The sequence below is a fragment of the Arachis stenosperma genome, chromosome 3 (assembly GCF_014773155.1).
Source record: "Arachis stenosperma cultivar V10309 chromosome 3, arast.V10309.gnm1.PFL2, whole genome shotgun sequence".
In the NCBI taxonomy this organism is placed as follows: Eukaryota; Viridiplantae; Streptophyta; class Magnoliopsida; order Fabales; family Fabaceae; genus Arachis; species Arachis stenosperma.
This window is the reverse complement of record NC_080379.1, coordinates 101740389-101884567: the sequence shown is the minus strand read 5'-3', so window position 1 is coordinate 101884567 and position 144179 is coordinate 101740389. Positions and strand designations below refer to the sequence as shown.

Sequence of the window (144179 nt, the reverse complement as noted above, 5' to 3'; positions counted from 1 at the left end):
TGAGATTTTTGGTGGAACACCAAACTTAGAATCCTTCATTCTCCCTTAAGTTGTTTTGGTGTGCAACACCAAACTTAGCTCCTTGCAATGCATACCAATTATTCAAAATTTTTATTGAAAAAGCTATGAAAAGAAAACTACCTCAGGTTGGGTTGCCTCCCAACAAGCGCTTCTTTAATGTCACTAGCTTGACATCTTCCATTCTGCTGATCATGAAAGTTGAAAATCACAGTGCCTTAGCTTGTCTTTCTTCACTGTGAACTTCCTTCCGGTTTCCTCTTTGATGACCTCTATGAATTCCTGTGGAAGGATCTTAGTCACAATGTAGTGATCAGACAACTGTGGGGACACCTTCATGGTTTGAATGTTTATCATTACTCTATCCCCTAGTGAAAATTTTCCAGTGGGGATTTTCTGCTTTTCTTTAATTTCATCCTCTGTCTCTCCTTGTAAGAATTCCTTGTTGTGTTTTTCTTGGCTGGTACTTTCTTTGTCCAAGGTTTTCTTACTTTCCTCTATGATCCTTTTCCATCCTTTCTTCTTTGTAGCATCTTCGTTGTTAGTTAGTTTGTCTTCAGTGGCTCTGGGGAAAGTATTTGCCTTCTTTTCACCCATTTCTGCAAAGTGCTTCGCCAGTTGAGCTATCTGCTCCTCAATTCTTCTGATTGACATCTCTTGGTTCTTTGTTATCTCCTCTTGGTGTTTCATAATTCTCTCTATTAAGATCTCCAAGTTAGTGATCCTCTGAGAGTCTTGTGAGATTGGTCGGTTGTGAGATGTTAAAGGTTGGAAGGGTGGGTGTTGTGGTGGCATGTAGTGGTTGTTGTTACCATAATGGTGTTTTTGATGGTTTGTGAAGTTGGGGTTGTTGTAATTGAAGTCCCTTGGTTCGTGAATTTGGTACTCGGTCCTTCTCCAGTTGGAATGAGTCTGGAAGTGTATGTTTTGTGAGTATTGGCTTTGATTGGCATTGGTGGATGAGTGATGTTGGTTGTTTGTGGTCATGGATTTGCCCTGGTTAAAACTTCCTTGTTCTTGATGTCGGGACTCCCCCATTCTTAGATAAGAATGGGCCTCCATGGTGGAAATTGGGCATTCACTGCAGCAGACTGCAGGCAATCAACTTTTCTATCTCTCAGCTCCATGTGTTGCTATGTTTGATGGTGCATTTGTTTGTTCAGGTTCATGAATGCATTCATTCCTTCAAGATTCATCACTTCTTTTTCTGAAATTGCATTCTGTGGTTTCTCGAATGAGTGTTGGTTGTTGACTCCTTTGTCATTGAAATTTGCAATTCCTTGGGCAGTTGTTGTTGCTTTGAGTAGGCCATCTGAGAAGTAGTCCACTGCTTTTCTTGTCTCTGGGGTTAGTCCTTCATAGAAAGCTCGGAAACCCACTTTATCAGTTGCTTTCTTGTATCTTTCCCATGCCTTGAAGAGTGGTTCTTCTTCTCCTTGTGTGAATAGATGTTCCCCCTCTTTCAGCTTGATGGTCTGTCGGGATGAGGAGAATTTGGCCAAAAATTTGGTGACCAAATCATCCCAACTAGTGATACTTCCTTGGGGGAAAGTTTCAAACCATTGTGCAGCTTCACCCCTTAATGAGAAAGTGAATAACAGGATCTTATAAGTGTCATGATCTAGACCATCAGTTTTGACAGCATCACAAGTCCTCAGAAAAGTGGATATGTGCTGTTGAGGATCTTCCAATGGATTTCCGTCATAAGAACAATTGTTCTTGATTAGTGTAATGAGTGGTGGCTTCATGTCATGATACTCTTCGTCTGTAGAGACTTCTTTTCCTGTGGCACGCAAACAATCAGGAGGAACAAACAGCAGCACTCTTGAGAATTGAGTGCAGTTAGTTGAGATAAACTCTCAAATAGTTAGTGAGTTGATAGAGGCAAATTTTCAAACAGTTAGTGTGTTAAAAAAAATAAAGAAAAAGTGCTTGATCTAGATCTCCACTTCACTTAATCATTGTCAATCTATTTCAATCCCCGGCAACGGCGCCAAAAACTTGATGTGTGGAAAACGATCCAACACAAAACTCATCGGCAAGTGTACCGGGTCGCATCAAGTAATAAAACTCACGGAAGTGAGGTCGATCCCACAGGGATTGAAGGATTGAGCAATTTTAGTTCGGTGGTTGATTTAGTCAAGCGAATCAAGTATTGGTTGAGTGATTTTGTATCCAACAGTAAGTAAATGACAGAAAATGTAAAGGGGGAGGGGTGAATTGCAGAAATTAAAGAGAACTTAAAGTAAAAGAGCTGAATCTTAAAGAACAAGAAATTAAATGACTGAAACTTAAAGTGCAAGAAATGTAAATTGCAGTAACTTAAAGTGCAAGAAATATAAATTGCTTGAATGGAAAAGGGATTTGAGGACTGGGATTTCAGAATTCAAGCAAGGGAAATTAAATTGCAACAATTATCAAAGCAAAAGATGATTTGAATTTTGTTAGATCTCAAACAAAAAGGGAAATTAAATTGCAGCAGGGGTTCACAGAAGAACCAAAAGGAAAATGGGATCTCAGGACTCCAGAGACTAGATAGCAAAGTCTAGATCTCAATTGCTTTCCCAGATCCAAATTCTCAAAGCAATTAACAAGAAATTAAAGAGGAAGCAGTAAAGGAAATTGGATTCAACTTAATTATGCAGTGAGGTAATCAAAGAGATCTTAAATGGAGATTGAGACAGAAATTCCTCAATTCTTCACACCCAAGACTCAAACAAGAAAAGTAAAAAGTGCTTAAGCAAGAACGAGGAAGAAGAGAGATCAATTCTCCTTCCTAATTCTCTCAAATCTCAGTTCAAAGCTCTCAGAGAAGATGAAGTTTCAAAATGTAAAAATTCAAAAATCCAAAAAAAGGGTGCTAATTACATCAAACTATCTCCTATTTATACACTTTCTATTCTTGGATTTTGGAATTTGGATGAGCTTTTGATTTGGTGAAGAAATGAATTAAATTGGATTTTTAATCCAATTTTCAGCCCATGAGAAAGTAGCTTCCAGGAGGCTGCGCTGCCCTTGTGGAGGGCAGAGCAGGAAATGGTGCATGCGGCTTTGTGCGTGCTGAGTGCTGCGTGTGATGCTGCAGGATGCTGCCCTGCCCTTGTGGAGGGCAGGGCAGAGTTGCCATGGTGCGCCAAGTGCTGCCCGTGCGTGCGTGCTGCTGGCCGAGACTCCCTTGGTGCGCGTCAATTGTGCATGCTGGCCGCACCAATTTTTGTGCCATGCACCAAGAAATGCTGCCCTGCCCTTGTGGAGGGCAGGGCAATGTGCCAAAGGTGAAGTCCCACGTTCGAAACTCGGTGGAGGCACACGTTGCTCCTTTATCCTTGGTTTTCTTGGCACCAAAGTAACGCTTAGTTCCTTGCTTCCTCATGGTGCTGTGTTCGATTCTTGGAGATTGAAAGCAAGCCAATTTTTGCTTATTTCCTTATGGTGGAGCGCTACCCCTTTCCTCTTTGTTCTTGGGTTCGAAACCCATAGAAAACACTAGGAAGCAATTTCCTTTGAATTATTCTTGGATGAAGCCCGATATTGCTCTTGAGGAGGGCAGGGCAGAGTTTTTTGCTTCCTTTGGTCCTTGGCATCAAATTGTGCTCCGCCCTTGTTGTGGGCAGGGCAATGTTGCTTTTCAAGGCTTGGTTCAATATGTTGCTCTCCTGGAGGGCAGTGTGCTCTTGTGGAGGGCAGTGTTTGCCTCCTCCTTCTATGTTGCACCACGCTTCTCATTTCTTGGCCACACTTCTTTAAGCCACATTTTTCTTCTTTTCTTCTTTTCTTCACCTACAAGAAACCAAAACAACCAATCAAAGTATCTCTAAACTCATAAGGTTTATAATTCATTAAAAATCAATTAATTTTAGATCAAACCTCATGATTTAGCATCAATTTAATGGTGGTTGTTTGATTTAAAGAAGTTATGCATTTTCATTCCAAATTACTTACTTAGGATGCAAGAAAGTGTATAAAAACTAGTAAAACAAGTGAAATTAGCTTGAAAAATGGGTATATGATGACCTGTCATTAACTACCTCCTCCTCAGGGCCAGTGGTGACCGGCCTAGGCAAAACAAGACTCCCACCTCTAGTTGAAACCATCTCCTGAGAAACGGTCTGGGATTCTGCCTAAGGACGGGATTGAGGAGTCTACAGAGAAGAATCAAAGCCCACTTCCTGAGCTATAGCAGCCTTCAACCTTGCCAATTGGGTCAACCCACCGGCCATATAAACTAAAAGAAGAAAAAGCAAAGCAAAATGTAAGTCTTAAACTTGGGAAGAAAGAGCATATCAATAAACATTCAGACAACACACACCAATATAAGTCTGGCACGTCTCTGGGTCACTCATGACATCCCGGGAATTCAACGGTCGCTCCCCAAAGATCGACCACAAGACCTCAGCAATGTCTTTATTTTCAGCAAAAAGCATCTCGTAAGTGATGCACGTAAGGTGTGACGCCCAGGCCCCACAACGTTTGCCCTTCAGGGTTAGCCAGAAGGATGGTGGCCCCGAGCATAACGCACCTTGAAGCACTCCCTCTTAAACCCGTGAAAGGAATCCTCAAACAGGCCAAATATACGTCGGTTAGGCTAGGCCCTAAATGACACATACTCTTTTTGTGCTTCCCCTCCTTGGCCGATACGATACACAAAGTAAAATAAAAATACATCAACCCATATTGGAAGCTCTAAGTACTCGTAAACCAACTAGAAGGTTCGAATGGCGGCCCAGCTGTTAGGGTGCAGCTGAGACGATGCCACGAAACAACGATTTAGTAGTGGACGAACTCCAAAAATGGGAGACGTACCCCTAGCCGCGTAAACATCTACTTATACACACACATCCAGTCGGCAACACGGGGCGAGTCAGGGGTTATGTGGCAAATCCTCTCATCGGCCCCGGGGAGCACAAACTCATACTAACTCTTTGCATTGGCGCCCCCACAGATCTCCCCTTAGTCACTGAGCTGCTAGAGATTTGCCTCTATCACCCGAGATGGTCTTCCTCATACATTAGAGGTCACCTAGTAATACGTCTGGAGAACACCACCAGTTAGGACCGTGGGAGCTCTAACACCCTCACTCCTCCGTCGGGCCATACCTAAAAAAGAGAGGGGCACCACCATCAACCCACCAGAACCAGACAAAAGAAAATCACGCAAATACCAATTGATGAGCGGATAATTTATACGCTTTTTGGCATTGTTTTATATAGTTTTTAGTATTATTTACTTAGTTTTTAGTATATTTTTATTAGTTTTTAAGCAAAATTCACATTTCTGGGCTTTACTATGAGTTTGTGTGCTTTTCTATGATTTCAGGTATTTTCTAGCAAAAATTAAGGGACCTGAGCAAAAATCTGATTCAGAGGCTGACAAAGGACTGCTAATGTTGTTGGATTCTGAACTCCCTGCACTCGAAATAGAATTTTTGGAGCTACAGAGGTTCAATGGACGTGATCTTAATTGGGTTGGAAAGTAGACATCCAGGACTTTCCAGCAATATATAATAGTCCATACTTTGCCCGAGTTTAGATGACGCAAACTGGCGTTTAACGCCAGCTTTCTGCCCTATTCTAGCGTTAAACACCAAAAACAAGTTGCAAAGCAGAGTTAAACGCCAGAAACAAGTTGCAAACTGGCGTTTAATTTCAAGGAAGACCTCTACATGTGAAAGCTTCAATGCTCAGCACAAGCACACACCAAGTGGGCCCGGAAGTGGATTTCTGCATCATTTACTTATTTCTGTAAACCCTAGTAACTAGTCTAGCATAAATAGGACCCTAGTAACCAAGTTTTTGGCGCCGTTACCGGGGATTGTTCGAGTTTGGACAACTGACGATTTATCTTGTTGCTTAAATTAGGTAATTTTCTTCTTGTTTCAACCTTTATTTTATTTTCAAAAAGTTTTAAAAAATCTTTCAAAAATTTTTCTTCTTTTTCGTTTTTCCAAAATTTATTTTCGAAAAAAACCAAAAAAATTAGTAAATCATAAAATCAAAAATACTTTGTGTTTCTTGTTTGAGTCTAGAGTTAATTTGTAAGTTTGGTGTCAATTGCATCTTTTTAATTTTCTAAAAATTTTCGAAAATCATGCATGTGTTCTTCATGATCTTCAAGTTGTTCTTGGTAAGTCTCCTTGTTTGATCTTTAAATTTTCTTGTTTTGTGTCTTTTGTTATTTTTCATATGCATTTTTAGTTTGTTAGTGTCTAAGCATTAAAAATTTCTAAGTTTGGTGTCTTTCATATTTTCTTTTCTTGAAAATTTTTCAAAAATAAGTTCTTGATGTTCATCATGATCTTCAAAGTGTTCTTAGTGTTCATCTTGACATTCATAGTGTTCTTGCATGCATCTTTTGTTTTAATCCAAAATTTTTATGTTTTAAGTCATTTTTGTGTTTTTCTCTCTCATCATTAAAAATTCAAAAAAAATCGAAAAATATCTTTTCTTTATTTCTATCATAAATTTCGAAATCTTTGGGTTGACTTAGTCAAAAAATTTTAAAATTAGTTGTTTCTTTTTAGTCAAGTCAAGATTTCAATTTTAAAAATCTTATCTTTTCAAAACTTTTTCAAAATCAAATCTTTTTCATTTTTCTTTTATATTTTCAAATTTTTTTAAAAATTGTTTTTCAAAATCTTTTTCGTAATTTCATTTCAAATTTTTGAAAACTTTACTAACAATTAATGTGATTGATTCAAAAATTTGAAGTTTGTTACTTTCTTGTTAGTCAAGTAATCAATTTTAATTTTAAAAATCAAATTTTTTAATTTCCTTTTCAAATCTTTTTTAAAATATCTTTTTCAATCATATCTTTTTAAAATTTGATTTCAAAATCTTTTCTAACTTCTTATCTTCTCAAAATTGATTTTCAAATCTTTTTCAACTAACTAATTGATTTTTTTGTTTGTTTTACTATTTCATATCCTTTTCAAAACTATCTAACTACTTTCCTCTCTCTAATTTTTGAAAATTCCTCACCCTTTTTCAAAATTCTTTTTAATTAACTAATTGTTTCAAATTTTAATTTTAATTTTATTTCTTCTCTTAATTTTCGAAAATCACTAACCATTTTTCAAAAACAATTTTCGAAATTCTCTCCCTCTCATCTTCTTCTATTTATTTATTTAATTACTAACACTTCTCTTCTACTCATAATTCAAACCCTCTTCTTTTCTCTCTCTGTGTTCGAATTTTTCCTCTTCTACTTTTTTCTTCTTCTACTCACATAAAGGAATCTCTATACTGTGACATAGAGGATTCCTCTTCTTTTCTGTTCTCTTCTTTTTCATATGAGCAGGAGCAAGGACAAGGACATTCTTGTTGAAGCAGATCCTGAACCTGAAAGGACTCTTAAGAGGAAGCTAAGAGAAGCTAAAATACAACACTCTAAAGAGAACTTTACTAAAATTTTTGAAAAATAAGTAGAGATGGCCGAACCCGATAACAATGGTGGAGGTGCAAGGAAGATGTTTGGTGACTTTACTGCAGCAAATTCCAACTGCCATGGAAGAAGCATCTCAATCCCTGCCATTGGAGCAAACAATTTTGAGCTAAAGCCTCAATTAGTTTCTCTGATGCAACAGAATTGTAAGTTTCATGGACTTCTATCAGAAGATCCTTTTTAGTTCTTGACTGAATTCTTGCAGATCTGTGATACTGTTAAGACCAATGGGGTTGATCCCAAGGTATACAAGCTTATGCTTTTCCCTTTTGCTGTAAGAGACAGAGCTAGAGTATGGTTGGACTCTCAACCTAAAGATAGCCTAAACTCTTGGGATAAGCTGGTCACGGATTTCTTAGCCAAGTTCTTTCCTCCTCAAAAGCTGAGTAAGTTTAGAGTGGATGTTCAAACCTTTAGACAGAAAGAAGGTGAATCCCTCTATGAAGCTTGGGAGAGATATAAGCAACTGACCAAAAAGTGTCCTTCTGACATGCTTTCAGAATGGACCATTCTGGATATATTCTGTGATGGTCTGTCTGTCTGTCTGGACCATCATTGGACCACTCTGCAGGTGGGTCTATTCACCTGAAGAAAACGCCTGTGAGTAGTAGGACGCCTCAGAGGAAGGTAGTTCTTGAAATTGATGCTTTGAATGCCATATTGGCTCAGAACAAAATGTTGACTCAGTAAGTCAACATGATTTCTCAGAGTCTAAATGGATTGTAAAATGCATCCAACAATACTAAAGAGGCATCTCCTAAAGAAGAAGCCTATGATCCTGAGAACCCTGCAATAGCAAAGGTGAATTACATGGGTGAAGCCTATAGAAATACCTATAATCCCTCATGGAGAAATCATCCAAATTTCTCTTGAAAGGATTAACAAAAGCCTCAACAAGACTTTAATAATGGTGGAAGAAACAGGTTTAGCAATAGCAAGCCTTTTCCATCATCTTCTTAGCAACAGACAGAGAATTCTGAGCAGAGTCTCTCTAGCTTAGCAAACATAGTCTCTAATCTATCTAAGGCCACTCTAAGTTTTATGAATGAAACAAGGTCCTCCATTAGAAATTTAGAGGCACAAATGGGCCAGCTGAGTAAAACAGTCATTGAAACTCCTCCTAGTACTCTCCCAAGCAATACAAGAGAGGAGGAGGAGGACGTGAATCCCAGTGAGGAAGACCTCTTGGGACGTCCTCTGGACAAAAAGGAGTTCCCAATTGAGGAATCTAAGGAATCTGAGGTTCACCTAGAGACCATAGAGATTCTATTGAGCCTCCTTTTATCATTCATGAACTCTGATGACTATTCATCTTCTGAAGAAGATGAATACATTGTTAAAGGGCAAGTTGCCCAGTATTTAGGAGCAATCATGAAGCTGAATGCCAAGCTATTTGGTAATGAGACTTGGGAGGATGAGCCTCCATTGCTCATTAATGAACTGAATACCTAGGTTCAGCACACTTTACCTCAAAAGAAACAGGATCCTGGTAAATTCCTAATTCCCTGTACCATATGCACCATGACCTTTGAAAAGGCTCTGTGTGACCTGGGGTTAGGCATAAACTTAATGCCACTCTTTGTAATGGAGAAACTGAGAATCTTTGAGGTATATGCTACCACATTCTCAGTAGAGATGGCAGAGAAATCTATGAAAAAGGCTTATGGACAGGTAGAGGACGTGCTAGTAAAGGTCAAAGTCCTTTACATCCCTACTGATTTCATAATCCTAGACACTAAGAAGGATGAGGATGAATCCATCATCCTTGGAAGACCCTTCCTAGCCACAGCAAGAGTTGTTATTGATGTGGACAGAGGAGAGTTGGTCCTTCAACTGAATGAGGACTACCTTGTGTTTAAAACTCAAGGATCTCCCTCTGTAACCATGGAGAGAAAGCAAGAAAAACTTCTCTCAATACAGAGTTAAACAGAACCCCCACAGTCAAACTCTAAGTTTAGTGTTGGGAGGACAACCAAACTCTAAGTTTGGTGTTGAACCCCCATATTCAAACTCTAAGTTTGGTATTGGGAGGTCCCAACAATGCTCTGAATATCTATGAAGCTCCATGAGAGCTCACTGTCAAGCTATTGACATTAAAAAGGCGCTTATTGAGAGGCAACTCAATTTTTATTTATCTGTGTTATTTTATTTTTTTAGGTTGATGATCATGTAGAGTCACAAAAACAACTACAAAAATCAAAGAAAAATCAAAAACAGCATAAAAATAGCATACCCTGGATAAGTAACTTACTGGCGTTTAAATGCCAATAAGGGTAGCAAAATGGGCGTTTAACGCCCAGTCTGGCACCATTCTGGGCGTTAAACGCCAGAAACAAGCACCAGACTGGCGTTAAACGCCAGAAACAGGCTACAATCTAGTGTTAAACGCCAGAAACAGGTTACATCCTGGCGTTTGACGCCAGGAAAGGAATAAAAGCTGGCGTTTAACACCAGAAATAAGCAGCAGTCTGGCGTTAAACACCAGGATTGCACAGCAAGGGCGTTTACACACCTAATAGGAGGAGGGATGATAAATCCTTGACCCTTCAGGATCTGTGGACCCTACAAGATCCCCACCTTCCCTCCCACAACACTCTTCCCCTATAAAAATCCCTCACTACTCCTTCATATTCCCACAACACAAACACCCTTCCCCCGTCTTGGCCGAACCACCTATAACCCTCCATCTCCTCCATTTTCTTCTTCTTTCCCTTCTTTCTTTCTTTTTTTACTCGAGGACGAGCAAACCTTTTAAGTTTGGTATGGTAAAAGCATTGCTTTTTGTTTTTCCATAACCATTTATGGCACCTAAGGCCGGAGAAACCTCTAGAAAGAGGAAAGGGAAGACAAAAGCTTCCACCTCCGAGTCATGGGAGATGGAGAGATTTATCTCAAAGGTCCATCAAGACCACTTCTATGAAGTTGTGGCCAAGAAGAAGGTGATCCCTGAGGTCCCTTTCATGCTCAAAAAAAATAAGTATCCGAAGATCCGACATAAAATCTGAAGAAGAGGTTGGGAAGTTCTTACCAATCCCATTCAACAAGTCAGAATCTTAATGGTTCAAGAGTTCTATGCTAATGCATGGATCACTAGGAACCATGATCAAAGTATGAACCTGAATCCAAAGAATTGGCTTACAATGGTTTGGGGGAAATACTTAGATTTCAGTCCGGAAAATGTAAGGTTGGTGTTCCACTTGTCAATGATGCAAGAAAATGCATGCCCCAACACTAGAAGGGTCAACTTTGATCAAAGATTGGACCAAGTCCTTATGGACATATGTGTGGAAGGAGCTCAATGGAAAAGAGACTCAAGAGGCAATCCGATTCAATTGAGAAGACCGGACCTTAAGCCTGTGGCTAGAGGATGGTTGGAGTTCATCCAACGCTCCATCATTCCTACTAGCAACCGATCCGAAGTGACTGTGGATCGGGCCATCATGATCCATAGTATCATGATTGGGGAGGAAGTGGAAGTTAATGAGATCATACCTCTAGAACTCTATAAGGTGGCTGACAAGTCATCCACCTTGGCAAGGTTAGCCTTTTCTCATCTTATTTATCATCTATGCAATTTAGCTGGGATTGACATAAAAGGAGACATCCTCATTGAAGAGGACAAGCTCATCACTAAAAAGAGGATAGAGCAAACAAGAGAGCTCATTTATGGACCTCAACAAGAGCATGAGGAAGATCCTCTTCAAGAAATCCCTGAGTTGCCTCAAAGGATGCAATTTCCTCCACACAACTATTGGGAACAACTCAACACCTCCTTGGAAGGCTTAAGTTACAACATGGACCAACTGAGGGTGGAGCACCAAGAGCATTCCATCATTCTCCATGAGATTAGAGAAGATCAAAGAGCTTTGAGGGAGGAGCAACAAAAGAGACATAGAGGAGCATAGGCATTCCATTGGTTCTTCAAGAGGAAGACGCCACCCTCACTAAGGTAGACTCATTCTTTAATCTCCTTGTCTATTTATCTTTCTATTTTCGATTTTTGAGCTTCATATTTTTCTATGTTTGTGTCTTCATTACATGATCATTAGTATCTAGTGTCTATGTCTTAAAGCAATGAATAATTCCGTGAATCCTTCACCTCTATTAAATGAAAAATGTGCTTAATTACAAAAGAACAAGAAGTACTTGGATTTCAAATTTTATCTTGAAATTAGTTTAATTATTTTGATGTGGTGGCAATACTTTTTGTTTTCTGAATGAATGCTTGAACAGTGCATAATTTTGATCTTGTTGTTTATGAATGTTAAAATTGTTGGCTCTTGAAAGAATGATGAACAAAGAGAAATATTATTGATAATCTAAAAAATCGTGAAATTGATTCTTGAAGCAAGAAAAAGCAGTGAAAAAAAGTGGCAAAAATTAAAAGAAAAAGAAAGAAAAAGAAAAAGCAAGCAGAAAAAGCCAATTGCCCTTAAAACCAAAATGCAAGGGTAAAAAGGATCCAAGGCTTTGAGCATTAATGGATAGGAGGGCCCAAGGAAATAAAATTCAGGCCTAAGTGGCTAAATCAAGCTGTCCCTAACCATGTGCTTGTGGCATGAAGGTCCAAATGAAAAGCTTGAGACTGAGTGGTTAAAGTCATGATCCAAAGCAAAAAGAGTGTGCTTAAGAGCTCTGGACATCTCTAACTGGGGACTTTAGCAAAGCTGAGTCATAATCTGAAAAGGTCTACCCAGTTATGTGTCTGTGGCATTTATGTATCCGGTGGTAATACTAGAAAACAAAGTGTTTAGGGCCACGGCCAAGACTCATAAAATAGCTGTGTTCAAGAATCAACATACTTAACTAGGAGAATCAATAACACTATCTAAAATTCTGAGCTCCTATAGATGCCAATTATTCTGAACTTCAAAGAAAAAAGTGAGATGCCAAAACTGTTCAGAAGCAAAAAGCTACAAGCCCCGCTCATCTAATTGGGACTAAGTTTCATTGATATTGTGAGATTCATTGTATATTCACTTATTTTTATCCTAATTTATTTTCAGTTGCTTGGGGACATGCAACAATTTAAGTTTGGCATTGTGATGAGCGGATAACTTATACACTTTTGGCATTGTTTTTATATAGTTTTTAGTATGATTTAGTTAGTTTTTAGTATATTTTTATTAGTTTTTAAGCAAAATTTACATTTCTAGACATTACTATGAGTTTGTGTGCTTTTCTGTGATTTCAAGTATTTTCTGGCTGAAATTGAGGGACCTGAGCAAAAATCTGATTCAGAGGCTGACAAAGGACTGCTGATGTTGTTGGATTCTGTCCTCCCTGCACTCGAAATGGAATTTTTGGAGCTACAGGAGTCCAATTGGCGCGCTCTCAATTGCGCTGAAAAGTAGACATCTAGGGCTTTTAATCAATATATAATAGTCCATACTTTACTCGAGTTTAGACGACGAAAATTGGCGTTTAACACCAGCTTTCTGCCCTATTCTGGCGTTAAACGCCAGAAACAAGTTGTAAAGCAGAGTTAAACGCCAAAAACACGTTGCAAACTGGCATTTAACTCCAAGGAAGACCTCTACATGTGAAAGCTTTAATGCTCATCCCAAGCACACACCAAGTGGGCCTAGAAGTGGATTTTTGCATCATTTACTTATTTCTGTAAACCCTATTAACTAGTCTAGTATAAATAGGACATTTTATTATCTAGGTATCTATCTTTGATCAGTTTATGCGATCTTAGACATTGGGGGCTGGCCTCACTGCCATGCCTGAACCATTATCACTTATGTATTTTTAACGGTAGAGTTTTTACACACCATAGATTAAGGTGTGGAGCTCTGTTATTCCTCGAGGATTAATGCAATTACTACTTTCTTCTATTCAATCCATGCTTATTCTTATTCTAGGATATTTATTTGTACTTCAATATGATGAATGTGATGATCCGTGACACTCATCACCATTCTCACTTATGAACGCGTGCTTGACAACCACTTCCGTTCTACCTGCGAAAGCTAGAGTGTGTATCTCTTGGATTCCTGGTCTACGACGCATGGTTGCCTCTCCTGACAACAGAGCCTTTCATTTCGTGAGATCAGAGTCTTCGTGGTATAAGCTAGAATCCATTGGCAGCATTCTTGAGATCCAGAAAGTCTAAACCTTATCTGTGGTATTCCAAGTAGGATCTGGGATGGGATGACTGTGACGAGCTTCAAACTCGCAACTGTAGGGCATGGTGACATATGCAAAAGGATAGTAAATCCTATTCCTACATGATCGAAAACCAACAGCTGATTAGCCATGCGGGAAACCGTAGAGGACCATTTTCACTGAGAGGACAGGAAGTAGCCATTGACAATGGTGACGCCCAACATACAGCTTGCTATAGAAAGGAGTATGAAGGATTGGATGAAGGCAGTAGGAAGGTAGAGATTCAGAAGGGATAAAGCATCTCCATAGACTTATCTGAAATTTCCACCAATGAATTACATAAGTATCTCTATATTTATTTTATAAAACTTCATAACCATTTGAATCCGCCTGACTAAGATTTGCAAGGTGACCATAGCTTGCTTCAAGCCGACAATCTCTATGGGATCGACCCTTACTCACGTAAGGTTTATTACTTGGACGACCCAGTGCACTTGCTGGTTAGTTGTGCGAAGTTGTGAAAAAGAGTTATATTACAATTGTGCGTACCAAGTTTTTGGCGCCATTGAGATCACAATTTTGTGCACCACTAATCTACCAAACACAAACTAAAACTACGCCCAGAACAGTGGTGCTCACTCTCTCTAGTAACTCACTACTCCTACCCAGAAAATAACCCCAACATGAAGAAATGCATAACACAAAATAGACAAAAGGAAAAACGCAAAAATAGACATTCAAAACATACGCCAAAAGAAGGAGAAAAATACCAACCTGATAGAAGACTAGAGTAAAAGGAAGATTAGGGAGCAGCACAAAGCACTAGACAAACACACAAAACGTATGAACAGACCAAATATCCGAAGCGGCAGAGAAAAGAATGCGAAAAGATAGAAAGAAGAAATATGATGCAGAGCGAAAGAAGAAAAGAGAAACTACGGGCAAGGGAAATAAAAAGAAATATAAACGATTACAAATCAAAAACGAAAACACCCCAAACAGAAAAATGAAAAGGCAAGGGGTAAAAGGGAAAAGAAACCAAAATGTCTCTTCGCATTAAATGTCATTATGACGCCTAGGAAAATGCAACTAACAAACTGATAAACCCCATTTGTAGGGTTTATCTTGTATTGATTTTAAGGAATTTTATGACCTTTTACCCACATTTATTCAATGAATTAGCATGGTTTTGTGATTGTTTTCTTATTTGTGCTTAGATGTGAAAACATGCTTTTTAGGCCTTTAACTTGATGATTTTAATCTCCCTTTGATTCCACTAGATGTCTTAATGTGTTTGTTAGTGATTTCAGATTGAAAAGGCTAGGAATGGATCAAAGGAGTGAAGAGGAAAGCATGCAAAGTGGAGAAGATCATGAAAAGCCAAAGAGTTGAACTCGCCAATGGACGCACGCGCGCACCTGACGCTTACGCGCACCCTGCGAAATGGCCCATGGACGTGTACGCGTGCTTTGCGTGTACGCATCGGTGCTGTTATATGATTTTTTAATGAATTCACACCCAACAAATTCTGAGGGGTTGTGGGGCCCAATCCCAACCAACTTTGGTGCCAAAGATGCTATTTAAAGCCAAGGATTGAAGAGCAAAAGGGGATTCATTCATTCACACTCATTAGGTTTAGTTTAGAGTTAGTTTTAGAGAGAGAAGCTCTCACTTCTCTCTAGGATTAGGATTAGAATAAGGTTTAGTTCTTAGATCTAGGTTTTCATTCACTCTTTCTTCTACTTCTACTTCTCAATTCCTTGTTGTTACATTCACTCTTCTTCTATTCTTTTGTTATAATTTCCTTTATGTTGTTTCTATACTTTGTTGTAGATCTACTATTGTTCCTTCCATTTTCTTTCAATTCAATTCAAGGTAATTCATAATAATTGTGTTTCTTTTGATTTTTGTTGTTAATTCCTTTCAATAATTGTTGTTAGATTCTATTCTTGTTGTCAATTTACTTTGCTTTTCTTTTGTACCTTTCAAGTGTTTGATGAAATGCTTGGTTGGATTTTAGTGTAGGTTTTGTTCCTCTTGGCTTTGGTTGAGTAATTAGTGACTCTTGAGTTATCTAATTTCCTTGTTGATTGATAATTAGAAGTTGCTAATTGATTTGAATGCCTCTAAAGCTAGTCTTTCCTTTAGGAGTTGATTAGGACTTGAGGAATCAAATTGATTCATCCACTTGACTTTCCTCCATGGTTAGGGGTTAACTAAGTGGGAGCAATAGACAATTTGTTGTCACAATTAAGGAGGATAACTAGGATAGGACTTCTAATTCTCATATCTTGCCAAGAGCTTTGTTAGTTGTTAGTTTATTTTCCTTGCCATTTGTAATTCTTGTCTAAAATCTTAAAAACCCCAAACATAACTCACAACCAATAACAAGACACTTCATTACAATTCCTAGGGAGAACGACCCGAGGTTCAATACTTCGGTTTATAAATTTAGGGGTTTGTTACTTGTGACAAACAATCTTTTGTATGAAAGGATTATTGCTTGGTTTAGAAACTATACTTGCAACGAGAATTCATTTGTGAAATTCTATACCATCAAAAATCTAATCATCAAAATGGCACCGTTGCTGGGGAATTGCAATGGTGTTATGTTGTTGGTTATTGTATATATGTGAATATTGTGAATAGCTTGATTTTTAGATTGCTTGTTAGCTTTGCTAGTTTTAGGATTTTGTTTCATTATTTCTTATTAGCTTTTATTTCTTGTTTTCTCTTTCCATTATGAATTCTCACTTTGGCTATAAGTGTGATTACAACTATATTGTAGGTGATGAGAACTTCAATGAGAATGTGTATCAAGGATGGGACACTCAAAGGTGGGAGGAGTCATATGCATATGATCAATCCTCTTGGCAACAACCTCCACCAATGCACTATGAAGAAGAGCCATTCTATGATGCATGTCAATCTAACAGCTATGGTGAATCCCCTTGTGACTTTCAAGAACCACCACCATATGCCTATGAGCCATATCCTCAACATAACCCTCAACCATACTCACAAGCCACTTCTTACCAACCACCTTCATATGACCCTAATCCATATCCATCCTACCAACAACTATATGAGCCATATGAACCACATATAGAGCCACCACCATTCCAACATCAACACTTTCAAGAGCCACTCCCTCCATGTTATTACCAAGATGAACCACCCCCAATATATGAAAATTTTCAACCACAAGATAAATTCTACCTTCCACCACAACCTCACATGGAAGAATATTCATTTCTATCTATCCAAGAGCCATATGATCCCTATCATGATATCCAAGCGAAACAAGAGTCAAGGGATCATCTCAAGGAAGCATTGGATCAATTTCAAGCAACCATGGAGTGTGTTGTGCAACAAGTGGAAAGAGTGGAAAATATTGAACCACCACAACTATACCAAGAAGAACCACCTTCCTACTATGAACCCTTCTCCCAAAATGATGAACCCTTTTACCCACCCCAATCTCTAATGGATGAAACTCTTGGTGTTCTTATTCAAGGGCAAGAAGAGATGAAAAGGGATGTGCAAAAATTCATGGCTGCCTTGGATGCAGTAACAAATCAATTAGCCTCCCAATGCTTGAACACTCAAGGAACTCCCATGGCTACATGTGGAGAACCGAATGAAGAACATAGCATGAAGGAGAGATTGGAAACTCCTGTAGGAAATGAGGGAATTTGCTTTGTGTTGGAACAATTGGAGGAAGCTAAGATTATCGAAGAAAAGGAAGAAATGGTTGAAGACTTAGGAGATACGGAACCCCCATGGGAACCTAGTGTTGAAGAAGACCCCTCCAAGAAGATTGAAATTGATGTTGAGGAGGGATGTGCACAATCTCCAAGGCATATTCCATATGAAGACTTGGATGGGATAGAACAAGAATTGAGTTCCCATGGCAATGAAGAGCAAGCATCAAATTCTAGTGGTGGTAGATCCTTTGAACTTGAAGAACCTTCTCCCGATGAGATGGAAAGTAATATGGAGGAAAATTTCTCTCACCCTCCCATTTATGAATTAAGTAAGGGAAAAGGCTTAGATAAAATTGTTGAACAAAGGATTGAGATTAAGAGATCTCGTGAGGAGGTGAAAGTCCTTAGAAATAGAAGGATGGGAGTGGAATACGCTTTGTCAAGAACCTTGGAATCATCTTTGCCTAGGTTGCCATCTACTCATTCACTTGAGTAGGTAAAACTCATTTCTATTAGCTTTATTGTCCCACTTGAGTATGGCTTACTTGAAACGGATGGTCAACTTAGGGAGCTTTGTGGGATGAAGCGTAAGCGGAAAAGATTTTGTGGTGGGCGTTACAAATCAAGGCTCATTATGGTTAATGCTTCAAACGTGAGATATAAAGGTTGGAGTAGTGCTCAACTAGATGGGTCTAGGAGGATTGTTGGCCACTATATTGATAATTCATCATGCCTACCACCCGGATGGACTAATAATGATGATCAACTTCAAGACGGGTGTGAAAATAAAGTGTGGGATCCCATATTAGAAAAAGAGGATCAACTTTGGGAGCCCCAAGCTTGTGCAGAACTCCATCAACACTTGGCTCAATCCATGAGAACTCTTGGGGCACAATAGAGAACCAAGCATTGGTGGGAGTTCCAAGATGAATTCAAGCACAAATCACCTTGAGAGGAGCTCCCCATAAGTCCAACTTAAGGACAATAAACAAAAGTGCTAGGTGAGAGACACCCCACCATGGTAATATCTTTTCATTTTCTCTTTTTTAAATATTTGGTAGAATTAGTTTAATTTCATGTTTTGTTTAGTTAGTTGAGTTTAATTGGTAGTATAATATGTTAAATAAGATTTTAGGGTGTTTTGGTAGCTGTTTGGAGGTTAAGAATGCTTGGATTGGTGCAAAAAAAACATAGAGAAAAATTTTGAAAAACAGAGCACCATCCACGCGTACGCGCACTGCACGCGTACGCGTGCATCAATGGTTTTGGACCATCCACACGCGCGTGCCATGTGTGCGTACGCGTGGATTGAGAAATTTCACCCCCAGCCAAAAACCCGAGAGTTAGGCCTACACTATGCGAACATTGGGCCTAAGGCACAAACCAATCCACGCGTACGCGCACCTGGCGCATATGCGTTCTTGATCCTATTTGTGCAATGCGCACGTACGCACGTTGTGCGCGCACGCGCTGATAGTGCCACCTGCCCTCCTGGTACATCTTCCAGAGAGTTATGCCCACACTGCGCCAACGTTGTGTCTTTGGCACAAAACCACTTGTGCGTGCACACACATGCCGCGTACATGCCACTCTCGGAATAAGCCATCGACGCGGACGCACTCTGTACGCGTACGCGTCGCATCCATTGCACTACCATCCGCGTGCGCGCCATGCGTGCGTATGCGCGGATGTCCTTCCTTCACTACATTTCTTTTCTTCTTCCCTTTCCATTTCTTTCCTTCTCCTTTCTTCTTTCCGTCTCCTACCCTTCATCCAACACTTCCAAACACCATTGATAACCATTTATTTTAGTTAACTAATTAGTTAGTTAGTTAGTTGATTAGTTAGTTTTAGTTAGTTCTTCATTTCATTTTCTATTTTTCATTGTAAGTGTTGGATTGTTATTCTTGTTTACCATTAATTGCTGCTGAGTATTAAAAAGGGATGTTATCTCAACATCATTATGTTCATAATCCTTGTTGGATTCTATTGTTGAGGTTATATTTTGCTACTTGGTTTTGAGTTTTTCATGCTTACCTTTTGAAAAGTACCAAGTGATGACAATTGCCTTCGAGCTTGCAACTCTTCTTGAATTGCATGATTTGGCCACCATGTGATTTGGGCCCTATTCTTCGATTAGGCAACCTCTTGATGGATGATGTTGTGCATTTACCTTAATGCATTGTATTTCATGATCATATGCATCCATAGGCTTTAGCTTGAATGCTTTTCATGCTTCTTTAATGCTTGTTTTACCTTACAAGTTCACTTAAAGCATCTCAAGCACACTAGGACAAGTGAAGTGCATGCTTCTTTTGTGACATAGCTTTTTATGCTAATGTGTGTTCTAAAAAGTGCACAATTTAAAATTCACACACTTATTTGTCATTAATGTCACACCAATTCACTCACTCAATTCTAGTGATTATTACCTCATTCCAACAATGTATACTTCCTTGCTTCTGTATTTTCTCATCTTATGGTGTTATATTTTTGTTTTTCTTGCATGATGCACCACAAGCAAAAAATGGAAGCGAAAGAAGAACATACAGCAACCAATTGACCTACCAGCTGAAGGTAGCAATCCGGAGCGTCGCCGTCCCCCTTGCTCATCTTTGAATGCACCAAGGACGGTGCAAACTTTTAAGTGTGGGGAGATCGTCCGACCGATCGGCGATTTTGGGTGACAAGTTTCTAATTCCAACACTTTTGCATTTCATTCTAGGATTTTAGGATTTTTACTTGCATTTTCTTATTTTTGCATAGGTATACACAATAAGCTTAGTCAAAATAATGAAATTTTTCTAGGATTTCTATCTATAGGGCACCAATTGATTTGAGTGAAAACTTTTCATAGAACTTGCTTGAATTATATATATTTTGGATCATGTTTTTGAGCTAAGAATACAAGCAAGTGAGATTTGAGCCTAATGGTGTGGTTACATCTTATAACCACTTATTTTCCTTCTTGTGTGCATTATTCTCTTTCTATGATTGTAATCTTTGATTTGTTTGATTCTTTATGTCCATTATTTTGTGTATTCATGCATTTATATGATTGAGGCCATCAATTCATTAGCTCACTTACCCAAATAGCCTTACCTCTTATCATCCATTGTTAGCCAATTTGAGCCTACGATTAACCCACTTTGTTCTTTAATTTAGCACATTACAAGCCCTAAAGCGAAAAACAATAAATGTCCTTAATTTGGATCTTTGATTAGCTTAGGCTAGTGTGTGTGAGTATCATTCAAGTGTGGGAATCTTGGGAAATTGGGTGAATAAAAGGGTAGTTTTGTATTGTTATTGAAAATATTGGGAATTAGGTACATACTCATGTATTGATTAAATGTAAAACCTTATGCATTGATGCTCTTGTATATAGAAAAAAAATGAGAAGAACAAAAGAAAAAGAAAATAAAAAGAAAAAAAATATGGAAAAGAAAAGAAAAAAAATAGAAAAAGAAAGAAACAAAGAAAAAGAAAGAAATAAAAAGGGGACAAAATGCCCCAAAGCAAAGTGAAGCCCAATAAAATCAATGCATATGTGTTGTGAAATAAAAAGAAAATGCATGAGTATGTGAAAAAGTGAGAAAAATGGGTAGTTAGTTTAGAGCTTAATTGTATAAGATGTCATAGGTTAGGTGGGAAGTTTAAGCTTATCAAAGATTCAAATTTCAAGCTCACTTGACCAAATATGCATCCTACCTTGACCTAGCCCTATTACAACCTATGAAAAGACCTCATGACATATGTATGCATGCATGAAATATTTGTTGATTGTTAGAAGAAAAACAAATCTTGGAAAGCATGATTATGAGAGAATTGAGTGAATCAACCCTAAACACTTGATCGAATAGAGTGCAAACATATCCGGTGAGGGTTTGATGCTCAATTACATGTCTCCACCTATAATCATTACTTTTCATGCAAGTTTGTAAAAATATTTAATAACTCAACCCAATTGTGGATTAGACTTGCTAGTCCATAGCCTTTGTGCATATATGCTTCTTGGGAATTGATTTATTTTGACCAAGCAATTGCATTCATTTAGATAGTTGCATTTAGATAGGTTGCACATAGTCTAGTTTCCATTGAATAAATGCCATACCCTTACTTCATTCTTGGTTTAAGCATGAGGACATGCTTGGTTTAAGTGTAGGGAGGTTGATAAACCCCATTTGAAGGGTTTATCTTGTATTGATTTTAAGAGATTTTACGACCTTTTACCCACATTTATTCAATGAATTAGCATGGTTTTGTGATTGTCTCCTTATTTGTGCTTAGATGTGAAAATATGCTTTTTAGGCCTTTAACTTGATGATTTTAATCTTCCTTTGATTCTACTAGATGCCTTGATGTGTTTGTTAGTGATTTCAGATTGAAAAGGCTAGGAATGGATCAAAGGAGTGAAGAAGAAAGCATGCAAAGTGGAGAAGATCATGAAAAGCCAAAGAGTTGAACTCACCAATGGACGCGCGCGCGCACCTGGCGCTTACGCGCACCCTGCGAAATGGCCCATGGACGCGTACACGTGCTTTGCGCGTACGCGTCGATGCTGATATATGAATTTTTAATGAATTCGCACCCAACAAATTCTGAGGGGTTGTGGGGCCCAATCCCAACCAACTTTGGCGCCAAAGATGCTATTTAAAGCCAATGATTGAAGAGAAAAAGGGGATTCATTCATTCACACTCATTAGGTTTAGTTTAGAGTTAGTTTTAGAGAGAGAATCTCTCACTTCTCTCTAGGATTAGGATTAGTATTAGGTTTAGTTCTTAGATCTAGGTTTTCATTCACTCTTTCTTCTACTTTTACTTCTCAATTCCTTGTTGTTACATTCACTCTTCTTCTATTCTTTTGTTGTAATTTTCTTTATGTTGTTTTTATACTTTGTTGTAGATCTACTATTGTTCCTTCCATTTTCTTTCAATTCAATTCAAGGTAATTCATAATAATTGTGTTTCTTTTTATTGTTGTTGTTAATTCCTTTCAATAATTGTTGTTAGATTCTATTCTTGTTGTCAATTTGCTTTGCTTTTCTTTTGTACCTTCCAAGTGTTTGATGAAATACTTGGTTGGATTTTAGTGTCAGTTTTGTTTCTCTTGGCTTTGGTTGAGTAATTAGTGACTCTTGAGTTATCTAATTCCCTTGTTGATTGATCATTAGAAGTTGCTAATTGATTTGAATGCCTCTAAAGCTAGTCTTTCCTTTAGGAGTTGATTAGGACTTGAAGAATCAAATTGATTCATCCACTTGACTTTCCTCCATGGTTATGGGTTAACTAAGTGGGAGCAATGGATAATTTGTTACAATTGAGGAGGATAACTAGGGTAAGACTTCTAATTCTCATATCTTGCCAAAAGCTTTGTTAGTTGTTAGTTTATTTCTCTTGCCATTTGTAATTCTTGTCTAAAATCTTAAAAATCCCAAACATAACTCACAACCAATAACAAGACACTTCATTACAATTCCTAGAGAGAACGATCCGAGGTTCAATACTTCGGTTTATAAATTTAGGGGTTTGTTACTTGCGACAAACAATCTTTTGTATGAAAGGATTATTGCTTGGTTTAGAAACTATACTTGCAACGAGAATTCATTTGTGAAATTCTATACCATCGAAAATCCACTCATCACAAACCTTCCTCCGGCAAGAGCAACGGGCATGTGATGAGACGCTCAAACCACTCGACGGTACCGATCTCGTGCGCGCTACCCAGACAACGTGTTTCTCGCCTGACCATGAAACGGCTAGGGACTCCCAGAATTCCCAACCTCGACCGGGGAAACTAAACAACAAGCTCCTTGCCAAGCCACAACCTCAAGTAAAAGTTCCTCCAGCGATGAGACCGAGCACGCTCTCTCTCTCTCTCTCTCTCTCTCTCTCTCTCTCTCTCTGGGGGACAATTGTTACGGACCTGGTTTTTGGGTCCCACACCGGAACGGCCCCCAACTCGATTACTCGAGATTTGGCCTCCTTTTGACGGCCCAAACCGACCCTACAATCTCTAACCAATATTCAAAGTCAAACTTCTATCTTATCTCAATGGATAAGATAAGATAACTACCCCAAGCTATATGAAAGGGAGCCAGATTCATTCTAACTTGAGCGTTGGAGTGTCTTCGCAGGTACCACCCCCCGCCGCTCTAACTAAACACTCCGGCTACCGTCTTGTCCTGCAAGTTCCCGATCTATCTCGCAACCCATACCAGAGACTTCTAGTACAATATATATTTTTATAATTTAGTTCCTATTTCTACTTTAACAAATTTGGTTATTCTTGTTCAACTAGAAGTAAATAAATTTATAATTATTTACAAATTCAAATATATATTTTAGTACAAGTATTTTTTTATTGAAATAATTCTAAATTTACTTCAACTACCAATTTTTTTTATGATATCATAGTTCTACCTTATTTTAAGTGAAATATGACCACTCATATTTTATTATCAGAATCAATCCAAAAAAGAACGTTGAAAATTATATTTTAAATTTTTTATAGTTTTAATTTTTTGCTTAATATTACACTATTTTGGCAGGTTTTTTTTTAAGATATAAAAAAAACCTGCCAAAATAGTGTAATATTAAGCAAAAAATTAAAACTATAAAAAATTTAAAATATAATTTTCAACGTTCTTTTTTGGATTGATTCTGATAATAAAATATGAGTGGTCATATTTCACTTAAAATAAGGTAGATTATCCTAATAAAAAAACTCAACATTTCAATGCAAGAACAAATGTCTTTTAGTATATCATTGAAAAAAATTACCTCATTTTATGTGGGATATACTTTATTGGTGTTATAAGTGAAAAGATTAAATCCATAAAAAACGATAACATTTGAGGTTCATCTCATTGCTTACTTAAAAGTATGAAAATATGACAAATAGGTCATTTACTTTTTGATTTGTAGATATTTAAGTTTTCGATAATTTGAAAATATATTTAAGTATTTGACCTTTTCAAAACCTAAACATATTGATCCCTCATGTGTCAGTTGGGTTTGTCAAACTCAATGAAAAAATTAAAACGTAACTCCCGTTGTACTGACCTAGTTGATACGGATGCACACGTGAGAGAGTTTTTAAAATTGAATAAATTAAGCTCAGAGATCGATATATCCAGATTTTGAAGAGGTCAATGATTTAAATATCTGCGAACCAAAAAGTCAGAGATCAGTTTGTCTTTTTCTCTAAAAGTATTAAGTCATTAGTATTTAAAACCAAATGGATTAAATGGATACTATCGAGATATAAAGTATGCTTTGTTGTAAAGCATTCCATTCAAAAGTGAATTTAGGCATGTTTATGTGCTCGCGACTCTCTTTTTTAATAATTTAACATAGATATCTTGAGATTAAAAAATCTTAAAATTTTATCGAAAATAATATAAGAATAAGAGAACTAAGACAATAATAATAATGGAAAAAGGATATTTTAAAAAAATAATTTTAACCAAAAAATTAAAATATAATAAAATAAAATATTTAAAATAAAAATAAGATATTTTAAATATTAAAAAAGTTAAAACTTAGTCTAAAGAGATTAAAATAATACTATACTCAAAATTTAATTTTAATGAAAAACGTTGTGCCTTAGCTTTTCTGTATTAAATATTTTGATACTGGATAATGCAGAAACTAGAATCCAAGAAGTAAATAGAAATATAGAATACAATACAAAAGGAGAGGAGAAGACTGAATCCAAGTAGAATTCATTAACATGTGCCAAATTGGTAACCTTCCGGAATTTTGGTTAGTGGCATGCGTACGTTTCTAAAAAGAAAGCAACTTCCAATCCCCTTAGCACCGTGCTGCAAATAAATACTCTCTAATACAGATAGGCAATAATTAAAGTTATTTTTTAAATTTAATATTTAAAATTTTTTATATATAAAAATTATAGTGATAGATTTAGTATATGTAAACTTATATAATTATTAATAATAATTAATAAATAGTAAATAAAATAATATTAAACTATTTAAACTAATTTTTTAAAATCTTCTAAATATCATTGATGAATATACTCATGACTCATCTTGACAAATTGGCATCTCTCATAAGGCGAAACTACGCGGTGATTTCCATAAAAGGTTCAAGTTTATTAGGTACGGTTAACTTGTCTTAAACAATTCCTTCCTAATTTTTTTTTTTAATAAGCTAGAAAAAAAGGGGGAATATGTGATTTTTTGTTGTTGTTTTGTTTTGGGGAAACTACATGTATGATTTTATTCTAGATAATTTGTTTCGAACTTTAGAAATTTCATAGTAGATATGATTTTCTGAATTTCTCATTTTAAACCATTGTTTAAGAAGTATTTACCATGCTAATTATATGTTTGCTATATAAATTTTTTGATAAATTATGAACTATCAAAATAATAAATTGTTATGTAAAAAGAATCTAAATTTAATAATACTATAATCAAATTTTTCTTATACCAGCATAACCAACTTTTAAAAACACAAAACTCAGTCACAATTATATTGTTATACTTTTATTCGTTTTTTATTATAACATAAGTTTAGTTTAATTATATTTTTATAATGTTTCATTATGAGTGTAGATTAATTCTGCTTATATAATTTTGATTTTATGTGTGAATCAAATTTAATTATATTATTTATAAAATTATAAATATAATATGTACATGAATAATTGATTAGTAATAGTTATTCAGTGTTTATATTTTATAGAGTATAGTTCAATATAAATACCTGTATTTGATATCTAAATTTGACATCAAACAAGTTTTTTTTTTCCTGTTTTCAAATTTCTTATATTATAAGTTTCCAACATTTTATTTTTAAACATGATGAACAAAAAACTACAAAAGAAGAAAAAGGAAATACTGAAATACAAAGATAGATATTTAGTAGAATAAAGTATGAGTTTTCAAAAAAAAAAAAAAAATTAGAACACATAAATTTATTTATAGACGAACGAAATTAATTTCGCTTATTTATAAAAAAAAAAATTATGAACTTTTAACTTTTCTAAGTAGAATAGTACTATAGTAGTTTATTCTATGGTGAATTTTATGATGTCTATAATTTGGTGTCTAACTTTTGCTTAGTTACTTTTTATGACAACTTTTGAATATTTAATAATTATTTACTTTTCAATCCTGCTACCTTACCAATAATATTTTTACCAACTCTTTTTTATAACTGTGCTTAATGAAAGTGTCTTTATCGATGTGTCTAATAAAAATATATTTTTTATGGTTGTATCTAATAGAAGTGTCTTTATATATATATTTTCTAGATGTGTCTCTTTATACATATATTTAAAATATAATAATTAATTACTGTTGACAATAAATTAACACATAATATGTTGATACCCTATACTTTTTTTATTTTTATACTTTTAAAATTAAATATTAATTTTAACCCTTTTTAATAAATTAAGTATACAAATATTTTTCCCAAGTCTTAACGTTTATGAGTTCTGACCGTGCTTACGAGGCGTACAAGAATGAAAAAGGTGGAAGACCAATAGCCAATAGCAATATGGATTGTCCAATTTAATTTGGAATGAATAATACATAATACATAATACTCTGCCTCTGGCCTTAATAATTAATACTAATCACCATCATCACTTCACCAGGTTTGTAATTTCACTTTTATGCTTATTATTATTACTACCTAATACACCTTAATCGTTACTCATTAATTCTAATTTTCTAGTATTTAGCTTAATTAGTAGTTCACTATGAACCTTTGACCTCTTTAGTCTGATTAGAAACTAACTGAAACTGTTTTTGTCATGTTGAACCAGATGACTTGTAATCATGGGTTTCAATTTCAAGTATGTGCTGGTTTTCATTTCTCTGATGTGTGTTTGGTGTGGAAGATTAAGATTCTCTTTGGCTTCTACAGATTCTAGTGATGGTGGTTTGGTTAGGTTTAATCTAAGAAAGCGGAATTTGGACCGTCATAGTCTTAGTGCTGCGAGAATCAAGAAGGCTTCTAATGCCGGAGATTTAGGGAGTGATGTTAACACAGATTCAACTCCTAATGTTGTGTATCTTAAGAATTATCTTGATTCACAGTATTTTGGGGAAATTAGTATAGGTTCACCTCCACAATACTTCAATGTTGTGTTTGACACTGGAAGCTCAAACCTATGGGTCCCTTCTTCCAAATGCATCTTTTCTGTAAGTTAGTTAACGGAAATGTAACGTCATCACATATTTATGTATAAATACATGTATAGTTTAACTCGTATTCTACACTGTTGGCTGGCTGATTTTGTGGACAGTTAGCATGTTAGTTAGTTAAGGTTTTGCTATCCAGTGCTGCTTAAGGAGCCAAAATTGGAAATACTTCTGAAGAGTTTGACATGTTTATTGCATTGAAAAGTTAGACATTTTTGTTTGACTCTTTAAGAAATGCCCTGCTCTAGTTAGCAAAACTTTTTAATTGAATTATCTTTTTTTAATGTTTTCGGATTTTTTTAAGACTACAACAGAGCAAATGTAATCAAACTCGAGAGTTCATCTAAACTCGTGGAGCTTAGGTAATTTCGAATCGAGAAACTCAGCTATGAGTTTACCAGAAAAACATAAACTCGATTTGAGAATCTAAACTCATAAACTCGTGAAAGTTTGAGGTTGCTCGAGAGTTTGATAACTTTACATGAAAAACAAACTCTTCCTCACATAATGGGTTTGGGAACAATGCTAGTTTCTCAGATTGAACTTATTTTAGAAATAAATGTGACTGCAATGCAGATTCCTTGCTATTTTCATTCAAAGTACAAGTCAAGGATATCTAGCACCTATACTGAAATTGGTAGGTATCTTTGGATTATTTTGATATTTGATGATGTATCATAATGTTTTTCTTTTTAACATGCTTCTGTTTGGTTTTATATGTACAAAGTACAAACAGAAGGTTTGTTTTGTGAAACTCGGTTTCTAAAGTTGGTGTTGAACTGATTGGGAAAATTATCTAGGCACATCTTGCAAAATCCCTTATGGCCATGGATCCATTTATGGATTCTTCAGCCAAGATGTTGTAAAAGTTGGGGATATCATCATCAAAGACCAAGTCAGTATTTTACCCTCTTTATTTTATTTTATTTCAAACTGTATTGTTAAGTTTCATATGCTTTCTTAGTTGCATCGACAGAAGGGTACTTTCCATTCTGCAGGTATTCGCTGAAATTACAAAGGAAGGATCATTAGCCCTTTTAGCTTTGCATTATGATGGGATACTTGGACTTGGATTCAAAGATATTTCAATTGGAGAAGTCACACCAGTGTGGTAACTTTATTTGTTTATTTGAGTGTTTCAATAATTCACATATTTCTTCATTTTCCTCTTATCATATAGTTATTAAACAATATTGCATGATTAGTGGTGTGACTAGTTTAAAGTACGATTCTTCAAAAGAGTGATTAGTTCTATGAATACAGGTACAATATGATAGACCAAGGGTACATATATCAAAACGTTTTCTCTCTTTGGCTAAATAAAGATCCAGTGGCAGAGATAGGGGGTGAGATTGTCTTTGGTGGTATTAACTCGAGACACTTTAGAGGTGAACACACTTATGTTCCAATATCTCAAAAGGGTTACTGGCAGGTTAATTCCAGATTTAGAACTTCATCTCTAATACTCCTCATCAACCATGTCAATATTAACTTTTTCTCTTGTACCTTCAGATTGATGTTGGAGATGTTCTACTTGCAAATAGATCAACAGGTTCTCTTACATTTCTATGATTTCTAGCAAGATATTTAAGCTATATGCATTGTTTGTTTCACTATTTCTTATGTTTATGATTCGACATGAATACTATGTTTCAAGATATTATAATAGTTACTAAGCATTGCATCTTATTAGTAAGTTACCTATCTATTGCTAACTTTTTTAGGAAGGCTATTCAAGAACTAAAACTATTAATGCATCTTTTGGTTCAATTTTGGGTAGCATTAATGTTTTGCCTGCGATTATGTGCTATTGTATTGCGATCGTAGCTCTGAATGACAAATGGAAAATTCTATGAAAACATTGTAGGGTTATGTGAGGGTAGCTGTGCTGCAATTGTGGATTCAGGAATCTCTTCAATTGCTGGTCCAACTGTATGATATCAGACATAGTATTTTTTGTATTTTAATGCATCTTTTTCTTACTAGTTAGTTACCTAGTTCATCAATCTGCAGACTGTTGTAACTCAAATTAACCATGCCATTGGAGCACAAGGATATGTGAGTCTAGAGTGTAAAAGCATTATCCACAACTATGGTGATAAGATATGGGATGCATTAATCTCCGGGGTTTGTTTTTTGTCCTTTCCCCTAATACTCTTACAATGTTATACACAGTTTTACCTAAAAATTAATCATCCATTACATACCTTATGTCTCAGCAGCTAAATCCTGAAATTTTATGTGCCAACATTGGACTCTGTTCGCATGACAAATATCAAAAGGAGTACAATTTTTTTTCCCTAATTTTATTACATGACTATTTGTTCCTTTGTTTTGCTTCTGAATTCTAATAAAATCTGGCTAACTTTGAAATGCAGTAATGTTATCGAAACAGTGGTGCATGACGAAAATCTGGATGGTTCAACTTCCAAGGAGAGCCCATTTTGTACTTTTTGCGATATGATTGTCTTCTGGATACAAGTTCAGCTCAAGCAAAGTAATCTGAAGGAGAAAATACTAAAATATGTGGATGAGGTTGCTGTTCTTATGATACACCGGTATAGATTAGTTGTCTTATTTATATATAGTTCTTAGACTTACAATCTTTCCCATTTTTGTCAATTTCAATTTGCAAAAAAGCTGTGTGAGAAGCTCCCAAGTCCAGAGGGACAAGTATTTGTAGATTGTAATAGTATTGCTGCTATGCCGCATATATCATTCACAATTGGAAACAGATCCTTTCCTCTTTCTCCACAACAGGTTTGAGTCTTGCAATTATTTTATTATTATTATTATTAGATCAACATGATTTTTTTACCTTCATTTCTGTTTTGGCACTACAAAAGTGAGAATGTTAATTGTATTTATTTGAGATACCCGGCTCATTGCCCATTTTTGCTTCTTTTTCCTTTCAAAAAAAAATGTCTGGTAAAATGCATACTTTAAAGTTCTTTAATGCAATCCGTATTTGGTTATTGTTTCTTTATCTTCCACATTTTCAGTATTCCTTATTTAGTTAGTTTATTTTTTGGCTTTTGTTTTTTGCTGTTTTTCCCCCCTTAACAGTATGTCCTTAGAGTTGAAGAAGGAAGTTCTAGCGTCTGCTATGGTGGCTTTGTTGCTCTAGATGTGCCGCCACCGCAAGGTCCCCTATGGTAATTCCATAATTTATTTTATCAACGTTTTATATGGTTAATGTTTTATGTTGCTTCTAAATCAATGCAAAAAATTGAGCCTGCTGCACACATTTTTCTCTATCACTTTTCAAGTGTGTGACAGTAATAATGCATGATGTGCAGGGTTCTTGGAGATATTTTCTTAGGGAAATATCACACTGTGTTTGACTTTGGTAATCAAAGTATAGGGTTTGCAGAAGCTGCATAGTATAGTGATTCTTTATTAAGAAAATTTGGAGATTTTCATTTAGGACTCAGAAGCAGAAATAATTGTCATAGGTTGCTGCCCCTTAAAAAGTCACAATATCTATGTATTAGGGCCTCATGTAAATGATGATGGCTCGTAGATCTTATTAATAAGATTTGTGACATTTAACATTGGTTGAAAAGGGTGATGGACATTAAAAGGATATTTGTGGGGCATTGCATTGTTGTTTATCTATGTAGTTATTGTAAAGAACTAAAGATCAAACAGGAGAAAACTAGAAGCTTAATTGCACCAGCCGGCAATCGAATCCGGGTATGTAATGGTATGTATTGTGGCAGGGTCCTCCGATATAAGATTCTTTTTTCAAGTATTGATTTCTTGAGACTTATAACATGGCATTCCCGTTAATGAAAAATAAGAAAGAAAAGAAATGATATTAATTTTCAATTCGTTTGTGACTTTGCGGTGTTCGCTGTGAGAAGAGAGAAGAGAGAAGAGAGAAGAGAGAAGGGGGCGGGGGGAGGGTTGAGAGAATAACCGTATATACATGTGAAATAGTAAATACATTAAAATTAAAATAAAAATAAAAGAATAAAATAATATTTTGATTTTTAATTCCTAAAAAAATTAAGATTTATATTATTTGTATTTTTATTTTTAGTGTTTTTTTTTAAATAAAAATAAAAGAATAAAGTAATATTTTGATTTTTGATTCCTAAAAAAGTAAGATTTATATGATTTGTATTTTTATTTTTAGTATTTTTTTTTAAGATTATATAAAGAAAAAAATGAACACAATAGCGTTATATTTTAACTTTGTTTTTTTTTTTATAAAATTCTAAGCAAAACAAATTTGGTGAACCAAAGAGGATTTCTTGGTCGAAGACCTCTTGTATATTTAAACAAATCTTTAGATTGACCATTCACAATAATAAAATAAGACATTATAGTTATACATTCCTTTAATCACCTTATCCACTGACCACACAAACCCAACTGCTTTATCTCCCTCCAAAGAAAGCTCCACTCCATTGAGTCATTAAGTTTTATTTATATCCAGTTTTAGAGTCATATCACAATTTTCAAATTTTTTATTCTTTAAAAAATACATGTATTATCACTTATCACTTTATTCATAATAGATTATATTTCATACATCATAATCTTTAAAATTATCTCACAAAAAAAATCAAAAGAGACTAATCGATCTTACTTGAGTCATTGTCAAAGCATTAAGTATTTAGGGGATCAAACAAATGTGTATGGTTGAGAGAAGATTATTATTGCATTAATTATGTCATGCTTAATTTAATAGTGCTTCAAAGAAATTAAAAAATTTTAGTAGCAAAATCATCTTTTTCCAAAGCTGAAAAGGATTTATTGAAAATACAACTCTCTTTTGCTGCACTTATTTGTCTCGTAAGCCTTCAATTATCCTGACTAGTGACCTTTCTTCTTATGATAGATATAAAAACTATAGGCTTAGCTGCATCAACCAAATCAAAGAGAGACTCGAAAAAATTCTAGGTAGTCTGGTCTATTCTCTCTAGATCCGGATACACCATTCCATCTTTATCTTCAAATTTCTGGATCCAGTTATGCCTATTTCTAGTTTGAGTCTTTGCATGAAAATATTGGTATTTTGGTCACCTAATTTGAGCCACTGCATTCTTATTTTTTTCACCAATACCTCTCTTCTTTCAAATAAGCCTCCACTAACCCCTCCTCCATCTTCATAACTTGAATTATGTTCGCTACTGCCTCTATTTTTTTTCCTCCTCAATTTTTTGTTTAAGGTCTTGGATTTGCAACAAAAAATTACTACTTTTACTCCTTTTCCATTTCACTCAATGATGCATGCACTTTTTTAGCTTTGTAAAGAATTAGATCATTGGAGAGCCAACAAACTATTCCACCTATTTTTAATTATCAGGTTCATTTCTTTATCCTCACACCATCTCTCCTAGAACCTGAAGCGCTTCTTCACTTTTCTCTGCTCTGAATATATAATTAAGAGTAGTGGTCTATGATCTAAACCTAGATCATTCAGATGAATAATCCCTGTTGTCGAGCATGTTTTTAACTAACTTGTTGTGGCTAGCTATCTATCTAAATTCTCTTAAATCAAGCCCTCTCAAGACCGAGTGTTACTTCAAGTGAATTTTCTTCCTTCAAAATCCAAATCTACCATTCCACCCAAATTGATAAAAGTATTGAAGTTATCAATAGACAAAATTAGTTTTCTCTTGCCACCCTCCTTTTCATGATAGTCTACTATGGCATTAAAATCTCCTAGTACCACATAATTACCTTCCAGCACTACTAGCAGAATTAAAATGATTTCATTTTGCTGGTTTCGTAGTTTTATATTCCTTCCTCACTATAGAGATGCACTATAACCATATCCTATAACACCCTACTGCACAGAGTTTTATGTTATAGTCATAAAACTGAGGCAGCGAGGTATTACAACCTCTAAAAATAAAATCATATATATAATATAGGTGAAAAAGAGTTTTATCTAGGAGTCTTTTGAAGGAAAAATCAACAAATAGCGTTAAACAAAAAAGTGCATCACTCGCGTAATCAATAAACGTAAACTAGATGAGAATAGTGCAAAGTGACATATACATATATACATAGAAAAAGAATTTCAAAGATACAGATACCAAAGCTTCTGACCTGGCTCGCGAAGCTAAAACCAGCCAGAGCATATATACATATATACATATATACATCAAGAACCCAAAATATCCAAAATACTATTTTTAGAACATGTTTCTCAAAGCCAACCTTTAAGAGGGATAAAGCATAATATACATATAGTGGAGATGATAAATATCTACATATATACATCAAAACCAAAATAAAGTCCAAAAAGCACAAACGATCTTCGCTGTCTGAAGCTCCCAGTATGCCTCAACGAGGTGTCTCATGTCCTGCATCTGAAAACTACAAAATATGTATGGGGTGAGAACTAGAGATTCTCAGCATGGTAAGTGATGAGCAGATATTTTATACGCTTTTTGGGGGTAATTTCATGTAGATTTTAGTATGTTTTAAGTAGTTTTTAATAGAATTTTATTAGTTTTTAAGCAAAAATCATATTTCTGGACTTTACTATGAGTGTGTGTATTTTTCTGTAATTTCAGGTATTTTCTGGCTGAAATTGAGGGAGCTGAGCAAAAATCTGACTTAGGCTGAAAAAGGACTGCTGATGCTGTTGGATCCTGACCTCCCTGCACTCGAAATGGATTTTCTGGAGCTACAGGAGTCCAATTGGCGCGCTCTCAACGGCGTTGGAAAGTAGACATCCAGGGCTTGCCAGCAATATATAATAGTCCATACTTTGCGCAAGGATAGACGACGTAACTTGGCGTTGAACACCAAGTTCATGCTGCTGTCTGGAGTTAAACGCCAGAAAAACGTCATGATCCGGAGTTGAACGCCCAAAACACGTCATAACCTGGAGTTTAACGCCAAGAAAGGCCTCTACTCGTGGATAGCTTTAATCTCAGCCCCAACACACCAAGTGGGCCCCAGAAGTGGATTTCTGCACCAATTATCTTAGTTTATTCATTTTCTGTAAACCTAGGTTACTAGTTTACTATTTAAACAACTTTACAGACATTTCTTGTACCTCATGACATTTTCAGATCTGAATTACATACTTTTTGACGGCACGAGTCTCTAAACTCCATTGTTGGGGGTGAGGAGCTCTGCAGCGTCTCGATGATTTAATACAATTCCTTTGTTTTCCATTCAAACACGCTTGTTCTTATCTAAGATGTTTATTCGCGCTTAATTATGAAGAAGGTGATGATCCGTGACACTCATCACCTTCCTCAATCCATGAACGGTGCCTGACAACCACCTCCGTTCTACATCAGACTGAATGAATATCTCTTAGATTCCCCAACAGAATCTTCGTGGTATAAGCCGATTGATGGCGGCATTCATGAGAATCCGAAAGTCTAAACCTTGTATGTGGTATTCCGAGTAGGATTCTGGGATTGAATGACTGTGACGTGCTTCAAACTCCTGAGGGCTGGGCGTTAGTGACAGATGCAAAGAATCAATGGATTCTACTCCAACCTGATTGAGGACCGACAGATGATTAGCCGTGCTGTGACAGAGCATAGGAACGTTTTCACTGAGAGGATGGGAAGTAGCCATTGACAACGGTGACACCCTACATAGAGCTTGCCATGGAAGGAGCCTTGCGTGTATTGAAGGATTTCAAGGAAAAGTTGAAGTCTAAGGACAAAGCATCTCCAAAACTCCAACATATTCCCCAGTACTGCAAAACAAGTAACTCTATTGTTCTAGTTTATTTTTATAATCAAATCTTGTAATTTCACTTTTAATCCTATTGGCCTCCTGACTAAGATTAATAAAATAAACATTGGTTGCTTCAAGCCAATAATCTCCGTGGGATCGACCCTTACTCACGTAAGGTATTACTTGGACGACCCAGTGCACTTGCTGGTTAGTTGTGCGAATCATAAATTCGTGCACCAAGTTTTTGGCGCCGTTGCCGGGGATTATTGAGTTTGGACAATTGAAGGCATATTTTATTTCTTAGATTAGGAATAATTTATTTTTATTTTTATTGTTATAGAGTCATTAAATCTTGATAGGATAGTTTCTTTTCAAAAATTTCTTTTCAAAATTTATTATTTTTCTTTTAATTAATTGCTAATTTTCGTGAGTTTAGTGTCTTGTTCTAAGTTTGGTGTTAATTGCATATTTTAAATTTTCTCTAAAATTTTCGTGTTAGTGTTCTTGGTTCTTCCTTGATTTTCAAGTTGTTCTTGATAATTGGTTATACCCTTTGGAACCTTTTTCAAAAATAATTTTTCTTGGATTAAATCTGTACCAAACTCTAAGTTTGGTGTTTTCTTGTAAGTTTTCTTAATTTTCGAAAATTTGTCTTGGTTTTCTAAAAATTTTAAGTTTGGTGTTCTTTCTTTTGTTCTTGGTGTTCTTGTGAATCTTTAAGGTGTTCTTGAATTTTTCTTGTGTCTTGATCTTAAAATTTTTAAGTTTGGTGTTCCTTGGTGTTTTCCCTCCAAAAATTTTCGAAAATAAGGAGCATTAGATCTAAAAATTTTTAAGTCTTGTGTCTTTTGTGTGTTTCTCTCTTTCATTATAAAATTCAAAATTCAAAAAAATTTATTTTCTAACCATTTTTAAAACTACTTTTTCGAAATTTTTAATATAAAATCCAAATTTCAATTTCAAATTTTTCGGAAAATTTTCACAAAGTATTTTCAAAATATTTTTTTATATATTCCATTTTATTTATTCCACAACTATAAAATAAATAATTATCAACATATAAATTATCCCTTGTATTCCATCATGGAAGTAAGTATGAATGGACAAGACAAGAGGACTCTGGGGTCATATGCCAACCCCACTACTGCTTCATATGGGAGTAGTATCTGTATACCCTCCATTGGAGTTAGTAGCTTTGAGCTGAATCCTCAGCTCATTATCATGGTGCAGCAAAACTGCCAGTATTCTGGTCTTCCACATGAAGAACCTACAGAGTTTCTGGCACAATTTCTGCAAATTGCTGATACAGTACATGATAAGGAAGTAGATCAGGATGTCTACAGATTATTACTGTTTCCATTTGCTGTAAAAGATCAAGCTAAGAGGTGGTAAATAACCAGCCTAAGAACCATAAAACATGGAAACAGCTGTCAGAAAAATTCCTGAATCACTATTTCCCTCCCAAACGGATGACAGCTAAGGCTAAACATCCAAGGCTTTAAACAAGGAGATAATGAATCCCTTTATGAGCCTGGGAGAGATACAGAGAGATGCTAAGAAAATGCCCCTCTGAAATGTTTTCAGAATGGGTGCAATTAGACATCTTCTACTATGGGCTTACAGAAAAAGCTCAGATTTCTCTAGACCACTCAGCTGGTGGATCTATACACATGAGAAAACAATTGAAGAAGCTCAAAAGCTTATTGATACAGTTGCCAGAAATCAGCATTTGTACCTAAGCAGTGAATCCTCTATGAAAGAAGAGCTAAAACAGTAACTGCAGAACTCAGTCCAGTGGATCAGGCTAATGAATTCAATCAGCAATTAGATTTTTCTAACTCAGCAGCTAGCCGAATTCAAGGAAATATTACAGGAAACAGAATGGCTAACAGGAACATGGAAGTACAATTAAAGCAGACAGAAAAGCAACTGTCAAAACAAATAACAGAAGAATGCCAAGCAGTTCAATTAAGAAGTGGGAAAACATTAAATACCTCACTTCAAAGCAGCAGAAAACTAAGAAATGAACAAGAGGATACTCAAAATCCCTCTGAGGACAATCAGAGCCCAGAGAGGAACAAAGCTGGCGCTGAACGCCCAGATCATGCTCATTCCTGGCGTTCAACGCCAGAAACAAGCATGAATCCGGCGTTGAACGCCCAAAGGGAGCATGGTTCTGGCGTTCAAACGCCAGTAACAAACAAGGAAGTGGCGTCTAACGCCACTCCAGCTCCCACTGGCATTCAATGCCAGTGGGGAATAAGTCACATACAAGTGCTGACCTTTCTAAAAGGCTTCCCAACCCACTCTGTAGGTGATAAACCTGCAGCAACTAAGGTTGAGGAATACAAAGCCAAAATGCCTTATCCTCAAAAACTCCGCCAAGCGGAACAGGATAAGCAATTTGCCCGCTTTGCAGACAATCTCAGGACTCTTGAAATAAAGATTCCGTTTGCAGAAGCACTTGAGCAAATACCCTCTTATGCTAAGTTCATGAAAGAGATCTTAAGTCATAAGAAGGATTGGAGGGAAACTGAAAGAGTTACCTCACTGAAGATGCAGTGCAGTCATTCTGAAGAGCTTACCTGAGAAGCTTAAAGATCCTGGGAGCTTTATGATACCATGCACATTAGAGGGCACTTGCACCAAGCAAGCTTTATGTGATCTTGGGGCAAGTATCAATCTAATACCTGCATCTACTATTAGAAAGCTTGGTTTAACTGAAGAAATTAAACCAACCAGGATATGTTGAATGTTGTCAAAGCAATGCAACACCCAGACACCCCAAATGACTGCATGAGTGTTGATATTATTGACTCTCTGGTAAGAGAGGTCAATATGGCTGAGAGTCTCGAATCAGAGCTAGAGGGACATTTAAAGACGTCCAGCCTGATCTGGAGGAGTCAGAGAAAATAGTGGAACCTCTGAAAATCCCTCAGGAAGAGGAGAAACCTCCTAAACCGAGCTCAAACCATTACCACCTTCCCTAAAATATGCATTTCTGGGAGAAGGTGAAACCTTTCCTGTAATTATAAGCTCTACCTTAGAGCCACAGGAAGAGGAAGCACTAATTCAAGTGCTAAGGACGCACAAGACAGCTCTTGGGTGGTCCATTAGTGATCTTAAGGGCATTAGCCCAGCCAGATGCATGCACAAAATCTTGCTGGAGGATGATGCCAAGCCAGTGGTTCAACCACAAAGGCGGCTGAATCCAGCTATGAAAGAAGTGGTGCAGAAAGAGGTCACTAAATTACTAGAGGCTGGGATTATTTATCCTATTTTGACAGCCCCTGGGTGAGCCCTGTCCAAGTTGTCCCTAATAAGGGTGGCATGACAGTAATTCATAATGAAAAAAATGAACTGGTTCCGACAAGAACAGTTACAGGGTGGCGTATGTGTATGATTATAGAAGGCTCAATACAGCCACCAGAAAGGATCATTTTCCTTTACCATTCATAGACCAAATGCTAGAAAGACTAGCAGGTCATAATACTACTGCTTCCTGGATGGATATTCAGGCTATAATCAAATTGCAGAGTCCCCAGGATCAGGAGAAAACGCATTCACCTGCCCATCCGGAGTATTTGCATACAGAAGGATGCCATTTGGCCTGTGCAATGCACCTGCAACTTTTCAGAGTGCATGCTCTCAATTTTCTCTGATATGGTGGAAAAATTCCTGGAAGTCTTCATGGATGACTTTTCAGTATTTGGAGACTCATTCAGCTCCTGCCTTAACCACTTAGCACTTGTTCTGAAAAGATGCCAAGAGACTAACCTGGTTTTAAACTGGAAAAGTGTCACTTTATGGTGACTGAAGGAATTGTCCTTGGGCACAAATCTCGAACAAGGGGATAGAGGTGGACCAAGCTAAAGTAGAGGTAATTGAAAAATTACCACCACCTGCCAATGTTAAGGCAATCAGAAGCTTTCTGGGGCATGCAGGATTCTATAGGAGGTTTATAAAGGATTTTTCAAAAATCGCCAAACCTCTGAGCAACCTGCTAGCTGCTGACACGCCATTTATCTTTGATAAAGAGTGTCTGCAGGCATTTGAGACTCTGAAAGCTAAATTGGTTACATCACCAATCATCTCTGCACCATACTGGACATTACCATTTGAATTGATGTGTGATGCTAGTGACCATGCCATTGGTGCAGTATTGGGACAAAGGCATGACAAGCTTCTGCACGTCATTTACTATGCCAGCCGTGTTCTAAATGATGCACAGAAGAATTACACAACCACAGAAAAAGAGCTACTTGCAGTGGTTTACGCCATTGACAAATTCAGATCCTATTTAGTAGGATCAAAGGTGATTGTGTACACTGATCATGCTGCTCTTAAGTATCTACTCACAAAGCAGGATTCAAAACCCAGACTCATCAGATGGGTGTTGCTTCTGCAAGAGTTTGATATAGAAATAAGAGACAGAAAAGGGACAGAGAATCAAGTAGCAGATCACCTGTCCCGAATTGAACCAGTGGAAGGGGCGTCCCTCCCTCTCACTGAGATCTCTGAAACTTTTCCGGATGAGCAACTCTTTGCCATCCAGGAAGTGCCATGGTTTGCAGACATTGCAAACTACAAGGCAGTGAGGTTCATACCCAAGGAGTACAGTAGGGTGCAGTCAAAGAAATTAATCACAGATGCAAAGTACTATCTTTGGGATGAACCATATCTCTTCAAGAGATGCGCAGATGGAGTAATCCGTAGATGTGTGCCTAAGGAAGAAGCACAAAAGATTTTATGGCACTGCCATGGATCACAGTATGGAGGACATTTTGGAAGTGAGCGGACAGCCACAAGAGTCCTCCAAAGTGGCTTCTACTGGCCTACTCTCTATAAAGATTCCCGAGCATTTGTGCTTAATTGTGACAGCTGCCAAAGATCTGGCAATCTACCTCATAGTTATGCCATGCCTCAACAAGGGATCTTGGAGATTGAGTTGTTTGATGTATGGGCATTGACTTCATGGGACCTTTCCCACCATCATACTCAAACACTTATATTCTGGTGGCAGTGGATTATGTATCCAAATGGGTGAGGCTATTGCAACACCCACTAATGACAAAAACAGTGTTAAAATTCCTCCAGAAATATATCTTCAGCAGATTCGGTATCCCTAGAGTATTAATCAGTGATGGGGGCACTCATTTCTGCAATAAACAGCTTTACTCTGCTCTGGTACGTTATGGAGTTAACCACAGGGTAGCCACCCCATATCACCCACAAACTAATGGGCAAGCTGAAGTCTCAAATAGAGAACTTAAAAGAATCCTGGAACGAACTGTAATTAATCGTAGAAAGGATTGGGCAAGAAGCTTGGATGATGCTCTGTGGGCATACAGAACAGCATTCAAGACCCCCATAGGGACCTCTCCATACCAGCTTGTGTATGGAAAGGCGTGCCACTTGCCAGTGGAACTGGAACACAAGGCCTACTGGGCAACCAGATTCCTGAACCTTGATGCCAAGTTAGCTGGAGAAAGACGATTGCTCCAGTTAAATGAGCTAGAGGAATTTAGACTCAATGCTTTCGAGAATGCAAAAATCTACAAAGAGAAAGCAAAAAGGTGGCATGATAAGAAATTATCATCCAGAGTCTTTGAGCCAGGACAGAAAGTTCTGCTATTTAATTCTAGGCTCAAATTATTCCCTGGGAAATTGAAATCCCGGTGGAGAGGTCCATATGTCATTACAAGTGTATCACCATATGGATACGTAGAGCTTCAGGATAATGACTCCAACAAAAAGTTCATTGTTAATGGGCAGAGAATTAAACATTATCTTGAAGATAATTTCGAGCAAGAATGCTCAAGACTGAGACTTCATTGAAGATCAGTGATAGTCCAGCTAAAGACATTAAAGAAGCGCTTGCTGGGAGGCAACCCAGCCATTTACAAAGTTTATTTACTAATTAAATAAATTTCCTTTTTCTACAGGTATAAGTTCAAGTATCTCCAAAGGTGAAATAGCAATTGGTTGAAGTCACAGAGTTACAGGGAAATTTGGAAGCTCACTGGCGTGAAAAAGCCAGTAAGAAATACTTTGGGCGTTAAACGCCCAAAAGAAGCTCCCACTGGGCGTTTAACGCCAGTAAGGGTAGCCATTTGGGCGTTAAACGCCAGAAAGGAGCATCTTCTGGGCGTTAAACGCCAGAAAGATGCACCTTCTGGGCGTTTAACGCCAGTCTGCTAGCATCCTGGGCGTTCAGAAAAACGCCCAGTGACAAAGGACTTCCTGGCGTTCAACGCCAGAAAGAAGCACCAAATGGGCGTTGAACGCCCAGGAGAAGCAACAATTGGGCGTTAAACGCCCAAACCATGCACCATGTGGGCGTTTAACGCCAGGATGGTGGGAGGAGGTACAATTTCGTTTTTAATCCAAATTTTTTATTTTTATGTTTCAATCCATGATTTCTTACATAAACATATTTTAAATTATCATCCCTCAATCCAAATTAGTGTTCTAAAAATCCCAATTTCTAAAATCCTTTTTTTTCAAAAATATCAAATGTATCTTAATTTATAAAAACAAATGGTTTTCCAGTCCAATCCAAATCTTTTAAAAATTTGTTTTCAAAACTCAATTTTCTTTTTAAAATCTTTTTCAAAATTAAAAATTTCAGATTTATCTTTTAAAATTATTATTCATATCTTTCTCTTTTAAAAATTATATCTTTTTCTGATCATATCTTTTAAAATCATATCTTCTATCTTATCTCTTTCTTATTTTTCGAAAATTTCCCACCCCCTCCCTATATCTTGTATTCGGCGACTTCCTCATCATCACCATTCCACATTGCTCTCCTCCTATCCCTCTTCTTTCTTCTCTTTTGCTTGAGGACAAGCAAAGCTCTAAGTTTGGTGTGTTTTACCCGTGATCACAAAAACTATTGTGTCTCTTGATCATGGCTCCTAAAGGGAAACAACCCAACCCAAGAGGCAAGAAAGAAAGCACTCCAAAGCCACTTTGGAATCAAGGGAAGTTCTTAACTAAAGAACATTCAGACCATTACTACAAGATAATGTGTCACAGATCAGTGATCCCGGAAGTCAGATTTGATCTGAAAGAAGATGAATATCCGGAAATCCAAGAGCAGATTCGAAACAGGAATTGGGAAATTCTGGCCAATCCTGAAACGAAAGTGGGAAGAAACATGGTTCAGGAATTCTATGCTAATCTATGGCAGACAGAAAGGCAAAGAATCATTGGAGCTGCTCTCTTTGACCATAAGACCGTAGTCAGAGGAAAGATCATTCATACCAATGCTGACAAAATCAGGGAGATATTCAAGATTCCCCAACTGAAGGATGACCCAGACTCCTTTAATAGGAGAATGATGAGGATCAATAAAGGATTGGACAAGATTCTGGAGGATATATGCATCCCTGGAGCCAAGTGGACTACCAGTACAACTGGCATCCCAGTTCAACTCAAAAGAGAAGATCTAAAACCAGTGGCCAGAGGCTGGCTGGATTTCATTGGGCGTTCCATATTGCCCACCAGCAACCGTTCTGATGTTACCATCAAAAGAGCTGTCATGATTCACTGCATCATGCTGGAAAAAGAAGTGGAAGTCCATCAGCTGATCTCATGTGAGCTATATAAAATAGCAAACAGGAATTCTAAGGACGCCAGATTGGCTTATCCAAGCTTAATTTCTATGCTTTGCAAAGATGCTGGAGTAAAGATGGGAATAACTGAATATATCCTAATTGAAAAGCCCATTACTGGAATATCAATGGTCAGACAACAGCAACAAGATGATTCAACCAAGAAGAGAGCACCAGAAGCTCTCCCAGAACTGCCCCAATTCGAATACTGGGAACATCTTGAGGCTTCTATTTCCAGATTGCAAGAAGCTATGGATCAAATAAAGGAAGAACAGAATAATCAAAGTAGCATGATTTGCAAACTGCTCAAGGAACAGGAGGAGCAAGGGCGTGATCTAAGGGAGCTAAAGCGCCAAAAGATTAATCCATGAAAAAGCACCACACATATTAGAGGAACACCTACTCCTCAAAACAACAGGTTGCTGAGTTCCAATTTTTTTTCCTTTCCTCTTCCTACTTTTAACTTAGTGATAGGATAATTATAGAAATTTACCTTAGGAGATATTTAGTTTGTCTATTTTGATTTTATTTCCAATTAAGCTATAATTTATTTTTCTCATCATCATCAGGCATGAATAAAGTAGTAGATTTTTTTTTTTAGAATAAAGAAGTAATCTATATTTTTTTCGAGTTCTTAATAATAAAAATTATAATTAATTACATGTGGTGGCAACACTTTTTGCTTTCTGAATGAATGCTTGAACAGTGCATAAATTGTATTTTGAATTTGATGAATATTGGCTCCTGAAAGGATGAGGAACACGAAAAATATTATTGATGATCTGAAAAATCATGAAATTGATTCTTGAAACAAGAAAAAGCAGTTCAAAAAAAAAAAGAGTATTCACAAGCCATGAGCACTAGGCAAGAGTAAAAAGGGATCCAAGGCTTTGAGCATCAATGGATAGGAGGGCCCAAGGAAATAAAATCCAGACCTAAGCGGCTAAACCAAGCTGTCCCTAACCATATGCTTGTGGCATGCAGGTCCAAGTTACAAGCTTGAGACTGAGTGGTTAAAGTCGTGATCCAAAGTAAAAGAGTGTGCTTAAGAGCTCTGGACACCACTAACTGGGGACTTTAGCAAAGCTAAGTCACAATCTGAAAAGGTTCACCCAGTTATGTGTCTGTGGCATTTATGTATCTGGTGGTAATACTGGAAAACAAAGTGCTTAGGGCCACAGCTAAGACTCATAAAATAACTGTGTTCAAGAATCAATATACTACACTAGGAGAGTCAATAATACTATCTGAATTCTGAGTTCCTAAGGATGCCAATCATTCTGAAAATTTAAAGATACAGGGGGATGCCAAAACTGTTCAGAAACAAAAAGCTACAAGCCCCGCTCATTTAATAAGAATATGAGCTTCAATTAAAACTCTAAAATATTATTACTTCTTAATTTCTGCTAAAGCCTATTTTATTTATCTAGTTGCTTGAGGACAAGCAACAGTTTAAGTTTGGTGTTGTGATGAGCGGATATTTTATACGCTTTTTGGGGGTAATTTCATGTAGATTTTAGTATGTTTTAAGTAGTTTTTAATAGAATTTTATTAGTTTTTAAGCAAAAATCATATTTCTGGACTTTACTATGAGTGTGTGTATTTTTCTGTAATTTCAGATATTTTCTGGCTGAAATTGAGGGAGCTGAGCAAAAATCTGACTTAGGCTGAAAAAGGACTGCTGATGCTGTTGGATCCTGACCTCCCTGCACTCGAAATGGATTTTCTGGAGCTACAGGAGTCCAATTGGCGCGCTCTCAACGGCGTTGGAAAGTAGACATCTAGGGCTTTCCAGCAATATATAATAGTCCATACTTTGCGCAAGGATAGATGACGTAACTTGGCGTTGAACGCCAAGTTCATGCTGCTGTCTGGAGTTAAACGCCAGAAAAACGTCATGATCCGGAGTTGAACGCCCAAAACACGTCATAACCTGGAGTTTAACGCCAAGAAAGGCCTCTACTCGTGGATAGCTTTAATCTCAGCCCCAACACACACCAAATGGGCCCCAGAAGTGGATTTCTGCACCAATTATCTTAGTTTATTCATTTTCTGTAAACCTAGGTTACTAGTTTACTATTTAAACAACTTTTACAGACATTTCTTGTACCTCATGACATTTTCAGATCTGAATTACATACTTTTTGACGGCACGAGTCTCTAAACTCCATTGTTGGGGGTGAGGAGCTCTGCAGCGTCTCGATGATTTAATACAATTCCTTTGTTTTCCATTCAAACACGCTTGTTCTTATCTAAGATGTTTATTCGCGCTTAATTATGAAGAAGGTGATGATCCGTGACACTCATCACCTTCCTCAATCCATGAACGTGTGCCTGACAACCACCTCCGTTCTACATCAGACTGAATGAATATCTCTTAGATTCCCCAACAGAATCTTCGTGGTATAAGCCGGATTGATGGCGGCATTCATGAGAATCCGGAAAGTCTAAACCTTGTATGTGGTATTCCGAGTAGGATTCTGGGATTGAATGACTGTGACGTGCTTCAAACTCCTGAGGGCTGGGCGTTAGTGACAGATGCAAAAGAATCAATGGATTCTACTCCAACCTGATTGAGGACCGACAGATGATTAGCCGTGCTGTGACAGAGCATAGGAACGTTTTCACTGAGAGGATGGGAAGTAGCCATTGACAACGGTGACACCCTACATAGAGCTTGCCATGGAAGGAGCCTTGCGTGTATTGAAGGATTTCAAGGAAAAGTTGAAGTCTAAGGACAAAGCATCTCCAAAACTCCAACATATTCCCCAGTACTGCAAAACAAGTAACTCTATTGTTCTAGTTTATTTTTATAATCAAATCTTGTAATTTCACTTTTAATCCTATTGGCCTCCTGACTAAGATTAATAAAATAAACATTGGTTGCTTCAAGCCAATAATCTCCGTGGGATCGACCCTTACTCACGTAAGGTATTACTTGGACGACCCAGTGCACTTGCTGGTTAGTTGTGCGAATCATAAATTCGTGCACCAGGTAAGGATGCCTACATAAATAAGATATAAGGTCCCGAGAAAGCCAGAGGCAATCCTAGAACTCCGACACTCAGATTATAAAACATAGAGATTTAGAACGGAAACCATAAATAAGGGTGGTTCTTTTGGTCTCCTAAACTTAACTAAACTCTAACTATAACCCTTAATCCTTCACCTTCATCCAGTCCTCCAAACTCCGGTGGAACCACACAGACAATGGCAAACTCAATTAGAGTACAAGTAATGCAAGTAGCAAGTATAACAATTAGGCATACTAATTCACATAGGCACTCCCAATTAATGCACAAATAAGCAAAGTAAACATATGCATATGATTTATGCCTGCCTTATGGTTGATGAGTCTCATCTGTCGGTTATAAAGCCGAACCCGACATGTCCGGTAGCTAACCCTGAACAAAACACCAAACACAGAGCAAGTGAGATAACGCCGCGACCCTTGCATCTTACCCACGTACCTGGAGCAGGGGACAACTTCACCCTGCCTCTTACCCAGGTGGTGTTATAGTTCTCAACCCGGAGCAAGCGGCGATAGAAATCCACCCTTGCATCTTACCCGAAGTTTCGAACTCTTAACAGGAGCAAGTGGATAACACCATTGCATCTTACCCAGCAATCTCGCCTCTTCCCTAGAGGCATATTACAATCAAATTCAAGTTCATTTTCATTATTATTCCAATTCATTCATAATTAGTCAATCATCAATTCACCTTCCATACATTCTCAACATCTTTACACTTCCTCAACACATACCCGGAGCGAGTAGTCAGAGCCACCGCCTCTTATCCGGTCACATCTATCTTATTGCCATTCAACTCATCAGTTACAATTCATCAAAATCATCATCTTCATCAATCACTCCTTATCTCACCTCACGAACACTTCCTTAAATTAGTTAAAACTTTGCAAAACTCTTCCAAATGTTTTCTCCATTTATTTCAAAGGCTTACCTTCATTCAAAGGCTTAAAGCTCACTAACAGACTCTAAACAGGTGTAAAAAAGAGTTTGGGAAGCTAAAGAATTGGTTTAGACTTGAAAAATACAACTTTTTCAAAACAACATATTTGTGTGTACGCATACCCTTATGTGCATACGCACGGATACAAAAATTTGCCAAGTCACGTACGCAACCATGTCCCATGTATGCGAGTATCTAAAATAGCAAGGAATACTCACGTTGCGTGCATGCCTCGCGTACACGAGCCCTGTTTCCTTCAAAAGGTGCAAAAAACCATATTTTTATACCAAACTTCGAACACACATAACATTTTTGTTTTAAAACATTTTTCATCCATTCTTTGATCGGCATAAACTTCACAGACCCAAATTTCATTTGAAACAAGTTTGACACAATTTAGGGAGCCGGAAGCCGAGTTATGGCACACCGAAATTGGTCAAAAATCCACTATTACCAAAAACACCAAAACCTTTATCCTTTCCAAATTCTCAATATAAACCATGATTTTTACACCCAAACCAGTTTCAATAACTCAATACAATTCCTTACCATTACTGATGAATCCATATTTTACGATATATTTTGGTTCGATTTGAGTGGATTTCATCACATAAACCCACATTTATTCATCTTAATAGCATGCTTTTGAGATTTCTTCCTAAATTGTGCTTAATTGTGAAAACATGCTTTTTTAGCTTTAAAATAGCTAAAATTAATTCACTTTAATCCCATTTGGTGCCTTGATATATTTGCTGAGTGATTTCAGGTTTTCAAGGCAAGTATGAGATGGAAGAAGTGAAGAGAAAAACATGCAAAAGGGAGAAATCATGAAGAAAATGAAGTTTGGAAGCTGCTGCAAAGGTGCGTACGCACAATGATGCGTGCGTATGCACAACAGTGACTTCGTGCAAGGATGCGTATGCACCAAATGTCGTGCGTACGCACGATGGGATATTTGTGCAAAGATGCGTACACACCGTAAGTCGTGCGTACGCACAACTGCATATGCATAAGGTCATTAATGTAAATCGCTAGGGGCAAATTTTGGGCCTCCAAAACCCAATCCAACTCATTTTCTGAAGCTATTTAAGGCCAAAGTGAAGAGGAATGAAAGGGGGGAGCAATTAGGGTTTAGTTTTAGCATAATGTAGTTCATTTTCTAGAGAGAGAAGCTCCCCATTCTCTCTAGAACCTAGGGTTTTAGTTTTTTTACCTTGTAATTTCTTGTTTTAATTCTTGTTTTAATCTAGTTTCTTCTACCTTTTCTTGTTCTATTGTCTTAATTTCATTACTTTATTTTGTCACTTTTTTTTATTTTTGCCATTTTTATGTATTTGCACTCTTGTCACTTTCATTTACATTTAATGCACTTTTATGTTTCTATGCCTCTTTTATTGCTTTATTGAGTTGCTATCTTTATTTTTCTTACTTGGTAGTTGTAGCATTTATTATTTCTTGTCATTTACCATGTTTTCTTTTTATACCCACCAAGTGTTTGATAAAATGCTTGGTTGGGTTTTTACATAGTTTTTCTCACTCTTGGTTAAGAAATTGAGTGGTTTGGGTGAACTTGAGTGGTGGATGTCCATTCCACATTGTGTGAGGGTTGTTAATTAATTTGGTTTCTACTAACACTAATCTTTCACTAAGTTCATTAGTAATTTGTATTGCTTTTACTTGCACGTTAAGTTACTTTCTTATTATTTACCTTTCCTTCCATTTACATTTCCTTGCCTTTCTATTTCATTGCACTTTATATTTATTGCAATCTCATGCCATCAACCACCATTTCCCCTAATAGCCAATAACATGACGCTTAATTGCAACTCCTAGGGAAGACGACCCGGGATTTAAAACTCCCGATATTTTTACATTGATTGTGACATTTTTAGATTTAAATTTGATATTGGTCAATTGTTGGGTTTGGAACTACACTTACAACGCCGATCTTATTTTGAGATGAATTCCGAACCCACTTTAGGCCATTGTCAAGTTTTTGGCACCATTGTCGGGAGTTGCAATGGTGTTTATTATTGGCTATTGTAAATATGTAAATATGTGAATAGTTATTTTTGATTATGAATATGTTTATATGTGCATATGTAAATAGCTTCCTTTGATTGTTTGCTTGTTCGTGCTAGTCTTGGGAGTTCATTTTATTTGTTATTATTCTTTGGTTTTTGTTTCCTTTTTATCCTATGAATTCTCACCCATTGCATTGTGAGTATTGTTGTTATTGTGCCATAAGAATTGGGAATTTCAAATGCTTGTTACCAACATGGAGTGAAAGGAATTCAAAATAAGATTTGGGTGCACAAGCTTTTGAGCCTCAAAAGCCTTGAAGAATACAAGCTTGGGTGGGATTTCAAGGAAGTTTGATGAGAGCTCTCCATAAGTCCAACTTAAGGACAATAAACCAAAGTGCTAGGTGGGAGACACCCCACCATGGTAATATTGTTCTTACCCTTTTTCTTGTATATAATTTTGGTTTATTGCATTTTTGCTTATTTTTGTTTGCTTAGGATTAGTGTAATTTTTGAGTTTAGTAGGTAAATTTGCATGTGGGTGGTGCACGGAATTGTGATTCACACTTTTCTCCGGTACAACTAACCAGCAAGTGCACTGGGTCGTCCACATAATGAAACCTTACACGAGTAAGGGTCGATCCCACGGAAATTGCTGGCTTGAAGCAAGCTATGGTCATCCTGTAAATCTTAGTCAGGTGGATTCAATTGGTTATGAGTTTTGATAATTGAAAGATAAATAAAACTTAAATTAAAATAAAGATACTTATGTAATTCATTGGTGGGAATTTCAGATAAGCGTTTGGAGATGCTTTGTTGCTTCTGAACCTCTGCTTTCCTATTGTCTCTATCCAATCATGCGTGCTCCCTTCCATGGCAAGCTGTAAGTTGGTGGATCACCATTGTCAATGGCTACCATCTGTCCTCTCAGTGAAAATGGTCCAGCTATGGTTTTTGTACGGCTAATCAACTGTCGGATTTCTCGTTTCGGATGAAAAATACCAGGCACAGCTACCGCACGGCTAATCATCTGTCGGTTCTCACTTGTGTCAGAATAGGATTTCTTTATCCTTTTGCACACTGTCACTGCACCCAACATTCATGAGTTTGAAGCTCGTCACAGTCATCCCTTCCCAAATCCTACTCGGAATACCACAGACAAGGTTTAGACTTTCCAGATCTCATGAATGCTGCCAATTGGCTCTAGCCTATGCCACGAAGGTTCTAACCTCACGGACTCGGTCCGTGGATCAGAGACCCAAGAGACTATACTTCAGATATCATCCAATGACTACGTTGAATATCATGTAGACCGCTTGTGGTTGTCAGGCACGCAGATCTTAGCTAAGCGAGTAATGAAGATAGTGGGTGATTGTCACGGGTCACCCCTTCATTTTGACTTAACTGAATTAAGTACAAGAGTATATCTTGGAGAAAAAGTAAGCATGAATTGAAAGAGAAACAATAGTACTTGCATTAATTCATGAAGAACAGCAGAGCTCCATATCTTAATCTATAAGGTGTAGAAACTCCACTGTTGGAAAATACATAAGAGAAAAAGGTCTAGGCATGGCCGAATGGCCAGCCTCCCAAATGTGAAAAATGGCATAAGCTCCTTGATACAATAATAAAAAGTGCTATTTATACTAAACTAGTTACTAGGATTTACAGAAAATAAGTAACTAAGTGCAGATAGTGCAGAAATCCACTTCCGGGGCCCACTTGGTTTGTGCTTGGGCTGAGCATTGAACTTTACACATGCATAGGCCTTTGCTGGAGTTAAACGCCAGCTTGGATGCCAGTTTGGGTGTTTAACTCCCGTTCTGGTGCCAGTTCTGGCGTTTTACGCCAAAAAAAGGGTCTATGGTGGGTGTTTTGACGCCAGTTTGGGCCATCAAATCTCGAACAAAGTATAAACTATTATAAATTTCTGGAAAGCCCAAGATGTCTACTTTCCAATGCAATTGATAACGCGCCAATTGGGCTTTTGTAGCTCCAAAAAATCCACTTCAAGTGCAGGAGGGTCAGAATCCAACAGCATCTGCAGTCCTTTCTCAGCCTCTGAATCAGACTTTTGCTCAGGTCCCTCAATTTCAGCCAGAAAATACCTAAAATTACAGAAAAACACACAAACTCATAGTAAAGTCCAGAAATGTGATTTTTGTGTAAAAACTAATAAAAATATAATAAAAAGCAACTAAAACATACTAAAAACTATGTAAAAATAATGCCAAAAAGCGTATAATTTATCCTCTCATCACAATACCAAACTTAAATTGTTGCTTGTCCCCAAGAAACTAAAAACAAAATAGGATAAAAAGAAGAGAAAATACAATAAATTTCAAAATATCAATGAAGCTTAGTTCCAATTAGATGAGCGGGACTAGTAGCTTTTTGCTTCTGCACAGTTTTGGCATCTCACTTTATCCTTTGAAGTTTAGAATGATTGGAATCCATAAGAACTCAAAATTCAGATAGTTTTATTGATTTTTCTAGTTTAGTATGTTGATTCTTGAACACAGCTACTTATGAGTCTTGGCCGTGACCCTAAGCATCTTGTTTTCTAGTATTACCACCGGATACATAAATGCCACGGACACATAACTGGGTGAACTTTTTCAAATTATGACTCAGCTTTGCTAGAGTCCCCAATTAGAGGTTCCCAGAGTTCTTAAGCACACTCTTTTTATTTTGGATCACGACTTTAACCACTCAGTCTCAAGCTTTTCACTTGGACCTTCATGACACAAGCACTTGGTTAGGGATAGCTTGATTTAGCCGCTTAGGCCAAGATTTTATTCCTTTGGGCCCTCCGATCCGCTGATGCTCAAATCCTTAGATCCTCTTTACCCTTGCCTTTTAGTTTAAAGGGTTACTGGCTTTTTGCTCTTGCCTTTTGGTTTAAAGAGCTATTGGCTTTTTCTGCTTACTTTTTCTTTTTCTTTCTTTTTTTTTTTATTTTTTGCCTTTTTTTTTTTGCAAGCTTTGTGTTTTTCACTAATTTTTCTTGCTTCAAGAATCAATTTTATGAATTTTTAGATTATCAATAACATTTCTCTTTTTTCATCATTCTTTCAAGAGGCAACAATTTTAACATTCATAAAATTCACTATCAAAAATATGCACTGTTCAAGCATTCATTTAGAAAAAAAAAGTATTGCCACCACATCAAAATAATTAAACTATTTTCAAGATAGAATTCAAAATTCATGTACTTCTTGTTCTTTTGCAAATAGAAACATTTTTCATTTAAGAAAGGTGAAGGATTCATGGAACATTCATAGCTTTAAGACATAGACTCTAAACACTAATGATCATGTAATAAAGACACAAATATAGACAAAACATAAAGCAAATGAAACGGAAAATAGAAAAATAAGAATAAGGAAATTAAAGAACGGGTCCACCTCAGTGACGGCAGCTAGTTCTTCCTCTTGAAGATCCTATGGAGTGCTTTAGCTCCTCAATATCTCTTCCTTGCCTTTGTTGCTCCTCCCTCATGGCTCTTTGGTCCTCTCTAATTTTATGGAGGATAATGGAGTGCTCTTGGTGCTCCATCCTTAGTTGCTCCATATTGGAACTCAAATCTCCTAAAGAGGTGTTGAGTTGCTCTCAATAGTTGTGTGGAAGAAAATGCATCCCTTGAGGCATCTCAGGGATTTTTTAATGAGGAAATTCCTCATGCTCTTGTTAAGGTCCATGAGTGGGCTCTCTTGTTTGCTCCATCCTCTTTTTAGTGATGGGCTTGTCTGCTTCAATGGGGATGTCTTCCTTTATGACAATTCCAGCAGAATTGCATAGGAGACAGATGAGATGAGGAAAGGCTAACCTTGCCAAAGTGGAGGACTTGTCAGCCACCTTGTATAGTTCTAGAGGTATGATCTCATGAACTTCCACTTTCTCTCCAATCATGATACTATGGATCATGATAGCCCGATCCACAGTTACTTCAGACCGGTTGCTAGTAGGAATGATAGAGCGTTGGATGAACTCCAACCATCCTCTAGCCATGAGTTTGAGGTCAGGCCTTCTCAGTTGAATCGGCTTGCCTTTGGACTCTCTCTTCCATTGGGCTCCTTCCACACAGATATCCATGAGGACTTGGTCCAACCTTTGATCAAAGTTGACCCTTCTAGTGAAAGGATGAGGATCTCCTTGCATCATTGGCAAGTTGAATGCTAATCTCACAGTTTCTGGATTAAAATCCAAGTATCTTCCCCGAACCATTGTGAGCCAATTCTTTGGGTTCGGGTTCGCACTTTGATCATGGTTCTTAGTGATCCATGCATTAGCATAGAACTCTTGAACCATTAAGATTCTGACTTGTTGGATGGGGTTGGTGAGAGCTTCTCAACCTCTTCTTCGAACATCACGTCGGATCTCTGGATATTCACTCTTTTTTAGCATGAAGGGGACCTCGGAGATCACCTTTTTCTTGGCCACAACTTCATAGAAGTGGTCTTGATGGACCTTTGAGATGAATCTCTCCATCTCCCATGACTCAAAGGTGGAGGCAACTGCCTTCCCTTTTCTCTTTCTAGAGGTTTCTCCGGCCTTAGGTGCCATTAATGGATATGGAAAAACAAAAAACAAAGCATTTTCTCACACCAAACTTAAAAGGTTTGCTCGTCCTCGAGCAAAAGAAGAAAGAAAGGAGGAGAAAAAGAAGAAATGGAGGAGATAGAGGGGGGTGAGTGGTTCGGCCAAGGGGGGTTTTAGGTGGATATGATGTTTGAAAATGAAGGAGTGAAGAGGAGTATTTATAGGGTAAGAGAGAGATGGGATCCGTGTGAGAATGGGTGGGTTTGGGAGGGAAGTGTTTTGAATTTGAATGGTGAGGTAGGTGGGGTTTTATGATGGGTTTTTGGGAAATAGTGGATAGATGTGAATGATGGAGAATTATGGGAAAAAGGGTAAGATTTGATAGGTGAATGATGTTTGGGGAAGAGTGTTATGGAAAGGTGTGAAGAGGGGAGAGAGTGAGTTGGGGTAGGTGGGGATCCTGTGGGGTCCACAGATCCTGATGTGTCAAGGATTTCTCATCCCTGCACCTTTCTGGCGTGTAAACGCCCTTGGACAGCTTTTTCTGGCGTTTAAACGCCATTCTGCTGCCTTTCCTGGCGTTAAACGCCAAGTTGATGCCCCTTTCTGGCATTTAACGCCAGTTCGATATCCTTTTCTGGCGTTAAACGCCAGTCTGATACCCCTTACTGGCATTTAACGCCAGCCAGACACCAGACACCCTTTTTTTGCGTTAAACACCATTCTGTCTACCAATTCTGGCATTTAACACCCAGAATGCTGCCAGACTAGGCGTTAAAAGCCCATTCTGCTATCCTTACTGGCGTTTAAAAGCTAGTGAGCCTGTCCTCCAGGGTGTGCTATTTTTGATGCTATTTTTGATTCCGCTTTAATTCTGCAGCTATTTTTGGGACTCCACATGATCATCAACCTAAAGAAAACATAAACTAACAATGGAAAATAAAATGAAAAAGTAATTAACATAGATAAATAAAATTGGGTTGCCTCCCAATAAGCGCTTCTTTAATGTCAATAGCTTGATAAGAAGCTCTTACAGAGCTTCACAATTGCTCAGAGCATGATTGTGGCCTCCCAACACCAAACTTAGAGTTTGAGTGTGGGGGCTCTACTTGAATTTGTATGGAGAGAATTGGATGAAGATTTTCATTATTTTTCTCCATGTTTATAGAAGAAGATCCTTGAGCCTTAAACACAAGGTAGTCCTCATTCAATTGAAGGACTAACTCTCCTCTGTCCACATCAATCACAGCCCTTGCTGTGGCTAGGAAGGGTCTTCCAAGGATGATGGATTCATCCTCATCCTTCCCAGTGTCTAGGATTATGAAGTCAACAGGGATGTAAAGGCCTTCAACTTTCACTAAGACATCCTCTACAAGTCCATAAGCCTATTTCATTGATTTGTCTGCCATCTCTAGTGAGATTCTTGCAGCTTGTACCTCAAAGATCCCTAGTTTCTCTATTATAGAGAGTGGCATGAGGTTTATACCTGACCCCAGGTCACACAGAGCCTTCTCAAAGGTCATGGTGCCTATGGTACAAGGTATTAAGAACCTTTCGGGATCCGGTTTCTTCTAAGGTAATGTCTGCTGAACCCAGGCATTCAGTTCACTGATGGGCAATGGAGATTCATCTTCCCAAGTCTCATTACCAAATAACTTGGCATTCATCTTCATGATTGCTCCTAGATACCGAGCAACTTGCTCGTCAACAATATCTTCATCCTCTTCAGAGGAAGAATACTCATCAAAGCTCATGAATGGCAACAGCAAGTTTAGTGGAATCTCTATGGTCTCTGTATGAGCCTCAGATTCCTTTGGTTCCTCATTAGGGAACCCCTTAGTGGTTAGTGGACGTTTAGCAACGTCTTCCTCACTGGAAATCACTGCATCTTCCTCCTTTATATGTTCGGCCATTTTGTTTATATTGATGGCCTTGCACTATCTCTTTGGATTCTCTTGTGTATTGCTTGGGAGAGTACTAGGAGGAGTTTCAGTAACTCTTTTACTCAGCTGACCCACTTGTGCCTCCAAATTTCTGATGGATGACCTTGTTTCAGTCATAAAACTGAGAGTGACCTTAGATAGATCAGAGACTATGTTTGCTAAGGCAGAAGGGCTCTGCTCAGAATTCGCTGTCTATTGCTGAGAAGATGATGGAAAAGGCTTGCTATTGCCAAACCTATCTCTCCCACCATTATTATTATTGAAGCCTTGTTGAGGCTTCTGTTGATCCTTCCATGAAAAATTTGGATGATTTCTCCATGAAGGATTATAGGTATTTCCATAGGATTCTTCCATGTAATTCACATCTTCCATTGCAGGATTCTCAGGGTCATAAGCTTCTCCTTCAAAGGAAGCTTCTTTAGTACTGCCGGATGCAGCTTGCAACCCAGTCAGATTCTGAGAAATCATATTGACTTGCTGAGTCAATATTTTGTTCTATGCCAATATGGCATTCAGAGTATCAATCTCAAGAACTCCTTTCTTCTGAGTCATCCCATTACTCACAGGATTTCTTTCAGAAGTGTACATGAACTGGTTATTTGCAACCACTTCAATGAGCTCCTGAGCTTCAGCAGGGGTTTTCTTCAGATGAAGAGATCCACCAGAAGAGTGGTCCAATGACATCTTAGACAATTCAGGCAGACCATTATAGAATATATCTAAGATGCTCCATTCTGAAAGCATGTTAGAAGAACACCTTCTGATTAATTGCTTGTATCTTTCCCACGCTTCATAGAGGGATTCACCTTCTTTCTGTCTGAAGGTTTGGACGTCTACTCTAAGCTTGCTCAGCTTTTGAGGTGAAAAGAATTTGGCCAAGAAAGCAGTGACCAACTTGTCCCATTTCTCTAGGTTGTGAGTCCAACCATGTCCTAGCTCTGTCTCTTACAGCAAAGGAGAAAAGCATAAGTCTGTAGACCTCAGGATCAACCCATTGGTCTTAACAGTATCACAGATCTGCAAGAATTCAGCTAAGAACTAATGAGGATCTTCCGATGGAAGTTCATGAAACTTGCAATTCTACTACATTAGAGAAACTAATTGAGGCTTAAGCTCAAAGCTGTTTGCTCCAATGGCAGGAATTGAGATGCTTCTTCCATAGAAGTTGGAAGTTGGTGCAGTATAGTCACCAAGCATCTTTCTTGCATCTCTAGCATTTTTGTTGGGTTCAGCTGCCATGTTTGCTTCTTTTTCGAGATTTTCTGTAGGGTCCTCTCCTGAGTGTTGTGCTTTAGCTTCTCTTAGCTTCCTCTTCAGAGTCCTTTCAGGTTTAGGATCAACTTCAACAAGAATGTCCTTATCCTTGTTCCTACTCATATGAAAAAGAAGAGAACAAAGGGAGTAGTGGAATCCTCTATGTCACAGTATAGAGATTTCTTTATGTGTCAGAAGAAAAGAAGAATAGGAGCATGAGGTAGAGAAAGAAGAAGAAGAATTCAAACACAGAGGGAGAGAGAAGGTTCAAATTTTTAGATGAGAAGTGTTACTACTTAAATAAAATAAATAGAAAGAGATGAGAGAGAGAGTATTCAAATTTTAAAAAGAGGGAGAAGAAAAATATTTTTATTTTTATTTAATTAATTAAGTTAGTTTCAAAAATTTGAAAAAGAAATACAATAAAATTCAAAACTAAAACAATTAGTTAATTAAAAAGATTTTTGAAAAAGTGGTTAGTGATTTTCGAAAATTGGAAGTGGAAAAGTGGTTAGGTGATTTTGAAAAAGATAAGAAATAGTAATTAGTTGAAAAAGATTTGAAAATAATTTTGAAAACATAAGAAGTTAGAAAAAATTTGATTTTTAAAATTAAAGTTGATGACTTGACGAACAAGAAACTAAAAGATATGATTCTAGAATTTAAAGATTGAACCTTTCTTAACAAGAAAGTAACAAACTTGAAATTTTTGAATCAAAACATTAATTGTTAGCAAGGATTTTTGAAAATATAAAATAAAATTAAGAAAAAGATTTTTGAAAAATTAGTTTAAAAAATTTTCGAAAATATTAAAAAAAAATAAAAAAAAGATAAGATAGAAAAAGATGATAAAAAAAGATAAGATTTTAAAATTTAGAAGAGATGAAAAAGATAGCCATTTAAAATTATGAATTAAAACATGAAAATTTGAAAAAAAATCGACTTGGAAACAAAATTACCTCCCTTGTGTCATGTTGGCGTTAAACGCCCAGAATGCTATCCATTCTGGCGTTTAACGCCCACTTGCTTGCCTCTTTGGGCGTTTAATGCCCAGCCAGATACCCTGGCTCGCGTTAAATGCCAGGAATCCTTCTTTACTGGGCATTTTTCTAAACACCCAGAATGCTGCCGTTTAAGCCCAGAATGATACCTTTACTGGCGTTAAACGCCCAAAGTGCATCTTTACTGATGTTTTAACACCAGTGAGCTCTTTTTCTCTATGATTCCTCTGCTTTATGTTCTGAACCTTCATTTCTCTGTATTATTTATTTGAAAAGATATATATTTTTTATTTTTTTTAATTTGAAATTTTGACTTGACTAACAAGAAACAACTAAATTTTAAAAATTTTTGACCAAGTCAACTCAAAATATTTTGACTTTTGACTTTTGAATAAGGAGAGAGAAAAACAACAAAATAAAACAAAACATAAAATTTTAAGATCAAAACAAATAATGCATGCAAGAACACCTTGAATGTCAAGATGAACGCCAAGAGCACTTTGAAGATCATGATGAACATCAAGAACATATATTTGAAAATTTTTAAGAAAAGAAAGACGTGCAAGACACCGAACTTAAGATTTGACACTAGAATCAAACAAGGAACATAAATTTTTTTTTTGGTTTTTATGATTTTATTAATTTTTTTATATTTTTCGAAAATAAAAATAAAAAAGGTTAAACATAAAATAAAATTATCCAATCTAAGCAACAAGATGAACCGTCAGTTGTCCAAACTCGAACAATCTCTGGCAACGGCGCCAAAAACTTGGTGCACGGAATTGTGCTTCACACTTTTCACAACTCCGGTACAACTAACCAGCATGTGCACTGGGTCGTCCAAGTAATAAAACCTTACGCGAGTAAGGGTCGATCCCACGGAGATTGCCAGCTTGAAGCAGGCTATGGTCATCCTGTAAATCTTAGTCAGACGAATTCAATTGGTTATGAGTTTTGATAATTTCAAGATAAATAAACTTAAATTAAAATAAAGATACTTATGTAATTCATTGGTGGGAATTTCAGATAAGCGTTTGTAGATGCTTTGTTGCTTTTGAACCTCTACTTTCCTATTGTCTCTATCCAATCATGCATGCTCCCTTCCATGGTAAGCTGTAAGTTGGTGGATCACTGTTGTCAAAGGCTACCATCCGTCCTCTAAGTGAAAATGGTTCAGCTACAGTTTCTGTACGGCTAATCAACTGTTGGATTTCTCGTCTTGGATGAAAAATACTAGGCACAGCTACCGCATGGCTAATCATCTGTCGCTTCTCACTTGTGTCGGAATAGGATCTCTCTATCCTTTTGTACACTGTCACTGCGCCCAACATTTGTGAGTTTGAAGCTCGTCACAGTCATCCATTTACAGATCCTACGCGGAATACCACACATAAGGTTTAGACTTTCTGGATCTCAGGAATGCTGCCAATTGGTTCTAGCCTATACCACGAAGGTTCTAACCTCACGGACTCGGTCCGTGGATTAGAGACCCAAGAGACTATACTCCAGCTATCGTCCAATGACTACGTTGAACATCATGTAGACCGCTTGTGGTTGTCAGGCACGCGGATCTTGGCTAAGCGAGTAATGAAGATAGTGGGTGATTATCATGGGTCACCCCTTCATTCTGACTTAACTGAATTAAGTACGAGAGTATATCTTGGAGAAGAAATAAGCGTGAATTAGAAGAGAAACAAAAGTACTTGCATTAATTCATGAAGAACAGTAGAGCTCCACACCTTAATCTATGAGGTGTAGAAACTCCACCGTTGGAAAATACATAAGAGAAAAAGGTCTAGGCATGGCCGAACGGCCAGCCTCCCAAATGTGAAAAATGTCATAAGGTCCCTGATACAATAGTAAAAAGTGCTATTTATACTAAACTAGTTACTAGGGTTTACAGAAAATAAGTAACTAAGTGCAGATAGTGTAGAAATCCACTTTCGGGGCCCACTTGGTGTGTTCTTAGGCTGAGCATTAATCTTTACACGTGCATAAGCCTTTGCTGGAGTTAAACGCCAGCTTGGATGCCAGTTTGGGCGTTTAACTCCCGTTCTGGTGCCAGTTCTGGCGTTTTACGCCAAAAAAGGGTCTCTAGTGGGCGTTTTGACGCCAGTTTGGACCATCAAATATCGAGTAAAGTATAGACTATTATATATTTCTGGAAAGGCCAAGATGTCTACTTTCCAACGCAAGTAAGAACGTGCCAATTGGACTTTTGTAGCTCCAGAAAATTCACTTCGAGTGCAGGAGGGTCAGAATCCAACAACATTTGCAGTCCTTTCTCAGCTTCTGAATCAGACTTTTGCTCAGATCCCTCAATTTCAGTCAGAAAATACCTGAAATTATAGAAAAACACACAAACTCATAGTAAAGTCCAAAAATGTAATTTTTGCATAAAAACTAATAAAAATATAATAAAAAGCAACAAAAACATACTAAAAACTATGTAAAAATAATGCCAAAAAGCGTATAATTTATCCGCTCATCAGTGGGTCATGAAATTCTGGATGTTTGAATGTTTTTGGGGTTGAGCTTTCATTGAAATAAGGCTTGGTACCTTATAATTTTGAAGGAAAATTTTTGTGAAACAGGGCATTTGTGCGTGCGCACCATCTTGTGCGTGCGCACAAAACTGCATTTTTGGCCACCTGTGCGGCCGCACAAGCTTGTGTGTCTGCACACTCCATGACATGCCCTCTGATCGCAGCACCAGCACAGCTTGTGCGTGTGTGCCGCTCTATATTCTGTGACCTGTGCGGCCGCACAGACTTGTGTGTCCGCACACAAATTGGTAGCCCCTCTGGTGGGAGCATCGGCACAGCTTGTGTGCATGGACCCCTACTCTCTTCGCGTTCTTTGCGTGCACACGGACCTGTGTGCGCATGCACACATGACCCTTTCCTAGAAAAAAAAAAGAAGTGTTATGTGCATGCGCACACCCTTGTGCGCCCGCACACGTCTTCATCCCTCTTCTGCCAGGAGCGCTCTCATAGAGTGTGCGAGCGCTCACTTTCCTTTTTTCTCATAGTGTGTGTACGCACAGAAACATGTGCGTACGCACACCCCTATTTTCTCACTATTATGCTTCTTTTCCCTTCTTCTTCTTCTTCTTCTTCAATACTTCTTTCCTTCTTTTCTTTTCCTCTCTCTTCTCCCTCTTTCACCCTATTTTACGCTTGTTCATGTCTGTTTTGTTTGTACTTTATTTTTATTTTAGTAATTATATTAGTTTTAGTTTAGTTGCTTATTGATTGAATAAGTTGCAAGTGTTTGTTTGATATTGATTAGGTTTCTTGTTGCTTGAAGTTTTCACCAATGCACATATACTTTGCCTTAATTTACTAGCACCTAGTGGGCTTGAATACTTATGTTTTGATTGTACCACTAGGACAAATTATATAAGTGCATTGAATTAAGTGACTTGAGTTGAAATTACTTGTTCACCATAATTTGCATATCAAATTCACCACATGACCGGTACTTGCTCCTTGTTAATGCTTTGCTTTTGTTTGAGTGACTTAACTTGATTCTTATCAAGCTTATCACTTTTTGTAACAAGTACCTTCCCATGTGACTTTTTTTATTGTGTTTCGTTATGAATAAGGAGTTTCCATTCATTAATGGATTGGTTATTGTGTATTGTGCTATTTTATACCAATTTTGCGCTTTCACTTGCACGATTTTAATAATCAATATCAAATACTCAATTCACTTTTGTGGCTACCTAGGGTTGTTTGTGCCTTAAGTTTTACTTATTCTTTACTTGCAACATAGGCTATTTAATTGAGGACCATATCATTTCTTTTGATTATGTGGTTTACGTTTTGCTTAGCCAATGTGTTGTGTTCTAAATTATGCGCGCATTTAGAATATACACATTGCTTTTTATCATACTAGACACATCTTACTTTTTCTCAATTGTTGTTTATTTGTTTACAAAGTAACTGGAGCCCACCAGCTGAAGGTGAAGCCTCATAGCCCTTCATCCCCCGGATCATGTGCATGCACGGAGGACCGTGCACAATTTAAGTGTGGGGGAGGATCGCCAACTTCAAGGGGGGTAAAAATTTCTCTTCTTAGACACTTTGCAATATTCTTTTTATTCTTTTTCTTCAATTTTTGCAACTTTTGTTCTTATTTGCACTTTGTTTTGTTTGGTTTGTTTATATTTCTTTAATCCTTATAGTATTACAGTAGTAAATACTTGCATGTGCATGTTAGATTGAATAAGTTTGGTAAAAACAACAAGAAAATTTCATGAAATCCCTTTTAGGGCATGCTATTGATTGAATTGAGAAATTGTTCTTCAAACTTGCTTGAAGTATTTTTCATAGAACATAGAAAAGAGCTAGAACAACGCACCTTGTGAGATTTAAGCCTTGATTGTTTGGTTGCACATCTTAAACCATAAAGTTTGTTCTTGTGTGTTATAAACTCCTTCTATGATTGTGATCTTTGATTTGCATGATTCTATATGTCCATTATTTTGTGTATGAATACATGTTTATGATTGAGGCCATTGTTTCAAATAGCTCACTTACCCAAATAGTCTACCCTTTATCTTCCATTGTTAGCCAACTTTGAGCCTATGCTAAACTCATTTGTTCTTAATTTTAGCACATCATAAGCCTTAAGCGAAAAACAATAAATGTTCCTTGTTTGGATATTTGATTAGTTTAGGCTAGTGAGTGTTTTTGTCATTCAAGTGTGGGAAGTTTGGGAACATTGGATGGGATAAAAGGGTATTTTTTATGTTTGTCAAAATATTAGAAATTGGGTACATACTCATGTATGAATTATGTTAAACCATATGCATTGATGTTCTTGTATATATTTTACTTTGAAAAAGAAAAAAAATAATAAAAAAAAGAGAGAAAAGAAAAGTAATAAAAAGGGGACAAAATGCCCTAAAGTGAAGTCAATAAGAATCAATACATATGTGTGATGATCAAAAAGAAAATACATGAGTGTGTAAAAAAGTGAAAAATGGGTAATTAGGTTAGCTTTGAATTGTATAGGTTGTCACAGGTTAGGTGGGAAGCTTAGGTTAATCAAAGATTCAAATTCTAGCCCACTTGACCAAATACAATCTTACCTTGACCCTAGCCCCATTACAACCTATGGATAAGTCCTCTTGATATTTGTATGCATGCACTAAATAATTGTTGATTGTTAGATGACTTGCAAATCTTTGAGAAACGTGATTAATGGAGAATTGAGTGATTAAGCCCTAAACACTGAGCGAATTGAGTGAATACACATCCGGTGAGGGGTTCGATCGCTCAATTCTATGTTCTTGTGCCCTATTTTGTATCTTCTTGCAAGTTGTTGGTCAGCTAGTTCTGAAAATCTCAATTTAATTCTTTGGATTTTGATCATAGTGTATTGACTCTTTGCCTTGGCCCTAAGGCTTGTTTTGGATTGATTGGAATCTCTTGTTTGTTTTGTTCCAAACTACATAGGAAATCATATTCTACATATAGATAGATAGCATTTAGTGTAGTTGCATGCATGTAGTTAGCTGTATTGAATAAATTGCTTTTCCCCTTTTTCCTTCTCCTTTGATTATGATTAGCATGAGGACATGCTATTGTTTAAGTGTAGGAGAATTGATGAATCCATATTTGACGATATATTTTGGTTTGATTTGAGTGGATTTCATCACGTAAACCCACATTTATTCATGTAAATAGCATGCTTTTGTGTTTTCTCCCTAAATTGTGCCTAATTGTGAAAACATGTTATTTTGAGCTTAAAATAGTGATTTTAATCCTACTTTTATACCATTCGATGCCATGACATATTTGTTGAGTGATTTTAAGTCCTAGAGACAAGTTTGGCAAGGCAAAAGTAGAAGGAAGCATGCAAAAAGGGAGAAAACATGAAGAAAACAAAGGAGAAGCACACATTGGAGTGTGCGTACGCACAACTATCTGTGCGTACGCACAAGAGCCACAAAACTATGTGTGCGTACGCACGACATCCTGTGCGTACACACAAAAGAAAAATCAGCATGTGTGCGTACGCACACACCTATGGGTACGCACAGGTCCCAGCGCATGACTAATTTAATGGAAATTTCTGGGGGCAATTAGGTTTAGCTTTTATCATGTTTTAGTGTAGTTTTTTAGAGAGAGAAGCTCCCCCCTCTCTGTAGAATTAGGGTTCTTTAGTTTAATTTCTTGTAATTTCTACTTTTAATTCTTGTTTTCATTTACTTTTCCTTGTCATTTATTGTTATTGCATCTTTGTTCTTCTTCATTTCTCTTGTTATTTTTCTTTATTTTGTCAATTTCATGTTTATGCACACTCTTGTTATTTTAATTTTCAATTAATGAAATTTATGTTTTATGCTCATTTAATGCTTTCTTTAATTGTTATTGTCATTTTCTTGCTTTTGGTAGTTAGCTTTTGTTTTTAATGTAATTTAATGTTACTTTATTCTCATGCACACTAAGTGTTTGATAAAATTCTTGGCTTAGTCTTTACTTAATTTTTTCCATTCTTGGCTTGAAATTGTTGACTTTGGTGATCATTGAGTCATTGATGTCCATTCTTGTTTGATACATTAGAGTAGTTAGTTGATTTGGTCTCCCTTGACACTATGTGACCCTTTAGTGTTGACATAGGACTTAGGGATTGGAATCAACTATGCCTACTTGACTTATCTTCGATGTAAGGTTGACTAAGTAGGATTAACTCTTCATAATCAGCATGTGTTTGTGGTCAATGGCTTGGATAGGTAACCTTAGCTCTCAATTACTTGCCAAGAGGTTTCTTGCATTTGAAGTTTTCTTTTCTTGCATTTTATTGCTCTTGACTTTTATTGCTTTGACCTTTATTTCTTGAATGTTTAGTTTTCACACTCTTGGTTGAGAAATTGGTTGTTTGGGTGGAATTGAGTTGTGGATGTCCATTCCGCATTGTGTGAAAAATGACTAATTGGTTTGGTTTTCATTGACGCTAGTCTTTCACTAAGTAATTAGTGAGTTGACTAGGACTTATGGATTGAGATAAATTATGTCCTTTTGACTAATTCTCAAGGAGAATTAGCTAATTTGGATTGATTTCACACAATTGCCATGTTTGTGGTCTATAACTATGATAGGAATACCAAATTCTCCAATTCTCACCAAGAGCCCTTTCTTAGTACTTAATTTCCATTTTTAATGCTTTTACTTGCTTTCTTTTAATTCCTTGCAAGATCATTTAAATTCTTGCTATTTACATTACTTGCTCTTTCTTGCATTCCCAATCCCTCATGCTCTCTCTCATAGCCAATAAATGCACATTTTATTGTAACTCCTAGGGAAGACAACCTGGGGTTTAATACTCTCGGTTTATTTTGTGTATTGATTGTGACTATTCATTTGATTGATGGTCAAATTATCAGGTTATCATTATACTTACAACGCCAATTCTATTTTTAGATAAAATTTCTAACCTATGCAATTTGGTCGTTGTCAATTACCATAACATGTTCAAACTAAATCTTACCATTTTCCACTTTAAATTCATCTACAAATCTAACTACAATTTCAATATTAATCAAACCAACACAATTCTTTTCTATTCAAGATCACATGTCAACAACATTCATTCACCATCAAACACCAACATCATCGACCATATCAACTCAAATACATATTACACTACTTAAAACCACTAAATTTGTACCAATACACAATCCAAATTTACTTCCGTCAATCATTCAACAATTCACATTCATTATTCTCATCAATCATCTTCAAAACCACCAATATTTTTATTGAGATTACTAATATTTTAACATACATACTTGATTCCAGCTATCTTATGGTCATCTGACCTATGTTTTCACGAGATATTATATATTATTTACAAGAAAATGACACCATACCTTGGTCGATTCTTCCATAAGCTCAAAACCACCAAAATTCAAGCTTCAAAGAATTTAATAGTGAATACAATCGTGAGTATAGTCCAACCGACACTCAAATCTCGCATCAAACAATTCTACAATCTATTGTTGAGAGTATTAATCTCCCGAGTCGTCCTCCCTTAGAATTGCCATAGAATGCATGTTATTGATTAGGAAACCTTTGTTGTGGTTTTTAAAGATTGGTGTACAAGTTCAATACTAGTTCAAGCTAGCAAAAGTAGATAACAAACAATCTTTATTAAAGGACTTGGCCAAGGGTCAACATTGGAAGTTCTATCACTATAGTTTCCTTCAATTTTGATAACAATTAAGTCTTGCTTCACTTAGTTGACCCCTAATTATAGAGGAGATTCAAGTGAAAGTAGCTAGCTTGAGTCACAAGTCCTAGCTTCACCTTAAGGGAATCTAGCTTTAGTGCACTTCAAACCAATTAGCAATTCTTAATTCTCAATCAACAATTGACATCTACTATTCAAGTTTTTCCAATGGTTCAAACCCTAAGCCAAGTGAAAGACTTTTACTCCATAACTAGTGTTGTCATTTTATCAAACAGTTGGTGAGCATTCATAAGAGACATTATGAAATTGAAGTGAAGAATTGGATTCAAGAGATCTAAATCACACAATCATCAACAATTGAACAATTACAAGTAATGGATAAGAAAGTACCTCAAGTTACTAGTTCCAAATCCAAGTAACAAAGTCAAAGCTAGATCCAAAGTGAGAGGATCAAAAGAACACAAATTGAGAATAGGAGAAGAGTAGATCTACTAATTGCATCTAAATAAAAGTGTATTACAATGAATCTCACTAAGAAAATCAAAGGAGAATTGCAATGGAGAATGAAATCCTAGAGAGAAGTTGGAGGTTCTCTCTCTACCCAAGATGTAACCAACTCTAGGAAAATATCTAAGAAAGTGTAAAAATGAGTGAATCCCCTAAAACCTTTAATCCTTGGCCTTCTTAAGCTTTTTCCTGCCAAAATTCTTCCCCAAAACAGGGTTTCTAACTGCCTCCACACGCTGGTCACGTGCCTCTTTAAAAATCACGTGTGGCAATTGCACGCGTACGCGCCCCTGGGGCAATCGCAATCCGCGCGCAGGCATAATGCGCGCGGGTGCATCCATGAGGATCATGGCCTAGCCGTTAAATGCGTCGGCTCGTAGCTTGGCTCCTGGCTTTGGCTCTAGTGGTGCAAATCTACGCGGACGCGCCATGTGCGCGCGCGCGCCGTTGCTGAAGTTTCCAAAGCTCAATTTTCCATGCTCCTTTCCTTTATGCATGCTCCCATTCTCTCCTCCAAGTAATCCTTGCCCTATAAACTCTGAAACCACTTAACACATGGGTCACGGTATCGAATGGTACTAGAGGAGGATTAAAAATATATCTAATTTAGTGCAAAAGAAGCATGTTTTCATCCATGAGGCAAAATTGGGAAAGGAACACAAAATCATGTATTTTCATATGAATAAGTGCGTAGGATCATTGATAAAACCCTCGAAATCAATACAAGATAAAGCCTAAAAATGGGGTTTATCATTATCTTTTAAGGGTTTCGACTCTTGAGGTAGGGGTATATTTTAATAAGAAAATATTTTGGATTTTGAATACCTGATAATTTTAGTAGATTAATGCAAATGGATAAATGCTTGTGATGTAAATAATTTTCTATTGAGATTGATATGTTGTGTTGGTTATTTAATTAGTTGATTTCTGGATTTCTGGTGAAAAGGATTGAATCTGTGGATTTTGGTTTTCTTTGATTCAAATTGATAATGATGGTTTTGGAAACATTGATTTGAAATGCTAGTTTTGATTGAGTTGAGGTTGAAAAGGGGGGACCTGTGATGGGTGACAAACTCCAGTTTTTAGGAGAGGTGCTGCCAAAAATTTTCTAAGAATTAGAAGGAGTTTTGATTATGATTTTGGAAATGAATTTGACTTGAATTAATTATCAGAAGAGATAAGTTTTAAACACTTTTATGGATTTTAAGGAGAGTCGGATTCCCTTGATTTGGTCAAATGGTGATTTTAATTCATTTGATTTTTAATAATAACGAAAAGAGATTTGATTAACTAGCTAAAGACGTTAAAACAGCAATTTAAGTATAATTTCAAGGGTTTGGAGATAAGTGAGTAAGTTTGAAGGTTATTCTTGAATTAAGATATAATTAGTGACAATTGGTTTGATGGAGGTTTAATGGTGATTTCAATATTTAGGAAGAGGATAATGATTGAGTATGATTGAGGTATGGTGACGAATGAGATGAGATTGAGAATGATGTGGATATTGATGAATTATGATTGAATTATTCATATGGCTTTTGAAATTGAATTATTTGAGATACGAGTTTTCCTGGGTAGACGCAGTGGCTTGCCATCACTTGCTCCAGGTTAAGATTCGATACTCTGTTGACCCTCTATCCAAGATGTGACCGAACACTTTAACTCCCCGAGTTCCCCCATGGGCATGCATATATATTTGAATTTTGAATATTCTATTATATTTGAGCTTGGAGTTTGACTCCATGGAATATTATATTTGAGCTTGGAGTTTGACTCCATGGATATTACTTTTTTAGCTTGGGGATGTGCGCACAGAGGGACTATCCAATGGTTAACTACCAGGACATGTCAAGTTGGCTATATAACCGACAGATGAGACTCATCATATGACAGGCATGCATCATATGTATTTGTATGTTTTGATTGAGTGTGCACTTGCTTTAGTTAGCCTAATTGCTTAGCCATGTTTATCTGCTACTTGTTTTACTTGCTGTACCTGAATCCTATCTGTGATTTCTTTATTTGTATTGTATGTGTATGTTTATCTGAGAAGCCCCTTTTCGTGGAGGCGTGATGAGAGTGGTTTCTGGTATGTGGTAATGAAGGTTGAGACAGGTGGACTAGGTGTTGCCTGAGTATTCTAATGTATAGGAGTGAGCGAGGTAAGTTGGATAGGAAGTCACTAGGCACGTCCTTGGTCCTTTACATTTCTTTAAACCAATCGCCTTACTAAATTGTAAACCAAATAAAACTTCTTTATGATCTTTTAAATTAAGTTTCCTCCATAAAGGTTTTCCAACGATTATTTCAAGGATAAAATGTTTTGTAATCAAATTAATGCTATTTGCAAGTATTTCTTTGCTTTGATGGTATTTCCGTCCCTACTAAGAATTGTGATTTGTTCTCACCCCAAAATATTCCACCCTTTCAGTGATACAGGTTCGAAGACTCAGTTTGAAGCTGCGGGTGGTTGTTGACTTTATTTATGAGTTAAGTTACTTTCATAGAATTTCCTTGCATGTTGCTTAAGATTTTTATTTTATACAGAGGAATAGGTATTGTATCTGAGTTTTATTTTGATTTACTTGTATAAGATTTATTATTATTAGTAATTATGTGATTATCGTTACTTGGTGATCTTTGATATATGATTTGTAATTGGAAACAAAATTTTCTGGCATTTTCTTAAAGAATGAAACACGATATCGAACGAAATGCTCAATATTAAATAGTTAATAAGGAAAATAGGTTAGTAACACCTTACTTTTGGTACGATCATGACGTACTGCAAGTTGGGTCGTTACATGTTGTAGTCCCATCATAGTCATCATCAGAAGATTCATGATTCTATTGCCAATTCTTAAAAGTGTCATGTTCCATACTTTTGGACAATATTTGTGTCACCTTCTGCTTCTATTTTTCTAATTCATTCAAATGGTTAATTAAATTGAATGATTATTTGCAAAATTCCCATATCAACTAGATTATTTTCTGAATGATCATCATAGCAATGAACCTACAAAAAAGTAATAAAAAGGACATCGCAGTCACTTTCTCACATGTTTTACTCCAGGTTGGTTGCTTGTGTTTACTCTTGAGATTGATTTTTACCTTTTATTGAACTCACTACTCTTATCTTTTACTACTTTAAAAACCCTTCAATTGTACTTTAGAAACCAAATAAAGAGATAAAGAAAAGCAACAAAAGTAGAGTTAAATCACAAATATAACTAGAACAACAAGATAAGACACAAAAAAATTATCAAAGTGAGAAAAAGGACTCAACTAACAAAATATATAATTGTAATTTTTTTCAAATTGAATGCTTTTTCTTTTTTTGGAAACCAGACACAATTTTATTTATTTTTTTAAGAACATAGGCGCTATTGTTTTTTTTTTTAATGAAAAAACAAACTACGTGAAGATTTAGAAAAGAATTCACAAAATGACAAAGAACACAACAAAAATGGTGGTTGTGGTAGAAAAGAACCTTTAGGGTGTGCGTGGTTGGAGGAAATACAAGTGTATTCCCTAGAATTTTGAGATGGGAATATCTTATTCACATATTTGGTTCAAGGTTTAAAAAATTATTCCTGGGTATATTTTACTCCCTGGAATCAAAATCCCACCAATTTCATTCCCATCTCCCCCTGGTTATCTTTAATTCCGATCCAATGGGAATGGAATGTGTATAACAAAGTAAAAAGACCAAAACACCCTTGTTAATTTAATTGAAACCCTTCTTTTAAAATTTTTCCCAATTCATTTAAAAAAATGAAACCCTAGCAGAGAGCCCCTCCTCCATGAGAACCGATCCCTAGCGAGTTTTTTCTTCAAATTCATGGAGGCTCCACTGACGTCGGTGCTGCCTCGCCACGGATTTCGATTTGCACGACCACCGCACTCTTTATTCTATAAAGTAAATCATTCGCGTTCGCGTTCATCATCATAGCTCACCTTGGTTCACCGCCACTGCATTTTCACCGCCATCATCGTGACTCTGTTCGGATCCTTTGCATTGTGTGGTCGTGTGTGGCCTCTCCCCACCGTCTGAGCTCGGTTGCTCGCGCATCTCTTGCCTCCACGTCTGCTCGAGTTGTGCTTCGTGTTCGTGTCGTCTCCCTCGCCTCTCTCCCTCCTTGCATATTCCTGTTCCTGTTCATCTTTTTCAAGCACATGTTTGTTCTAGGTTTGAAATATTCTTAACATAATCTGTTGCTGAAATGCAATACAACAACAAATTTAAACTGTTAGCGCTGTATGGCTTTCTGTTAGAACTTGTGGTTTGACATTATTTATATTTGGATTTTTATTTTTTATTTGTTATTTATTTTTTTCTGAACTATGTTTGTGCTATAATTTATTGGCATGAGGGTTTGTGCTAGGTTTGAAAAATTTTATCAAATAGTTGATTCATTTGCTGTTAATCTTATCGTTGATTAGTTTGTGATACTGAATAGAATATGTAGTTATGTTAGATGCATGTTTAAATTACTATTAATCAAAGGTTGAATGTTGAGGTTATAAAATAGAGCTGTTAATCTTATGTATGTATTTGGAATTGGAATGTGATTTCAGTTTTAGTTCTGACCTCATTGATTATAGTATCCTTAATTCTTTTATTACACATTTCATATAAAAATAATTGGGAGTGTTTTTCAATCTTTATCAATCTTGTTCTTTTGCTTTTCAAGGTGGAATTGGGAGTGTTTTTATGGTTGGATTTGTGACAAAATAATTGCCTTTGAGCTTTTTCGCTATTTTGGTATTGCAAGTGTTCCTATGCTCATTTCAATGTATGTAAAATAGTATTGAGACTGAGAATTTGGTTTTCAAGACACTTATGTGTGCGCTTATGAATTTTATTTTTCCAACTGAATATGGGTCTCATGGGGATTCTACAGACGACAATGAATAACTATCTTTTCAATATTTGATAAACTAAAATATTTTTAGATAGAGTAGAAGGTAAATTTCAGTTAAATGTCATTTGTTGTCACAATTCTTGAGACGTCTTTGCAATGAGTTCTTAAATTATGGATACTAAACTTTTAGTTTTACCTTGAGGGGTGAGGGGTGACACAATGTTTGAGGATCGTTTGATTTTATCTCCATATTCCATATTTTGTTTCGTTTCAATTTTATTTTAGTTTTATCCTTTAATATTTTATTTGATTCCATTTTAAAGTAGTAAAAAGTAATTTTTAAGTAGTAAAAAGTAGTTGTCACTACTTTAAAGAAGCATTTAATTGAGGATTGAAACTTGATATATGCTTTATCTCCATCTTCAATTATAATTTCTTTCAATAAATTTTATGTAGGAAATATATCCTAGCATTGGAGATTACTCGCTATAACTTTGTTATTATTTGTGGTTTAATGACAGGAAGAACCTTCCTAAAGTTTATTGATCATACAAAAATCATAATATGTTAATCAATTATACTTCAAACGTGAATTGCATATCTATATAAACGTGAATGGCTACATTTTGCATATCCTGTAACTATTTCTCATATAAACTATATAAATCATTTAATAAAGTCCTTCACTAGTCCTGTTGCACTTCAGATTCCTTTGATCTATGCATCTACTTCCTTTGAGTTTTTAGATATTAATCTGTAAATGAAAATTGTTGAATATATCTTGTTACTTGCTTACTAATCTGCTTATGGAAATTGTCTCATTTGTGTTATTTTCTGTTTATTAATCTGTAGAGAATGGAAGAGAATTCTCGACCTAATTCAAAACAAACTAAGCGTCAATGGACACCACATGAAGATGCCAAACTAGTTGCATGTTTAGTGGAGTTTGCAACTACTTCTTAGAAGTGTGATAATGGCACATTTAAATCTGGTTATGAAAAATATTAGGAAAAAATGCTTCATGAAAAGATCCCTGGATGTGATCTTAAGGTATAACTTTTTTACATAATGCTTACTTTCTTTATTTATAATTGTATAGTTGTGTTATAATTGTATAGTTTGTTAATTAGATAATCTGAATCTGTTTATTAGGTAAATTATTTATAGTTTGTTAATTTACAATAGAAGAATGCCTCTTTGGATGAATTGTGGTGCCATTGTATCAAAATTCAATTTATTGAATTTAGTCTTAGTAGTATGGTGGACGAAATTGTGATCCATGTTCTTTGTATTTGTATGAAATCATTATTATGGCACCGGTTGAATTCACAACTCCGTTCAACTAACCAGCAAGTGTACTGGGTCGTCCAAGTAATAAACCTTACGTGAGTAAGGGTCGATCCCACAGAGATTGTTGGTATGAAGCAAGCTATGGTCACCTTGTAAATCTCAGTTAGGCATATTAAATTGGTTTATGGTTTCGAAAATAGAAATAAGAAAATAGAAGAAATAATAAAAGGGATAGAATACTTATGCAGATTCATTGGTGGGAATTTCAGATAAGCGAATGGAGATACTGTATGGCTCAAGAACGCCTACTTTCCTACTGCTTCAACTCAATCCTTCTTACTCCTTTCCATGGCAAGTGTATAGGGGTTCACCGTTCGACGATGGCTACTTTGAATCCTCTCGGGAAAATGGTCATCTGCGGCTGTCACTCGCATGGCTAATCGTCTGGAGGCATCACACTGGCCGAAGGCTACATCCCATCCTCGCAGTGAAAACTACGCTCACGCGCTCTGTCACAGCACGGCTAATCACTGGTTGGTTCCCGCTCCTACTGGAATAGAATCCCTTGATTCTTTTGCGTCTGTCACTAACGCCCAGCACTTGCGAGTCTGAAGCACGTCACAGTCATTCATTACCGGAATCCTACTCGGAATACCACAGACAAGGTTAGACTTTCCGGATTCCCAGGATCCTACTCGGAATACCACAGACAAGGTGAGACTTTCTGGATCCTCATAAATGCCGCCATCTATCTAGCTTATACCACGAAGATTCTGTTGGGGAATCTAAGAGATATGCTCCCGGCCAAAAGTAGAACGGAAGTGGTTGTCAATCACGCGCGTTCATAGGTGAGAATGATGATGAGTGCCACGGATCATCACATTCATCAAAGTTAAGTGTAACGTATATCTTGGAATAAGAATAAAAGAGAATTGAATAGAAAGTAATAGTAATTGTATTGAAACTTGAGGTACAACAGAGCTCCACACCCTTAATCTATGGTGTGCAGAAACTCCACCGTTGAAAATACATAAGTAAAAGGTTCAGGCATGGCCGAATGGCCAGCCCCTGTGATCTGAGAACTAATCGTCCCAAGATGTCAAATACATTAGTTAAATGTTCTATTTATAATAAACTAGCTCCTAGGGTTTACATGAGTAAGTAATTGATGCATAAATCTACTTCCGGGGCCCACTTGGTGTATGTTTGGGCTGAGCTTGATCAATCCACGAGCTGAGGCTTCTCTTGGAGTTGAACTCCGAGTTATGACGTGTTTTGGGCGTTCAACTCCGGATCATGACATTTTTCTGGCGTTTAACTCCAGACAGCAGCATGTACTTGGCATTCAACGCCAAGTTACGTCGTCAATTTCGGAATAAAGTATGAACTATTATATATTGCTGGAAAGCCCCGGATGTCTAATTTCCAACGCCGTTGAGAGCGCGCCAATTGGAGTTCTGTAGCTCCAGAAAATCCATTTTGAGTGCAGGGAGGTCAGATTCCAACAGCATCAGCAGTCCTTTTGTCAGCCTTTTTCAGAGTTTTGCTCAAGTCCCTCAATTTCAGCCAGAAATTACCTAAAATCACAGAAAAACACACAAACTCATAGTAAAGTCCAGAAATGTGAATTTAACATAAAAACTAATGAAAACATCCCTAAAAGTAGCTTGAACTTACTAAAAACTACCTAAAAACAATGCCAAAAAGTATAAATTATCCGCTCATCACAACACCAAACTTAAATTGTTGCTTGTCCCCAAGCAACTGAAAATCAAATAGGATAAAAAGAAGAGAATATACTATAAATTCCAGAATATCAATGAATATTAATTATAATTAGATGAGCGGGACTTGTAGCTTTTTGCTTCTGAACAGTTTTGGCATCTCACTTTTTCCTTTGAAGTTTAGAATGATTGGCTTCTCTAGGAACTTAGAATTTCGGATAGTGTTATTGACTTTCCTAGTTAAGCATGTTGATTCTTGAACACAGCTGCTTATGAGTCTTGGTCGTGGCCCTAAGCACTTTGTTTTCCAGTATTACCACCGGATACATAAATGCCACAGACACATAACTGGGTGAACCTTTTCAGATTGTAACTCAGCTTTGCTAGAGTCCCCAGTTAGTGGTGTCCAGAGCTCTTAAGCACACTCTTTTTGCTTTGGATCACGACTTTAACCACTCAGTCTCAAGCTTTTCACTTGGACCTTCATGACACAAGCCCATGGTTAGGGACAGCTTGATTTAGCCGCTTAGGCCTGGATTTTATTTCCTTGGGCCCTCCTATCCATTGATGCTCAAAGCCTTGGATCCTTTTTACCCTTGCCTTTTGGTTTTAAGGGCTATTGGCTTTTTCTGCTTGCTTTTTCTTTTTCTTTCTAAATATTTTTTTTCGCCATTTTTTTTCACAAGCTTCTTCTTTTTCACTGCTTTTTCTTGCTTCAAGAATCAATTTCATGATTTTTCAGATCCTCAATAACATTTCTCTTTGTTCATCATTCTTTCAAGAGCCAACAATTTTAACATTCATAAACAACAAGATCAAAAGACATATGCACTGTTCAAGCATTCATTCAGAAAACAAAAGTATTGTCACCACATCAATATAATTAAATTAAATTCAAGGATAAATTTGAAATTCATGTACTTCTTGTTCTTTTGAATTAAAATATTTTTCATTTAGGAGAGGTGAAGGATTAATGGATTTTATTCATAGCTTTAAGGCATGGTTACATACTAATGATCATGAAATAAAGACACAAAACATAGATAAACACAACATTAAAAATCGAAAAAAAAACAGAAAGAAATAAAGAACAAGGAATGAATCCACCTGAGTGAGGGTGGCGCCTTCTTGAAGGTCCAATGGTGCTCTTTGAGCTCCTCTATGTCTCTTCCTTGCTTCTGTTGAATGATTCCTAGTAATTTTGGTGTTTCTACCCTTAGTTGCTTCCAATATTTGTGTGGAGGACAATTTATCCCCTGAGGTATCTCAGGGATCTCTTGATTTGCAGCCACATGTTCTACCACTGAGCTATAACGGCTTTATATGAGTCTTTCCATCTCCCAAGACTCAGAGGTGGAAGCTTTTGTCTTCCCTTTGAGATTTCTCTGGCCTTAGGTGCCATTAATGGTAATGGAAAAGCAAAAAAGCTATGCTTTTACCACACCAAACTTAAAATATTGCTCGCCCTCGAGCAAGAGAAGAAAGAAGAGAAGAAGAAAATGGAGGTGAGTGAGGGGAGATGGATTCGGCTATATGGGTGGGAGTGGGTGGAAAAGAGAAGTTGAATTGTAAAGGTAGGTGGGGTGTATGGGGAAGAGTGGATAGATGTAGGTGGTGAATGAAAAACAGAAGGGATGACCATGAATGGAGTGAGAGAGGGCGAGGTAGGTGGGGATCCTGTGAGGTCCACAGATCCTGAGGTGTCAAGGAATTCCATCCCTGCACCAAATAGGCATGTAAAATGCCTTGGCACACCATTCTGGCGTTTAAACGCCCATTGGTGCACATTCTGGGCGTTCAACGCCCATGTAAAGCATGTTTCTGGCGTTGAACGCCAGTTTCATGCTTGTTACTGGCGTTCAGCGCCAGTTTTTCCTTTCTGGGCACATTCCTGGCGTTCAGCGCCAGAATGTTGCCTGTTTCTGGCGTTCAGCGCCAGAATGATGCTCTGTTCTGGCGTTGAACGCCGGCCAGATGCATCTTACTGGCGTTGAATGCCAGCCTGTGCGTCCTCCAGGGTGAAATTTTTTTCTTCTGCTGTTTTTTATTCTGTTTTTAATTTTTATGATTTTTTCGTGACTCCTCATGATCATGTACCTAATAAAACACAAAATAACAATAAAATAAAAATTAGATAAATAAAATTGGGTTGCCTCCCAACAAGCGCTTCTTTAATGTCAATAGCTTGACAATGGCTCTCATGGAGCCACAAGGTGATCAGGTCAATGTTGTATAGTTGCCAACACCAAACTTAGAGTTTGGATATGGGGTCTTAAAACCAAAACTTAGATTTTGGTTGGGCCTCACAACACCAAACTTAGAGTTGACTGTGTGGGGCTCTTCTTGACTCTGAACTGAGAGAAGCTCTTCATGCTTACTCTCTTCTGTCACAGAGGGATGGCCATGTGCCTAAACACAAGGTAGTCCCCATTCAATTGAAGGACTAATTCACCTCTGTTGACATCTATCACAGCTCCTGCTGTGGCTAGGAAAGGTCTTCCAAGGATGATGCAATCATCCTCTTCCTTCCTAGTGTCTAAGATATGAAATCAGCAGGGATGTAAAGGCCTTCAACCTTTACCAACACGTCCTCTATTCCATAAGCTTGTCTCAGTGACTTGTCTGCCAGTTGTAATGAGAACAAGGCGATTGTACCTCAATGATCCCCAGCTTCTCCATTACAGAGAGTGGCATAAGATTATCCCTGACCCCAGATCACACAGAGCTTTTTCAAAGATCTGGTTCCTATGGTACAGGGTATTAAGAACTTGCCAGGATCTGTTTTTTTGAGGTAGAATTTTCTGAATCCAAGTATCCAGTTCATTGATGAGCAAGGGAGGTTCACTTTTCCAAGTCTCATTACCAAATAACTTGGTCTTTTCACTAGGATTTTCGTCCCTCCTCCTTGTGCATTCGGCCATATTGACTATGTCAATGGCTTTGCACTCTCCTTGTGGATTCTCTTCTGTATTGATTGGGAGAATACTGGGAGAAGTTTCAATGACTTTCTTACTCAGCTGGCCCACTTGTGCCTCCAGATTCTAATGGAGGATCTGTTTCACTCATGAAACTGAAACTGGCCTTGACAGATCAGAGACTACATGGCTAAATTAGAAGTGTTTTGTTCAGAATTCTCTGTTGTGCTGAGAAGATGATGGATATGGCTGCTATGCCCAGCTATTACGTCCACCATTGTTAAAGCATTGTGTGGCTTTTGTTGATCCTTCCATGAGAAATTGGATGATTTCTCATGATGGGTTATAGGTGTTTCCATAAGGTTCACCCATGTAATTAAACCTCTGCCATGGCAGGGTTCTCAGGATCATAAGCTTCTTCAGAAGCTGCCTCTCTATTACTGTTGGATGCATGTTGCCATCCATTCAGATTTTGAGAGATCATGTTGACCTATTGAGTCAACACTTTGTTCTGAGCCAATATGGCATTCAGAGTATCAATTTCAAGAACTCCTTTCTTCTGAGGCATCCCATTATTCATAGAATTCCTCTCAGAAGTGTACATGAACTGGTTATTTGCAACCATGTCAATGAGTTCTTGAGCCTCTTCAGGCGTTTTCTTCAGGTGAATAGATCCACCTGCAGAATGATCCAATGACATTTTCGAAAATTCAGAGAGACCATAATAGAATATATCTAAGATGGTCTATTCTGAAAATATGTCAGATGGACATCTTTTGGTCAGCTGCTTGTATCTTTCCCAAGCTTCATAGAGGGATTCACCATCTTTTTGTTTGAAGGTTTGAACATCCACTCTCAGCTTGCTCAGCTTTTGAGGAGGAAAGAATTTGTCCAAGAAGGCAGTGACCAGCTTATCCCATGAGTCCAGGCTATCCTTGGGTTGTGAATCCAACCATATTCTAGCTCTGTCTCTTACAGCAAAAGGGAAAAGCATGAGTCTGTAGACTTCAGGATCAACTCCATTCGTCTTTACAGTCTCACAGATCTGCAAGAACTCAGTTAAAAACTGATAAGGATCTTCAGATGGAAGTCCATAAAACTTGCAGTTTGTTGCATTAAGGCAACTAGCTGAGGTTTCAGCTCAAAGTATTAGCTCCAATGGCAGGAATGGAGATGCTTCTTCCATCAAACTTGGACGTTGGCTTTGTGAAGTCACCAAACATTCTCCTTGCATTATATTATTTCGGCTGCCATCTCCTTCTCTGTTCGAAAATTCTGAAAGGTTACCTTTAGAATAATTTAATTTAGCTTCTCTTAATTTCCTCTTCAGAATCCTTTCAGGTTCTGGATCAATTTCAACAAGAGTGCCTTTTTTCCTGTTCCTGCTCATATGAAAGAGAAGAAAACAAGAAAAGAAAGAGGAATCCTCTATGTCACAGTATAGAGATTCCTTTATGTTAGTAGAAGAAGAAAGGGGTAGAAGAATGAAGAAGGAGATTCGGATTTTTTTTGGATGAAGAGAGGTGAAGAAAAGTGTTAGTAATTAAATAATTAAATAGAAGAAGAAAAGAGAAGGGAAATTTCGGAAAAAAAAATTTAAAAAGAGGTTAGTAATTTTCGAAAATTAGAAGTAAAATGTAATTAAAATTTAAAACATGAAACAATTAATTAATTAAAATGAACTTTTGAAAAAGGGGTGAGATATTTTCGAAAATTAGAGAGGAAAAAGTAGTTAGGTGGTTTTGAAAAAGATAAGAAACAAACAAAAAGTTAGTTAGTTGATTGAAAAAGATTTGAAATCAAATTTGAAAAAGATAAAAAGATAATAAGTTAGATAAGATTTTTTTTTTAAATCAAATTTTGAAAAAGATAAAATTTTTGAAAAAGATCAAAATAAAAGATAAAAAGATTTAATTCAAAAATTTTGAAATTATTTACTTCACTAACAAGAAACTACAAGATAAGATTCTAGAACTTAAAGATTGAACCTTTCTTAATAAGAAAGTAACAAACTTCAAATTTTTGAACCAATCACATTAATTATTAGTGAATTTTCGAAAATATGATGTAAAGATAAGGAAAAGATTTTTGAAAATAATTTAAAAAATGTTTTTGAAATTTTCGAAAAATAAAAAAAAAGATATGATTTTTGAAAAAGATTTTGAAAAGATAAGATTTTTAAAATTGAAATTTTTGACTTGACTTGTAAGAAACAACTAATTTTAAAAATTTTTGACCAAGTCAACCCAAAATTTCGAAAATTTGGAGGGAAATAAGGAAAAGATATTTTTTTATTTTTGAATTTTTAATTATGAGAGAGAAAAACAACAAAAATACTCAATGCATGAAATTTTTAGATCAAAACAATGAATGCATGCAAGAATGCTATGAATGTCAAGATGAACACCAAGAACACTTTGAAGATCATGATGAACATCAAGAACATAATTTTGAAAAATTTTTGATGCAAAGAAAACATGCAAGACACCAAACTTAGAAATCTTTAATGCATGGAAAATATGAATGCAAAAATGCACATGAAAAACAACAAATAACACAAAACAAGAAAACATCAAGATCAAACAAGAAGACTTACCAAGAACAACTTGAAGATCATGAAGAACACCATGAATGCATGAATTTTCGAAAAATGCAAGAAAAGATTTTTAAAGCATGCAATTGACACCAAACTTAAAAATTGACTCAAGACTCAAGCAAGAAACACAAAATTTTTGATTTTTATGATTTTCTAATTTTTTTGGGATTTTTATTAATTTTTTTTCGAAAATAAAGTTTGTAAAAACGAAAAAAAAAGAAAGAAAAATTTTGAAAAAGATTTTTGAAAAGAAAATACCTAATCTGAGCAACAAGATGAACCGTCAGTTGTCCATACTCGAACAATCCCGGCAACGGCGCCAAAAACTTGGTGTTGTTGCCGGAAAAAACTTGGCACCATTGTGGGTGGAAACAATGTTTGAATTGTTGTTCGAAATTGATTGTTCCCGGCAACGGCGCCAAAAACTTGGTGGACGAAATTGTGATCCATGTTCTTTGTATTTGTATGAAGTCATTATTATGGCACCGGTTGAATTCACAACTCGTTCAACTAACCAGTAAGTGTATGGGTCGTCCAAGTAATAAACCTTACGTGAGTAAGGGTCGATCCCACAGAGATTGTTGGTATGAAGCAAGCTATGGTCACCTTGTAAATCCAGTTAGGCAGATTAAATTGGTTTATGGTTTCAAAAATAGAAATAAGAAAATAGAAGAAATAATAAAAGGGATAGAATACTTATGCAGATTCATTGGTGGGAATTTCAGATAAGCGAATGGAGATACTGTATGGCCAAGAACGCCTACTTCCTACTGCTTCAACTCAATCCTTCTTACTCCTTTCCATGGCAAGCTGTGTATAGGGGTTCACCGTTCGACGATGGCTACTTTGAATCCTCTCGGGAAAATGGTCCTCTGCGGTTGTCACTCGCATGGCTAATCGTCTGGAGGCATCACACTGGCCGAAGGCTACATCCCATCCTCGCAGTGAAAACTACGCTCACGCGCTCTGTCACAGCACGGCTAATCACTGGTTGGTTCCGCTCCTACTGGAATAGAATCCCTTGATTCTTTTGCGCTGTCACTAACGCCCAGCACTTGCGAGTCTGAAGCACGTCACAGTCATTCATTACCGGAATCCTACTCGGAATACCACAGACAAGGTTAGACTTTCCGGATTCCCAGGATCCTACTCGGAATACCACAGACAAGGTGAGACTTTCCGGATCCTCATAAATGCCGCCATCTATCTAGCTTATACCACGAAGATTCTGTTGGGGAATCTAAGAGATATGCTCCCGGCCAAAAGTAGAACGGAAGTGGTTGTCAATCACGCGCGTTCATAGGTGAGAATGATGATGAGTACCACGGATTATCACATTCATCAAAGTTAAGTGTAACGTATATCTTGGAATAAGAATAAAAGAGAATTGAATAGAAAGTAATAGTAATTGTATTGAAACTTGAGGTACAACAGAGCTCCACACCCTTAATCTATGGTGTGCAGAAACTCCACCGTTGAAAATACATAAGTAAAAGGTTTAGGCATGGCCGAATGGCCAGCCCCTGTGATCTGAGAACTAATCGTCCCAAGATGTCAAATACATTAGTTAAATGTTCTATTTATAATAAACTAGCTCCTAGGGTTTACATGAGTAAGTAATTGATGCATAAATCCACTTCCGGGGCCCACTTAGTGTATGTTTGGGCTGAGCTTGATCAATCCACGAGCTGAGGCTTCTCTTGGAGTTGAACTCCGAGTTATGACATGTTTTGGGCATTCAACTCCGGATCATGACGTTTTTCTGGCGTTTAACTCCAGACAGCAGCATGTACTTGGCGTTCAACGCCATGTTACGTCGTTAATTTCCGAATAAAGTATGGTCTATTATATATTGCTGGAAAGCCCTGGATGTCTACTTTCCAAGGCCGTTGAGAGCGCGCCAATTGGAGTTCTGTAGCTCTAGAAAATCTATTTTGAGTGCAGGGAGGTCAGATTCCAACAGCATCAGCAGTCCTTTTGTCAGCCTTTTTCAGAGTTTTGCTCAAGTCCCTCAATTTCAGCCAGAAATTACCTGAAATCACAGAAAAACACACAAACTCATAGTAAAGTCCAGAAATGTGAATTTAACATAAAAACTAATGAAAACATCCCTTAAAGTAGCTTGAACTTACTAAAAACTACCTAAAAACAATGCCAAAAAGCGTATAAATTATCCGCTCATCATAGTAATAATTCTAAATTGTTATGCTATGTTTAGGCTAATCCACACATTCAATGAAGGATGAAATTGCTAAAAAGACAATATTTTGCAATAGTTGAGATGATGGGCATGGCTGGGAGTGGATTTAGTTGGAACGACAAAGATAAAATGATTGTGGTGGAGCGACAAATTTTCAATAAATGGAAGAGGGTAAATTATAAACAACTTTTTTAATACAAGTTTATTTATCTTAGCTTTTTAATATTTATTGCTTATTTATTTTTCTTTTATTTTTAGTCTCATCCTAATGCTAATGGCCTTTACAATATACTATTTCCACATTTAAGGAGTTGGGAATAGTATTTGGTAGAGATAGGGCTCAAGGAGGCAATGCAGAAAATGTAACTTAAGCAGCTGCTACAATGGAGGCTGAGCGCGAAACAACCTTGAGTGATCGGTAAGTGAATGAAAACACCCAGGTAAATTCGAAAGAGACTGAAATGGAACATGATGCTGATTCTCAAGTACGTAAGCAATTGACTCTAATTCATGTACATAAATTCACTTATTGTTGACCTGCTGCTGTGTGCTTTCTTGGATTTTGAAGTGATTCTTCATTAGTTCAATAGTTACTATTTTTCTTTTATTCTTCATTAGTTCAATAGTTACTATTTTCTTGATTCTTGATTCACTTATTTATATATTACTCGCTTACATTTACTTTAACTTGTGACTGTGACTGTGATCAGCCTTAACTATTCCCATCACGTTGAGCATTTAGATAGCAATACTGATCTTCATTTCTGTGAAGTATAATAACAAAGAAGAAAAGGATATGAATGTAATTATGCAAATAGAATTAGAATCAGGGTAGCTAATATTCTATTAGGTTTTGTTTAGTTAGTTTGTGTTGTTAGTCTTGCTGGCCAAGGCAGAGGTAATGCTTGTATATACAAGTGTAGAGCATGTATAATCAGTTAGGCTACTTGTTCTTTATTTCTACTGAAGGTTGTGGTAGGCTTAGAGAAGGGGGGGTTGAATCTATGCCTTCCTTTTAAGTTGCTATTTTGACCCTTTTTAATCAAAGTTACAAATTTGATTCTGTTTGAACTCAGCAGCGGAAATTTATGAGACAATTTATTTTTGTCTCATGAATATCAGAAAACAGAACATGACAGAGAAGAAAAAGCTAACACCAGCATATATCCTGGTTCGGTTGCTTTGTGCTATGCAACCTACATCCAGTCTCCTCCACAACTATGGAAGAATTTCACTATAGTTAACAGTATTACATACACCAATTTCACACTCAAGTTCTAACCTAACTTGACATTGGCTATGCTAACACTCAACTATTCACTCTTAGTGCTATCCCAACTAAAAATGGGATACCAACAGGTACAAGATACAAGACACTTAATCAACCTAAAGAAATCAGAAAACAACCCTAGGCTTTTCTCTCAAGTGTTTCACTCAGTCTTTTTCAACTCTTGGCTTTTTCTCAAGCTTTCTCACAATGCCTTTTCACTCAAGAAATTACAGAAAGATAAGCTTAGAAAAGTACATCACAATCAGAAAAACATGAAGGAGATTGACTTCATCAACAACCTCTGTGCTATGCGAAAAACCAGATTAGCAAGCCTCTGATTAGTCTTCATACTGGCGGAATGCACCTTTGAATAGGTTACACTGTCCAGTTAGTTGAACTTCTTCAAAGAGCTCTCTCAGAACAAACACCTCAAGTTCACTGGTTATCTCTCCTTCCTCAGAATGAACAACAAGCTTCTTTTTATCTCCTTGCATGTTCCTTGATTCTTCCTCCAAGGTCAACATCTTGAGCCTTGAGCTTCACCAACCCACAAGCTCACTTTTCTTCTCAATCATCAAAAGTAGAACCTTTCCTTCTGACTTTTCCAACTTGACCGAAACCCATGAAGGAGTAACCGAAATTGTTTTCCAATGGTCAACAAATCTGAACCATAGAGATGCAATTTGGTCCCCAAGAATCTTGTGATCGTGGATTTGTAGCAGTGAAGAACAGAGATCAACTTTTTCTTTGAATGCCATTTTTGGATAGAACAGAGAGTAGGGAAGAAAGGATGAATATCTGATGCTTGCAAGATGAGATGGATTACCTTTCTTAAGCTTGATTTGTATTAGATTTTCTGCTTTAGCTTCTGTGCTTCAAGCTTAGATTTTCTCTTTCTTGCTTCTTTGGTTACTGGCTTATGGAGGAATCTTTTCTTCTCTTTCTTTTTGTTACTTTACTGAAGTCTTGATGTGACTTGATTAGAGAGGAGAGGAACGTTGCTTTGGTTGGAGCAAGATGGTGGGAAATTAAAAACAATTTCAAGCTTGGATTGGGTTCTTCTCTTTTTGGCCCGTGGTGCCTTGCTATGCTTCTTTGATGAATTTGTTTGATATGAATGACTTGGGCTTGTCTTTATTCACACTTTCCATTCAGCCCATTAGCTTTGTTTTGTTATTCATTCAACTTGGGCTGCCAAAATTGAATTATGGCCTGCAACATAACATAATTAGCAATGTGTACTTATTAATTTAACAACTCTAATTTTATTTTGCCAAAAATAATGTTTGTCATCACTAGTTAATTTAGTTAATTTCTTAACTCAACAATCTCCCCCTTGATGACAAACATGATCTAAGCAATAAGCAAAAGAGATGAGTTTGAGTAAGGTTTAGAAACTCCCTTTGATTTTTGTCATTTGCTTTTATGTTGCTCCCCCTGGATAAGTCTTGTACCCTGCAAAAAGAGTTAGAGCACATAACTAAGCACTAAATAAACTGTCAAAAGTGCAAAGATTAAAGTTATTACAGTCATCCAAATGAAATAGTGCAAAAGTAATGAAAGAAACAGAAATCATGAGACAAAAAGAGAGCAGCAGCAGTTTTCATGAGACAATTTTAGGCATCAGAACCACCCCCTCCGAAGCAGCTTCCTCTTCAACATCGGTGGCAATGTCTTCATCATTATAATATTATCAATGAAGGTCATGAGCACAGCCACCCTATCTCTTGATTTCTTCAAGAAGTTCTCATGCTTGCTAGCTAGCTTCCTTTGTTCCTTGCTCATGGCAATTAAGTGATTTGATGTGAAACAAACTCTTGAGCAACATCCTTGCTACATTCAGCAGAGCATTCTTCCCAGGAAATGGAAGTACCCTCAGTGGAGGGGAGGAGGAGAGTCATCTGGGATGTATCTTCATCATCATCACTAGAACCACTCTCTCAGATCGAGTTGGTCCTTTTTGCTGTTTCACTGAACCACCCCCTTTTAGGTATGAATGTTTATTTTCATAATCCTCATTGACAAGTCAACACCAAAAGTCTCAATATGCAAGTCAAAAACATGCCATAAGGTAGGCTTTATCCTTCACACTTCTAACAGAATCAAACATGTATCTAGCCATCAAATAGGCAAAAGATTTCTGTTTTAGTGATTAGGCATCAAAATGAGTGTTCGTGTAAGAAACCCTTTGATATGAACCACTTTGGGAATTAAAATGTGGTGATAATACGATGCAACTGAGCACGTTCATATCCTAGGCTTTGTGAGTGGGTGTGATGCCATCAATTAAAGAAACATGTTCACAAATGTGAGCAAGAGCATCATGGTACGAGATACCAACACCTTCATCCCACTTCACAGATGTATAGCACACGGCCCTACATCAGTGTACTTCAAGGAGTCACTGATTGTCTCATTATTCAAGATAATGTCTCTGCCCTTAACATAAGAATGCACGGTTCCTTCATGGTAAGTCATGTTTGCATAAAATTCTTTGACTAACTTAGGGTAAACTGGTTTTTTGATTTTGAAAAGGTGATTCCAGTCTAAAAATTCCAGATTTTCAACAAAAGGAAATCCTTTCTTTTTCAAATCAGGTAAATCAGCAAGAAAAGAGGGACATAGATGACAGTACTGAATAACTCCCTCATAAAAGTCATGGTTCATTGCAGATTTGAAACAATGGGGTTATAGTCTGAGTGAGATGTCATGAAGTGTGATTTGTGAGCAAAGGGATCAATGTCTGGTTCTCTAACAGATGTGAGAGGAACTCGAGTTTTACCTCTTTGAGACCGTGATGGAACAGACCTAGACTTTGGTTGTGTGGACTCAGGTGGAGGTTCTGGTGCTGCAGGTTGCTTCCCTTTGGATGAACTTGGTTTTGATGATTCTGGCTTTGATGGTGTGACTTTCGGTGGTGGCGTCGGCTTGGCAGAGGCAGGGAACCTTGGAGTGTTCTTGGTCTGAGCCATGGGGTCACAGTGAGCAGGAGAGGTAGGAGGAGAAGGTGAGGGAGTAAAGGTGGTGTCTTGAGAACGGGTTGATGGTCTAGGAAAACCTGGAAGTTTATGGATTTTCTCACGAGGTGCTCTTTTGGCAATGACTTTCTTCCTCATTTTAGTTAAATTGATGCCTTTGATGGAAGAGAGATAGTGGTGTGAGAGGGAAGAAACCGAAGGGTTGGGGAGAAGTTATGGAGGGAAGAGATGGAGTGTTGGTAACCGTACCCAAAAGCAAATTTCCAAAACCATGCAACTGCATCACCATTTGAAATGACTTGACAAGACATGACATCATAAGGAAAAGATTTATTTGATTTTAAAAAGTAATTTTAAATTTTGAAAGGCAATCAGCATTAAATTGAAACTCCTTTTGGACCAAAGTCAAAAAATTAAGTTTGCCAAAAAAAAAACTTTCGGGCCACAAAAAATTTTGAAGAAACTTAAACACACAAAAATAAGAAAGCAAGAATGTAACATTCATATTGGGCCCAGATGTGGTTTGAATTAATGAATCACATAGGACTACCCAGATCTGAATAGAGGTTGGCCCAGATTGATTTTTCGCTAGCAATAAGCCCAGAACACGCTGACTTGAGGGAAGCATTCATCATCTCCCCAGAATTGTCTCATACCTGTTCATGAGACAAAAAGCTCCAGCAAATACATCAGCACTTTTCAAATAAGGAATCATAACTCAAAATTCCTAGACACATCCTAAGCATGCAGAATCTATCCTCAGCTAATGGTTTTGTAAAAATATCAGCTAATTGCTCCTCTGATTTAACAAATTGAATGCAAATATCCCCCTTTTGGACATGTTCTCTTAATGAGTGAAATTTCACTTCAATATGCTTAGTCCTAGAGTGCAAAACTAGATTTTTAGAAATATTAATGGCACTCATATTATCACACAAGGGTATTTTCAGCCTTTATTTTGTAATCAGCAAGCTGTTTTTTAACCATAAGAGCTGAGAACAACAAGAAGAAGCTATATACTCAGCCTCTGCAGTGGAAAGGGCCACTGTTGGTTGCTTCTTACTTGACCATACATTTAAGGACTTCCCAAAGAAACAACATAAACCAGAAGTGCTCCTTCTATCAACTCTATCACCAGCAAAATCTGCATCACAAACCAACTGCAAAAATCATCACTTAGGATACCAAAGACCAAAATTGGATGTGCCATGAACATATCTAATGATCCTTTTAACAGCCAAAAGATGTGACTCTTTTGGTTTGGATTGGAACCTAGAACACAATCCAACACTTTGCACAATATCGGGTCTAGAGAAAGTTAGGTACATAAGAACCAATCATCCTCTATACCTAGTCTCATCAACATCTTTCTCATTTCTCCCTTATCTAATTTAGAATTCGGGTGCATGGGAGTTCCCATGGGTTTGGCATTTTCAAGGCCAAATTTCTTGACTAATTCCTTGGCATACTTTTCTTGATGAACGAAAATACAATTTTCAGTTTGTTTAATTTGCAGCCCAAGGAAAAAGTTAAGTTCACTCATCATCTGTCAAATTCGCTTGTCATGAGTTTCCAAATTCAGAACAAAGGGATTCATTAGCTGATCCAAAAATAATGTCATCAACATATATTTGGACTAAAATAAAGGAATCATTTGAATTCTTGATAAATAGAGTTGTATCAGTGGTGCCTCTTTGAAAATCATTTTTCAAAAGAAAAGAGCTAAGTCTCTCATACCAAGCTCTAGGAGCTTGTCTTAAACCATAGAGAGCTTTAGACAATTTAAAAACATGATTAGAATGCTCTTTATTTTCAAAACCAGGGGGCTGCTCCACATATACCTCTCTATCTATCACACCATTCAAGAATGCACATTTCACATCCATTTGGTATAATTTAAAACCACAAAATGCAGCATAGGCTAAGAGAAGTCTTATGGCTTCCATTCGGGCAACAGGGGCAAAGGATTCATCAAATTCTATGCCTTCTTCTTGGTCATATCCTTGTGCCACTAGCCTTGCCTTGTTTCTTGCAATGCAACCATCTTTTCCCAACTTGTTCCGGAATATCCACTTGGCCTTGGAACCAACGTCCACACTTGGTTCTTTTCAAACTCAAGGAGCTCATCCTCCATAGCTTTAATCCAAGAGGTGTCACTAAGGGCTTCCTTGACGTTTTGAGGCTCTATTTGTGAAAGAAGGGCAATGTTTGAACCTTCATTTGCCTTTCTAGTGGAAGACCTAGTTTGCACTCCATGAGAGACGTCCCCAATGACAAATTCCTCAGGATAATTCTTCAAGAATCTCCATTCACGAGGTCTGGTGGACTTGGATGCGGATTCAGTCACCAAGGGATTCTGTGTGCTGCTGTCTGCAGAATTTCCTTCAGATTCATGAGACAAAATGGAATTATCTCTTGATTTTTCAGTATTTGCTATTTCTGGTTCAGCTTGTCCAGAATTTTCTTTTCCATGATCTTGAGCAGTTTCATCCTCCTTTTGAGCTTGATATCCTGCATCACAATCTTCCAAAATGCTTTGCACCAAGTTAGTGTCACAAAATGTAACGTGTATGGACTCCTCAATAATTCTAGCATCTTGATGATAAACCCTATATGCTTTACTAGTTGTGGAATATCCTACAAACAAACACTCATAAGCCTTTGGATCAAATTTTCCCAAATTTTCTTTGTTATTTAAAACAAAACATTTGCATCCAAAGATGTGCAAGTAATCTAAGTTTGGTGGATAGCCTTTCCAAAGTTCATAAGGGGTTTTCTTCAAAAATTTCCTTATGATTGTTCTATTCAAAATGTGGCAAGCTGTGTTAACTGCTTCAGCCCAAAGGAATTTTGGAACATTACTCTCACAAAGCATAGCTCTTGTCATCTCTTGAATACTTCTATTTCTTCTTTCCACAACACCATTTTGTTATGGTGTTCTTGGACAAGAGAAGTTGTGAGATATTCCAAATTCCTCACAAAAGGATTCAAATAAATTATTTTCAAATTCAGTTCCATGATCACTTCTTATTGAAGAGATTTTCAAATCCTTTTCATTTTGAATTTTCTTGCAAAAAGGTTCAAAGGCCGAAAAGGCTTCATTTTTATGTGCAAGAAATAAAACCCAACCAAACCTAGTGAAGTCATCCACAATTACTAAACCATAATGTTTACCACCTAGGCTTTGAGTTCTTGTTGGACCAAATAAATCAATGTGTAGCAACTCAAGTGGTCTTTTAGTAGAGATGTCTTTATTTGGTTTAAAAGAACTTTTTGTTTGTTTTCCCATTTGGCAAGCATCACAAGTGATGTCTTTGTCAAACTTTATCAAAGGAAGACCTCTTACTAATTCTTTCTTTACAAGTTTGTTTATTTGAAACATACTTGCATGGCCCAATCTCTTGTGCCACAACCACTTTTCAGATTCTTTAGAGTGAAGACAAGCTACATTTTGATCCTTTAGTTCATCAAGAGTGAGTCCATACATATTATTGAAACGCTTGGCAACAAACATCACTTCATTTGTTTTTTCATTAACAACACAGCATTCAAGTCTTTTGAAAACAACTAAATATCCTAAATCACACAGCTGGCTAATACTCAAAAGATTGTGCTTTAAACCACAAACTAAAAGCACATCATCAATGAAAGTAGATTGCTCATTACCTACTTTTCCAACTGCAATGATTTTACCTTTGCCATCATCTCCAAAGGTCACAAAACCTCCGTCATACTTATTTAGTTTGATGAAGTAGGTTGACCTTCCAGTCATGTGCCTTGAACATCCACTATCCATGTACCACATGTCCTTTTTGTTCTTGGATGCTAGGCAAATCTGCATGATGAGTTTCAAGTAGCCTTAGGTATCCAAATTAATTTAGATCCTTTGAAGTTAATCCATCTTGGTTGCCCAAGTGCATTGAAATCACAAACAACATTGTAGACCTTGTTTCCTACAACTCTCTTTTCAATGAAGCATTGTGCATATGAGTGACCAAATTTTTTGTAATTAACACAATGATTTTCTGGTGTGTGTCGCTGAAACTTGGGTGAGTTAAATTGCTTGAAGTGATTAAATGGTTGAAATTTTCTGGTTTTTGGAGGAGATGCATTTCTTTTGACAAACTGATTTTTGTTATAATTATTCCTCTTTGCAAAAATGTTTTCACCAGAATTTTTTTGAATATTTTTACCTTTCGAAAAAGTGGTTTTGTTGTAAAATGGTGGTTTCTTGAAATCATCCTTATTTTTTGAAATGTAACCCAAACCTGGCCGGTTTGAACTCGGTTTAGTTTTTGGTGAATGCTCAGTTTCACTTGTGTATACTTCATCAAATTTTTTTTCAAATGTTGGAGCATTTTCAACACCAACTTTGTTTGGTATAGTTTTGGTATTTGATGAAGTAGCCACAAACTTTATAGAGGAAATATTAGAAACTGCATCTTCCTTGGCTATGTAGCCTAAACCAGATTTTTCAAACAAAGGTCTTTGACTTGCAAGTAATTTATCCAAGTTACTAGAACTTTGAGCGAATTTTGCTAAGTCACCATTCAGCCTTTTAATTTTATCATTTAATCTTTCATTTTCAGCAATCAACTCATGAGAAGGATCCACAATGTGCTTTCCTTTTAATTTTTCAAGTTCAGATTTTAGAAATCTGTTTTCTTCAATGATGTCCGAAGCACATTCAGTTTCCTTTACTTTTTCCTTTAAAAATTCATTTTCAGCTCTTAACACATCTCTTTCAGATCTACACTCATTATATTTGTCAAGCAGTTTTGATGTATTTAAAGTGAGATCATCAATAATAGCATGCAAGTCTTCAATGGTTAAATCATAATAGTTTACCTCATCAAGATTGTTGTTTCCAGCCATGAAACAGTCCTTGTTATCTCCTTCAGATTCTTCTTCTTCATTTGAGTCATTCTCAAGATCCTCCCAAGCTGCCATGAGTACTCTCTTCCTTTCCTTCTTTCCTTTGTCCTCCTTTTTGAGCTTTGGGCAGTTTGACTTGAAGTGTCCAGTTTCCTTGCAATGATGACACATCACCTTGCTTAAGTCTATCTTTTGCTCCTTTGAACTTGAACCTTTGTATTTGCCCTTGCTTTTCATCATCCTTCTAAATTTCCTAGCAAAAAACAAAAACTCGTCATCTGAAATACCATCACTAGACTCACTTTCTTTCGGTTCTATTTGTGACTTGAGGGCTATTCCCTTTTTCTTTGAGTCTGTGTTTGTGTGTGTGGCTTCATAGGCAAGGAGTTTTCCTCTCAGCTCATCATAGGTTATGGGACTTATATTGTTACTCTCGGTTAGGACAGTGGCAGTGTTTTCCCACTCTTTTGTGAAACTTCTAAGGAGTTTTCTCACCAAGGTTTGTTCTGCATAGTTTGTACCCATAGCATCAAGGTTGTTGATTATGATTGAGAATCTCTCAAACGCTTCATCAATGCTTTCTCCATCCTTCATGCTAAACATCTCGTACTCTTTTCGCAGCATATCAATCCTCGTTTCTTTGACTTGTTTAGTGCCTTCATGTGTAACCTGAAGTTTTTCCCAGATTTCTTTGGCTGTCTTGCATCTAGACACCTTCCGGTATTCTTCAAAGCTGATAGCACAGTGAAGAAGGTTGATTGCTTTAGCGTTCAGTTCTATCTTCTTCTTGTCATCTTCATTCCATTCAGCTTCTTCTTTCGGAGTCACCACTCCATCAGCACTTGTTTTTGTTGGGATCTTGGGACCACTCACAACGATCTTCCATAGATTGTAGTCAATGGATTGGATGAAGATCCTTATCCTTTCTTTCCAGTAGGAGTAGTTCTTTCCGTTAAAGAAAGGTGGCCGGTTGTTTGACTGGCCTTCAGTGAGGGTGTAGGCAACTGTGGTTGTGCCCAGGTTGTTCGCCATTGGATCTTTGCTCCAAGCTGTTAAGCTTGATTCTTGAGACCTTAGCTCCTGATACCAATTGAAGGTTGTGGTAGGCTTAGAGAAGGGGGGGGGTTGAATCTATGCCTTCCTTTTAAGTTGCTGTTTTGACCCTTTTTAATCAAAGTTACAAATCTGATTCTGTTTGAACTCAGCAGCAGAAATTTATGAGACAATTTATTTTTGTCTCATGAATATCAGAAAACAGAACATGACAGAGAAGAAAAAGCTAACACCAGCATATATCCTGGTTCGGTTGCTTTGTGCTATGCAACCTACATCCAGTCTCCTCCACCACTATGGAAGAATTTCACTATAGTTAACAGTATTACATACACCAATTTCACACTCAAGTTCTAACCTAACTTGACATTGGCTATGCTAACACTCAACTATTCACTCTTAGTGCTATCCCAACTAAGAATGGGATACCAACAGGTACAAGATACAAGACACTTAATCAACCTAAAGAAATCAGAAAACAACTCTAGGCTTTTCTCTCAAGTGTTTCACTCAGCCTTTTTCAACTCTTGGCTTTTTCTCAAGCTTTCTCACAATGCTTTTTCACTCAAGAAATTACAGAAAGATAAGCTTAGAAAAGTACATCACAATCAGAAAAACATGAAGGAGATTGACTTCATCAACAGCCTCTGTGCTATGCGAAAAACCAGATTAGCAAGCCTCTGATTTAGTTCTTCATACTGGCAGAATGCACCTTTGAATAGGTTACACTGTCCAGTTAGTTGAACTTCTTCAAAGAGCTCTCTCAGAACAAACACCTCAAGTTCACTGGTTATCTCTCCTTCCTTCAGAATGAACAACAAGCTTCTTTTTATCTCCTTGCATGTTCCTTGATTCTTCCTCCAAGGTCAACATCTTGAGCCTTGAGCTTCACCAACCCACAAGCTCACTTTTTCTTCTCAATCATCAAAGTAGAACCTTTCCTTCTGACTTTTCCAACTTGACCGAAACCCATGAAGGAGTAACCGAAATTGTTTTCCAATGGTCAACCAAATCTGAACCATAGAGATGCAACTTGGTCCCCAAGAATCTCTTGTGACCGTGGATTTGTAGCAGTGAAGAACAGAGATCAACTTTTTCTTTGAATGCCATTTTTGGATAGAACAGAGAGTAAGGAAGAAAGGATGAATATCTGATGCTTGCAAGATGAGATGGATTACCTTTCTTAAGCTTGATTTGTATTAGATTTTCTGCTTTAGCTTCTGTGCTTCAAGCTTAGATTTTCTCTTTCTTGCTTCTTTGGTTACTGGCTTATGGAAGAAGCTTTTCTTCTCTTTCTCTTTCTTACTTTACTGAAGTCTTGATGTGACTTGATTAGAGAGGAGAGGAACGTTGCTTTGGTTGGAGCAAGATGGTGGGAAATTGAAAACAATTTCAAGCTTGGATCGGGTTCTTCTCTTTTTGGCCCGTGGTGCCTTGCTATGCTTCTTTGATGAATTTGTTTGATATGAATGACTTGGGCTTGTCTTTATTCACACTTTCCATTCAGCCCATTAGCTTTGTTTTGTTATTCATTCAACTTGGGCTGCCAAAATTGAATTATGGCCTGCAACATAACATAAATAATTAGCAATGTGTACTTATTAATTTAACAACTCTAATTATTTATTTTGCCAAAAATAATGTTTGTCATCACTAATTAATTTAGTTAATTTCTTAACTCAACATCTACCAATATTGAATAATCTTCTTCAAGTTTATAGTTTCATCATCTCGAACTTTTTTCTTTCTTTCTTTCTTTCTTTTTCTTGCAACACACTCATCGATGTTGCTTTCAATTTTAGGAGCCTCCAACTCCTGATGTTCCTACTGCTTCTGGTGCTTCTACTGCTCCTAATTTTCATCTATAGAAAGGAATAAAAGAAAAAGAGGGAGCAAAAGTGAGAAAGTGATTGACATAGTAGCATAATCAATTAAAGATATGAAAGGTGCTTATCAAGAACACACAGCCGTTTTAGTTGATATGGTTTCTTGTTTTAAGCATGAGAAAGAAAGAGCTAAGCACAAAACAAAGTCAATGGCACTGTTGAGGGATTTTCCTGGTTTGAATGTTGAAGATAGAATGAAGGTTGACCTTAACATTATAAGGGACAATAGTGTGATCGACACGGTGTTTCAACTTCAACCAGGAGAACTTTTGCCATTTTTAAAAAAATTGATTTAAATCTTGCTATTTTTGAATTTTTATAGATTATATTACATTGTCGATTTTTAAATATTTAATACATGTGTTCAAATGTTGAGATTTGTTTTGTACAAGTTCAATTATGAATTATGAGACGAATTATAGATTATGAGATTTTTGGAAATTTAGATAAGTATTTTGTGTTAATTTAATTGTGATATTTGGTATTAGGGATATTTTAGTAAATTTAATTATGATAATATTAATTTTAATTAAACATTTGTTATTAGGAGTATTATAGTAAATTTAATAGTAGAGATATTTTTGTAAATTCACACAAAATTTTAATATAAAAAAATAATAATAATCGATTAGTTTTATATTTAATTTTTTAAGAAAAATAAAAAATTTGATATTGGAGATATTTTTGGAAATAAAAATAAATATTTTTATTTAAAAATAATTATATTAAATTTATCTTGAAATATATTTATATTTAAATTTTTTCATGTATTTATCAAGTTTAGTTATTAACCTTTTAATTTGAACGAGTAAAAGTAATTTTAACATATTAAACATATTTAATATTAGGGATATTTTAATAATAAATTTTAAAAAAGTAAAATCAATAATAATTTTAATTAAACACATTCAATATTAAAAATATTTTAGTAAATTTAAAAATAAAATAAAAATAATATTTTATTATATTTATATTTATTTAAAAAATTAAAGTCTAAAAAATTTAATTAAATATATTTTATTTTATTTTATTATATTTATATTTTATTATATATATTTACTAAATTTAATCATTAATATTCTAATTAAAAATTGTAAAGACATTTTGGACAAAATATTCACAATTTCCAAATATACTAAATATGAACTAAACAAAAACTAAAATATTTTTAGGCATATTATTAATATTCTATGAATTTTATTTTTACAAACCAAACATAGGAAAATTATATACTTAGTAATACTATTTTAAAAAATCATATTCCTAATAATCATATTCTTAGACATAAAAACTAATCATTCAACTAAATATACCCTTAATGTGTGTAAGTGAATGGGTGTGTAGGTGTGGATATAACCAAAAAAAAAAAAGAAAGAACACAACCAGAACATAGGCGCTACTGTTGTTTTTTTTTTTTTTTTCTTTTGAATTCAAAAGAACACCAAAACTTGCACAATATGATAAGAAAACCAACGCTTTGATGCTTAGACGCCTTTTATTTTATTTTTTTTTTTTTTTGGTTCAAATTGAAAAATAAAAATGGAAAGATATAAGTGAAGAACCAAAAAACGGAAAGATATGACGCAAGAATGGAGAAGATGTAGTAATTTTTTGTGAGGGTATAAAAAGAAAAAAATATAAACAAACAGGGATTAAGCTAATACTTGAAATTTAATATCAAACAATATTTGACGAAACTTAGGATAAGATAAAAATAAAAAAAAGAGAATTATTTTACCTCAATTTGATTTTCTGAACAGTTAAGAAAATTATTTTATTTCTTCTATTCACACTAAAATTTAAAAAAAAATTCAAATTTCATTCATCAAAGTTAAAAAAAAAATTGACTACAAAGTTTTAAAATTTTTATCTCTCTTAATTTTAAAATTCTAATTCATAAGTCTACTAAGACAAAGTGTACCAAATTATGATTAGACCTAAAACGATAAAAAAATAATGATTTAATTATTTTATTGGTTTTTTAAATTTTACTAAATTTTTAATTAAGTTTCTATATTTTTTATTTTTCATTTAGGTCCCTATAATGATTTTAATTTTATAATTAGGTCATTTCTAATGTAAAAAATATTAGAGCTGACTGAATATTTCTTTGCAAATTAAAAGTATTTATAGTTAAAATTTTAGCTAGATCTTTGACCGTATATATTTTGGGAGAAATATTATGTTAATTTTAACGTTTTCGATATAAAAATAAACTAATTATAAAATTAAAAGTAGTATAGGGACCTAATTAAAAAAATTTAAAATATAAAAACTTAATTAAAAATTTAGTAAAATTAGAGACTAATAAAATAATTAAATTTAAAATAAATATTAATAAAATGATATATATTTAATTTAACTTCATTAATAAAACTTTTTAATATAACTTAAAAATAGTAAAATCTTTAGTTTTTTACTGTTATTAATTATTATGTTGATTAATTTTTAATACATATCTTATATAAATAATTTAACTATATTTACAATTTTTTTAAGTTTTTAAATATTACTCTTATAATTAGACCAATAGGACAGTTCTTAATTTATCTTACGAAATTCGTATAAATATGTACGAAGATACCTTCTTTATCAATTTCAGTCATTACTGGCACATGTCGGAAAAACAGGCACTTCATTAATAATTTTAATTCATAAATTTGCATGTACATTATTATTACAACTCAAACTTAGTAAATATTATTCTCCACATAAATAATTTGATATTTAATACATTCGGAATTTTTCCTTTGTTTTCTCGAAAACCTCCTCAGCAACAATAGCCTCATTGCCATCAGCTTTTTTAATCTCTAACTGCGCTTTCTGATAAAATCCAGTACCACGCAATGCATCAGCAATGAAATCATCGAACCCAATCGCAATTGCTGCCTCAGCTTTTGCCCCATATACCAACCTCTGTATTAAGAAAAAATAAAAAATAATAATAACTGATTTAGTGAAAAATGGCCAATAACTTTGATGGGGTATCACACATTATTAATATGATTATATAACTTTTAGGTAAAATCATTTTATATTAATTATCCTGGTTCAATAGAACTGCTGTATGTCCAAAGCTCACTTAAGTGAAGTAAGTTTTTTTCCGATTTACAATATCCATCATTATTTCTATTTTTACCATTCATGCAATGTTATGCGCAATTAACAATAAAACATTTATAATATGAATTAGTTAATAAGTTAGGGCGTTTCAATAAACAATTTTGTAATCAATTTGAGATTTTAGGTTGTTTAATCAGTGCAAACAATAAGGGTGACAAATATTATGTACCAGAATAGTTAATAAAGAGGGGAAAACGAAAATTCAAGGCTGTTTGATTTGAAAATTTTTTTAATGTTTTTTATCTTTAATATTTAAAAAAGAATAAAAAACAAAGTATATATATTTTACTTCTAACCTTAACTCTTGAAAGGTGGATTGCACCAAAGCACATGGGACATGGTTCACAAGAAGCATAAATTTCACACTCTGAAAGTTCTATCTGCTTAAGTTTTCTACAGGCCTGTAAAATCAAATAATTAATTACGTCAATAAATTTCACCCAAAAATCCATCACTTAAAACAAATTAAGTTTTCTGCACAAAAAGCATTAAGATGGACCCTCTGATTATTGCAATCAATTGTCATTTTGTATATATATAATTTTTGGGTGTACTATTGTCACTTTGTTTATGATTTTAATTTTTTGATGTATTATCAATTTAAAACTATTTTATACGTATATCTTATCACATAACATCACATTATCACCAAAAATAACTAATTTTTATATTAATCGTATAAATGATAATCTAAAAGAATATATAATTATACGATAATATAAAATATTTTATATTGTTAGTACATCAAAATTAAATTTTTTGTTTATTATTTTTGTAAATTTTCTTCTCAAAATTGCAAGTGTTATTAATAAATCCGAATAAAGTAGTCTTTGACTCCTTGGTGTCAATTTATTGTCTTTGAATTCATAAAAGTGAGGTAACATTGTAGTAGTGAGTTCTTTACTACAATCCCTATTCCATGTTCATTCTAGTCATATTGATATTATTAAGATTTTTTTTCCTTTCACAAGATAATATTGAGACTTTAAAACAGAACAACTCCCCTGAGGCATACCGCATGCATATAAGATTGGTTAGTCATAATCACGGATACTATGCTTATGTATTAAAAAAAATTAGAAAATTCGCATAATAATATGTTATTATATAAAACAAAAATTTTAAAAAAATGATATCCTTCATTGTCATATGTGATAATTTCAAAGAAAGGTAAAAAGAAAATTGGCATAATTTCAGCCATTTCTATTAGGACTCTACTCAATCTATAAGATATTATTAGTGGCAACGTTATGGATCAAAAATAGATGATTAGAGCATACTTAATGTTCGATTTCAGTTGAATTTTATTTTGGGTCTTATAAAATATCATATTAATATTTATAAAATTATATATCATAAATAATAATAGTAATTTAAGATTAAATATGAGATTTGTCATTTTAATATTTGATTTTAATTCAATTTAAACTTTATATAATGTAGTAAAATTTAATTAATTTTTTATTAAAATAAAATCGTTTCTCTATACTAAAACTGATCTCAAAGATAGATCTAAGTTAAATTTTAGAGAAGAACCAAAAATTAATTTTACAATGCAAAAAAATTAAAATAAAAGTACTAAAAAGAGTAAATTAAAAAGCTAAACTAAAATTTATATATAATTTATGAAGAAAAGTTAAAATGAGGGGCATTGCCCCCGACTTATGTGAGGTTGCACTTCTAACTGATTTTATTTCATTAATCGTCTTTAATTTAATGTGGAGTAAAATTTGAAAATAGAGTTATTTTCTATTGATGTCAAATTTAAAATTCTAAAAATATTCAATTTGGAATCATACTTGCAATATTTTGGAATCTAGAATGAAGTTGAAGTATTAATTTGTGATAAGATAGAATACATGTACCTTTTCGAGTAATAAGATCGTTAAAATGGATCAAACATATGGGTTAGTCCATTTATCCGATTAAATTCAACGAAAGTTTTTATTTTTAAGCTAAATAGATTCAGCCCAATTAAGCTAAAAAAATTAATGAGCTAAACGAGCACTTCACACTTTTTTCAATGTATCACTTAATTCAATCTGAAGACTTGCCCATCCACTAAAAAAATTCTATTAGTTTAAACTTTTTGGCTCTAAAATGGGTTTTTTTTTTTCTAAAATTTTTTAAGCCTAAAGCTATATTTTTTATCCTTTATTTTTTAATAAAAAAAATACGGACTAACCCGTATAACTTGTGAGGCTAAGTTCAAACCTAAAACTTAAGACCCATAAACAAACTAAAATAAGCAACTCAATCGAATTTTGAGTATAATATCTTAGTCTATTAGCATTTTTCTTAAGTTTTCAATGCTCAACTTTTCTTTAAGTCGGTTATAATTTTTGTACTCACAACAACCAATCACCAGATATATACTCATTCTTGAGAGCCTTTTCAAGTTGCTCGAAAAAATTGTGGCTATTTAGTTACTCCATCCATTTTCAAATAAATATTCGTTTGAACAAACAAATTTATTTAAAAAATTAATGTATCCACTAAAAGTGTATAATAATCTAACCTCTCTTATTACAGTTACTTCTGCATGAGCAGTTGGATCAGTGTTCCTTAAAACCATGTTGTGAGAAGCAGCAACAATTTCATCATTACAAACAATAATAGCACCAAAAGGGCCTCCATCTTCACATTCAACACCTTTATATGCTTCTTCAATGGCTTTCCTTAAAAATTTGTGGTCTCTGTCTTTTATTGCTAATAGTAACAATAATAATATAATATTCATCAATGTCAACATCACAAGCATAGTAATTAATTAAGTGCTAATATTATATATATAATAGATTCTAAGATAAAAATATTTTTATGGCTGTGTTAATTATATAAGTGTTGTTAATATTAATGTCACATTTTTCTATACTTTGATCATATTTTATTTTTACTTTTTAAATTAAAAAACATTATGAAATAATTAAAAAATATTACTATAATTTAGCAATACTTTTTAAAATACCACCGACAAAGTTATATATGCTTAATGTATCATAATCATACACACACTAAAACGATCCTATATATATATATATATATATCTTGAAACAATTTTGCATTGATACTTTCTACCAAACAAGAAAGGTTAGATTAGAGGCATTACCTTCTTTGTGGCCAGCAAATGCAGAAGCTACAGCAACAGTTCCATCCTTAGCTTTTATAACTGTAATTATTTTTTTTTAAAAAAAAAAAGAAGAAAGGGTAAAAGAAAAGAAAAAAAATGCCAACAAAATTGGATTGATATATTATTAGGGCGGCTTAGACTTAGTTATACATGTCACATTTTATGCAAGTTGAAGAAGCTTTTTGGCCTTTTGGGTATATATATGGCTTACAATTTGCATATATAATATAATAAAAACAAATTATACCATGATATAGAGTAATATATAAAAAAGAAACAAATTATTGAGGCAATTTAGAGTGTAACATTATGATTAAACATACCATAATATAATTACAATTATTGCGACTATAATGTAAATATACGTTTTATTAAAATAGTGAGGCAAATTTTATGCTTTAAAAGTTAATTGGGTATAATTCTTCTCTAGCTTATACCGAAAAAAATTGCTTGAAATGAAAAATTAAAACGTCGTATGTATAATTGTTTAGCTCATTCACAAAAATAAAAGAAATTATTTGAAAAAAGCTATAAATGGTCAAATTGCGTTTTAATTTTTAATTAATTTTCTCACTTGTTTTCTCTCTTTTACTATTCTATCAATATCTCTCTCATTCATTTATTCTAACCATGTTTCTTGGCTGGTAACTGAATAAAATTAAAACAGGACACTATTTTAAGAGCAAAACTATTATAGTTTATCATACTTAATACTCATACACATCATGCCAAGGTATCCTAATAATATTGATTATTATTTGAAAACAAACTAATATGTATACTTAAACAAGAAAATTTAGATACCCAAAGAATCCACGAAAAATAAAAAAGATGGAAGCAAAATTAGAGAAAAGCGATGAGTTATGGAATTTCAAGGAAGAAAGAAAAAAAAGTGAATGTTTAACAATTAACAGGAAAATGACAACTGTGATAGATAAAAGAGAGGGTGGGGGAGTAGTTAAGTGCATACCATTAATTTCTTCCATAACAGTCTTCATCCCAGTAACGAATCAAAAGAGCAATTGGATAAGATAATTGGAAAGCTTTATTGTGTTGGATATGAATGCAAAAATCACTGGACCTTGAAAGGCTATATATAGTAAGATTGATGATGGCGATGATCAAGAAGAACAATCCAAGAATCCGGCACAGAAGAGAGAGAAAATGAGATCCGCCATGATTGTAGAATATGGTCCCCTCCTACTACAGTGAAAGTAAATAAAAATTAATTTTTTTTTAATTATATATTGTGGATAATTATGTTTCAAAACTTAATTTTTATATATGCGCGGTCAAAATTTTACAGAAATAATAAATAATAAATTGTGTATTACCACGTCAAAAGAGCAATTAGTTAATTTTGACTACTTATTAAAAAGTCATCTAATCTATTATATATTATATATTATTAAAATCGTTTTTTTTCAATTAATAATATAGTTGATGTGACATATTTTTAAAAATATTTTTTAATTTATTTTATTTTATTTAATTGAGATAAATATGAAATTATTTAATATTTTGTTTTACCAAATTAATTATAACTAATTAATTATATTAATTATTTGATTTGATTTAAATAAATGAATTAATTTTATTTTAATTTATATTAATTTTTTATCTTATGTATTTTGATTAATAATTTTTAAAAGTATTATAATTAATTATTTATTTGATTTAATTAAAATAAATATCAAATTATTTAATTTTTTGACTACATTAATTATAATTCATTAATTATACTAATTATTTGATTTAATTAGAATAAATAAATTGACTTTTTGTTTTAATTTATATTATTTTTTTGTCTTATGTATTTTGATTAAGAGATATTCTTTATATCCAAGCAATTTTAGCATCTAAGTTCATCCAATCAATTTTAGGTTACGCGTTTTTTCCGCTTTTCTTCTTTCCTTACGCTTCTTCTCTTCTTCTTCTTCTCTTTTCTCCCTCTCTTTTTCTTCTTCTTCTTCACCTTCTTCTTCGCGTTCCTCCTCCTCCTCATTCTCCTCCTTCTTTTTCGCATTCCTTCTTCTTCACGTATTTTCTCTTTATCGTCATTCTTTTATTGTTGTTACTGCTTGTATTTTTTTGTCTTTTCCTCCTTCTCTTCCTGGTGAAGAAGCAGTAGAAAGTGAAGAGGAAGAGTTTTGAATTGTGTAGAACAGAAATGAACCGAATATATTATTATGGTGAAACAATTGTATAATACTAAATGAATTGAACATTATCAATTATATAAATTCAAATTCGAATAGCTTTCTGCATAATGAACCGAACACGTACTCATGGTGAAACAAATGTATAGTACTGAGTGAACGAAACATAATCCATTATATAAAATCAAATTCAAACATCTTTCTGCATAATAAACCGAACACGTACTTGTAAAATTCGATCAAACCGTAATTAATTAAATAATAAATAAAATAGGAACGAATATGGTTAGAAAATTTAGCAATCGGAATTTGATAATTTAAATATGATATTTGGACTCAATGAATTTTTCGGAGTCGGAAAACATAGTTTTCTGAATAAAAATGCGCATTGAAAATTTGACCGGTAGTATTGGATGAGATCTGTCCGGTACTGTGGTTGAGAAAATTAATTAGAAGTGAGTAATTTTAAGAAATAAGAATTTATAATTTTGGAAGATAGAAATATTTAAAATACGATTTAAAACTCTAATCATAAAGGTTTTGGCCCAAAATTGGGCCAACGGACTAAACCAAGTGAACCAGACCCAAGTGGACCTGAAACCCAACATATATAAACAGTAGTTATGAGTACTTCAGCTCATTTACCCTAAAGAAAGGGTGTGGGGCGGATAGAGAGAAGAGAGAAAGAAAACCTAGCTTTTCAAACTTCAAATCACCATAACTTTCTCTCCGGAACTCCGATTGACGAGCCGTTTGCGGCCACGCGTCGCTCTTCTTATCCTCTACAATTATTTCTAAGTTTTGTGGTGAATATTTTGTTTTTCTCTGCCCAGTTTTGATTTTTTCCTCTGAAAACATGATTGGCTATGGGTGTTGAGTGATTTTATGATTTTGATTATTTAGGAGTGCTCTAGTTTGAGCCATTGGTGAGTTCCATCAACCAATTTCATGGGTTAAGGTAAGGAACCCTCTAACCCTTGTGATTTATCAATTTTATGAACTCTAGGTTGATTATAAGTGTGAAAATTGATTATGTTAGAGTATTGGGTGATTTTGGTATACAATTGGAAGATTGATATTGCTTGTGGGGCCTTGGTGAGGCTTGAAGCTAAAGGTTTGTGGATACTTTCAAGAAGCATCTCAATTATTTTGGCTACAAGGGGTACGGTTTAAGTTTTATTTAAGTACGTGTGGTGTGATGATAATTCCTAGGCTAGATGTCCCTAGGATTAAGTTTGGATTATGTAAATAGTTGGTACTAATATGCATAGTTAGTATATAATGTGAATTAATGATTGGGTTGAGAATTGTGTGAATTTGTATGTTTGGTGTGTTGAGAATTTGATGAATTGGATAATGAATATTAGTTTGTAGAATATGCATTAAATTGTGAATTTGGACTGGAGTCCGGAAAGAGGTAAGGAAGGTAAGTTGATGTGTGTATTGTGTAATGATATAAGAGATTAGATGGATTTTAGATATTGACTGTGCAAATAATTGGTTCGATTATTGAAGAATAAGATTTGAGGAGTTGAGGTGTGGAATTCGATGGTTTTGGGTGACATTATGCAGATGAGCTAGGTTTGGTTTTGGTTGAGTGTAAGTATGTGAATGTGGTTAGGTTGAGGCCATTTGGATGAGTGAAAATGAATTTGGCTTGTGAACATTGGAAAAATTGGTGATTTCTGTTTTTGGGTAAAAAGTGATTTTTGACCAATTTTGGCAGCCCTAACCCAATCCTCGGAGTTAGAAATTCTACAAAATCAAATTTTTATGAAAGTTTATTCAACGATCTTTCCAACAATTCAGAAATAGTTGAAAAAGGAATTTTGTAGAAGAAGTTATGTGGGTTGGAAGTTTGGGGTTTGAAAATATAATCCTGCAGTTTTTAAAACTTAGTAAAATTTTTGGTAAAACGTACTTCGACGCGCACGCATGGCCAACGCGCACGCTTCACTCACGATTTTTACCCTCTCACACGTGCACCTGGCCGACGTGTACGCGTCGCTGTATTGATGCAGGTGCGTGGTATAAATTCCAAAGATTAGAGTTGTGATGGTAGCGTGGCCGACGCGCACGCATGACCCCGTTCTCAGCAAAAAATGATTTTTGAGTTTTTAAAGTCAAATTTCAGACTTCTAAGCCTCCATTTTCATCCCTTAAGTCCTAAATCTTTATAGTATGCCTAGTAATGAAAAGAAGCTAGGACATGTGGTAACTTGTGGATGAGGTAAAGTGGAAATCGATGATGAATGATGAGTAATGATGATTGTATGAGTTGCTGAGGATGATGGTGAAGGTGTTGTGTATGTTATGAGCTGGATGGCTGTGATAAGCATTGAATTATGGCTGAGTATGTATATGTATATGAATAATGATTAAATGATTATGATTGATTGAGGAGGCTTGAACATATGGCGAGTATGCCGGAGATGCATATATGATTAATGAATGAGTGTGGTAAATAAATAATGATGGAAAATATTGAATGTGAATATGCTTGTGTTTTCTCTGTGGTTGTAAGGGTGACAGGGCATAGATTCTCTCTAATAGTAATAAGGCACAACAGAGAGAGAGAGAGAGACTGTGCCCGGGTAGTAGCGAGGGTCGTGGTTCGTTCTGCTTGCTCCGGGCCATTGCCTAAAAATTGGTAATAATGAAGGGTGATTATGAATAAATGTATATTTGTGTTACCTGGGTAGTAGCAAGGGTGGTAGGTCGTCCCGCTTGCTCCAGGTTAATGTTTGAGATTTGATAACAATGATGATTGATTTTAAACTGACTGAATGTATGTTTTGAGATCTTGGGCAGTAGCAAGGGTTGTGGTTCATACCACATGCTCCAGGTCAGAGATTGTAATACCTGGGTAGTAGCAATGGTTGTGGTTCATCCCACTTACTCCAGGTAAGAGATTGTGATGCCTGGGTAGTAACGGTAGTAGTGGTGATTCCACTCACTCCAGGTTGAGCTTTTAAACACCCGCCTGGGTAGTAGCCACAGTAGTGGTTATTCCACTAGCTCTGGGTTGAACGGGTAGTAGCAAGGGGGTTGTAGCTCAAACCTACTTGCTCTGCGATGGGTGTTTCTGTCCACGGTTAGCTACCAGGACGTGTCAGGTTGGCTATGTAACCGACAGATGATATCATCATCCATAGAATAGGCATACATCATGTGCATATGTTTGAATTGTTTAGGTTTGCCTATTTATTTTGGATTGCTATATCATATATGCTATGTTACCTGATTATGTGCTACTTGTTCTACCTGTACCTTATTGTGAATTACGTGCCTGTATTGCTTGTATTTGTACAACTGAAAGGTCCCTCATGCTAGTGTCGGTTGACGCTGAGGGCTGTTCTTGTTGAGATGGAGTAATGATATGATTAATTTAAAATGATGATTATTGCATAAGGTAATTTGAGCTCCCTGGGTAGACGCAGTAAAGAGATTTCACTTGCTCTAGGTGAGGATATGAAGTATGGATATAGGATTGCTGAGACAGAATAACTGGTGATGGTTTTATTTATGATTCTGATTCTTATTCATTGGAGAGTTAGAAAGTTGGGAAGAATGAGGAAGATGAATTAGATTTAGCATTCCCTTGTAACAGTTGCCTATTTATGGATTCGCAAGAACATAGGATGAATATTTGGTGAAAGGAAGTTTAGGATGCTTAGGGAGTTTTTATTATAATGCATTGTATTAATTTGACACTTTTACCGTACTGGGAACCCATGGGTCGGGGGTTCTCATTCCGTATATATCTCTTGTTTTTCAGATATAGGTCGAGGTGCTCAGAAGTGAGCTGTAGTTCATCTGAGAAATGGCGAAGTTCTTTATATTCTCTATTTTATTTTTTGCTTAGAATCTCTCCGCCTTTATTTTGAAAAGCCTATATTATGTATTGAATTCTTTTGAACTTGCCTATAGAGGCTCTTATGTTTCTTTTAGGAGAGATTAGGAGATATTGTTGTCAACTACTTTCATACTGTACCCTAGCCGGCCTAAACTTCGTGGGTCGCGATTAGTGGCTATTTACTTATGTTATATATCTATATACTGTTCTTCTCTTACTACTATTCTTTATGCCTTTATCTGTATATCATTTTCGACTTCACACTTTATCTTTAAGTTGTCGAAACGTGAGTGATACGACTTCGCAATTTTATTTTTACTCTTTTCAGGCTTGTTGATTAATACTCCTTTCAATTTTACTTATAATTATGTATTAAAAACCCACCTTGAGAGTCGTACCACCTTATTATCATTGACTTATGACTTGAGCATAAGGATTTGAATATTAGGGTGTTACATTATGGTATCAGAGCCATTTGTTCTCGTGAGCCTGAGGGGTAGAACTGCTTATGCTTCAATGCATACTCTGAGTCTGTGCCTGTGCTAGTTAGGGTATCCGACTGATATGTCTAGCATGAAGTCCATGAGTTTACCTTTGGTAATTTGAAGCACTAGACTTCCAATATTGAGACTAATCAACTTGATATCGATTATTTGGTGCGTATAGGAACTAGATGGCGCTTAGTGGATGCGGTCGAGGCCGTGAAAGAGGTCGTACTAGTACTCAGGGACCGAAAACCAACCCGAATAACCTGGTAAACTTCATTGTTACGTTAGAGAACATGGTTGTTACTATGCAGGCCACTGCGGAGGCTCTTTGGCAACAGATAAATAATAATGGCAATGGCGAAAGTGGAGCTCAGGGCCCGATGACACTGGCAACCTTTTTAAAAGGTTAATCCACCTAAGCTCAAGGGAACCACCAATTTGACTAAAGCCGATACCTGGTTTCAGGATATGGAGCGAGCACTGCAAGCACAGTTGGTACTTGAAGAGCAGTGTGTTGAATTTGCTACCTATCTGCTCACTAGGGAAGCGTTGCATTGGTGGCAGGAAAAACACGACGCCTCCTGCAGCATGATGATGATCCTATTTCCTGGAATGCCTTCCAAGTGGAATTTTATAAGAGTTACATTCTAAATTTTGCCAGGATGGTGATAAACCGCTATTTTACGGTTTATTTTGATTGAGTGGATTTTATCCATTATTCTCACACTTATTCATAGAATTCGCATGTTTTACATTTTCTTTCCTAATTTTGTGGTATGATTGAAGACATGGTTCTTTGGCATTAAATTTACTAATTTTAATCCTCTCTTATTACCATTCGATGTCATGATATGTTTGTTAAGTGTTTTCAGGGTTTATAGGGTAGGAATGGCTTGGAAGATGGAAAAGGAGCAAGCAAAAGTGGAAGAAATACAAGAAAGTGGAGTTTTGAGAAGCTAGCAGCGATGCGTACGCGTGACCAGTGCAGCAGACAAGCGGCGCTGATGAGCGGATATTTTATACACTTTTTGGGGGTAATTTCATGTAGATTTTAGTATGTTTTAGTTAGTTTTTAGTAGATTTTTATTAGTTTTTAGGCAAAAATCATATTTCTGGACTTTACTATTAGTTTGTGTGTTTTTCTGTGATTTCAGGTATTTTCTGGCTGAAATTGAGGGAGCTGAGCAAAAATCTGATTCAGGCTGAAAAAAGACTGCTGATGCTTGATAAACCCCATTTTTAGGGTTTATCTTGTATTGAATTTAGAGTATTTTGATAACCTTTTCTCGCATTTAACCTATGAATTGGTATGGTTTTGTAATCTCTCCTGTATTTGTGCTTAAGTGTAAAAACATGCTTTTTAAGCCTTATTTTGATGAATTCTAGTTCCTCTTTGATTCCATAAGATGCCTTGATATGTTTGCTAGTAATCTCAGGTTGAAATAGGCTAGTCATGGATCAAGGGAGCAAGGAAGAACATGCAAGTGAGAGAGTACAAAAGCCAAAGAAATTGATCTCAACCAAGCACGCACACGCGCACAAGGCGCTCGCGCGCACATTGCAGAATCGGCCAGGGACGCGCACGCGTACCGTGCGCGCACGCGTCGATGACGGCACATGACTTCATTAATGCAACACGTGCCTGGCGATTTGAGAGGGTTTCTGAACCCATTTTGGCGCCAATTGCTAAGAGAAAATAAAAGGATGAAGGATTAAAGGGAAGGCATCCAACAAGTCTAGCATATAGTACTTTGGATTAGTTTAGAATTAGTTAGAGAGAGAAGCTCTCACTTCTCTCTAGAATTAGGATTAGGGTTAGATTAATCTCTCTTCTCTCTTCTTAGATCTAGGTTTAACTCTTGCCTCAATTTACTTCTCCTTCATCAAGTCTAATCTTCTCCTCTTCCCCTTTCTAGTTATGCACTTTAACAATTGTAATTCTTCATTTGTTTTGGATAGATTGTTGTTCATTTATTTTCTTTTAATAATGCAATTTGAGGTAATTCATGATAATTGTGATTTCCTTGATTTGTTGTTGTTAATTCTTGCAATAATGTTGCTAGATTTCATTCTTGTTGTTGTTACTATGCTTTCCTTTTATGCCTTCCAAGGGTTTGATGAAATGCTTGGTTGGATTTAGTAGGTTTTGTTCCTCTTGGCTTAGGTAGAGTAATTAGTGACACTTGAGTTATCTAATTCCTTTGTTGATCGAATTAGAAGTTGCTAATTGATTTGAATGCCTCTAAAGCTAGTCATTCCTCTATTAATTAGGACTAGAGGATCAAATTGATTCATCCACTGACTTCCCTCCATGGTTGGAGGTTAACTAAGTGGGAGCAATGAACAATTCTCATCACAATTGAGGAGGATAACTAGGATAGGACTTCTAGTTCTCATATCCTACCAAGAGCTTATTAGTTGTTAGTTTATTTTCATTGCCATTTACTTTCATGCCTCTTATCAAAACCCCAAAATAACTCATAACCAATAACAAGACACTTTATTGCACTCCCTAGGGAGAACGACCCGAGGTTTGAATACTTCGGTTTATAAATTTAGGGGTTTGTTACTTGTGACAAACAATCTTTTGTATGAAAGGGTTATTGTTGGTTTAGAAACTATACTTTACAACGAGATTTCATTAGTGGAATTCTAAACCGTCAAAAATCCAATCATCAAAATGGCGCCGTTGCCGGGGATGTGCAATGGTGTTATGTTATTGGTTATTGTATATATGTGAATAGTGTGAATATCTTGCTTTTTGCTTTATTTGCTAGTTGTAGGATTTTATTTTCTCTTTCCACCATGAATTCTCACTTTGGCTATGAGTGTGATTACAACTATGTTGTAGGTGATGAGAACTTCAATGAAGATGTGTATTAAGGATGGGACAATCAAAGGTGGGAGGAGCCATATGCTTATGATCAATCCTCTTGGCAACAACCTCCACCAATGCACTATGAAGAAGAGCCATTCTATGATGCACGCCAATCAAATGGCTATGGTAAATCTCCTTGTAACTTTCAGGCACCACCACCATACGCCTATGAGACATACCCTCAACATCAACCTCAATCACACTCACAAGCCTATTTTCACCAAACACTTCCATATGAACCCAATCCATATTCACCGCACCATCCAACTTTTGAACCATATGAGCCATACATGGAACCACAATTCCAAGATCACTACTACCAAGAACCACCTTGATGCACACCACCTCCACAATTTCACCAAGAAGAACCACCTTCCTACCATAAACCATTCTCCCAAAATAATGAACCCTCCTACTCACCCTGATCCCCAATAGACGATCCTCTCACTTTGTTACTCCAAGGACAAGAAGCCATGAAGCGGGATACACTTGAGTTTGTGACCTATTTGACCAAAGTGGTGCACACTTTAGCCCACCAATGTTTGAATACTCAAGGTACTTCCATGACGACATGTGAAAAGTCAAAAGAAGAGCAAGGTATGAAGGAAAAATTGGACAATCCGGTAGATAAGGAGAAACCAAGTTTTGCGTTGGAACAATTGGAGGAGCTTATGATCATTGAAGAAAAGGGAGAAGTGGTTGAAGATTTGGGAGATGTTGAAAGTCCATGGAAATGTAGCATCATGGAGCACTCTTCCAAGAAGCTTGATATTGATGTTGCGGAGGGTACGCAACCTCCAAGGCATACCATCGTCGGAGATTTGGAAGAAGCTTATCAAGAGATGGATTCAATCATGGATAAATTTCTCTCTACAATGGGATCCTCTCCCCTTGGACATGAAGTTAAAATTATAAAAGAGTGTGCACAACCTCCCAAGGAAGATGGAAATGGCATGGTGTATATTGAGATTGAAGACTATGAAGAGGTTAATCAAGAGATGGATTCATTCATCAATGAATTCCTATCCCAAATTGAATCACCTCCCATTGGCCAAGATGAAGTTCTTGAAGACAACACCGAGCCAAGTGAAAAAGGGGATAAGGTTGAAACTGAAGAAGTCTGTGAAGAGGTGGAAGCAACCAAAGAAGAGCCTAAAGAAGTAGACCTTGCATTGTCTAAGTGTGGGGAGGTCTCCCTTCCCAAGTCACCATCCAATACAACATTCAAGTGGGTAAAACTTTCATCCCTAAACTTTACTTTCTCACTTGAATATGGTTTAATTGAAAATGATGGTCAACTTAGAGCTCTTTGTGGAATTAAGAACAGGAGAGAGTTGTGTAGTGGTTGGAATTTCGGTATAATAATCACAAAGGCCAAGACTCTAAGGTATAGGAATGAGGATGGAACGGAAATCACCGTATATGGGCGTAGAAGGAAGCATTGGTGGAATAAAGAGAATTCCATGTGTCAATCACGCTTATGTCAACCACCCCTACGAAAAAATCAAGAAACTCAACTAACGGATGGGTGTGAAGATAAGATATGGGATCCCGGTTCGCTATGTGAAGACCAACTATGGGAACTCATACCTTGGGTAGAACTTTGCCCAAGCTCGATGAAAATGGTTGGAAATTCTGTCAACCAATTGAGAAGCAAGGATCCTTGGAAATTCAAGGATGAGTAAAAAAATAAGCCACCATGACAATAAGCGCCTCAAAATGTCCAACTTAAGGACTTAAACTAAAAGTGCTAGGTGGGAGACACCCCACCATGGTAAACTCCTTCCACTCTCTTTTAAAAATTTGCTTAATAAGTGATTTGAGTTACCATTGTAGGTAGATGTTTAATATAAATTTGTTTGTACAACTTAATTGTTAGCTTAGTCACATGTATGTTGTGTTTAGTAGTAGATGAATAATATCATATTGCATTTTTGTGAATTGCACTTTTGTGTTTTGTAGTAGATGCATAAAGAGTTGTGAACAGTATGGGGGAGTACTTGAGCATAATTTCTCTGAAAAAAAAGGGGGGGTGGACGGGCGCGCACAATGTACGTGTACGCGTCCCTGTGCGAATGCATCATCACCCACATTCCAGAGAGTTGGGCCTCTCTTGGGCAAACACTCTGCCCTGAGCCAAACACAACCCACGCTGACGCGCACTATGTGCGTGCGCACAAATCACAAGAACAGGGAAGTTTACGCGGACGCGCACCTGCCGCGCCCGCGTCGATCTGCTGCTGCAACTTTTGAGCCAAGCCCCAGAGAATAGAGCCGGATCCGGGCCAACTTTAAGCCCCTAGCCCAACTCAATCTGCGCGGAGGTGCACTTGCCGCGTGCGCACCCATATGCACAAGGAGGAACAGACGCGAGCGCACGTATCGCGCTAGCGCGCCTAATAGCAAATTACCAACGTACGCGGACGCGCGTTTGCCGCGCGCGCATCCCTTACATGCTGCCGCCACTCTAGGCCTTTACCCCGAGAGTTGGGCGTGCGTCAAGCCCACTCTAAGCCTCAGGCCCAACCGCATGTACGCGTGCGCGTGTTGTATGCGTGCGCGCGCTGTACGCGCACGCGCCCTTGCATAGTTGCCCATCCACGCTTGAGCGCACTGCACGCTCACGCGTGAATCCCCAGTTTTCCTCAAGGTACGCGGACGCGCAAGGTGCGCGCTCGCGCCGATTCAAAAAAAGGGATAGCCCTAACACGCGAACAACGTTGCGCAGTCGCGCACTCCCTCCCTTCTCCCTCACCATTTCCATCTTCTTCTTCTCACCTTTCCGCCACCTCTGCTCCGCCGGCAACCACCACCGCACGGCCAGTCTCTTTCTCTCTCCCTCATCACCACCCAACCCCTCTTCTCTCTCTTTCGTTCTCTCTCTCTCTCTCTCACTCATCCAGTCCACCCCGCCTCTCACTCCGCCGTCGCCGCCAGCAGCACCTTCGCTGCCTCGCCATACTTGCCACCCTCCGCGGCGACAGTCTACTCAGCCACGTCCCTGCCCCTTACTCCTCTGCATTACTTCCATTTCTGCTCTGCCCCAGGTTTCTACCCCAACTCTACTCTCTGTTACTGTTTCATTTCTGTTAGTATACTGTTAATTAGTTAGAGTTTGAATTTTGCATGTTAGGATTAGCTAGAAATATTTGCTGTTAGGTAGCTAGGGCTGGATAGAGGATTCTAGGCCTGATAAGTGCTCCGTTTGTGTTTATTTTCTGTTTGTTCGCTTGTCTGATAAATGCCACTTCTGAGTTGCTTTGTGTGAAATCTGTGTTGCCTGGATGCTATCTTATTGATGCTGTGATTAATTGATATTGTAATCATGTTGTTTGTGCCATTTTGATACCCGGGAACGCCCAATTTTAAGCCGAAATGCTGCCCAATTTTCAAAAAAATTTAATTTCATTTTGCTCTCTATTACGAATTTGGGCTACCTTTCATTATTTTCAATTTCCGGGATTTGCATGATACATTGTGACCATGATTTGTATGCTTGAAATGTTCATCTCTCATCATGCTACTAATTTTTAACTCCATTTTTTCTAACTCACTACCTCCTTTCCTCCCCAACTTGCATTTTAACTCTTTTAACCATTCTTTTGAGTCTTGATGATGAACATGCTTATTCTTTATGAATTATGCTCATTAGTGAACATTGAATTCTTGGGATATGGCTGTGTTTTCTGTTCTTATTTGTTGGCCGTATTTCAAGTTTCATTCACATCATGTTTGCTTGTCATCTATTTTACATCCTAAATATGCTTTCTTTGCTTTGTGCTACATGCTTTATTGCTTATATTCTATTATATTTCTTTTTCAGGATGTCGGATAAAGGAAAGGCTATAACCACCTCTTCCAAGAAAAGAAAACACTCTACACCCTCTATTCCCTCCATTTATAAGAATTATGCTAAGAATCCTCTGAATGACGAAGAAAAAGAAAATCAGCTGTTACCTTCTATTGACCCAACCAAATTCCCCAATCTTTACTGTGAGCTTCGCCTTTCCAAATATCAGACGAAGAAACTGAATACCGAGAAGAAACTTGTCCTTCCCAATGATGTGAGGCGGTCCATTACTAGTCGGATCCTTGAGTTGGGTATGGATTTTGTTAACCGAGATTTGGGGGATATCAACATCTCTTGGGTGAAGGAATTTTATTGCAACTTCTTCCGTCCCACTTTGGATTCGGTTCAGTTGAGGGGCAGAGAGATCATGATTACTGAGCCTGCCATAGAGGAGGCTTTGCAGTGCCGCCATATTCCTGATGGCACTTGCGCCCATCAGCAGGCCGAGTTGGCTATACACAGCATGACCTTTGATTATGAGGCGCTTAGGCGCGTGATCGGTTTACCGAATGCTACATGGGTCATGGATGCGAACAATACTAAGCCTAAGGGGATGCTATTTGCTCAGCTGACTAGAGAGGCTAAGACCTGGCAGATGATATTTGCCCACTATGTCTTACCGACTACTCACTTCTCTGAGATCCCTATGGAGATGCTTCTGTTGATTGGGTGTGTTATGTAGGGGAAGGATGTCTATTTTCCTCGACTTATCCGGCAGTGTATGTGGCGGGCGCATATTCGTGGCCTACTTCCATTCCCTACTTTGGTCACGAGTATGGCGGCCCTAGCTGAGGTCCCTTGGTTAGATGATGATGTGATACCACCACCCCCTGATGAAGATGACAAGGAGGTTACTATCCCTTGGGGTGGTTGGGTACACGAGAAGCCACCAGCTAGACGCCGTTCCAGGGCTAGAGCGGTAGTGGGGACAGCTGGACCGTCAGCCCCTACAGCAGCCCCATCTTCCTCTACAACAGCAGCTCCTTCTTCATCGACAGCTCCACCTTCAGCCCCTGAGCCTACTTACTTACTGGTCCAGCATCTATTTCGGTTTTTAGAGCGCGAGAGGCTCCACGTCAGACGCCAACTGGATCGGATGGACCAGGCGCTCATTTCTCTTGGCACTGAGTTACCTCCGCTCCCCGACTCTCCGGCCTCCGATGAGCTGGATCATCAGGAGGAGGACACGGAGGCACCGACTCAGCCGGATGCACCTCCAGCTGCTCCAGACACTACAGAGACACCACAGACCCACGCAAAGCCGGTCCCACAGCCACAGCCAGAGCCAGAGCCTACCGTTGTGCCTTCCACTGATCCTCCGGTTTTGCATCGAGGACAATGCTTGATCTTAAGTGTGGGGAGGTCACCGGTAGCATCATCAGAGGACCGGTGAACATTTTGGCCACTTGCCTAGTTATCTTATTTTGCATATCTTTTGTAGATATTTGATGCATTTCGAGTTTACTTTGGATACCTTTACTGCTTATTTTGGATTTTAGATATTTTGATGCTTATGGATATCTTTAGATGTTTTAGATGATAGATTTTATACTTTTAGTTGAATTTTTCTATATACATTTTTGCATATCTTTCTTTTTAGTTTGTCGTTGTGATTAGAAATCATACTTTGAATTGCAAAAAAAAAAAACTTAGTAAACTAAGGAAATTTTTGAATTTTTCAATCACAACAATGCTTAGTCAAATATTGAGATTTTCCAAGAATTTTAATTATAGGGCATAGGGCACCAACCCAATTGATTGAAGAAGCTATATCTTTATGCAACTTGCTTGAATTTCATACTTTGTGAAGCATGTATTGAATTAAGAACACAAGCTTGTGAGACTTGAGCTTATTGATATGTTTACATTTTATAACCACTTATTTTCTATTCTTGTGTGAAATTGTTCTCTTTCTATGATTGTGATCCTTGAGTTGCTTGATTCTATATGTACATTTATTTCTTGTATTTATGCATTTGTATGATTGAGGCCATTATTTCATTAGCCCACTTACCCAAATAGCCTACCTTTTACTCTCCATTGTTAGCCAATTTTGAGCCTATGCTTAACCAACTTATTCTCATTTTAGCACATTACAAGCCCAAGGCGGAAAACCAATGAAAAGTCCTTGTTTGGATCTTTGATTAGTCTAGGCTAGTGAGAGTGTTTATTATTCAAAGTTGGTAAGGCTTGGGAACATTGGATGGGATAAAAAGGGTAGTGCACTTTCATCTTTAGAAATTGGGAACATATTCATGTATTGATTAAATGTATAAGACCTTATGCAATTGATAAAGTGAAAATGAAAGAAAAGGGATATATAAAAAAAAATAATAAAAAGGAATATAAAAAAAGAGGGGGACAAGACAAAATACCCCAAGGTGAAGTTCAACAAAAGGAAATCAATGCATAAGTGTTATGAATCAAGAATAGAATGCATGAATATGTAAGAAAAAAAACAAAAAGAAGTGAAGAATGGGTAGTTAGAATAGTTTGAATTTGTATAGGTCATTATATAGTTAGGTGGGAAAGTCTATACTAATAAAAAATCTAAACCCTAGTCCACTTAACCATAAATGATCCTACCTTGTCCCTAACCCCATTACAACCTAATTGAAAGACCTCATGATGAATGTATGCATGCATTGAATAAGTGTTGATTGTTAGAAGAAAATCAAATTTTGGAAAGTATGATTAGAAGAGAATTGAGTGGATTAACCCTTAAACACTTGAGTGAATAGAGCGGATACACATCCGGTGAGGGTTCAAAAGTTCAATCACATGTGTTCACCCATATTATTTATATTCTTGCAAGTTTGAACTCTTCTTAATAATTCAATACAATTGTGGTTTGGACTTAATTCATATTGCCTAGCTTTTGTGCTTACACATGCTCTCTTGGAAATTGATATGTTGAACTAAGCATTTCCATTTGCTTTGGATAATTGCATTTAGATAAGTTCATATAGTTTAGTGCATTCAAATAAATGTCATAATCCTTAGTTCCTTCTTATTTTAGCATGAGGACATGCTAAGGTTTAAGTGTGGGGAGGTTGATAAACCCCATTTTTAGGGTTTATCTTGTATTGAATTTAGAGTATTTTGATAACATTTTCTCGCATTTAACCTATGAATTGGCATGGTTTTGTAATCTCTCCCGTATTTGTGCTTAAGTGTAAAAACATGATTTTTAAGCCTTATTTTGATGAATTCTAGTTCCTCTTTGATTCCATAAGATGCCTTGATATGTTTGCTAGTAATCTCAGGTTGAAATAGGCTAGTCATGGATCAAGGGAGCAAGGAAGAAAGCATGCAAGTGGAGAGAAGAACAAAAGCCAAAGAAATTGATCTCGACCAAGCACGCGCACGCGCACAAGGCGCTCGCGCGCACATTGCAGAATCAGCGAGGGACGCGCACGCGTCGATGACGGCACATGACTTCATTAATGCAACACGTGCCTGGCAATTTGAGAGGGTTTCTGAACCCATTTTGGCGCCAATTGCTAAGAGAAAGGAATAAAAGGATGAAGGATTAAAGGGAAGGCAATCCAACAAGTCTAGCATATAGTATACTTTGGATTAGTTTAGAATTAGTTTAGAGAGAGAAGCTCTCACTTCTCTCTAGAATTAGGATTATGGTTAGATTAATCTCTCTTCCTCTCTTCTTAGATCTAGGTTTAACTCTTGCCTCAATTTACTTCTCCTTCATCAAGTCTTAATCTTCTCCTCTTCCCCTTTCTAGTTATGCACTTTAACAATTGTAATTCTTCATTTTGTTTTGGATAGATTGTTGTTCATTTGTTTTCTTTTAATAATGCAATTTGAGGTAATTCATGATAATTGTGATTTCCTTGATTTGTTGTTGTTAATTCTTTGCAATAATTGTTGCTAGATTTCATTCTTGTTGTTGATTTACTATGCTTTCCTTTTATGCCTTCCAAGTGTTTGATGAAATGCTTGGTTGGATTTTAGTGTAGGTTTTGTTCCTCTTGGCTTAGGTAGAGTAATTAGTGACACTTGAGTTATCTAATTCCTTTGTTGATCGATAATTAGAAGTTGCTAATTGATTTGAATGCCTCTAAAGCTAGTCATTCCTCTAGGATTTAATTAGGACTAGAGGGATCAAATTGATTCATCCACTTGACTTCCCTCCATGGTTGGAGGTTAACTAAGTGGGAGCAATGAACAATTCTCATCACAATTGAGGAGGATAACTAGGATAGGACTTCTAGTTCTCATATCCTACCAAGAGCTTTATTAGTTGTTAGTTTATTTTCATTGCCATTTACTTTCATGCCTCTTATCAAAACCCCAAAATAACACATAACAAATAACAAGACACTTTATTGCACTCCCTAGGGAGAACGACCCGAGGTTTGAATACTTCGGTTTATAAATTTAGGGGTTTGTTACTTGTGACAAACAATCTTTTGTATGAAAGGGTTATTGTTGGTTTAGAAACTATACTTTACAACGAGATTTCATTAGTGGAATTCTAAACCGTCAAAAATCCAATCATCAAAATGGCGCCGTTGCCGGGGATGTGCAATGGTGTTATGTTATTGGTTATTGTATATATGTGAATAGTGTGAATATCTTGCTTTTTGCTTTATTTGCTAGTTGTAGGATTTTATTTTCTCTTTCCACCATGAATTCTCACTTTGGCTATGAGTGTGATTACAACTATGTTGTAGGTGATGAGAACTTCAATGAAGATGTGTATCAAGGATGGGACAATCAAAGGTGGGAGGAGCCATATGCTTATGACCTTTCTGCACTCAGAATGGAATTTTTGGAGCTACAGGAGTCCAATTGGCGCGCTCTCCATTGGGTTGGAAAGTAGACATCTAGGGCTTTCCAGCAATATATAATAGTTCATACTTTGCGCGAAAATAGACGACGTAAACTGGCGTTCAACACCAGTTTCATGTTGTAGTCTGGCGTTCAGCGCCAGAAACAGGTTACAAGTTGGAGTTCAACACCAGAAACAGGTTACAACCTGGCGTTCAACTCCAGAAACAGCCCAGGCATGTGAGAAGCTTAAGTCTCAGCCCCAGCACACACCAAGTGGGCCCTAGAAGTGGATTTCTGCACTATCCATCTTAGTTTACTCATTTTCTGTAAACCTAGGTTACTAGTTTAGTATTTAAACAACTTTTAGAGACTTATTTTGTATCTCATGACATTTTAGATCTGAATTATATACCTTGTGACAGCATGAGTCTCTAAACTCCATTGTTGGGGGTGAGGAGCTCTGTAGCGTCTCGATGAATTAATGCAATTATTTCTGTTTTCCATTCAAACACGCTTGTTCCTATCTAAGATGTTCATTCGCGCTTCACTATGAAGAAGGTGATGATCCGTGACACTCATCATCTTCCTCAATCCATGAACGTGTGCCTGACAACCACCTCCGTTCTACATTAGATTGAATGAGTATCTCTTAAATTTCTTAATCAGAATCTTCGTGGTATAAGCTAGAATTGATGGCAGCATCCTTGAGAATCCGAAAAGTCTAAACCTTGTCTGTGGTATTCCGAGTAGGATTCTGGGATTGGATGACTGTGACAAGCTTCAAACTCGTGAGTGTTGGGCGTAGTGACAGACGCAAAAGGATCAATAGATCCTATTCCGACATGATCGAGAACCAACAGATGATTAGCCGTCCTGTGACAGAGCATTTGGACCATTTTCACTGAGAGGATGGGAAGTAGCCATTGACAACGGTGACGCCCTACATACAGCTTGCCATGGAAGGAGCCTTGCATGTTTGAAAGTGAGGAAGCATTATGTTACAGGAATTCAGAAGACAAAGCATCTCCAAAACTCCAACATATTCTCCATTATTGAGTAACAATTACTTATTCCAAACACTTTCACTTTTTACAATTAAATTCAAAGAATCTTATTGGCATCCTGACTAAGATTAATAAGATAACCATAGCTTGCTTCATACCAACAATCTCCGTGGGATCAACCCTTACTCACGTAAGGTATTTGATGCGGCGGAAATTGGTGTATTAAAAATTATTAAAATATATACGTTGCAAGTATAGTTCTTAACTCACCAGAAATCCACTTATCAATTTAGAATGGTGTCATAGGAAATTAAAATTAAAATTCTGGGAGTATGAATCCCAGGTCATCTCCCAACGAGTTGCAGAAAAGTGTGCTATTTTATTAATCAGATGTTTTCAAAAAGGTTTGAGTTGAGTAAACAGGAAATAAAATTGGAGAATTTGAATGATGTAAATAAAAGCCTTGACTGGGAGTTGATTAGTTGGAAGCCCCATTATTGTTGGATTACTCTCTAGATTGATTGATAATTAAAGGTTATCCTGTTTAGTTATCTCTTACTAGGTAAGGGAAAGTCAAACAAGTTGGAATGCTATGTCCGTTCACAAGTTGCAACCCACTTAAAAAGGGATTGGTGTTAGTGACTAGAGGGCATTCCAACAATAAACCCAATTACAATCTTTCTTTTAAGCCTTCCAACTCAAGGGTTCCTTTCAATCAACTCTCCATCAAGTTAGGGAACTACTCGCTCATTGTGAATGTAAAATTCATAACATATGAAAGGGAATTGAAGAAAGACATTGTAAATAAAAATCAAAATAATCAATTAAAATAAAATAAATCCTGTATTAAATAATCCTAAAAATATTCCAATGGTAAAATTAACAAAGCAAAGGACATGGAAGAGTAAAGCCAAGTAAAGAAAACTAACTAGAATGACGAAGTCTTGATGAGGTAATAACTCTTCTCAGTATCCCAATGCAAAAAGTGGTAGAAAAATAAAATCCTAAGAACTATCAATGTCTCAAAAGAGAAAACCTAGAGGAGGAGTAAAAACTAGATCTAAAACTAAAACTATGTAGAATGAACTGTTGTTCTGGTTTCTGCATGTTCTTTGGCTCTAGTCTGCTGTTCTGGGCCAAAAACCGGGTCAAAATAGGGTCCAAAATGGCCCCCAGCAAATTCTGCAGATTATGCAGATCGCGCACATCACGCGATCGCGTCATCCATGCGGACATGTCATTCGCGTTTTTCCCTGCCACGCATTCACGTCGTCCACGCTTCCGCGTCTCGTGTGCTTTTCCAATCCGCGCGGTCGCGTGAGCCATGCGGCCGCGTCACTGCGATTTCTCCTCTTTCGCGCGAACGCGTGAGCCATGCGGCCGCGTCACTTCTCGCTGGTTATCTCCTCACTTTCTTATGTTCCTTCCATTTTTTGCTAGCTTTCTTTCCAATCTCCAACTCATTCATGCCCTATAAAGCCTAAAACACTTAACACACAGATTACAGTATCGAATGGAATAAAGGAGAATTAAAATGCAGAATGAAAACTCTCTAGGAAGCAGTTTTCAATCATGTAATAATTTCAGGAAGGAAATATAAATGCATGCTAAATTAATGAATAAGTGGGTAAGGATCATGATTAAACCACACAATTAAACACAATATAAACCATAAAATAGTGGTTTATCAACCTCCCCACACTTAAACATTAGCATGTCCTCATGCTTAACTGAAGAAGATAAGATAAATAAGTATGAACATGTAGAAACTCATGCAATGCAATGTGGTGCGCGAAATTGTGATCACTACACAACTTTGCACAACTAACCAGCAAGTGCACTGGGTCGTCCAAGTAATAAACCTTACGCGAGTAAGGGTCGATCCCACGGAGATTGTTGGTATGAAGCAAGTTATGGTCACCTTGTAGATCTTAGTCAGGCAGACTCAAATGGGTATAGATGATGAATAAAACATAAAGATAAAGATAGAGATACTTATGTATATCATTGGTGAGAGCTTCAGATAAGCGTATGAAGATGCTGTCCCTTCCGTCTCTCTGCTTTCCTAATGTCTTCATCCAATCCTTCTTACTTCTTTCCATGGCAAGCTTATGCAAGGGTTTCACCGTTGTCAGTGGCTACCTCCCATCCTCTCATTGGAAATGTTCAACGCACCCTGTCACGGCACGGCTATCCATCTGTCGGTTCTCAATTAGGCCGGAATAGAATCCAGTGATTCTTTTGCGTCTGTCACTAACGCCCCGCCCTCAGGAGTTTGAAGCACGTCACAGTCATTCAATCATTGAATCCTACTCAGAATACCACAGACAAGGTTAGACCTTCCGGATTCTCTTGAATGCCGCCATCAGTTCTTGCCTATACCACGAAGACTCTGATCTCACGGAATGGCTGGCTCGTTTGTCAGGCGAGCACTCGGTTGTCAGGCGATCAACCATGCATCGTGTATCAGGAATCCAAGAGATATTCACCCAATCTAAGGTAGAACGGAGGTGGTTGTCAGTCACACGTTCATAGGTGAGAATGATGATGAGTGTCACGGATCATCACATTCATCAAGTTGAAGAACAAGTGATATCTTGGACAAAGAACAAGTGGAATTGAATAGAAGAACAATAGTAATTGCATTAATACTCGAGGTACAGCAGAGCTCCACACCTTAATCTATGGTGTGTAGAAACTCCACCGTTGAAAATACATAAGAACAAGGTCTAGGCATGGCCGTGAGGCCAGCCTCCCAAAGTGATCAAAAGATCTAAAGAACAAAAGTTTCCAAAGATCAGAAGATTGATAAAAATACAATAGTAAAAGGTCCTATATATAGAAAACTAGTAGCCTAGGGTGTACAGAGATGAGTAAATAAAATAAAAATCCACTTCCGGGCCCACTTGGTATGTGCTTGGGCTGAGCAATGAAGCATTTTCGTGTAGAGACTTTTCTTGGAGTTAAACGCCAGCTTTTATGCCAGTTTGGGCGTTTAACTCCCATTTTGGTGCCAGTTCCGGCGTTTAACGCTGGGAAATCTGAAGGTGACTTTGAACGCCGGTTTGGGCCATCAAATCTTGGGCAAAGTATGGACTATTATATATTGCTGGAAAGCCCAGGATATCTACTTTCCAACGCCGTTGAGAGCGCGCCAATTGGGTCTCTGTAGCTCCAGAAAATCCACTTCGAGTGCAGGGAGGTCAGAATCCAACAGCATCTGCAGTCCTTTTCAGTCTCTGAATCAGATTTTTGCTCAGGTCCCTCAATTTCAGCCAGAAAATACCTGAAATCACAGAAAAATACACAAACTCTTAGTAAAGTCCAGAAAAGTGAATTTTAATTAAAAACTAATAAAAATATACTAAAAACTAACTAAATCATACTAAAAACATACTAAAAACAATGCCAAAAAGCGTACAAATTATCCGCTCATCACAACACCAAACTTAAATTGTTGCTTGTCCCCAAGCAAATGAAAATCAAATAAGATAAAAAGAAGAGAATATGCAATGAATTCCAAAAACATCTATGAAGATCAGTATTAATTAGATAAGCAGGGCTTTTAGCTTTTTGCCTTTGAACAGTTTTGGCATCTCACTCTATCCTTTGAAATTCAGAATGATTGGCTTCTTTAGGAACTCAGAATCCAGATAGTGTCATTGATTCTCTTAGTTAAGTATGATGATTCTTGAACATAGCTACTTTATGAGTCTTGGCCGTGGCCCAAAGCACTCTGTCTTCCAGTATTACCACCGGATACATACATGCACAGACACATAATTGGGTGAACCTTTTCAGATTGTGACTCAGCTTTGCTAGAGTCCCCAATTAGAGGTGTCCAGGGTTCTTAAGCACACTCTTTTTGCCTTGGATCACAGCTTTATTTCTTTCTTTTTCTTTCTTTTTCGTTTTCTTTTTTTTTCTTTCTTTTTTTTCGTTTTTTTTTGTATTCACTGCTTTTTCTTGCTTCAAGAGTCATTTTTATGATTTTTCAGATCCTCAGTAACATGTCTCCTTTTTCATCATTCTTTCAAGAGCCAACATTCATGAACCACAAATTCAAAAGACATATGCACTGTTTAAGCATACATTCAGAAAACAAAAGTGCTGCCACCACATTAAAATAATTAATCTGTTATAAAATTTAAAATTCATGCAATTCTTTTCTTTTTTCAATTAAGAACATTGTTTATTTAAGAAAGGTGATGGATTCATAGGACATTCATAACTTTAAGGCATAGACACTAATGATCATAAGACACAAACATGGACAAACATAAAGCATAAATTTTCGAAAAACCAAGAAAATAAAGAACAAGGAGATTAAAGAACGGGTCCACCTTAGTGATGGCGGCCTGTTCTTCCTCTTGAAGGTCTTATGGAGTACTTGAGCTCCTCAATGTCTCTTCCTTGTCTTTGTTGCTCCTCTCTCATGATTCTTTGATCTTCTCTAATTTCATGGAGGAGGATGGAATGTTCTTGGTGCTCCACCCTTAGTTGTCCCATGTTGGAACTTAATTCTCCTAGGGAGGTGTTAATTTGCTCCCAATAGTCTTGTGGAGGAAAGTGCATCCCTTGAGGCATCTCAGGGATCTCATGATGAGAGGGGTCTCTTGTTTGCTCCATCCTTTTCTTAGTGATGGGCTTGTCCTCATCAATGAGGATGTCTCCCTCTATGTCAACTCCAACTGAATAACAGAGGTGACAAATGAGGTGAGGAAAGGCTAACCTTGCCAAGGTAGAGGACTTGTCTGCCACCTTATAAAGTTCTTGGGCTATAACCTCATGAACTTCCACTTCTTCTCCAATCATGATGCTATGAATCATGATGGCCCGGTCTAGAGTAACTTCGGACCGGTTACTAGTGGGAATGATTGAGCGTTGAATAAACTCCAACCATCCTCTAGCCACGGGCTTGAGGTCATGCCTTCTTAATTGAACCGGCTTCCTTCTTGAATCTCTCTTCCATTGGGCGCCCTCTTCACAAATGTCAGTGAGGACTTGGTCCAACCTTTGATCAAAGTTGCCCCTTCTAGTGTAAGGATGTTCATCTCCTTGCATCATGGGCAAGTTGAATGCCAACCTCACATTTTCCGGACAAAAATCCAAGTATTTCCCCCGAACCATAGTAAGCCAATTCTTTGGATCCGGGTTCACACTTTGATCATGGCTCTTGGTGATCCATGCATTGGCATAGAACTCTTGAACCATTAAGATTCCGACTTGTTGAATAGGGTTGGTAAGAACTTCCCAACCTCTTCTTCGGATCTCATGTCGGATCTCCGGATATTCACTCTTTTTGAGTGAAAAAGGGACCTCGGGGATCACCTTCTTCAAGGCCACAACTTCATAGAAGTGGTCTTGATGCACCCTTGAGATGAATCTCTCCATCTCCCATGACTCGGAGGTGGAAGCTTTTGCCTTTCCTTTCCTCTTTCTAGAGGTTTCTCCGGCCTTGGATGCCATAAATGGTTATGGAAAAACAAAAAGCAATGCTTTTACCACACCAAACTTAAAAGGTTTGCTCGTCCTCGAGCAAAAGAAGAAAGAAGAGAGTAGAAGAAGAAGAAATGAGGAAGAAGGGAATGGCTTTGTGTTCGGCCAAAGAGGGAGAGAAGTGGTGTTTAGGTTGTGTGAAAATGAAGGGGTGAAGAAGGGTTTATATAGGAGTGAGGGGAGGGGTAGGGTTCGGCCATTATGGGTGGGTTTGGGTGGGAAAGTGGTTTAAATTTGAATGGTGAGGTAGGTGGGGTTTTATAAAGGATGGATGTGAGTGGTGAAGAGAAAGATGGGATTTGATAGGTGAAGGGTTTTTGGGGAAGAGGTATTGAGGTGATTGGTGAATGGGTGAAGAAGAAGAGAGAGTGGTGGGTTGGTGGGGATCCTGTGGGGTCCACAGATCCTGAGGTGTCAAGGAAAAGTCATCCCTGCACCAAATGGCATGCAAAAACACGTTTTGTGCCAAATCTGGCGTTAAACGCCGGGCTGGTGCCCATTTCTGGCGTTTAACGCCAGGTTCTTGCCCTTTTCTGGCGTTTAACGCCAGTCTGGTGCCCCTTTCTGGCGTTAAACGCCCAGAATGGTGCCAGACTGGGCGTTAAACGCCCAACTGCTAGCCTTACTGGCGTTTAAACGCCAGTAGGTTCTTCCTCCAGGGTGTGCTATTTTTCTTCCTGTTTTTCATTCTGTTTTTGCTTTTTCAATTGATTTTGTGACTTCTTATGATCATCAACCTACAAAAAACATAAAATAACAAAAGAAAATAGATAAAATATAACATTGGGTTGCCTCCCAACAAGCGCTTCTTTAATGTCAGTAGCTTGACAGAGGGCTCTCATGGAGCCTCACAGATACTCAGAGCAATGTTGAAACCTCCCAACACCAAACTTAGAGTTTGAATGTGGGGGTTCAACACCAAACTTAGAGTTTGGTTGTCGCCTCCCAACACCAAACTTAGAGTTTGACTGTGGGGGCTCTGTTTGACTCTGAGTTGAGAGAAGCTCTTCATGCTTCCTCTCCATGGTGACAGAGGGATATCCTTGAGCCTTAAACACAAAGGATTCTTCATTCACTTGAATGATCAGTTCACCTCTATCAACATCAATCACAGCCTTGGCTGTGGCTAGGAAGGGTCTGCCAAGGATGATGGTTTCATCCATGCACTTCCCAGTCTCTAGGACTATGAAATTAGTAGGGATGTAATGATCTTCAATCTTCACCAAAACATCCTCTACAAGTCCATAAGCTTGTTTTCTTGAGTTGTCTGCCATCTCTAGTGAGATTCTTGCAGCTTGTACCTCAAAGATCCCTAGCTTCTCCATTACAGAGAGAGGCATGAGGTTTACACTTGACCCTAAGTCACACAGAGCCTTCTTGAAGGTCATGGTGCCTATGGTGCAAGGTATGGAAAACTTCCCAGGATCTTGTCTCTTTTGAGGTAATTTCTGCCTAGACAAGTCATCCAGTTCTTTGGTGAGCAAAGGAGGTTCGTTCTCCCAAGTCTCATTTCCAAATAACTTGTCATTTAGCTTCATGATTGCTCCAAGGTATTTAGCAACTTGCTCTTCAGTGACATACTCATCCTCTTCAGAGGAAGAATACTCATCAGAGCTCATGAAAGGCAGAAGTAAGTCCAATGGAATCTCTATGGTCTTATTTTGAGCCTCAGATTCCCATGGTTCCTCATTGGGGAACTCAGTGGAGGCTAGTGCACGCCCATTGAGGTCTTCCTCAGTGGCGTTCACTTCCTCTCCCTCCTCTCCAAATTCGGCCGTGTTGATGGCCTTGCACTCTCTTTTTGGATTTTCTTCTGTATTGCTTGGGAGAGTACTAGGAGGGAGTTCAGTAACTTTCTTGCTCAGCTGTCCCACTTGTGCCTCTAAATTCCTAATGGAGGACCTTGTTTCAGTCATGAAACTTTGAGTGGTTTTGATTAGATCAGAGACCATGGTTGCTAAGTCAGAGGTGTTCTGCTTAGAACTCTCTGTCTGTTGCTGAGAAGATGATGGAAAAGGCTTGCCATTGCTAAACCTGTTTCTTCCACCATTATTGTTATTGAAACCTTGTTGAGGTCTCTCTTGATTCTTCCATGAGAAATTTGGATGATTTTTCCATGAAGAATTATAGGTGTTTCCATAGGGTTCTCCTAGGTAATTCACCTTTTCCATTGAAGGGTTCTCAGGATCATAAGCTTCTTCTTCAGATGAAGCATCCTTAGTACTGTTTGGTGCATTTTGCATTCCAGACAGACTTTGAGAAATCAAATTGACTTGTTGAGTCAATATCTTATTCTGAGCCAGAATGACATTCAGAGTATCAATCTCAAGAACTCCTTTCTTCTGACTTGTCCCATTGTTCACAGGATTCCTTTCAGAAGTGTACATGAATTGGTTATTTGCAACCATTTCAATTAGTTCTTGAGCTTCTGTAGGCGTCTTCTTCAGGTGAAGAGATCCTCCAGCCGAGCTATCCAAAGACATCTTGGATAGTTCAGAGAGACCATCATAGAAAATACCTATGATGCTCCATTCAGAAAGCATATCAGATGGACATTTTCTGATTAATTGTTTGTATCTTTCCCAAGCTTCATAGAGGGATTCTCCATCCTTCTGTCTGAAGGTTTGGACTTCCACTCTAAGCTTACTCAATTTTTGAGGCGGAAAGAACTTTACCAAGAAGGCATTGACTAGCTTTTCCCATGAGTCCAGGCTTTCTTTAGGTTGTGAGTCCAACCATGTCCTAGCTCTGTCTCTTACAACAAAAGGGAATAGCATAAGTCTGTAGACCTCAGGGTCAACCCCATTAGTCTTGACAGTGTCACAGATTTGCAAGAATTCAGCTAAGAACTGATGAGGATCTTCCAATGGAAATCCATGGAACTTGCAATTCTGTTGCATTAGAGAAACTAATTGAGGCTTAAGCTCAAAGTTGTTTGCTCCAATGGCAGGGATAGAGATGCTTCTCCCATAGAAGTCGGGAGTAGGTGCAGTAAAGTCACCCAGCACCTTCCTTGCATTGATGTTGTTGTTGTTGTTTTCGGCTGCCATGGTTTCTTCTTCTTTGAAGAATTTGGTTAGGCCCTCTACAGAGAATTGTGCCTTAGCTTCTCTTAGCTTTCGCTTCAAGGTCCTTTCAGGTTTAGGGTCAGCTTCAACAAGAATGCCTTTGTCTTTGTTCCTGCTCATATGAAAGAGAAGAGAGCAAGAAAATATAGAATCCTCTATGTCACAGTATAGAGATTCCTTGAGGTGTCAGAGGAAAAGAAAAATAGAAGGAAGAGGTAGAAGAATTCGAACTTAATTAGATAGAGTTCGAATTGTACATTGAGAAGGAGTGATACTCCATAAATAGAAGGATGTGGGAAGAGAGGAAGAAATTTTCGAAAATCAAGTGAAATATTTTGAAAACACATTTTTTAAAAAAAAAATTTTAATTAATTTTCGAAAATCAAGAGTGAGAAAGAGATCAAGTAATTTTTGAAAAAGATTTTTGAAATTAGAAATCAAAAAGACATGATTTGAAAACTATTTTGAAAAAGATGTGATTAAAAAGATATGATTGAAAAGTTATGGTTTTAAAAAGATATGATTGAAAAGATATGATTTTGAAAACAATTTAAAAAGATTTGATTTTTAAAAATTAATGACTTGCCTAACAAGAAAAGATATGATTCAAACATTAAACCTTTCTCAACAGAAAAGGCAACATACTTAAAATGTTCAATCAAATCATTAATTGTTAGTAAGTATCTTTGAAAAAGGAAAGAAATTGATTTTGAAAACATTTGATTGAAAAGATATGATTTGAAAAAGATTTGATTTTGAAAAACTTTGAAAACTTGAAAAAAAATTGATTTGAAAACAAAATCCTCCCCCTGTGCCATCCTGGCGTTAAACGCCCAGAATGGTGCACATTCTGGCGTTTAACGCCCAATGCACTACCTTTTTGGGCGTTAAACGCCCAACCAGGCACCCTGGCTGGCGTTTAAACGCCAGTCTGTCCTTCTTCACTGGGCGTTTTGAACGCCCAGCTTTTTCTGTGTAATTCCTCTGCTGCATGTTCTGAATCTTCAGTTCCCTGTACTATTGACTTGAAAATAGAACCAAGATCAAATAAACAATGCATGCAAGACACCAAACTTAAAATTAGACACTAGACTCAAACAAGAAACATAAAAAATTTTTGGTTTTTATGGTTTTGTAATTTTTTTGTGCTTTTTCAAAAATTATATGAAAATAGAAAATAAGAGTTTCAGAATTCTCAATTTGGATTCCAGGAATCATTGCAATGTTAGTCTAAAACTCCGGTCCAGGAATTAGACATGGCTTCACAGCCAGCCAAGCTTTCAAAGAAAGCTTCGGTCCAAAACACTAGACATGGCCAATGGCCAGCCAAGCCTTAGCAGATCATTGCTCCAATAGCAAGATTGATAGGAATCAACAAGCTCTTGTGATGATAGGTTGAAACCTCGGTCCAATTAGATTAGACATGGCTTCTCAGCCAGCCAGACTTCAACAGATCATCATGAAACACTAGAATTTATTCTTAAGAACTCTGAAGAAAAATACCTAATCTAAGCAACAAGATGAACCGTCAGTTGTCCATACTCAAAACAATCCCCGGCAACGGCGCCAAAAACTTGGTGCGCGAAATTGTGATCACTACACAACTTTGCACAACTAACCAGCAAGTGCACTGGGTCGTCCAAGTAATAAACCTTATGCGAGTAAGGGTCGATCCCACGGAGATTGTTGGTATGAAGCAAGCTATGGTCACCTTGTAGATCTTAGTCAGGCAGACTCAAATGGGTATAGATGATGAATAAAACATAAAGATAAAGATAGAGATACTTATGTATATCATTGGTGAGAGCTTCAGATAAGCGTATGAAGATGCTGTCCCTTCCGTCTCTCTGCTTTCCTAATGTCTTCATCCAATCCTTCTTACTCCTTTCCATGGCAAGCTTATGCAAGGGTTTCACCGTTGTCAGTGGCTACCTCCCATCCTCTCATTGGAAATGTTCAACGCACCCTGTCACGGCACGGCTATCCATCTGTCGGTTCTCAATCAGGCCGGAATAAAATCCAGTGATTCTTTTGCGTCTGTCACTAACGCCCCGCCCTCAGGAGTTTGAAGCACGTCACAGTCATTCAATCATTGAATCCTACTCAGAATACCACAGCAAGGTTAGACCTTCCAGATTCTCTTGAATGCCGCCATGAGTTCTTGCCTATACCACGAAGACTCTGATCTCACGGAATGGCTGGCTCGTTTGTCAGGCGAGCACTCGGTTGTCAGGCGATCAACCATGCATCGTGTATCAGGAATCCAAGAGATATTCACCCAATCTAAGGTAGAACGGAGGTGGTTGTCAGTCACACGTTCATAGGTGAGAATGATGATGAGTGTCACGGATCATCACATTCATCAAGTTGAAGAACAAGTGATATCTTGGACAAAGAACAAGTGGAATTGAATAGAAGAACAATAGTAATTGCATTAATACTCGAGGTACAGCAGAGCTCCACACCTTAATCTATGGTGTGTAGAAACTCCACCGTTGAAAATACATAAGAACAAGGTCTAGGCATGGCCGTGAGGCCAGCCTCCCAAAGTGATCAAAAGATCTAAAGAACAAAAGTTTCCAAAGATCAGAAGATTGATAAAAATACAATAGTAAAAGGTCCTATATGTAGAAAACTAGTAGCCTAGGGTGTACAGAGATGAGTAAATGACATAAAAATCCACTTCCGGGCCCACTTGGTGTGTGCTTGGGCTGAGCAATGAAGCATTTTCGTGTAGAAACTTTTCTTGGAGTTAAACGCCAGTTTTATGCCAGTTTGGGCGTTTAACTCCCATTTTGGTGCCAGTTCCGGCGTTTAACGCTGGGAAATCTGAAGGTAACTTTGAACGCCGGTTTGGGCCATCAAATCTTGGGCAAAGTATGGACTATTATATATTTCTGGAAAGCCCAGGATGTCTACTTTCCAACGCCGTTGAGAGCGCGCCAATTGGGCTTCTGTAGCTCCATAAAATCCACTTCGAGTGCAGGGAGGTCAGAATCCAACAGCATCTGCAGTCCTTTTCAGTCTCTGAATCAGATTTTTGCTCAGGTCCCTCAATTTCAGCCAGAAAATACCTGAAATCACAGAAAAACACACAAACTCATAGTAAAGTCCAGAAAAGTGAATTTTAATTAAAAACTAATAAAAATATACTAAAAACTAACTAAATCATACTAAAAACATACTAAAAACAATGCCAAAAAGCGTACAAATTATCCGCTCATCACAATGCAACCTATATATATGAATGCAACTATATGATTCTTGCCCACTTGATCAAAAGCAAATAAGCTCTTCAAAACAATTTTAAATCAAATTCCACTAATTCTACCATTATACAGTAAGACAGATAAAAGTGCAAGAAGATAGCTCATGAAAACAGGGAACATGGAGATTCAAGCATTGAACCCTCACTGATGATGTATGTATGCTCTAATCTCTCTAGTGTATAGGGTAATCAGTCTATCCTTCTCTAACCATGCTCTCTAACTTTTGTTCTTCTCCTAACCAATCAACAACAGTTAATATACCAATGCAAATATCATGAGGTCTTTTCAAGGTTGTAATGGGGCCAAGGTAAAGGTAGGGATACATATATGGTTAAGTGAGCTTATAAATTGAATCTTTGATTAACCCAAGCTTTAACCCAACCTATATATTTTATATAGTCTTAGAATTCATACCTAGCTACCCAGAATTCCCCTTTACATTCCATACTCATGTATCAAATTTTTTTTTATCATATGTGCATTGATCTTTGAATTCTCAATTCAGCATTGGGGTAATTTTGTCCCCTTATTTATCACATAGATTTTTTATTCTTATAGTTTCACATGAGTAGGTATCCAAATTCCCATTGTATTATCATGACACATTCCCTTAATAACTTTTGTTCCCACAATTTCCCATACTTAACTAGCATACACAATTCTATCTTAAGCTAACCAAAGATTCAATTTGGGATATACAATTGTTTTTTTGCTTAAGGCTAGTAATGTGGTAAAATATAAAACAAATGGGATTTAAAGGCTCAAAGTGGTTAACAAAGGTAATTGAAAAGGGTAAGCTTAATTTGGATAAGTGAGTTTAAACAAATAATGGCCTCAATCATATGCAAGCATACAAACATAATAAATATTGGATATATAGGATGAAACAAAATATAGATTACAATCAAAGAGAAGTAAACACACAAGAATAAAATAATTATGGTTAAAATATGTAACCATGCATAAAGGCTCAAATCTTCACAGGTTGTGTGTTCTTTAGCTCAAACATCATGTTCCAAATACAACTTCAAGCAGATTTATCATAAAAAATTTTTTAATTAAAATTAGTGAAATTTTGTTCCAAAGATAGAGTCTTAGAAGAAACTTATTGTCTTTTCAATCAAGTAGAACATGCATGCAACTAACCTCCTATTCTATAAAAGAAAGAAAATCTAACTAAAATATCCTAATTTATTGGTGCTAGGGAAGAGAAATTACCTCCGGAAGTCAGGTACTGACCGACCTCCCCACACTTAAGGCTTTGCACCATCCTCGGTGCCATCTGTCAGGAACAGTGGTGGGCGGGTGGCAGTGTCTCCACAGTCGGGACCGTCGTGGCTCCCTGTGCTGGTGAAAGAAGTGGAGTCCGGAGTGCCTGGATCGTCATCGGGTCGGTGATTGCCTGTAAGTAGCTCCTTAAGGTATTTGAAACGGCGGTGGTTGCGACGCTCTCGGAGCTTTGCTTTCTTTTCTTGTTGGTCCAACCACTTCAGTATTTGATGCAGCAGCTGACTAGTAGATGGGGGAGGAGCTGCAGCATCCTCTGTGGACTGGCTGGTAGTGGCAAGTTGTGGCCTGAGATATCTCCCGTTAGGGACATACTGATCATCCCGTGGAAGAATGGCTTTGGTGTCTCTAGCTCTATAGGATACTCCGGCTGCTGAGATAAGATCAGAGACCAATGCGCGAAAAGGTAGGTTGCCCGCGATCTGCACATGTTCCATAGCATTCCAGATATGTCTTGGTAAATTAAGAGGTTGGTCTGTGAGGATGCACCATAGTAGAACGGCCATGTCTGTAGTGAAGGAAGACTCATGAGTACTCGGGAAGACGTAATGGGACATAATCTGTGCCCATACGTGAGCCTCTAAGGTGAGTGCAGAAGCCGAGATTCCCTTAGGACGGGAACGATGGTATCCGAAGATCCATTTACTGCCAGGTCGAGCGATAACTCTGAGAACAGCGTCCCAGTCAAAGGTGTATGCCTGGCACTTGATTGCGGCTTTCTGAAAGGCGTCCAATCCTTCTGGAGCAGGTGGGAGATCTAAGGCTTGCTGTATGGCCTCTTCTGTAATGGTGACTTGCTTCTGGCGTAAATAGACGGACTGCAGAGTTGGCAGGTGGAAGTTGGAGTAGAACTCAACAACCCAAGAAAGATTAAACCGTCGTGGCTGTCTCTGTAAGAATCCCGAATGTCTGTGTGCAATTTGTGGCTCAACAAATTCAGCGATACGAGGCGGAAGGATAAGAAGGTGTTCATTGTTGTAATTTTGAGCTGCCAGAATAGGAAACATCTGCTCACAGTAGCGATTTGGGAATCGTGCAGTGTCCTTGGCTGGGATGGCTCTCTCCTTTTCATCAACTTTGATAATCTTTTTAATTTTTTTTGTTGAGGGCTTGACTGTAGTTGAAGAAGGTCCTGCCACTAATGCTCTCTTCGTTCCTTTCCTTGCCGTGGGTTTAGGGGTAGCTTTCTCTTTGCCTTTCTTGGTGGCCATTCTGAAAAAGGGAAGAGAAAGTAAGTTAAATCCAAAGAAATAAAGCAAGGAAGGGGATAGAGTGAGTGAAAATCAGTGCACGGTAAAGATGAATGAAATAAACACATGGTCATGACAACATGTGAAAAGATCAAGAAAGGGAATAGAATAAGTGCACGATAGGGAAGTAGACGCAAGATGTTTATTGGCATGCCGGCAAGGGCATGAGTAGCATAGATCAAGCATCACTTCATAACAAACTATCACGTTTGTATTGGCAATTAAATTCAGTTAATAAAATAGTAAAGGGAATTTGTGAAAAACATACTTTGAATAGTAGAAAGTATAATAGAGAAGTGCATAATGCCATACGGGCTTTTTCACAAACACATAGCATGCATGGTAAATAAGGTATAGAAAGTATTAAGGCAAACATGCAAGCAACCCTTTAAGGAAAATAATATATAATTTCCAAATAATTTGCAATAATCCACAAGCATATAATGAGGAATAATGACTCAAATAAATTTCTAACACCATGTAAAAAGGAAAGAAGAAGAAAGAAAATATGGATAATGAAAAGAAAAAGAAAAGAAAAGAAAATAACATATAAAATAAGAAGAATGATAGAAAAGGAATTAGGGAAGAAGAAAATAAAACCTTGTTAATGGAGGTGAGAGAGAGAGAGTGAAAGGTGAGATAGAAGGAAGAAGGGAGAAGGAAGCAATAAGGAGGGAAAAGAAAAATTAGGATTTGGAGAAGAGAAAGATAAGATATGTTGGCAATTCAGGTTGAGCTGTGCGGCGCAAGTGACGGGCTGCGTGGGGCACGCGTTCGCGTGATTGCGCTTTAATTTAGTTGACGCAGTTGTGTCGGTCACGCGGTCGCGTGACCCATATTGTGCTTCTGGCGCGAGTGCAGCCTCGCGCCTGCACAACTCTCTGTTCGAAATTATATATTTGCCAAATTTGGGGTGACGCAATCGCGTGGGGCATGCGATCGCGTGAGTGGGCTTCAGAAAGGAATGACGCGGACGTGTCGGCGATGCGGTCGCGTGATAGGAATTGTGCGTCCAGCATCAATCCAGCGCCACTCTCGCACAATAATTCGTTGTGCACCCTTTTTATGTCAAAAAGCAGGGCACGCGGCCGTGTGAGAGGCCATTATTCCTATGTGATGCAGACGCATCAGCGACACGGTCACGTGGGACGATTTCTGCCACTGGCACGCCTCCAGCCACGCACCAGCGTGACTCTCTGTTCGTTTTTATTTTCTCCCCTCTCCTTTCGACGCGGACGCGTCGCGTGGCTTTTTTTATATATTATGCAAATGCAGATGCACGAAATATGCTGATAAAGAGAAGAGTTATTAAGTAGAAAAATGAAAAATAAAGAAAAGAACGATCATACCATGGTGGGTTGTCTCCCACCTAGCACTTTGCTTTAACGTCCGTAAGTTGGACGCTCCACTAGCTCAATCTTCTGCCATGTGGGGATCTTCCAAGAGGAATATCTCAAGCTCTTTGTTTTTCTGAATCTTCTCGCCATGGTACAGCTTTAGACGTTGTCCATTAACTTTGATAAGTTCAGAGTTTGAAGGATGGCTTAGGTGATAAACTCCGTATGGTTCGGCCTTCTCTACTCTGTATGGACCTTCCCATCTTGATCTCAACTTGCCTGGCATGAGCCTCAGTCGAGATTTGTAAAGGAGGACTAAATCCCCAGGTTGGAACTCTTTTCTCTTGATGTGCTGATCATGTACAGCCTTCATTTTCTCCTTGTATATTCTTGAGTTCTCATAAGCTTCTAGGTGAAGGCTCTCCAGTTCTTGCAGTTGCAACTTCCTTTCAGCTCTGGCTTTCTCAATTTCCATGTTGCACTCCTTGACTGCCCAAAAGGCTCTGTGCTCTACTTCAACTGGGAGATGACAAGCTTTTCCATAAACTAAGCGGAAAGGACTCAACCCAATGGGTGTTTTATATGCTGTCCTATATGCCCATAGTGCATCTTGTAGCCTGGTGCTCCAGTCTTTTCTATGAGGTTTGACTATCTTCTGCAAGATACGCTTTATCTCTCTGTTTGACATCTCGGCTTGCCCATTGGTCTGAGGATGGTATGCTGTTGCAACCTTATGAATTATCTCATGCTTCTTCATTAATCCTGTTAGTCTCCTGTTACAAAAATGGGTGCCTTGATCACTCACGATTGCTCGTGGTGATCCAAAGCGGCAAATAATATGGTTTCTCACAAAAGAAACAACAGTGTTAGCATCATCAGTGCGGGTCAGTCGTTGTAGTATAGTGGTAAGTATTTCCGCCTGTCACGCGGACGACCTGGGTTCGATCCCCAGCAACGGCGCCAAAAATTGATGCGGCGGAAATTGGTGAATTAAAAATTATTAAAATATATACGTTGCAAGTATAGTTCTTAACTCACCAGAAATCTACTTATCAATTTAGAAAGGTGTCACAGGAAATTAAAATTAAAATTCTGGGAGTATGAATCCCTGGTCGTCTCCCAACGAGTTGCAGAAAAATGTGCTATTTTATTAATCAGATGTTTTCAAAAAGGTTTGAGTTGAGTAAACAGGAAATAAAATTGGAGAATTTGAATAATGTAAATAAAAGCCTTGACTGGGAGTTGATTAGTTGGAAGCCCCATTATTGTTGGATTACTCTTTAGATTGATTGATAATTAAAGGTTATCCTGTTTAGTTATCTCTTACTAGGTAAGGAAAAGTCAAACAAGTTGGAATGCTATGTCCGTTCACAAGTTGCAACCCACTTAATTAAAAGGGATTGGTGTTAGTGACTAGAGGGCAATCCAACAATAAACCCAATTACAATCTTTCTTTTAAGCCTTCCAACTCAAGGGTTCCTTTCAATCAACTCCCCATCAAGTTAGGGAACTACTCGCTCATTGTGAATGTAAAATTCATAACATATGAAAGGGAATTGAAGAAAGACATTGTAAATAAAAATCAAAATAATCAATTAAAAATAAAAATAATCCTTGTATTAAATAATCCTAAAAATATTCCAATGGTAAAATTAACAAAGCAAAGGACACGGAAGAGTAAAGCCAAGTAAAGAAAATGAACTAGAATGACGAAGTCTTGATGAGGTAATAACTCTTCTCAGTATCCCAATGCAAAAAGTGGTAGAAAAATAAAATCCTAAGAACTATCAATGTCTCAAAAGAGAAAACCTAGAGGAGGAGTAAAAACTAGATCTAAAACTAAAACTGTGTAGAATGAATTATTGTTCTGGTTTCTGCATGTTCTATGGCTCTAGTTTGCTGTTCTGGGCTGAAAATCGGGTCAAAATAGGGTCCAAAATGGCCCCCAGTGAATTCTGCAGATTATGCAGATCGCGCACGTCACGCGATCGCGTCATCCACGCGGACGCGTCATTCGCGTTTTTCCCTGCCACGCGTTCACGTCGTCCACGCTTCCGCATTGCGTGTGCTTTTCCAATCCGCGCGGTCGCGTGACCCATGCGGCTGCATCACTGCGATTTCTCCTCTTTCGCGCGAACGCGTGAGCCATGCGGCCGCGTCACTTCTCGCTGGTTATCTCCTCACTTTCTCATGTTCCTTCCATTTTTTGCTAGCTTCCTTTCCAATCTCCAACTCATTCATGCCCTATAAAGCCTAAAACACTTAACACACAGATTACGGCATCGAATGGAATAAAGGAGAATTAAAATGCAGAATTAAAAGTCTCTAGGAAGCAGTTTTCAATCATGTAATAATTTCAGGAAGGAAATATAAATGCATGCTAAATTAATGAATAAGTGGGTAAGGATCATGATAAAACCACACAATTAAACACAATATAAACCATAAAATAGTGGTTTATCAGTATTACTTGGACAACCCAGTTCACTTGCTGGTTAGTTGTGCGGATTGCAAAAGTGTGATTGCAATTTCGTACACCAAGTTTTTGGTGCCGTTGCCGGGGATTGTTCGAGTTTGGACAACTAAAGGTTTGTTTTGTTGCTTAGATTAGGAATAATTTATTTTTGATGCTATAGAGTCATTGAATCTGAGTCCTTTATTTTCTTTCCAAAAATTTTTCAAAAATTTTATTTTTTTCCTTATTAATTTTTAATTTTTATGTGAGTTTAGTTTTATATTTTAAGTTTGGTGTCAAGTGCATAATTTATATTTTCCTTGAAATTTTCGAATTGCATGTTCTTTATTTTTCCTTGATCTTCAAATTGTTTTTGTCAAATTTTCTTGTTTGATCTTTAGTTTTTCCTATCTTTGTGTGTTTTTCGTGTTTTCCTTGTGCTTTTTCAAAATTTTAGTTTTCAAAAATATATTTTTTATATACAATATTAAAACACGTTACATTTATAGCTCAGTTGGCTAGAGCGTTGGCTTATGTTCTTGGCAATTGGGTATCTTCTTTTTAAAATCTTTTTCAAAAATAATTTTTCTTTGATTGATCTTGTCCCAAACTTTAAGTTTGGTGTTTTCTTGTTAATTTTCTTTAATTTTCAAAAATTTATTTTGGTTTTCTAAAAATTTTAAGTTTGGTGTTCTTTTTTTTGTTCTTGTTGTTCTTGTGAATCTTCAAGGTGTTCTTGAGTCTTCCTTGTGTTTTGATCTTAAAATTTTTAAGTTTGGTGTTCCTTGGTGTTTTTCCTCCAAAATTTTTGAAAACAAGGAGCATTAGATCTAAAAATTTTTAAGTCTTGTGTCTTGTGTGTGTTTTTCTCTTTCATCATAAAATTCAAAATTCAAAAAATATCTTTTCTAACTAATTTTAAGCCATCTTTTCGAATTTAAAAAAAATTTAGATTTCAATTTCAAAAATATCCTAACCACTTTCTCTCTCTTCACTTTTTCGAAAATCTTCATAAAATATTTTTAAATTTTTTATTTTATTTTTATTTTTTTATTTATTTTTATTTTCATTGTTGTCTTTATTTTATCTTATTTTATTATTATTATTTCGAAATTTTTATATATAATAAAATAAATAAAATAAATTCACATCATCTCCATTTCTCCATTATGGACTTAAGTGGAAATGAACAGTCCAGAAGGACTCTGGGGTCATATGCTAACCCCACTACTGCTTCATACGGGAGTAGTATCTGTATACCCTCCATTGGAGTCAGTAGTTTTGAGTTGAATCCTCAGCTCATTATCATGGTGCAGCAAAGTTGCCAGTATTCCGGTCTTCCACAAGAAGAACCTACAGAGTTTCTATCACAATTTTTACAAATTGCTGACACAGTACATGATAAGGAAGTAGATCAGGATGTCTACAGATTATTACTCTTTCCATTTGCTGTAAAGAACCAAGCTAAGAGGTGGTTAAATAACCAACCTAAGGACAGCATAAAGACATGGAAACAGCTGTCAGAAAAATTCCTGAATCACTATTTTCCTCCAAAACGGATGACACAGCTAAGGCTGAGCATCCAAAGCTTCAAACAAGGATATAATGAATCCCTTTATGATGCCTGGGAGAGATACAGAGAGATGCTAAGAAAATGTCCCTCTGAAATGTTTTCAGAGTGGGTGCAGTTAGACATCTTCTACTATGGGCTTACAGAAAGAGCTCAGAATTCTCTAGACCACTCAGCTGGTAGATCTATACACATGAGAAAGACAATAGAAGAAGCTCAAGAGCTTATTGATACAGTTGCTAGAAATCAGCATCTATACCTAAGCAGTGAATCCTCCATCAACGAGGAGGCTAAGACAGTAACTACTGAACTCAATCCTGCAGATCAAGCTGCTGAATTCAATCAGCAATTAGATTTTCTAACAAAACAGTTAGCCGAATTCAAGGAGATACTACAAGAAACAAGAATGGCTAATATGAATATGGAAGTACAGTTGAAGCAAACAGAACAGCAGTTATCAAAATAAATGATAGAAGAATGCCAAGCAGTTTAATTAAGAAGTGGGAAAATATTAAATACCTCACTTCAAGGTAGCAGGAAGCCAAGAAATGAGCAAACCACCCAAAATCCATCTGAGGACAATAAGAGCCCAGAGAAGAATAATCCTGGCGCTCAAATGCCAGAAAATGGGTGGAAAGCTGGCGTTGAACGCCCAAACCATGCTCAGTCCTAGCGTTCAACGCCAGAAACAAGCAAGGAATTGGCGTTGAACGCCCAAAGGAAGCACAGTTCTGGCGTTCAAATGCCAGAACCAGGTAAGGAGTTGGCATCTAACACCACTCCAGCTTCCACCCCTGGCATTCAAACGCCAGTGGGAGATCAGACACATACAAGTGCTGATAGCAACCTCTCTAAAAAAGCTTCTCAATCCACATCTGTAGGCAATAAACCTACAGCAACTAAGGTTGAGGAATACAAAACTAAAATGCCTTATCCTCAAAAACTCCGCCAAGCGGAACAGGATAAGCAATTTGCTCGCTTTGTAGACTACCTCGGGACTCTTGAAATAAAGATTCCGTTTGCAGAGGCACTTGAGCAAATACCTCTTATGCTAAGTTCATGAAAGAGATCTTAAGTCATAAGAAGGATTGGAGGGAAACTGAGAAAGTTTACCTCACTGAAGAATGCAGTGCAGTCATTCTAAAAAGCTTACCTGAGAAGCTTAAAGATCCGGGAAGCTTTATGATACCATGCACATTAGAAGGTACTTGTACCAAGCAAGCTCTGTGTGATATTGGGGCAAGTATTAACCTAATACCTGCAGCTACTATCAAAAATCTTGGGTTGACTGATGAAGTTAAACCAACCCGGATATGTCTCCAACTTGCTGATGGCTCCATTAAACATCCATCAGGCATCATTGAAGACATGATTGTCAAGGTTAGGCCATTTGCCTTTTCCACTGACTTTGTGGTGCTGGAAATGGATGAGCACAAGAGTGCAACTCTCATTCTAGGAAGACCTTTCCTAGCAACTGGACGAACCCTCATTGGCGTCCAAAAAGGGGAAATGACCCTGAGAGTCAATGAGGACGAGTTTAAGTTGAATGTTGTCAAAGCTATGCAGCATCCAGACACCCAAAATGACTCCATGAGCATTGATATTATTGACTCTCTGGTAAAAGAGGTCAATATGACTGAGAGTCTCGAATCAGAGCTAGAGGATATCTTTAAAGATGTTCAGCCTGATCTGGAGGAACCAGAGAGAATAATAGAACCTCTGAAAATCCCTCAAGAAGAGGAGAAACCTCCCAAACCCGAGCTCAAACCATTACCGTCATCCCTGAAATATGTATTTCTGGGAGAAGGTGATACCTTTCCTGTAATCGTAAGCTCTACCTTAGAGCCACAGGAAGAGGAAGCACTAATTCAAGTGCTAAGAACACATAAGACAGCTCTTGGGTGGTCCATCAGTGATCTTAAGGGCATTAGCCCAGCCAGATGCATGCACAAGATCCTATTGGATGGTGACGCTAAGCCAGTGGTTCAACCACAGAGGCGGCTGAATCCAGCCATGAAGGAGGTGGTGCAGAAGGATGTCACTAAATTACTAGAGGCTGGGATTATTTATCCCATTTCTGACAGCCCCTGGGTAAGCCCTGTTCAAGTCGTCCCTAAAAAGGGTGGCATGACAGTGGTTCATAATGAAAAAAAATGAACTGGTTTCTACAAGAACAGTTACAGGGTGGCGTATGTGTATTGATTACAGAAGGCTCAATACAGCTACTAGAAATGATCATTTTCCTTTACCATTCATAGACCAGATGCTAGAAAGACTAGCAGGTCATGAATACTACTGCTTCCTGGATGGATATTCAGGTTATAATCAAATTACAGTAGATCCCCGGGATCAAGAGAAAATAGCATTCACATGTCCATCCAGAGTATTTGCATACAGAAGGATGCCATTTGGCCTGTGCAATGCACCTGCAACCTTTCAAAGGTGCATGCTCTCAATTTTCTCTGATATGGTGGAAAAATTTCTGGAAGTCTTCATGGATGACTTTTCAGTATTTGGAGACTCATTCAGCTCCTGTCTTGACCATCTAGCACTTGTTCTAAAGAGGTGCCAAGAGACTAACCTGGCTTTAAACTGGGAGAAATGTCACTTTATGGTGACAGAAGGAATCGTCCTTGGGAACAAAATTTCAAACAAGGGAATAGATGTGGATCAAGCTAAGGTAGAGGTAATTGAAAAATTTCCACCACCAACCAATGTTAAGGCAATCAGAAGCTTTCTGGGGCATGCAGGATCCTATAGGAGGTTTATAAAAGATTTTTCAAAAATCGCCAAACCTCTGAGTAATCTGTTAGCTGCTGACACGCCATTTATCTTTGATAAGGAGTGTCTGCAGGCGTTTGAGACTCTGAAAGCTAAGCTGGTCACAGCACCAATCATCTCTATACCAGACTGGACATTACCATTTGAACTAATGTGTGATGCCAGTGACCATGCCATTGGTACAGTGTTGGGACAAAGTCATGACAAGCTTCTGCACGTCATTTACTATGCCAGTCGTGTCTTAAATGACGCATAGAAGAACTACACAACCACAGAAAAAGAGCTACTTGCAGTAGTTTATGCCATTGACAAGTTTAGATCCTATTTAGTAGGATTAAAAGTGATTGTGTACACTGACCATGCTGCTCTTAAATATCTACTCACAAAGCAGGATTCAAAACCCATACTCATCAGATGGGTATTGCTTCTGCAAGAGTTTGATATAGAAATAAGAGACAAAAAAGGGACAGAGAACCAAGTAGCAGATCACCTGTCCCGAATAGAGTAGAAGGGGCGTCCCTCCCTCTTACTGAAATCTCTAAAAACTTTCCGGATGAGCAACTCTTTGCCATCCAAGAAGTGCCATGGTTTGCAGACATTGCAAACTACAAGGCAGTAAGATTCATACCCCAAGAGTACAGTAGGCAGCAAACAAAGAAATTGATCACGGATGCAAAGTACTATCTTTGGGATGAACCATATCTCATCAAGAGATGTACAAACGGAGTAATCCGTAGATGTGTGCCTGGTGCACAAAATTGTGATCTCTACTTTTCACAACTCAAACAATCCCCGGTAATGGCTCCAAAAACTTGGTGCTCAATGCCATGGTCTAAACATAATTTCACAACTTCGCACAACTAACCAGCAAGTGCACTGGGTCGTCCAAGTAATAAACCTTACGCGAGTAAGGGTCAATCCCACGGAGATTGTTGGTATGAAGCAAGCTATGGTCACCTTGTAAATCTCAGTCAGGCAGATTCAAATGGTTATGGATGATATACGAATAAAGCATAAAGATAGAGATACCTATGTAATTCATTGGTGAGAATTTCAGATAAGCGAATGGAGATGCTTTGTCCTTTCCGTCTCTCTGCTTTTCTATTGTCTTCATCCAATCCTTCTTACTCCTTTTCATGGCAAGCTGTATATTGGGCATCACCGTTGTCAGTGGCTACAATCCCGTCCTCTCAGTGAAAATGTTCAACGTACCCTGTCACAGCACGGCTAATCATCTATCGGTTCTCAATCAGGTTGGAATAGAATCCATTGATTCTTTTGCATCTATCACTAACGCCCAGCCTTCAGGAGTTTGAAGCTCGTCACAGTCATTCAATCAATGAATCCTACTCAGAATACCGACAAGGTTTAAACCTTCTGGATTCTCTTGAATGTCGCCATCAATTCTAGCTTATACCACGAAGATCCCGATTAAAGAATCCAAGAGATATCCACTCAATCTAAGGTAGAACGGAGGTGGTTGTCAGGCACACGTTCATAGGTGAGAATGATGATGAGTGTCACGGATCATCACATTCATCAAGTTGAGGAACAAGTGATATCTTAGAACAAGAATGAGCTGAATTGAATAGAAGAACAATAGTAATTGCATTAATACTCGAGGTACAGCAGAGCTCCACACCTTAATCTATGGTGTGTAGAAACTCCACCATTGAAAATACATAAGAACAAGGTCTAGGCATGGCCGAATGGCCAGCCCCATGATCTAAGATAGCATAAGACTACTCAACGATAGCTACCAAGATGATAATACAATAGTAAAAGGTCCTATTTGTAGAGAACTAGTAGCCTAGGGTTTACAGAAATGAGTAAATGACAGAAAAATCCACTTCCGGGCCCACTTGGTGTGTGCTTGGGCTGAGCATTGAAGCATTTACATGTCTCATTTTTCATCATTCTTTCAAGATCCAACCATTCATGAACAACAAATTCAAAAGACTTATGCACTGTTTAAGCATACATTCAGAAAACAAAAGTATTGCCACCACATCAAAATAATTAATCTGTTATAAAATTCAATTCATGCAATTCTTCTCTTTTTCAATTAAGAACATTTTTTATTTAAGAAAGGTGATGGATTCCTAGGACATTCATAACTTTAAGGCATAGACACTAAGACACTAATGATCATAAGACACAAACATAGATAAACATAAGCATGAAAATTCGAAAAACAGGGAAATAAAGAACAAGGAAATTAAAGAACGGGTCCACCTCAGTGATGGCGGCTTGTTCTTCCTTTTGAAGATCTTATGGAGTGCTTGAGCTCCTCAATGTCTCTTCCTTGCCTTTGTTGTTCCTCTCTCATGATTCTTTGATCTTCTCTAATTTCATGGAGGAGGATGGAATGTTTTTGGTGCTCCACCCTTAGTTGTCCCATGTTGGAACTCAATTCTCCTAGGGAGGTATTGATTTGATCCTAATAATTTTGTGGAGGAAAGTGCATCCCTTGAGGCATCTCAGGGATTTCATGATGAGTGGGATCTCTTGTTTGCTCTATCCTTTTCTTAGTGATGGGCTTGTCCT

At 37.0% G+C, this 144179-nt stretch overlaps 3 protein-coding genes and 3 non-coding genes across 7 annotated transcripts; 3 read left to right on the top strand and 3 right to left on the bottom strand.

Annotated features, from left to right (window-relative positions):
* Positions 1-7846: 7846 nt before the first annotated feature.
* LOC130972765 (small nucleolar RNA R71) lies at positions 7847-7950 on the bottom strand. The gene has a single exon (XR_009083928.1). It is a non-coding gene; the product is annotated as a small nucleolar RNA R71 (small nucleolar RNA).
* Positions 7951-26739: 18789 nt separating this feature from the next.
* LOC130969064 (cyprosin-like) lies at positions 26740-31208 on the top strand. 2 transcript variants are annotated; one of them, XM_057894638.1, is made up of 14 exons: positions 26740-26904; positions 27076-27454; positions 28031-28091; positions 28255-28349; positions 28453-28565; positions 28718-28886; positions 28967-29006; positions 29322-29386; positions 29468-29581; positions 29674-29738; positions 29833-29989; positions 30095-30214; positions 30521-30609; positions 30754-31208. In XM_057894638.1, the coding sequence occupies exons 2-14, from the start codon at positions 27089-27091 to the stop codon at positions 30836-30838; spliced, it is 1539 nt and encodes a 512-aa protein (XP_057750621.1). In that variant the 5' UTR covers positions 26740-26904; positions 27076-27088; the 3' UTR covers positions 30839-31208. The 2 variants fall into 2 exon arrangements, with proteins under 2 accessions (XP_057750621.1, XP_057750622.1); XM_057894639.1 differs by lacking the exon at positions 26740-26904 and having other exon boundaries at positions 26937-27454; positions 29677-29738.
* A 54497-nt stretch (positions 31209-85705) lies between these two features.
* Positions 85706-86158, bottom strand: LOC130966492 (proline-rich receptor-like protein kinase PERK2). The gene has a single exon (XM_057891303.1). The coding sequence runs from the start codon at positions 86156-86158 to the stop codon at positions 85706-85708; it is 453 nt and encodes a 150-aa protein (XP_057747286.1).
* Positions 86159-96457: 10299 nt separating this feature from the next.
* On the bottom strand, positions 96458-101253 carry LOC130969937 (guanosine deaminase-like). Its single transcript, XM_057895858.1, has 5 exons — positions 101058-101253; positions 100067-100126; positions 99476-99666; positions 97254-97358; positions 96458-96750 (listed from the first exon to the last, which is right to left on the bottom strand). Exons 1-5 carry the CDS (start codon positions 101083-101085, stop codon positions 96562-96564), a joined length of 573 nt encoding a protein of 190 aa, XP_057751841.1. The 5' UTR covers positions 101086-101253; the 3' UTR covers positions 96458-96561.
* Positions 101254-127152: 25899 nt separating this feature from the next.
* On the top strand, positions 127153-127260 carry LOC130972222 (small nucleolar RNA R71). Its single transcript, XR_009083415.1, has one exon. It is a non-coding gene; the product is annotated as a small nucleolar RNA R71 (small nucleolar RNA).
* Positions 127261-135714: 8454 nt separating this feature from the next.
* TRNAD-GUC (transfer RNA aspartic acid (anticodon GUC)) lies at positions 135715-135786 on the top strand. Its single transcript has one exon. It is a non-coding gene; the product is annotated as a tRNA-Asp (tRNA).
* Positions 135787-144179: the final 8393 nt, after the last annotated feature.

What these genes read in the sequence shown, in the direction of transcription:
- LOC130969064 (XM_057894638.1), top strand. Translation starts at nt 27,089, where the DNA reads ATGGGTTTCAATTTCAAGTATGTGCTGGTTTTCATTTCTCTGATGTGT. An exon ending in CTCAAAAGGGTTACTGGCAG is followed by an intron (nt 28,887 to 28,966) that starts GTTAATTCCAGA and finishes TTGTACCTTCAG; the next exon opens with ATTGATGTTGGAGATGTTCT. An exon ending in ACTTGCAAATAGATCAACAG is followed by an intron (nt 29,007 to 29,321) that starts GTTCTCTTACAT and finishes AAAACATTGTAG; the next exon opens with GGTTATGTGAGGGTAGCTGT.
- LOC130966492 (XM_057891303.1), bottom strand. Translation starts at nt 86,158, where the DNA reads ATGAGGAAGAAAGTCATTGCCAAAAGAGCACCTCGTGAGAAAATCCAT.
- LOC130969937 (XM_057895858.1), bottom strand. Translation starts at nt 101,085, where the DNA reads ATGAAGACTGTTATGGAAGAAATTAATG. An exon ending in TGTTATGGAAGAAATTAATG is followed by an intron (nt 100,127 to 101,057) that starts GTATGCACTTAA and finishes AAATAATTACAG; the next exon opens with TTATAAAAGCTAAGGATGGA. An exon ending in TCCACCTTTCAAGAGTTAAG is followed by an intron (nt 96,751 to 97,253) that starts GTTAGAAGTAAA and finishes TTCTTAATACAG; the next exon opens with AGGTTGGTATATGGGGCAAA.